Genomic DNA, 144179 nt, shown 5'->3' with positions numbered 1-144179 from the left:
AGCTATTGGGATGGAAGTTTAATTCCTGATCAAGAGACATGTATTCTTCTGATCTTATGGATTTCACTAGAGCAAATAACAATACAATAATTATAAGGAAACAAATGTATTAACAAAAACTTTTATTTTACTTATATTAGAGAGTCCATATCGTAATATCCCGGGCTTATAGTAAAGAGTCAATCAAATGTTCTAGGAAACTCGACAATAGTAAAGTCAGTTATACTATCTTGAAGTTAGAAGTCAAAAACTGATATGAGCTTACCGAACCACAACCCGAGGTTCAAAACCCACAATAATGTGGGATAGTTCATCGTAAAAAATGTGGAATTTACGATAAACTTTCTTCATACCACAAAGTGGAGTTTATGACAAATATTATTTATAGTACATAATGGGAGTTCCCAATAAGTATTGTTGATATTGCAAAGTGAGAAATTGACTAGGGAAAAGTTATTGTAAATTCAATTTTATAACATGAGCACTTAAAATTATTTAAAAATATATTACACTAACAATACCATGGAGACACAAATACTTTAACACGGGCACAGTTACAAAAAGCATATTTTCTCACACCGGACAAGTGTCAACACTAAATCGAGAACTTCAAGCTCACACAGGGATATGAAGTGCCATGATGGAAAAGGACAAGACAAAGAATTACATAATACATCTTGCGATCCAGTATTCGAATATAGAAAAGTATAAATTGGTTGTGCTAATCTGTGAGACCGTCTATGCAAATATTGTAATATGTATACTTGAGCTATTTTATAAAGTCGTCACAATTTTCCATTGGAGTCAATCTTGTGTGATGTCTATAGTTTTACATTCTTAATTAAGAATATGTTCTAATATTTAAACTTCTAAAAACAACATGGAAATTATGTTCTTAAATAGTGCTGGAAATTGCTGCACCTTTTAATTGAATATAGAGTAATTGACACTTTGCACCCCTTATGTTTAGGCGCTTTTTCGATTTGGTCTCAAACAATTTTTTTTGGCAGTATGCACCCTAAAGTTTGAAAAGCGCTTCGTTTTGCACCCCTTTGACCACTCTCCGTTAATTGACCGTTAAAGTTAACAGATTTCAGGTTTTCACTTTGCACCCCACAATTTTAATTTTTTTTCATGAGTGTTTTGAATTTTTTTTTTCAAAAAAAAATATTTATAGCTGGTTTGAGTTATTAATCTTTGTTTTACTTTCGATCAAGACATATATACTGTAATATTATCTGTTTAATAAAAAAAAAGGAGAGAATGATAATGTATAACTTCATACACATCACTCTTAGTTTATTGAACTAGAGAATTTGTTCAAGGGGTTGAACTTTCGGAGAAGTTGTTGATGGATTATAATCCTGGTGTGGATTTTAGTAGTGGAAAAGGCGTGGTTTTTATTCCTGGAAAAGGTAATTTTGTGTATCATATTGTGATAGAGGATACAATTTCCTTTGAATACAGTAGCTTTTATGTGTTTATCTGATAAGTGATAATATTCCTTATGCTGTATCTTTAGTTTTTGTTCCTAGTTTGTTTGCAGGGGACTTAAGGTACTAGTGTTTCGAGGTCCTCTAGATTTTTATGCGTAAATCTTGAACCTTTTTCTTCAATAGATTGATGTTTTTAGTTAGAAATTGGTGGTTAAACATATTGAAGCCCTTGTCCTGATGTTCGTTTATGTTCTAAAGTTTGTGACAATTTTCTGTCTATTAAATGCAGATCTAACCAAGACTTACCCTCCCTTAAAAACAAGGTAACTAAGCACTTGTTATTACTATTTAGGATTTAGGATTTGAATATCATTGTTTTTTATTCAACTGTACCTAATCTTCTTGCTCTGATTCTGCAGATCGAGTGGTTGATACTTCGCCTTTGACTATATGATATATAATAACTTCTGAGGGCAGAATTTGGAATCCACCGTTTTTCGTATATGTCTTAATCTTACAGTCTGCTAAACAACTTGGGCAGGACTCCGTGGTGAAGTCATTGAAGGCATATCCGTTGCAGGTGCTACCGGGACTCTTGCACTGGCTGCGTGTTTCTACTTTGGTGGCGCAAAAATTCTAAAAAAAGTTCATTAAGCCAAACAAGTTATATGGTCACCCAATAGAGAATAACATTGGTAATTCTGTAGTTCAATAAACTAAGAGTGATGTGTATGAAGTTATACATTATCATTCTCTCCTTTTTTTTATTAAACAGATAATATTGCAGTATATATATCTTGGTCGAAAGTAAAACAAGGATTAATAACTCAAACCAGCTATAAATATTTTTTTTGTGAAAAAAAATATTTCAAAATACTCATGAAAAAAAATTAAAATTGTGGGGTGCAAAGTAAAAACCTGAAATCTGTTAACTTTAACGGTCAATTAACGGAGAGTGGTCAAAGGGGTGCAAAACGAAGCGCTTTTCAAACTTTAGGGTGCATACTGCTAAAAAAAATTGTTTGAGACCAAATCGAAAAAGCGCCTAAACATAAGGGGTGCAAAGTGTCAATCACTCTTGAATATATTTTATAGTTATATCACTATTACAATTTTCTTCTAAATTGTTTTAAATTTTCTTCATGTTATAGTTTACATCATAATACTATTGTATATGTGACTTATTAATATACAATACTCCACCGATATTTTTTTATTTTCTCCAGTTTATGTTTTGAAGTTTTGTGAATTTGACAAGCAGAAGTGTATAATTAATTAAGTTCTTTTTATATAATATTTTATTCTAATTAATATAATATTCTTCTCTTGTTACTTTCATCCGGTTTTAAAACCAAAATCAAATCGAAAGTGAACTCGATCGTTGTTCGGTTACGGTTGCAGTTTTCAATTTCTAAACGTGAAGATATACGGTTACGAATCTGTTTTATCCAAAAACCGAATCAAACAGCACCTAGCTCTACCCTTGTACAATGTATTAATAATGCCTCCAAAACTTAAAGATATGTGACCATGTATAAGTTGTATGATCTACTAATTTAATGCAGGTATGTCATGAACTGTATTCTGTATTGCGTTTGGCAAGCACTTCATATTAATCATCACCGTAAAGAGTTAGTAAATGTAGATATATTTTCTATTTCTTGGAAATATTATTGGTAACTAATGTCATTAATTTGTTCAGGTAGTCTACATGTAGCATAAAAAAAGATTTATTTCATGTCTCCAGATTTTTGTGACAAGCTGATTTTGGTTATATAAATATTCATGTGCTCTTGTGGGTGAAATATATTTACCTTGATATATATACTTCTTCCAGGAAAACTTGACTGCTCAAATGGCATCAGTTTCCCAAACAGCTCAAGATGGTGCGCTCAAAGAGCCCTTCACATTCCAGGGAAGACAATCGTCAAGCTAGCTCTTTTAGGGGATATTGACATTATAGTCATTTTGGGATATGGAAGGGCCATGAGGTTAACTCGGAGTTTGTAGGTCTACTCCATATTGTTTTGAAAAAGTGCCGGGAAACCTCGGAGTACTTTACTACCAAAAGCAAGAAGTTCTGTCCTATGGAATTAAATACATTGTGTTCCTTGGTGAATGCCTTTACCCAGAGCTCTATAACTAAAGTCGATACGGAGATGATATTGCTGATGAGTACAGGGCTCTATTTTCTGACTTGCAGTGATCACTTAATATAAAATAGTTGGTAAGATCTCTCAAAGAACATGATGAGAGAATAAAAGGTAAGATCGGAAACACAAGTGGTGGTCAACTGTTGTTCATAGAAAAAGAATGAGCTAAGAGAAACAGAAAAGGGAAAGCTTCTCTTTATAACCAAGGAAGAATGGTTGAAGAAATCCAAAAGAGTAGGGGTTGAAACTGGGATGAATCAAAGAGGATGAGGAATGCCCGACAAAAGTAAGATCTCCGTCCCACCCAATTTTTTACATTGGGTTTGGGCACAGATTTTAAGAAATATGTATAAACTAATGGAAAAAAAAGAAGAAAAGTAGGTGGAGTGGTGGGACCTATTGATTTTTAATATATAAAAGGGTGAAAGTAGGGTAAAAATAGCGTGAAAAGGAACTCTTTTTAGAAAGTTTTGTAATGTAAAGAAATGAGTTGGAAAAAAGAAACTGTAAAAAATCTGGTGGGACGGAGGGAGTAAGATGCTTTAACTGTGGCATCTATATATAGTCATTTTGCAGTGGAAAGTGGAGTGTCGAAAAAAAGACCGGGCCTAAAAAGCCCGTCTGGATAGGTCCGATAAAAAGCCCGGATAAAGCCTGGACATAAAAAGCCTGACCCGTCTAGGATTGGCCTGCAAGTCCTTATAAGGCTTTAATTTTACAATAAAAATCCGCCCGGCCCGGCCCGAAAAATAATGTGGCCCGGGCAAAAGCCTGCCTGGACAAAAGCCTCGACAAAAGACCGGCAAATCTGCATATTTGTATATCGATTTGTATAATTCGTTTACCTCAATAGGAGTGAGATGAGCATTGAAAAACTGATAAGCAGAGTCATATTCTTGACTAAGCTTGGGACAAACTTTAGAATTAGCTAAACAAGCCCTTATACCTGCGAGCAGGTACAGAGAACTGGCCAGAGGGTCGAGCAACGGTGAATGCAAGGATGAGGAGAACTAGCAGGAAAACAATTAGAAAGGCCATGAAGAATAGGAATAAAGACAAGACTGTATAATTTGTGTTGGAGTGATGTATATATAACTGGTATGCAAAAAAAAAGCCCGGGATAAAGCCCGGTTAAACTGGCCTGGTCCACCAGGCTGTTGCGGTCCACCATTTTTGAGAAATTATCTGGCCCGGTCCAGTAATCAAAAAAGCCCGGTCCAGATTATTTTAAAAAGGCATGGGCTTTTTAAGGACCGGTCCTGGGTCTAGCAGGCCGGTCCTTTTGTTCAGCTCTATCGCAAACCATGATGTGCACGAGAAATACATCAACAAGCTCACATGGTACAAACTGAAGATGATGAACCGGCTTTCTTATTGGCGAAACATGATAAAATGGATGGTGAAATGTTATTGCTGAATGAGGACGGGGTTCACCCAAAGCTTATTGAAAATGAAGAAGAAAAACAGATGGGATCATAAGATGGAAAAAATCAAATTCAGGACATTGGATGAAAGGATAACAGGTCGAGTGAAATTCGGGGATGGATCTACAGTAAACATAGAAGGAAAGGGTTCAATAATCTTTAAGTGAAAAAATGGGGAGAGCGCACACTTCAAGAAGTCTACTACTTACCTACCTTACGTAGCAACATAATCAGTCTTGGTCAAATGTCACGGTAAAGAAATAAGATGAAAATGAAAGGAACCGATAGAAACCGAATCCGAGGTTTTGGAACCGAAACCGAAACCGAGGATGAGGTTGCGGTTGAGGTTTTTGATTTCTAAAACCGAGGGCATGCGGTTCCGGTTGCGGTTTTATCCAAAAACCGCACCGAACCCGCATCCGCTCTACCCTAGGTGTACGTACCAAAAACAGGGAGGCTTGTTGATGAAAGTGAATAGGTTGAATAACAGACTGTATAAGTTGGTTATTGAGAATGATGAGCCTGTGTGTCACTAAATCCTAGGAGTCGTCTCGTTTGTTGCATACACGCTTGGGGCATGTAAACTTGACGAGCAAAGTGGATTTGTCTAGCATGCTTAACATCGAAATAAACCAAAGAATCATCCCGACTAAAGTAAGCTACAGTGCGAGTAAGGTCTTACAGCTAGTTCAGGAATGACCTGTGTTGACCTATTTCACCAAGGACAACAGGAGGTAAAAGCTATTTATTCTTGTTGTTTGATGATTAATTTCAGTCGAGTCATGTGGGTTCATTTGATCAAAAATAATAATGAGGCACTTGATGTTTTCAAGAAGTTTCGAGCTCAAGTAGAAGATGGGATGGAGGACAAGGTGAAGATGTTCAGGTCTAATAGGGGAGGAGAATTCACTTTAAAAGAGTTTGTATCATGCATATTGCGCGGAAGCTGGAATATAAAGGCAGTATACAGCTCTGTACTCGCCACAACAAAATGGCGTAGTGGAGCGTAGGAGCAGAATCATGATTGAAATGGCACGTAGTTATCTGAAGGAGATGAAGTTACTATTGGGATTGTGGGGAGTGGCAGTACGTCAATCGGAAACCGTTTGCTCACTCAAGCTTTGTCAAACTAAACTCCCAATAGGGCCTGGACAAGTACAAAACCTCACATTGGTCATATTCGAGTGTTTGGGATTGTAGCCTATATGAAAGTTCTTGAGGTGCACACTAGAAAATTGGATGATCGCAGCAAAATGGTAGTGTATAGCAAGGAGCCCGGTACAAAGGCACATCGTCTATTTGATCCTAAAACAGGGCGTCTTTCTGTAAGCAGGGATGTACTGTTTGAAGAAAACAAAGGACGGAATTAGGAGATGCAGAAGGAAGAGAACAGAGCTGTCAGCCTATCACAAATCTGCAGTTTGTGATTGTTGGCATCCAGTCCCAGTCGACAACATTTGGTGAAGAAGAAATAGAGGATTCCAACATAATGACACCTGTGCACTCCTACACAACAGGTGCCTCTGAAACTGACAGCAGTGGTGTACAAGATTCAGCTGCATCAAGTGCAAGCAGTCAGCCACAAAAGTTTCGAGTCTTTCGACTGATAGGTGATGTCTATAATGATACAGAAGAAATTGGAATGATAGATGAATTGTTCTATGCTGGAGTTGATGAGCCAGCCACGTACAGTCAAGCAGCGAAGGAGTCTGAATGGAGGGTTGCGATGCAAGCTGAGATGGACGTCATCGAAAAAAATAAAACATGCGTGTTAACTGAGTTGCCAGAGGGGAGAAAAGCAATAATCTGAAATGGGTGTACAAGCTAAAGAAGGATACAGATGGAGATATAGGGGGTGTTTGGGACAGAGAAGCATGAGCTTCTTTTAAGTAAAAGCCCACACCAGAAGTTTAATCACCGTTTGGGAAAAGAAGCCAAGCGCTTCTTTTGGGCTTTAGAAGTGGAAAATCAGAAGCCAGGAATCCAAGCTTCGTTTTTTTGCTTCTCATTCTCTTTCCAGCTGTAAGCTTCTGCTTGTATTACACACTTGCCGAAAAGAATTAGATTAGAGTATATTTCATGTATACTAACCAATATTATAAACCTTAGTACTTTTTATGAAGAATTTTATATTTGCTTTTCTATTATAAATTTTAAATTTGTAATTTATTTTTTCAATATATAATAACAATTGTTAACTCTGATTGATTTACAAATTTCTGATTAATTCTTAGAAAATATGTGACAGCCCAGAATCCGGGGTGCAGATTCGGTGTCACTAAAAAGAATAAACTAAACAATAAAATAAACTAATGACAGCTGAATAGATTAACATAATAAATATTTACCATTACACCCCTGACCAAAGATCTTGCCAGGTTTAAGTCTGCGAAAGGTTTAAACTGTTACTGCAAACGAACGACGACATAGGTTCCTTACCACATGAGTTTTCCACTACAACCATACTGACACTATAATACAACTTCAAAGAAACAAGTCGTACTAACTAATCCACACTTAGTCCAAGACTCCTAGCATCATCCTGCGATTTTCCTAGCACAAAAGATAACTCTGGGAAACCTTATAAGCAGCTGCTCTAATCCTTGGCATCTGAAAGGGGTTAGTTTGAAAATAAACAGGTATGAGCCAAAGAAATGCTCAGCAAGTATAACAGAATGAAATTGATATTTGTTGTACAGCAATGCCATAATAAAGAAGTGAAAATATTTAAAACTGCAGAAATGAATGTATAAGCAAATATCTCTTGAAGGCAGGATAACCTCTCTTTAACTATTCACAATTTTATTGGGCTTTAAAAATCATTGGACACCTGGCTATAACAGATGATCAGTCATGCTATAGTCCATAAACCAAGCTTATTCAGCAAGGTTGACAAATATTACGAATTCCGGTAATCCGGGCTTAAGGAGCCACCTTTCACGCTGGGCCGGTGCCCGAGCCTCTTACGCAAAAACAACCCAATAGTTTAATTTTTAGAACAATCTGCAGTTCCATCATGTAATTCAAGAGCCAAAATAACATTTTGTTAAAACAATTTCTTTATACATATAATAGTGTAGAGTCGATACCAAAAGTGTTATCCGTTCAACCAAAAAGTTTGGAAATACTAGATATGCTTCACAAGAGAGTAATTGCAAATAATTTGAATCATGATATAAAGAAGGTTTTAGTATCTATAGGTACTAGAGAAGTAGGGTAGAAATACTTGCCTTGATAATAGAATGCTAGAGATAAGACTGCACTATACTGTTAGGCTCTCTAACCGGAACCTACAGGATAGAAGACTGGGTCTTAACTATTTGAATCCAAAGTCATATCCTCAATATCACTTAATCACTACCCTTCGTTTATATAAACATAAATTTCAGCCAAACACATAGAACTTAGTCAACCAAGAAATACTTTTATAATTATTAAAGATTACTAGTGATCACGTATCACGTAGACATGTATACCAATATTATTGTCTCTACTTATTATCTATCAAACACCTTTAAATAGTCTAAATGCATATAATTTCTAACAAAATTTCGGCAGCACCTCCTCTGTTTATAGGACTATCCACCTGTTTTCAATACCAAGAATAGCCACTAATATGGCTTAATACATGAAAAGAGCTGCCTTGACTTGCAGTAAACACATAACACATAAGAAAATCCGCCTTGACTTGTAGTAAACACATAAGAAAACTTTTAGTAGGATTGCTAATTTACTATACATAAAATACGTTTAATAAGACTTACAGGATCAACTAGGCACGAAAAGTTAATAATCAATTATCACATTATAAAAATATAAATTTTAATAATATAAACACATATACCCGAAAAGTCGAGGCATACATAGATGTATCATCAAAATTTTACTTCTAATCCTCGAAAGATAATTACTAACTTGTAAACCCAACAATCCAAATCAAACATCAATCAACAATTAAATTAAAATAACTTAGTGGTCCCGATAGTTACTACCAACACAAAATTATATCCGAGTCTCATATACAAATTCACATTTAACAAGCACGTATAATACACACATATAACAACCGGCTAATTATAGACACAATCCTGATTTTAAGTATTAATATTAGTAGAAATTAACTAACATTAATCCGAATTTAAGCATCCAATCAACAACTCAATCCGACCCAAATAACCAAAATCATAATAATCGAATTATATACACGAGACTGGGTTATACCGCGCTAACACAACACTGGAGGCTGAAGAACAGGGCTGGATTCGTCCGAAAACAGCAAGCCTGCGTCTGGATTGCCTAGGAACTCGAAGAATCGCGGGTGAATTAATCAGAAGAAACAACACAGTGGTGGTGCCGGCGACTGGCCGGAGTTTGAACAGCGGCGGCGGCGGGTTTCGGGGGAAAAGAAAAGAACGGGGAACAAAGGTGGAAGAGGAATGGAGGAGATATGTACGGGAGAGAGTGTGAGAGATTAGCAGAGGGGGTGAGGAGAGATTAACGTGGAAATAAAAGGGAAAGGGGAGAACTGGAATTAAAAGAAAAGAATGGCGGTGGTACAGGGCACGTGCTGCAGCTCTGGCTTGCCACGTGTCTCGTTTATGCTGAATAATCACTAATCTAAGCCTGCTTTTAATCGATTATCGGAATAACTTGTAACAAAATATCTTCGAAAAGTTACTGAAATATTTTTATAAATCCCGGAATATTATAAAACGAATAAAATAAAAGTCTCAGGATTTATGGAGCATTATTGAAATTTATAAGCGATTTAGAAGTTAAATGGACTTGGAAAATATTTTAAAATCAGATTTTTATCAAAATAATATTTTGACAATTTTGTAAATTCCTAAAAATAATTATTCTAATTATGAAACGATAAAAATGATTTTTAAGAATGGTTTTGTATTTCTTATAAATTCAAATTGGAGATATTTCTTATTCGTCGAAATTTGAAAAGTAAATAAATCATTTTTAAAACACTAACTCGATACAACAATTAATAGTTCACACAAGAGCAAATATTAAATCAACACTTAACCACATAATACGTAATTTTTATATAATATGATTTTTTTTTTTTTTTTGAATTTAAATTATAAATAAAATTCACAGTCGTTATAGACTCCCCCCCTTAAGAAGATTCTGTCCTCAGAATCTGGTCTAAGCAAATAAGTGAGGATATTTGGCTAACATATCGCTTTCTAGTTCCCAAGTAGTTTCCTCTACTCTAGGATTCCTCCATAACACTTTGACAATAGGTACAGATCTATTTCTAAGAACTTTCTCTTTTCTATCTAGGATCTCTATCGGTTGCTCTACATATGAGAGATCTGGCTGAATTTCTACTTGCTCATATTCTATAACTTGATTAGAATCTGGAATGTACTTCTTCAGCATTGATACATGGAAGACGTTGTGGATATGTTGCATGTGGGGCGGTAGTGCTATTTCGTAAGCAACGTTCCCTACTTTCTTTAAGACTTCATAAGGACCGATAAATCGTGGACTAAGCTTTCCTTTTTGGCCAAATCTGACTAATCCTTTCCATGGTGATACTTTCAACAAAACTAAACTTCCAACTTCAAATTCAATATTCTTTCGATGCAAGTCCGCATACTTTCTTTGTCTATCTTGAGCAGTCACCAATCTCTTTTGAATAAGTTGAATCACATCCTTGGTTTGTTGCACCAATTCTGACCCTAATATCTTCCGTTCTCCTACTTCTTCCCAACAAACTGGAGATCGACACTTCCTTCCATACAAAGCTTCATAAGGTGGCATTCCAATACTGGCATGATAGCTATTGTTATACGAAAACTCAATCAATGGTAAATGATCATCCCAATTTCCTTTGAAATCCAATGCGCACACCCTGAGCATATCTTCTATTGTTTGAATTGTCCTCTCACTTTGTCCATCCGTCTGAGGGTGGTACGCAGTGCTCATCTTTAACTGTGTTCCTAAACATTCTTGAAATTTGGTCCAAAATCTGGAGTTAAACCTCGGGTCTCTGTCGGATACAATCGAAACTGGAACTCCATGTCTAGCTACGATTTCATCCAAATACAACTTAACCAACTTATTTAACGGGTACTTTTCATTAATTGGGAGAAAATGCGCCGACTTCGTTAATCTATCAATAATAATCCATATGGCATCGTGGTTTGTTTTGGTCCTTGGTAATCCAACTACAAAATCCATAGCAATATCCTCCCACTTCCACTTTGGAATCTCTAGGGGTTGTAGTAATCCACTTGGTCTTTGATGCTCCGCTTTCACTCTTTGACAAGTATGACACTTACTCACCCAATCAGCTATTTCACTTTTCATCCCTGGCCACCAAAAATTTCTCTTTAAATCCTGGTACATCTTGGTACTCCCTGGGTGGATAGAAAATCTCGAACTATGAGCTTCTCGTAAGATCTCATTTTTCAACTCAGTCACGTTAGGAATCCATATCCGTGAAGAAAATCTATACACCCCGTCATTACCTTTTTCAGTACAAATCTCTTCTTTTGTTAATTGACCATCTTGATTCATTACCTCTTCTTGACATCTTTTGATTCTTTCCAGTAACTCTGGCTGAAAAGTAATTTCATATAATCTTTCTTGAACTACTCCTGGTACACATACTTCAATCTCCAATTTTTCCAATTCCTCAGACAATTCCTTCGCAATGTCAATCATATTTAATCTTTCCTTCCTACTTAGCGCATCTGCAACTACATTCGCCTTTCCAGGATGATAATTAATAGAACAATCATAATCCTTAATTAATTCCAACCATCTTCGTTGCCTCATATTTAGCTCCTTTTGATTAAATATGTACTTCAAGCTCTTGTGATCCGTAAAAATCTCACACTTTTCTCCATACAAGTAATGTCTCCATAGTTTCAATGCAAATACAATTGCTGCTAATTCTAGATCATGGGTCGGATACTTTTGCTCGTGTGGTTTCAGTTGTCTAGACGCGTAGGCAATAACTCTATCATGCTGCATTAATACACAACCTAAACCCTTCAAAGAAGCATCACTATAAATCACAAAATTTCCTTTTTCATCCGGCAATGCTAGCACTGGAGCAGTTACTAATCTTTCTTTCAATTCCTGAAAACTCCTTTCGCATTCATCCCTCCAAACAAATTTCTCAGTCTTCCTAGTTAACTTGGTTAATGGTGTTGCAATCTTCGCAAAATCTTTTACAAACCTCCTATAATATCCTGCTAATCCTAGGAAACTTCTTACTTCAGTCGGTGTCTTTGGTTGTTCCCAATTCATCACAGCTTCAATCTTTGCTGGATCCACCTTAATACCTTCCTTACCAACTACGTGACCCAAAAATTGAACCTCTTCCAGCCAAAATTCACATTTTGAAAACTTAGCGTACAATTGCTTCTCCTTTAGCCTTTGCAAAGTAATCCTTAAATGTTCTCCGTGTTCTTCCTTTGACTTCGAATATATCAAAATATCGTCAATAAACACAATCACAAATTTATCCAAATACTCCTTAAACACTCGATTCATTAAATCCATAAATGCTGCTGGCGCGTTAGTCAAACCAAACGACATCACCAAAAACTCATAGTGCCCGTATCTGGTTCTAAATGCAGTCTTCGGAATATCTTCAGGCTTAATCTTCAACTGGTGGTAACCAGACCTTAGGTCAATCTTCGAGAAACAAACTGCTCCTTTAAGTTGATCGAATAAATCATCGATCCTTGGCAATGGGTACTTATTCTTAATAGTTAACTTGTTCAACTCTCGATAATCTATACATAATCTCATACTCCCATCCTTTTTCTTAACGAACAACACTGGAGCTCCCCAAGGTGAAACACTTGGTCTAATCACTCCCTTATCCAATAATTCTTGTAACTGCTTCGCTAACTCCTTCATTTCCACCGGAGCCATTCGATACGGAGCTTTCGATACTGGCTCAGCTCCTGGCACTAACTCAATAGAAAATTCTATCTCGCGAGCTGGTGGTAATCCTGGCAACTCATCTGGAAACACTTCAGGAAACTCATTTGCTACCGGAACCTCCTCCAGATTAGGTGCCTTCTTCTTAGTGTCTACTACATGAGCCAAATACGCCTCACATCCTTGTCTCAATAGTTTCTTCGCTTGCATGACCGTTAAAAACTTCTTTTCTTGCCTTTGTCCTTTAAAATTACCTTACTTCCCTCTGGAGTGAACAATACTACCTTCTTACCCTTACAATCTATCTTAGCTTTATATTGAGATAACCAGTCCATTCCTAGTATGACATCAAACTCTCCTAACCTAAAGGGTATTAAATCAGCCATGAAACAATTTCCTGATACCTCAATCTTACATTGAGGGCAGACTTGATTAACTGGTATTCTATCACGATTTGCAATTTCTATTATCAACGCCTCCTCTAAATCATTTATCTTACAATTTAATTTATCAACTAACTCCACGGATATAAAAGATTTCGATGCTCCTGAGTCCATTAAAACTTTAGCAGCTACGGAATTAACAGAAAGCGTACCTGCTACCACATCTGTATCCTTAGACGAAGTCTTCTTTGTCATGTTAAAAGTCCTGGCATTAGGCCTCTTCCCTGATGTTGATCCTTGCACACGTACCATTGCGCTTGCCAGTGCCGGGTTCTTGCAATTATAGGTATAATGCCCAGTTTTCCCACAATTGTCACACCTCATTGCCCCTTGACTTCTACACTCATTAGCGTAATGACCCCTCTTATTACATTTAAAACATACTATGTTCAATTTTCCACACATTCCTGAGTGCTTCTTCCCACAATTCTTGCAGTCTGGTGTTGGAGGTTTCACTACACCTTGTTGATTCTGATTCGGGGGCCTATTAAACTGCCTATTAACATTCTGCCCCGGGTTCTTAAATGCTTGATTCCTATTTTGTTGGAAATTCTGCCTCTTCTGGAATCCTTGTTGAGAACTTCCTTGGCCTTGACTTCCTTCAATTGCTTCCACCTTCCTTTTCTTACTCTCTTGCTCCTTTTTATCTAAAGTGTGCTCTCTTTCTATCACCATTGCTGTTTGAACCACATCAGCATAAGTCTTCAATCTTAAAGCTGCCACACTAATTCTAATATCCGATCTTAGCCCTTGTTGGAATCTTTTAGCTTTCTTCAAATCAGTATCCACGTAGGCTGTGACAAACCTTGCCAACTCCATAAACTTCTTCTCATACTCCGCTACACTCTTATCTCCTTGTTTTAACTCCAAGAAGTCCAACTCTAGTTGGCTTTGTACATGCTCCGGAAAATATTGCTCTAAGAACAGTTCAACAAACCTATCCCACAAGATCACATCATCTCCTTCTAGAGCTCTTACCGATTCCCACCAATAATTAGCTTCATTTTTCAGAAAGTAACTAGCATAATCAGTCTTCTGATCCTCACTTACTTTTGCTAATTTGAAAGCTTTCTCAATTTCCTTCAACCAAGACCTTGCTTCAATAGGTCCTCTTGATCCATCAAAGTCTGGGGGCTTAATTGCTTGAAATGACTTAAACGTCGACATCGGTGCCTCTACTTGACGATTTTGATGCGGCTGTTGATTTTGCTGCATATATTGTTGTTGCTGCTGAACCATATTTGTCGCTTGTTGCTGTAGCAACTGTAGTATCTGATCCATAGTTGGTTGGTTTGAAGTACCCTGATTTCCAGGATTGCTCGGTGGTGATCTTTCAGATGACATTTTCTGTTACCACAAACAATCTGTTTTAGCAATCTGCTTCATTTATTTTTGAGATAAAATATATAAATATGTAGTCCTTTGAAAAGTGCAAATTCACTATCACACATTGTTTGCTAGTCCAAAAATTCATAAAATGTCATCCAAAATAGATCTTCACAATATGCCAACTACAGATCAAGTAACCACAATTTCTCAACAAATAGCAACATATCATAATACGGATAGCATACTAGTACAATCCTTAGCAATAATTAAGATCTTATATAGCCTATCATGCACTAACCAATACACAAGACTCTGATACATGCTGACCCTGGTTGTATTAATGTGGATAGTTCTAATAGTCCTGGTCCTTTCTGCAACAGTCTATATTAGATCCTAACTCAAGCACGTAGTTCAGAACTAAACAATGACTCTAAGCTATAACACTATATCCTAACCAATATTTATTAAAACTACATTCTGTAATCTTAACTTTCAACTCAACATGAGTTGCTGACTCAATCACCTAGTCCAAATATCACTAATAAGGGTAGACTCTCTACCTAACCTAACCTAACACAGTGACTTAAACCTGTCGCTCTGATACCAACTGTGACAGCCCAGAATCCGGGGTGCAGATTCGGTGTCACTAAAAAGAATAAACTAAACAATAAAATAAACTAATGACAGCTGAATAGATTAACATAATAAATATTTACCATTACACCCCTGACCAAAGATCTTGCCAGGTTTAAGTCTGCGAAAGGTTTAAACTGTTACTGCAAACGAACGACGACATAGGTTCCTTACCACATGAGTTTTCCACTACAACCATACTGACACTATAATACAACTTCAAAGAAACAAGTCGTACTAACTAATCCACACTTAGTCCAAGACTCCTAGCATCATCCTGCGATTTTCCTAGCACAAAAGATAACTCTGGGAAACCTTATAAGCAGCTGCTCTAATCCTTGGCATCTGAAAGGGGTTAGTTTGAAAATAAACAGGTATGAGCCAAAGAAATGCTCAGCAAGTATAACAGAATGAAATTGATATTTGTTGTACAGCAATGCCATAATAAAGAAGTGAAAATATTTAAAACTGCAGAAATGAATGTATAAGCAAATATCTCTTGAAGGCAGGATAACCTCTCTTTAACTATTCACAATTTTATTGGGCTTTAAAAATCATTGGACACCTGGCTATAACAGATGATCAGTCATGCTATAGTCCATAAACCAAGCTTATTCAGCAAGGTTGACAAATATTACGAATTCCGGTAATCCGGGCTTAAGGAGCCACCTTTCACGCTGGGCCGGTGCCCGAGCCTCTTACGCAAAAACAACCCAATAGTTTAATTTTTAGAACAATCTGCAGTTCCATCATGTAATTCAAGAGCCAAAATAACATTTTGTTAAAACAATTTCTTTATACATATAATAGTGTAGAGTCGATACCAAAAGTGTTATCCGTTCAACCAAAAAGTTTGGAAATACTAGATATGCTTCACAAGAGAGTAATTGCAAATAATTTGAATCATGATATAAAGAAGGTTTTAGTATCTATAGGTACTAGAGAAGTAGGGTAGAAATACTTGCCTTGATAATAGAATGCTAGAGATAAGACTGCACTATACTGTTAGGCTCTCTAACCGGAACCTACAGGATAGAAGACTGGGTCTTAACTATTTGAATCCAAAGTCATATCCTCAATATCACTTAATCACTACCCTTCGTTTATATAAACATAAATTTCAGCCAAACACATAGAACTTAGTCAACCAAGAAATACTTTTATAATTATTAAAGATTACTAGTGATCACGTATCACGTAGACATGTATACCAATATTATTGTCTCTACTTATTATCTATCAAACACCTTTAAATAGTCTAAATGCATATAATTTCTAACAAAATTTCGGCAGCACCTCCTCTGTTTATAGGACTATCCACCTGTTTTCAATACCAAGAATAGCCACTAATATGGCTTAATACATGAAAAGAGCTGCCTTGACTTGCAGTAAACACATAACACATAAGAAAATCCGCCTTGACTTGTAGTAAACACATAAGAAAACTTTTAGTAGGATTGCTAATTTACTATACATAAAATACGTTTAATAAGACTTACAGGATCAACTAGGCACGAAAAGTTAATAATCAATTATCACATTATAAAAATATAAATTTTAATAATATAAACACATATACCCGAAAAGTCGAGGCATACATAGATGTATCATCAAAATTTTACTTCTAATCCTCGAAAGATAATTACTAACTTGTAAACCCAACAATCCAAATCAAACATCAATCAACAATTAAATTAAAATAACTTAGTGGTCCCGATAGTTACTACCAACACAAAATTATATCCGAGTCTCATATACAAATTCACATTTAACAAGCACGTATAATACACACATATAACAACCGGCTAATTATAGACACAATCCTGATTTTAAGTATTAATATTAGTAGAAATTAACTAACATTAATCCGAATTTAAGCATCCAATCAACAACTCAATCCGACCCAAATAACCAAAATCATAATAATCGAATTATATACACGAGACTGGGTTATACCGCGCTAACACAACATTGGAGGCTGAAGAACAGGGCTGGATTCGTCCGAAAACAGCAAGCCTGCGTCTGGATTGCCTAGGAACTCGAAGAATCGCGGGTGAATTAATCAGAAGAAACAACACAGTGGTGGTGCCGGCGACTGGCCGGAGTTTGAACAGCGGCGGCGGCGGGTTTCGGGGGAAAAGAAAAGAACGGGGAACAAAGGTGGAAGAGGAATGGAGGAGATATGTACGGGAGAGAGTGTGAGAGATTAGCAGAGGGGGTGAGGAGAGATTAACGTGGAAATAAAAGGGAAAGGGGAGAACTGGAATTAAAAGAAAAGAATGGCGGTGGTACAGGGCACGTGCTGCAGCTCTGGCTTGCCACGTGTCTCGTTTATGCTGAATAATCACTAATCTAAGCCTGCTTTTAATCGATTATCGGAATAACTTGTAACAAAATATCTTCGAAAAGTTACTGAAATATTTTTATAAATCCCGGAATATTATAAAACGAATAAAATAAAAGTCTCAGGATTTATGGAGCATTATTGAAATTTATAAGCGATTTAGAAGTTAAATGGACTTGGAAAATATTTTAAAATCAGATTTTTATCAAAATAATATTTTGACAATTTTGTAAATTCCTAAAAATAATTATTCTAATTATGAAACGATAAAAATGATTTTTAAGAATGGTTTTGTATTTCTTATAAATTCAAATTGGAGATATTTCTTATTCGTCGAAATTTGAAAAGTAAATAAATCATTTTTAAAACACTAACTCGATACAACAATTAATAGTTCACACAAGAGCAAATATTAAATCAACACTTAACCACATAATACGTAATTTTTATATAATATGATTTTTTTTTTTTTTGAATTTAAATTATAAATAAAATTCACAGTCGTTATAAAATATTTCACCGATTTATTGATTATTTATGTTTAGTATTTTGTATTAAAATTTCTTAGCAAGTTTATCTATTATCAATTTAAACACTTTTAAAAATAATATTATAATGTACCAAACACTCCATGTGAACTTATAAGTCAAATCATCCAAACACTAAAAAAAATTTATAAGTTTGAGTAACCAAACACTTAACAACTTAAAAGTTTTACTTCTGCTTTTCACTTCTACTCCACTTTTTTATTTTAAGCAAGAAGTCACTTCTTTTAAGCTTAGCCAAACGGTCCCATAGTGAAGTACAAAGCACGACTAGCAGAAAAGGGTTATGTGCTGAAAAAGGGTATCGACTTTGAGGAGGTCTTTGCACTGGTTACAAGGCTGGAAACGGTGAGATTATTGTTAGCCTTAGCAGCAAAGCATGGCTGGGAGGTCCATCAGCTCGACTTAAAATCCGCATTTTTGAATGGTGAGCTTCTTGAAGAGGTTTATGTCCTGCAACCTGAAGGTTTTGTGAAATATAAGCAAGAATCAAAGGTATACAGGTTATTGAAGGCATTGTATGGGTTACGTGAGGCACCTCGGGCCTGGTACACGCGGTTAAACAAGTATCTAAAGGAACTGGGTTTCTCAAAGTGTCCATACGAGCATGCAGTATATACCAGACGTGAAGGTGATGAGTTTTTGGTGATTGGAGTCCACGTTGATGACGTAATAGTCACAGGGTCGAGTGTTGGCAACATTGCAAGATTCAAGAAGCAAATGAACAGAGAGTTTGAAATGACGGATTTGGGAAAACTATCTTACTACCTTGGTATAGAAGTGAGTCAGCAGAAAAGTTACATAGAGCTAAAACAGACGGCATACGCAAAGAAAATGTTGGAGAAGGCTGGCATGAGAGATTGCAATCCAGTTAAATATCCTATGGCGACTAAAGTCCAGATACATAAAGATGAAGCTGGAAAGCAAGTTGATGCGACACAGTTCAGAAGTGTAATTGGAAGCTTGAGGTATCTTGTGCACACTTGTCCGGACATCGCATATTCTGTGGGAGTAGTAAGCAGATATATGGATAAACCAACTGTTTTACACCTCAATGCTGTGAAAAGAATTCTGAGGTATGTAAAAGGCACAATTAAGTATGGGTTGATATACTCACGAGGCGTTGGAAACTATATCTTGTCTGGATATGCAGATAGCGACTTGCTGGTAGCCTGGATTACAGAAGAAGCACCGGAGGGATGGCATTTTATCTGAATGAGAATCTTATAACGTGGGTGTCACAAAAACAGAGTGTGGCGTTATCCTGGTGTGAAGCCGAGTTTCGGTCTTTACGCTGTTCATACAACCCAGAATTTGGTGAAGTATATAAAAATTGGGCAAAATAGGGGAAGACAACTGAAGAATCTGGACAATATTGGTAAACATTAATCGAAAAGTATAAACATTTTATGAAGAACCATTAATAGAGAAATAGAATAATGAAATGAAAGCTTGGAAGTGGTCGACGAGTATGTATAGAAAACGACGTCATTGGGTAAAAAGCTTATTTGTGTGGCGCATTTTTCGTAGGTTTAAGAATAGTAAGAGCATCTCCAATGGTTGGCACCCTTCAAGGAGTGTCAATTTTGACACATAACTCAAAATATTATTTTTTATATTCTCACTCTTCCAAATCATTTTTAGCACCCTTCTTCCAAAATACACTCCAATGGTTGGCACTCCAAGATGCCAACTTTATTAATAGAGAAATAATATTTTATGTATTACTGGACCACAAATCTATATTTTATGTATTATTGGGACCACGAAAGAAGTTGGCACCTTACTTTATGGGTTGCCAACTTTTAGCACCCCAAAGCCAACTCACTTGGCACCCCAATAGCACTCCAACATCTCCAATGGGGGTGCCAACGAGAGTGCCGGTCCATGTCATGCCACATGGCATTGGCACCCCTCTTGGCACCCCCCATTGGAGATGCTCTAATACTTTTAAAAATTATATTTTCTATGCCATTGAATTTTTCATATGTATTGTTTTCATATGTTTCAATTCTACAAGTATGAAAGCTAGTTCCACAACTGAAAGTATGAATGCCTATTTTGATGGATATGTCAATAGTATGACACCTTTGTCAGAATTTATAGAGGAATAAGATAAAGAACTCTCTGAGATTGACCTGGAAAGGAGGAGAAAGAAGATTTGGTGTCTATTAGAACTCATCGTAATTTAACTAAGTTACTCCCTTTAGAGATGCATGCAACAAAAGTTTACACCAGAAATATATTTGAAGGTTTTATAGAAAGAATTTAAGCAAAAAAAAATTTTCCGGCATAAGAAATTGCAGAATTAAGGACGGGGGTATGGCTTTATACAAGGTTTACTTTTAATTTAATCCACATGCCTTCTTTAATTTCATAATGTTGAGGTAAATCATATTGACATGCTATTTAAGTGTACTTGTTCCAGGTTTTTGAGTTATGTGAAATGCTCTACAAGCACATATTTTATATTATGAAGCAGAAACTTTCATTCAATTCAGTCCCAGATCAGTATATATTAACTTGATTGACACTTGGTGCAAGACACAGTAGCCGGGCCAGCTGCAATCAAGTTAATGGTATATATCAACAATCATCCCGTTGAAAAGCATGTGACACCATTTAAATCTTTGGAGTCTATGAGCAAGAATATACTAATAGATTAACCATGTATTACAAAGGAAACACATCCGTCACATGTATTACAAAGGAAACACATCCGTCATTAATTGCTGACGAAATAAAGACGACTAGCCAGTGGAGACCACGCAACAATGCTAACGATGTTTTGCCGATCCTAGTTTACCAACAAAACCCATCGGTCGCTAATATTGGCGTGAAAACTCCCACATAGCTATCCCGAAAAGATAGTCATGGAATTGGTAACAGACGGTAGCAATTGAATGCAGCCATTGCTACCTTTCACGGTAAAATATTCCCGCCTATATTCGGATGGAGTGGAGTTGGCAATGGAATTCCATTGAAACGAACTAGTGACGAAACTCTGTTGGGATTTAGAACAATATTTTCTCTTCTGTTGCAAGAACGTTGTAATTGGTAATCTTTTATTTGGTTGTTGGTCCATTGCAAAATAGTCACATCTGTTGCTAAACTGATGCTATTCTAGATGGGTCAATTTTATTTCTTTGCTAGCAGTCATCTTTTTTCCCTGGGGTCTAGAGCTGACATAATTAGATACGATAAGTTCACTACCTCTTCACAAAACCATATTTATCCTTTTTCTATTTTTTTCTTCTCCCTAACTAAATCCGAATTTAATACATATCTTCACAATAATTCCAAGTATCTTCATAATCTCTCTCCACGTTATAATGGTAGTTTTTATATATTATTGTCCATATATTTTTATTTTTATGATAGTATAATCATTTTTTTTACTCATGCTAACTTTCTAGTTTTTAAGTAAATATATATGATGTTAACATTATGGTATAGATAATTTTGATTTATATGTTAATGTTAATACAAATATTGATAATAATCACTCATGAATGTATCAAAGAAGTGATGGTAGAGGATATTTTAAAGATACTTTTGTTGCCGAATTAGAAGCATTCATCAATTTTCTCACATGTGAACCATCTTCAATAAATGACATAATTATAAAATATCCTTCAACTAAGTGCAAAAATAATACATATTGAGATGCCAAGACTATAAAATTGCATCTCTTGAAGAATAAAATATTTGTTCAAAATTATTAAGAGTGGAATCGACATGGGAACCATATATTGCTAGCTAGGAAAAGTGCTGGACAATCCTCGACTAGTCATTGAAATAATTTTGGGGCAAGAGATGAAGGCGACCTAATGTATAATGTATAATATATCATGATGGATGCTGCTTGCCGTGATTTGATACATATTATGAAGGGATGCCCAATCTAAAGATAGAGAAATAATATAACATGCTACATTACTAATTACTGAAATAATTTTGAGGCAAGAGATGGAGGTGACCTAATGTATAATATATCATGATGGATGCTTCTTGCAATGATTTTTATGCATATTATGAAGAGATGCCCAATCTAGAAGTAGAGAAATAATATAACATGCTACATTCTTGAGAGAGCTTTGTTGAATATGTACGGATGTCTGATGATAGAATTTTTGGCATTTATAATGAAAGGTTAGAATATGCCTTAAAGCTCTACTATGGTAATGGACAACAAGTAATCATCTTTAAATGTTATTGGTTTGATAATACAAGACATGTTAAAATAGATAGACATCCCATCATCATGATAGATGTTAAATAAGAACAAATACCAGAGGACATTTTTGTGTTAGCTAGCCAAACTCATCAAGTGTATTATGCACTAAATATTTTAAATACACAATCAACATGGAATACCGTTTTAAAAACAAAGAGCAGACAAGTTGATGAAAGTTAATCACCTAAAGAAAAAAAGGACATGATGATGCTTTTCAAAATGCGATGTTAAATATTTCATCATAATATATGTTGAAGGAGTCATTATTGGTGATCCTTCAAACTTTTTTATTCACTTGAGGATGTTCAAAAATGATTTATCAATGAATTACAATGTTAGAAGATGGTGGCATGGTGCCAAGTACGATGACAAAGATGAGAGGATGAAGATGACAAAAACGAGGTTTGAGGAAGATGAACATTCACTATTTTTATTAGATTTTGTATTATTTTGAGTTCTTATTATGATATTTTATAAGAAATACTTTTAATCAAGTTTATATGTCAAAATTTTGTTTTGTTTTGAGAAAATGGTTTTTTTTAAAACATTTACTTAAAAGATTATATTTTTGTTATTTTTGAAAATAATCAAATATTTTGGCAAAAAACTTTCTAAACTTGGGTATTTGTGAAAGACCGCCTATTGTGTTTAAGGAGTTTTTTTTTCGGTTTTGTTTTAAAACTTTGAGTTATGTATTAGTTCATCTCATAATCATTATCATTAATTTAAAATTAACACCCATGTCCATTCTGATTTGACTTGAGTTAGTTTCAAATTTTACTATAATTCATATGTTAGGCCTATAATTTAGCAGTATCCGTGAGCTTTTGATGGGCTTTTTTATGATCAAATAATTCTTTTCCTCCCTCAATATTAGTTTCCAACTTTTTTTGGATAAAAAGCCTTGGGCCTAAATTTCTTGGATCCTAACTAGCGTTTTTCTCTCATGTTTTTTTTTTTGGAAAGTGAAGAACCTATTTTTTGAAAGAAGAATAAAGTAAAACGCATAAATAAAAGAGAAAGAAGGACACCGTATTCTTCAACATAAGAAAGGAAAATGAGGAACAATTTCCGTTCATGTTATTATATTAAAGCACACCTACTAATACTCATTATTTGCATTAATTAATACCTATTTTAGTTTAATCATAACTCTTATTTCTACCAATATTTTTAGTTAACAATTTTTAGAAAACATTTCCAAATTTATCAATTTGAATCAATTAAAATAATAAATTTTCTATGTGATGGATATTTATAATAATGGGGATACCCAAGCACAAATGATATTCATTTGTAAAAAGTACAACATATTTTATAATCTCAACCAATAACACTTGGGTTATAAATACTCATTTGACATCTAAATTACTATGTATCTTATTGCTTTTCAAAGAAGCTTTATTTTTTTTATTATAATAAAGTATTTTATAATACTCTATATATCTATGCTCTCAACCCACATAACTCTTGAGAGAAACAAAATCCGTTATACTTCATCAAGCTTCTGTTAATTAAGAACTTTTTCACACACTCATTTGCAACACAATCCTCCAAGATATATGCACCTACAACAAATCACACACTTGTCAAACACGTTTTTCTATACTTATATTTTTAATTATTTAAAATATAATGAATAAACAATTACCTAAGACAATATCTTTGGAATATGTAGATTCATCACAATAATTAGAAGTACATTTTATGACCCCATTTGAATGTGATTGAGGAGAACTTGTACTACAAGCTACTAGACATAAAGGAAAGCAAAGAAGTGGAAAAATTCCATTGTTTACACATTTCTTAATATAGAAAGCTAAGCATTCTCTTCATATCTTATTGTCATAACCACCATTAATAATGGATCATAATCAAAACCACAAGTCCTATGATATTATTTTTGGTCATTTTGAATTCCTTTCTACAATCACTTTTGTGTAATTATAATTTTCTTAAAGTTTAAGATGTGTGACACTTATATGCATTGATAGAATTTATGTAGAAACACCTTTTGAGGAAATTATACTTAGTTAATATTTGTAAAAATCTAGTAGCTAAGGATCTACAACAATTATTATCATATATTTAAATAATATCCAAATGATAAAGATTATGAAGATATTATCTAGAAATACCGTTTTGGAAGATTATACATTGTTATAGGCAGTAATTGTTATTCACGTTTGAATTACTAATCAAATTTGACTTTTATTATGTGTAGTACAATACTGTCCATTAAAGCAATCAATATTATTTTTAATATCATTAGAAATATTGATATTTAGAATTTACATGGAAAAGGGTATACATATTAAAAGTTATTAATATGATGTTTGAACTAATATATTCATTACGGTCATTGATGGCTTATTTTGTGTTTTTATATATAAATGGTACCTTGTTTGTTTGCTTTCGAATATCATTTAAGGAGTTGTGTTTTTGTATTTTTTTTTCAAATTTTGAGTTATGTATTAATTTCATCTCATAATCATTACCATCAATTCAAAATTAACAACCATGTGGATTCTTTGTCAACTTGAGTAAGATTTAAAATTTTGGGGCTCAATGACTCAAGTTTTTGTATTTCATTTGTTGGGCCTATATTGGGCTAAGTATTTGTGAGCTTTTGATGGGCTTTTCTTACTATCAATTATTGTTTTTTTTACTCATTTTTTATATTAATTAATACATATTTTATTGATTAATCATATCTCCTATTTTTACCAATTTTATTAGTCAACAATTTTTAGAAAATATTTACAAATTAATGCAACAATTTGTCCATTAAGATAACAAATTTAGGATGTGATGGATATATATTATAATCGAGATACCAAAGGACAAATGATACACATTGGTATAAAGTACAACATATTTTATAATTTCAACCAATATCCCTTTGGTTATAAATACTCATTAGATTTCTAAATTATTAAGTATCTTATTGCTCATCCAGAAAACGTTATTTTTTATTATAACCAGGAATTTTATAACACTCTATGTCCACATAACTCTAAGAGAAACTTTATAACTCCAAATCCACATAACTCTCAGAGAAATGAAGTCCTTCCACTTCATCAAGCTCCTGGTAAGCACTTCTTCACACATTCATTTGCAACACAATCCTCCAAGATATTTGCACCTGCAACAAATCACACACTTGTCAAACATATATATTTTTCTATGCTTTAAATTTTGAATTATTTAATATATAAAAAATAAATAATTACCTAAGCCAATATATTTGGAACATGTGGATTCGACACAGTTAGAAGTACATTTCATAGCCGTATCTGAATGTGATTCGGGAGAACAAGCTATTACACATGAAGGAAAGCAAAGAGGTGGAAGAACTCCACCCTGTACGCATTTCTTGATACAATCGGCTAAGCATTTTCTTGATAACTTATTGTCATAACCGCTATTATGATGAGTTGTTGCTACAACATTAACCATTATCAACTGAATCATAATCAAAACTACAACTCTTATGATATTATTTTTGGTCATTTTAAATTTCCCTTTACAGTCCCTTTCCTATAATTATAATTTTCTCAAGTGTAAGATATCTGAGACTTATATCCAATTTATAGAATTTCTCTACCCTTCTACGACATTTATTATCATATAATTAAATAATATCCAAATGATAAAAATTATAAAGATATTATTTTAGGGTGAGATTCAAACTAAAACCAATATTAAAATTAGAACTTAGGACCACACACATCCATCAGATGAAAAATGAATTCAATGGTCATGATCTGCCTAGCTATATAAATATAAATTACAACTTAATGCTATTTATGATGCCTTATCTTTATATGTAAATCATTACTACAGATCATAATAATCATTAACTACTACCTAATCGTCATAATAATCATTACTACAGATCATAATAATCATCAACTACTACCTAATCGTCATAATAATCATTACTACAGATCATAATAATCATTAACTACTACCTAATCGTCATAATAATCAGTTAATATATATGCACTTTGTTATAAATGCAAATCAAAATTATAACATGTGATTCTCAATCAATTTTAATAATATAATATTACAAAATACGAGATTCTGTTGCCGTACATGTAATATTACAAAAAATGAGATTTTGCTGCAGTACATATGTAGCTCATATAGTATTACAAAGCACGAGGTTGTGCTGCAGTACATATCTGACTCATATAATATTACACAATACGAGATTCTAATGCTGTACATATCTAGCTCATATAATATTAAAAACACGAAATTCTGTTGCAATACATATAGACAATAATAAAATAATTAAACATACACACTCCAGTTCTTCGTATTTTAGAGTTCTGTTGAATCACACTACGGAGATATTTGAATTAAATATAAAATGTATTTTTATTGTTGAAATGATCAAATATAAATTAAGAATGTGCATTGATTGGGACATGTATATTTAAATATGTACTATATTAAAACACATTCATATGTTAATTAATTTCACACATCATTTAATGATTATTAAATATAGTTCTAAGGTTTTAAGTTTAAACGGTTCTATCTGGAACTGACCCATTTTATCTATATATATCTTTTTGAAAGATTATACTTGTTTTCCATAATAATTATTATTCACGTTTGAATCAATATTCAAATTTGACTTTTAGTTATGTGTAATACAATATTGTCCATAACACAATCAATATTATTTTTAATATAATTGGAAATATCTCTCATATGTAAAATTTACATGAAAAAGGTATACAAAATTAAAATTGTTAATATGATGTTTGAACTAATATATTCATTATTCCGGTATTGATGGCTTATTTTGTGTTTTCAAACATAAATTGTACCCCATTTGTTGGCTTTTGAATATCATTTAAGAAGTTTTGTTTTGTTTTTTTTTTTAATTTTAAACTATATATTAGTTTCATCTCATAATCATTACCATCAATTCAAAATCAACACCGTGTAGATTCTTTTTCGACTTGAGTTAGTTTTAAAATTTTAGGACTCAATTACTCTATTTGCTTTAGTTCATTTGTGCACCTATATTGGGCCAAGTATTCATGAGCCTTTGATTGGCTTTTCTTATGAACAAGTAATTTTTTTTATCCCTCAAGATTGGTTTCTAATTTTTTTTTTGAATAAAAGGCTTTGGGCCTAAATTTCTTTAGTTTAACTAGCCTTTTTCTCTCCTAGATGAATTTTGAAGATAACACTATGTTATTATGTCTTTTTCAAAAATTTATTCATTTTGGTTGCTTGGCGAGGTTCCATAATGTTCTTAGTTCATGAGATTTCTCATTTTTGGGCTTTGGATGGTGAGCTTTTAACGTGTAATTGCATGTTCGGGAACCTTATTCGGCTAATATTGTCCTGAAATGAGGAGAGAGCTCACTCACACCACTTTCTTATTTCTCAAATATCACAAAAGTTTCTGTCTGGAGTTCTAAGTGTTTGAGCGAATTTGATGATTTTTAGGTGTCCTCTTTATTGTATATAAGCCAAAGTGTATGAACAAGAACTGCTGCAGACTTGGTTTTCTAATATAACTGGAAGAAAGATTACAATAATTGAAGAGATAACTACCAACAAAGTTCATGCAAAATACTTAAACGACTACCTGACTACAAAATAGGAATGCTACCTATTTTATCTCCACTACTTCCTAACAAAGCTGAACACCCACCCCACGACTCATTCTACTGAAACATGAAATACAGCTAACTTATTCAAACTAAAACTGGACAAACAAATAAAGCACGTTTAGATTAATAAATAATCCAACATATTCCCCCGTAAGCTAAACGTGACTGAGATCCTTAACACCCAGGAGTTTAGACATCTTCTCAAACTTCGCAACTGCCATAGCCTTTGTCAAAACATCCGCCTTCTGTTGCTCTGTCCTCACATGCTTGATAACGATTGTGCCTTGCTCAACACACTCCCTGATGAAGTGATAACGCACATCTATGTGCTTACTGCGACCATGAAATACTGGATTTTTTGCCAGATCGATAGCGGACCTGTTATCGATGTAAATAACCACTGGACCTGTTGGGCCTCGGCCCATGGTGAGAAACAGTCCAGAAGAGAATAAGCCCACGAAGGAGCCACAAGCAAGTCACGTGCCGGAAGGTCTATATAAAGACAGCAGCTAGCACAGGAAAAAGGGGGGAGAAATTGTGAACATAAACAGATATACAGATACAAGTCATATATTCCAGCAGGACCAGGCTTGACATCTGTTATTTGACTAAGCAACCTGTGCAACCATATCCCTTGACAAGCTGCAGCGGTGGCTGCCATAAATTCAGCTTCACAAGAGGATAGCGCCACACACCTTTGCTTCTGAGAGACCCATGTTATCAAACTGTCATCTAAGTAGGAAGCCACCTCTTCCTGTCATCGACATTCCCTGCCAAATCACTATCTGAGAACCCAGATAACAAATAATTTCCACGACCTCTGTTATACACCAGTCCATAATTCAGAGTTCCCTTTACATACCGAAGGATTCTCTTAACAGCATTTTGATGTAAAGTAGTCGGTCTCTCCATGAATCTGCTCACCACCCCAACTGCATATGCTAAGTCTGGTCTTGTATGCACCAAATATCTCAAGCCGCCCACCATGCTTTTAAACTCCGTAGCATTCACTGGCTTACCCTTTTCATCCTTATGCATTTGCAACTTTGGTTCCATTGGAAATTTCACTGGGTTACAGTCGGACATCCTGCTTTCTCAAGTATTTTCTTAGCATAAGCAGCTTGTTTAAGCTCAATATAACCATCTCCTTGAACGACCTCTATGCCCAGATAATATGATAGCTTTCCCAAGTCTGACATTTCAAACTCATTACTCATCTGACTCTTGAATTTAACTATATTAACCACACTTGTACCTGTGATGATTAAGTCGTCAACATAAACTCCTACAATCAAAGATTCATCTCCCTCTCGCTTCGTGTATACAGCGTGCTCAACTGGACACTTTGTGAATCCAAGACTTTCAAGGCACTTGTTTAGTTGTGCATACCAAGCTCGCGGAGCTTGTCGTAATCCATACAATGCGGCCTTGTATAACTTATAGACCTTCTTCTCATCTCCTTCCTGTATGTAGCCCTCGGTTGATTTACATACACTTCAAGTTTGCCGTTTAACAACGCTGATTTTACGTCTAAGTGGTGAACCTGCCATTCATTTTTAGCTGCACGGGTCAGTAAAAGACGCACTGTTTCTAGCCTCGTTACAGGAGCAAAAACCTCTTCAAAATCAATCCCGTACTTCTGTACATATCCCTTCGCGACCAACCGTGCCTTGTGTTTTATCACTGCACCACTTGTGTCCCTCTTAAGTTTGTAGACCCACTTCAAGTCAATGGCCCTATGTCCAGGAGGTAAATCTGTCAAAACCCAGGTGTTTTTTCTTTCTATTGCTTCGATTTCACAATCCATGGCCACCTTCCAAGCTTTTTCTTTCACTGCCTGACTATAAGTCGTTGGTTCATCGACACCGGCCAGTAACAGTTCCTCTGTCATTTCAGTTTCTTCAGTCTCATTGTATATGTCACTGATTAACCTGAAGTGTCTTGGTGGTTCACTTCCATCGTATGCGTCATCTTGTGTTTGCTCGGTTTGAGTTTAGAGTCAGTGGTGTCAGTGGCTGTGGTGTGGTCACTGTATGCTGATCCTCTGCGTCTCCAACCCCATCTCCACTTTGAATCCCTGTTACTACAAACGTTGATGAAGGTGATGCATCACTATCCTCAGAAGTCCTCCATTTCCATCCCTTAGCTTCTTCGAAGACTACATCCCTGCTGATATGTACAATCCCTGTCTCGGGATCGTATAGACGATAAGCCTTGGTTCCTGGCTCTCTTCCCAAGTGCACAACACATTTACTCCTATCATCCAGCTTTCTTACGTGTACATTAGGAATTTTCATGTATGCTATGCACCCAAAAACCTTTAGATAGTCTACCCGTGGCTTCTCGTTTGTCCAAGCTTCGTAGGGAGTTGCACCCGATAGAGCTCGAGTGGGTAATCTGTTCAACAAATACACAGAGTGTCTCATGGCTTCCCCCCACATATAAGATGGCATAGTCCGTTCCTTCAGTAAACTCCTTCCCATGGCCACAACAATTCTGTTACGGCGCTCTACGACCCCATTTTGTTGTGGGGAGTAGGGTGCTGTAAAGTGTCTAACTAATAGTTATGAGGAGATCCACCCATCTTCATCCAATTGCTCAACAAATCGGCTCAAGAGTATTGTTATGAGGAGAAAGGCGTGCTTCGCAGTTCGGATCTCCTGCGACGTCGTCGAAGCCTTGAAACTCGGGTAGATTTCGATGTTCAGGTTCTGATTGATTCTATCTCCGATGAGTTTGATTTTTCGTAGGTGGTATGAATTCTCAGAATATTAGACAGATGTGTTTTGTATATAATATGTCTTGCTTTTGATGTCGAAAGATTTAAATTAGGGTTTGGTTTTTGTGTGTATATGATTGTTCTTGTATGATCTGATTGTTTACATATATGATGTATATGAAATTGGTATTTTTTATGTGCATGATCAATTGCATATATTATTATTTTATTATTTATTTATTTATATATTTTGTATCTTCTTTTGGCCTTTGTAAAAAAGTGGAACTTTGAGCTCTTGGTAGCGAGAGTTCGAGTCTGCTAAATGTGTGAGTTTGCATAATTTGCTTGCTAATATTATGTTTTTAATTTGTTTGTTCTTTTTTTATTATTATGAAATGACCTGTTAGTGATATTTTCTTGGATGGTGTTGAGGAATTTAGATTGCATAAAATGTCTTTAGAGTTTAGATTGTTTATGAGCTTGACCAAGTATTTATGGACTCATTGCTGCCCTGTGTGATTACATGTTTGTGGAAAATCGAAGAGCTGGATCGCAAGGATATCTCTGAAAATTGAAGAGCCGGACCAGGCTTTTGTCCAGGCTCAGCGGGCTTTTATCTGGCCTGGTGGCAGGCTTTTATCTGGGCTATAACCAAGCTGGGCCGGGCCAGATTTTTATTGAAAAATTAAGGCCTTGTAAGGACTTGCAGGCCAGTCTTGGATCGATCCGGGCTTTTTATATCCGAGCTTTATCTGGGTTTTTTATCGGGCCTATCTAGACGGGCTTTTTATGCCCGGTCTTTTTGTTCAGCTCTACTAACTATGCCTCTTTCTTCACAATAGTTCTTAAAATCGCTTGAGTAAAACTCTGCACCCCTGTCAATCCTCAACACTTTAATTTCCTTTCCCGACTCCTTTTCTACTAACACTTTAAACCTTTTAAAATGAGATAGTGCTTCGTCCTTGGTCTTAAGCATATAAATCCACATTGCACGACTGATATCATCAACAAATAGTAAAAAGTACCTGTTACCAGCTAGGGTTGGTGGTGAAATCGGGCCACAGATGTCTCCGTGTATTAATTCTAGTCGTTCCTTTGCTGCAAAATCAGTTTGAGATGGAAACGGACGTCATGCTTGCTTTGACATTAAACATCCCTCACAAACACCTTTTGGGTGTGTGAGGTCGGGTAGTCCACGTGCCATTCTGTTCTCTGACATGAGTAGCATAGATTGAAAATTAACATGACCCAATCTCGAGTGCCACAGCCAAGAGATTTCCTCCGCCTTTGACAATAAGCATAAGCCCTTGAATTCTTTGATGATTACCTTGTACAATCTATTTGTGGACCTTTTTACTTTCAACAAGAGATTTTCATTTACAGCGTACACCCATAGAAACTCACCCTTAATAACGACTCTATTTCCACTTTCACATAACTGACCCAAGCTAATTATATTGTTGCACATACTAGGTATAAAATATACCTCCTCGAGAACATGTACCTGGCCGTTGTTGGTCATGAAATGTACTGATTGTTGGATATTAATCTTAAACTAGTTTTTTTTTAATTATGTTTTAATTTGTTTTGAGTTATCTGCGTGCATGTCTCTGTGAATCACTACCTCAGCGGGGATTGCATAGGATGAAGATGAATAAGCGTGGAAGTAGAGCTTTTATAGGAGTTAGTTGATTTAGATTGTTTTTTAGTTTGGTTTAGATTACTTCTCTAGTTTCCTCATTCAAGGCCAACTCTGTTTTGGCTGGGTTATATATATCAGCATTGCATGCAGTATCTAATATGAAGTCAGGTTTTTGACGTGTGCTTTTATGTGTGTTTATCTTCTCAGTTTCATGTCTAACATATTATATACATATGTCGTAATAGTTTAAACACCAGCCTTATATCCTACACTGATCCTTTCCCTTGTATGCTTACTGTGGAACCGTCACCGAATTTAACTCGTCCAATTACACTTTCATCTAACTCTGTAAACTTTGAACGCTGGCCCGTCATGTGATTACTAGCCCCATTATCAAGATACCACATGTTTGAGTCTTCACTTTTCCCATCTGTAGCAGTGTTCAATTTTGGAGTCAGATTCCCTTCATTTAGCAGGATCAGTTCACCCTTGTTATCATCACATTTTGCCAACAAAAGAGTAGGTTCATCGTCATTAGTTTGAGTCAAGTTCACCTCGTTTCTTTGTTCTTTATCTCGTCTCGGTTTTCGACACTCTGCCGCATAATGTCCATATGCACTGCAGTTAAAACACCTTACCTCACTTCTATCTCTTACACTACGAACAAATTCCTTCCCACGAGCTTCATGGCCACTACGTGTTCCCCCTTTGTTCGTTCTTTTCAGCCATTCTTCTCATGTGAGAAGCACCTGTCTGTCAACACTTTCTTTCTTCGCCCACTCTTCTTCTGTGAGGAGAAGTTGCTGTTCACCACCACTACTATCTGTTTTACCCCTTAGCCTTTCTTCATGTGCCTTAAGGGAGCCAATTGTTTCTTCCACAGACATTTTTTCTAAGTTTCCAAACTGTTCAATAGTTGACGCTATCTGCAGGAATTTGGTGGGTACAACTCTCAGAATTTTTTTAACCACATACGCTTCTTCAATCTTTTCCCCCAATGCTCGAATGTTTGACACCAAACCATTCAATTTCATCCATAAATCATCAAGTTGCTCCGATTCTTTCATAGTAAGTGACTCAAACTCTGCTCTCAAAGTCTGAGCTCTTGCCTGTTTCACCTTATCTGCACCCTGGCTGATTGTTTTGATTGCTTCACATGCCTCCTTGGCTGTCTCTTTTTCTGTGAGAGATAGTAACACCTCGTCAGGTATTCCTTGGTAAATCACAGCTAGTGCCCGTTTGTCCATCTTGTCCTCAACAACCGCTTTAGGATCCTTAGACTCAATCGCCTCCCATACACCGTGTGCCTGCATGTAAACTTTCATTTTCATAGCCCAGGCCGTGTAATTTGTTTTTGTCAGGGTTGGGTAGTTTAAGCCAAACGAGCTCTCTTTGTTTTTCTTTGTTTCCATGATTTCAGTGATGTGCGCGTAGGAGTATGGCTCTGATACCAGATATTGTATATAAGCCAAAGTGTATGAACAAGAACTGCTGCAGACTTGGTTTTCTAACATAACTGGAAGAAAGATTACAATAATTGAAGAGATAACTACCAACAAAGTTCATGCAAAATACTTAAACGACTACCTGACTACAAAATAGGAATGCTACCTATTTTATCTCCACTACTTCCCAACAAAGCTGAACACCCACCCCACGACTCATTCTACTGAAACATAAAATCCAGCTAACTTATTCAAACTAAAACTGAACAAACAAATAAAGCACGTTTAGATTAATAAATAATCCAACATTCGGATCTTCATCTTCACAGGTCAATTTTCTACTTTTCAAGAACCTTCAAAGCATAACAATAGCGGATCAAAGTAACCAGACTTCATTGAAGGTCCATAGAAACGCGGCCCATCTAGAAAAAAAAAGCAGGAAAGAAAATATCATACATATCCACCTTACATATATGAATTTGCCAGACAATATTACCTCTCAAGGGGTTGAATATCCTTCATTAGATAAACTAGATTCAAATAATCACAATAACAAATTCCATAGATTCTTTAGTCGCTCATATAATAAGTATTTCAATTTTCCTCCTTGTTATAAATAGAAAAAGGTGTATGAGGGAGATAGCTACATTTCTGTCCACACACACTTACCTCACTCGCCACTTTTATACTCACTTGTCTCCTCAAACTCACCTCACTCACCCTCTAAACGCAAACATTCACTACAACAAATAGGGTCATTTACGATGAATAACTTACGACACCTTTTCAGTGAGCCAAACTTATGACGGAATAAGTTTCCTTATTTTAATATTTTCCCTTAATTGAAAACAATCAAAAGGTTCCAGGTCGTCGTTTTTACATTGAAACTTACGACGGATAGTGGTGTTCAGTAGTAAGTTACTTATTAAAATAATTAAAAAGATTGTTAAATAAAAATTACTGAAAAAAGGTATTTTTGCATTCAAATTTATGACAGAATCTGTTCATTCTGTCATAACCGTACGGATGTGATTGTAACGTATTAAATTGATAATTTTAAATTTTATAAAAATATGCCTTTAATTTAGTGTGTGAATTTTGTAGTCAAATGCGTTCAAATTACTTAGATTTTAATCGAATATTTACCCGAAACATGAAACTATTTTTTTAAAAAAAATCATTTTGGACGATCCAACTGTAGTGATGTTATTGTAACATTTTAAGACTGATTAAAACAAATTTTTTAAAAAATTAGCCTTTTATATGGTGTGTGGATTTTGTAGTAAAATGCAGTCAAATTATTTAGCCTTTAATCAAAAAAATTTCCAAACATGAAACTTTTTATAAAAAAAAATTATTTTGGATTATCCAACCGTACGGATGTTATGTTGATTTTTACTCGAGAGTAGAAGGCTTCGAAAATTTAATTTACTTGTTTTTAAAAATATTTTTTTACTTGTAACTAATTTTGTAAGGTAATAATAATACATGGGAATTTACGACAGATTGTTAGCTTAATTTTCGTCGTAAATACGTTGTTTTGTTGTAGTGTAGGACATGCCACTAGGATTCTATCCACCTTCTATTGATCATTTACCCTTTCAGACCGGCTTATGTTTCTCTGCATAATTTTACTCCTGCTCTATTAGCCAATTTACAAACCAGCCTTTAGGAGATCACCTTGTAATAGATAGAAAATAGTAAAGTTTTTTACTGTTCTCTGTATTAAATAAAAAATTCAACATGACCGTTTCCATGCAATATTAGCAAAATGAATATTGGAATTTATGGATGTCAACATCTGAAGGGTTGTTGATATAATATATTTTTATATATGTTTTTATTTGATTTTATTCTATTTTTTATTGTGACTGATTTGGATATTTGTTTAATATATTATTGTAGGGAATAAATGATTCCAATTTGAGAAGGATTTGAGGAAATATAGCTATTTGGGAGCTAAATTCTATGGGAATTTGGAGTTATTGGGTTATACGCGATTATTGTACTGTTTGGACCATATCTTCAATTCTAGATATCGGATTTGGACCCTTAAACTTTATTTGAATGATACACTAGACAATGAGATAATTAAAGCAGTAAGCAATTATGGATGCTTTACACTACGTGTCCTAATCTAGAGAGAAAAGTAGAAATTAACGTACCTTGCGTTCTCGAGCGATCACCACAATTAAAGATACGAAAATTAAAAACAAAAATCAAAATCTAAATGATGTGCACTAAGTGATTAAATGCATGATGCAACAATTATGTAATATTTTTGGATTTTTAATTTTTAATTTATTTGTGTTTTACAGTTCATGCAAAGCTTAGGAAGTTTTCTTTAATTTAGAGACTGTCCAATAAGCCAAATCCTACCGAAAAAGCCTGTGAACAGAGGAACAAATAAAACATAATCCTACTAAATATTGAAATTTTATTTGTATATATATTGATTAAAACATAAAAATACTTTAATGATGAGAGATAGGATCAGATTTTCATTAAGTATCTTATTAGATTAGAGATTTTCAGTAGGGTTAGAGAGAGACTTATTCAGGAACAAAAGCTTTTTTTTTTTATGACAACAACAAAGGTTAAGGTTTTTTTTTTATAATTTTCTTCTTTTTCCTTGTTTGTTTAATTATGTCTCTTTATTATTCTAGTTGGTTAAGTTATTTAATTATTATCGAGTATCGTGTTCTAGGACTTAAAAGTAAACATGTTTGTATTTTGATCTTGGCATGATTTTATAGTGTGATTTGATTGATTGTTGTTAATTTAATTGATAGATTTAATATTAATTTACATAATCAACCAATATCATGAATTAATTCGATGCAAATAGAAGTATAATCAAGAGATATACTGTTAGGGACACACCGCAATTAACTGAATTGAATTTGAGTGCGAAAGAGCATCATTGGATTTCTGAGGGTGTTAACACTCAAGAGATAATAAAACAGTTTTAATAAAATGATCATTGAATTACTATAACGGGTTGTTTAGTTCTGATAGTGGTATACGGTTGGAATCAGGAATCGGGTTAAGGTGGTATGAGATTAAGATATCATTTTTTATATTATATGTTTGATATAAAATACTTTTACATTATTAATTTTAATTTATTTTTAGATCATTGATTTATATTCGTATTAAATTTTACATGAAATCATTAAAGAAATGAAAATAGTGTCATACCCACCTCCCCTCTGGGTATGAAAAACTTATACTTTGGTGGTTTGAGGAATGAGTTTCAAATTACTTTTTCTCAACAAAATACCGGGTATGGGGTTGAAATGACCTAAACATATACCTGATTCCACAATTAGTCGAACCAAACAACCCCTTAAGTGATTTTTTGTATAAGCATGTTCCACGAGTGTTGATACTTCAAAGAGATTAACAGATATAGTTGTGTGACCACTTTAATTGTTTTAGATTAGAAGTCTTTATTTGTGTAAGCATGGTGGTGCCACTACAAGAAAAGCTGCTGATTTCGACCATATTCAAATTTTACCGTTAACAGTTAAATAAACATTATCAAAATTAGCCGATCGAAATAATTTAAAGAGACTAAAACTAGTTGAATATAATGGTGTTCGAAATAAGGTGGTGAAATTTATTCTCCACACTTTTTCCCGCCTGCTGATTTGATCAAAAATGTATCTGTAACGGGAATTTTGCCGCATTTTCCAATTGAAAATCTTGTAAAAATTTTGAAACCCTTCAATAACTTCGACCTTATCTGGTCAAAAATATATAATCGACCAAAAATGGTCGAGAATATATTTTCAACTCGCTCTAGTCGATTATGCTCAGTCGACTAGTTTTGGTCGAATATATATATTTTGACCTTTTTTTATCACTCACTTAGTTTTGACCGTTTCTAATCGAAAATAGCCGCACAAAAATAGATACCCTAACCACCTTTACTTTCTTGTAGCCATTGTTTCCCATTTTCAATCCTTCTCTTACCCCCATTTCCTCTCTTTTTGCCTCTTTCTTTCTTCCACAAACTCATGATTAGCATATGTAATCTTCATAAAACTTCAAGAACATGTTTTAGTCATTCATAATTTATATATGTTTGTGTTTGTTAATTAAATGTGTACGGTTTTCTCATATTTCCATGGTTGTGATATATTTACACATAGTTGTAGTATATCTTATTATTGTATTATTGTTGAATTGTATTTAAATAAATTTAATGTGTGTATTTATTGTATATGGAATCTGATTGTAGTTGTATTAGTCGTAATCAATTTAATGAGTCAAGATATTTAACGAATGAATAAAAAAAATGGTTTTGACGATTTCATTAATTTTGCTTGTGAGAATCTTTGTGGAAGAAATGGTGCGATTATTCGGTATGCTTGTGGAAACATAAAAATCAACATTACAAGACTCCTATTATCGTTTAACTTGATTTGTATCAATATGGTATGATGTAATGATATACTAAATCGACTGCGCATGGGGAGAAAATATGGGAGGAAAATGCCGGAACGAGTAGTAGAAATGTTAGTGATCATGGGGATGATGATATGTATATGATGTGATGATATGTTAAGAGATTTTGCAGAGGCAAATAGGTTTTGTGAGAATATGGAGGATGAAGTGAGTCCAGTGGCAAAAGAATTTTACAAGATGGTGCATAGTGATTCAAAACCAATTTATCCAAATAATGTCAACTATACAAGCTTTGAGTTCGAGAATGAGTTACTTCATTTCAAGAACAAGCATAATTTTGATGAGTTTCTTAAACTCATTGGACAAAGTCTTGCTAGATATCATAAAGTACCTCAAACCTACTATAATGTGCAAAATATGCTGAAGGGATTGAATTTGTATGAAAAGATAAATTCTTTTGAGAATGATTGTATTTTATTTTACAATGAAAATAACGAAAAGACGCATTGTGATATATGTAATGAAAGTTGATATAAAGAACCAAAAAATCTTAGAAAAAAAAAGATCTCACGAAAGGTCTTACGTTATTTTCCTCTCACCCTGAGTGCTATTTTCCTCTCACCCCGAGACTGCAACATTTGTTCATGGCCGGAGAAGACTATAAAATGTATGAAATGGCACCATGACAGAAATGTGGTTCAAGATGAATTAAGTCACCCGACGGATCGAGATATGGAAATTATTTGATCGTAGGTTTTTAGAATTTTCAAAGAAGATTGGAAATGTGAAACTTGGACTTTCTACGGATGGATTTGATCTCTTTAATGATGCACAGGCAAGAAATTATATAGGTTGGACGGTGGTGGCGGTTGTTTTAAACCTTCACCTGCCTATTTGCACGAAGGCTCCATACATATTTATGCGTCTCCATATTCTCAAGCCTAAGGATCCGTCAAAATACTTGAATGTTTATCTTAGACCGATGATTGACGAATTAAAAGTTTGATGGGAGAATGGGGTGGAAACCTATGATAGGTTCTCCGGTTCCAACTTTTTGATCGATAAGGACAACATTGATATGGACAATTAGCAACTTTATCACTATACCATAGATTGCATTTAGCAACCCGTGAAAATGCTTGCTATAGTATAAAAAATCATTCCAACAACGTCTATGGCAATGATTTTCAAAAAATCGAGCGTTAAGTTTGCCCCCTTGCCATAGGGTCCTTTATGCAATGAATTTACACATGTATTGCAATAAGTTCAAATCATTGCTAGAGCCACATATTGCAATAACTTTTCCTCTATAGCAATGATATTTAAGTCATTAATGTTGTTTTTTGTTCTTTTATTGCAACAAAAATTTGCAATGCTTGTTTTTTGTTTAAATATTGCTATATACGACCTGTGGCAATGATATTTAAATTATATTTAAGTAATTTATAATAGCAAAAGCAACCTCTAAGGTAACTTTATAATCATATATTGCAACAGTATGAATAAAGAAAACTTGACATGACCATTTGAAAAGAATACTAATCCACCATTAAAGGTTCAACACCAACAAATCTCAAAAACAGTACTAATACTGTTACCAACCACAAGTCTAACCATGCCTAGACAACCGCAACAAAGAGCAGTACGATTGTTACAAAGTTAATAAAAATCCCAAATCTAGAATGTTAAAAAAATATGCCAAATTATTATTACACAAAAATTTTGACATCCAATTTGGTAAAAATTACTACTAATCAAACACACATCATGGGTATATTGTCCTTTTCAAACTCCGTTCCCGGGACACCCGCGTTTGACTCTGGCTCACCCCGAGAATTATTAGAACAAATACTAATTTGTAAGGCATATAAGCCTGTATTGTCAAAAAAAAACTGATCGAGCTAGTTTTCCATCCTTCACTTTTTCACTTCTGATCAATTCTTTTCTCAATATATAGATGATTGGCCTCTGCTCCATCAGTGTATATAAGAGAAAATTGATATCTGAGCTGTCATAAAACACAAACCACAAACAAGAAACTAAATAGTATCACATTAAATAAATCTCAAATAAATTCGTATGAAAATTAAAATTATAAGATCATATCAGGTATTTGCACCTTAATTAACAAAATAAAGGAAGCAGATATTTATAAACAAATTCCTTTAATAAGTTTGTTTCCTAATTAAGTAATCATATTCAAATAATAAACAAACAAATCAATTGTTCTTTCCGAAAAAGAAGGAGCCCTCTAAACGCAAACATTATGTCAGCTATCTTTCTAGTTTAATGTGAGCTTTGGTTCTAGTTTAAGCTGTCTTTCTAGTTTAATCAGAAGATTACTCCAATTTTTGCAGTAATGTGATTGTTATAAGCTGCACTAAGTTCCTCTTATGTTGAATATCATTTTCTAGTACTGCAGCCGGATCCTCTGAAGAAAAACATGTCATTTTTCAGGAGTTTGTGAACATCACTCTTGATGCAAACAAGAGGGTCCTCGGAGATTGGCCGGGGAGGTATAATCTAAACACAGGCAAACATGGTTTTTATTAGGGCTGTTTAACGAACCGAGCTGTTCGCGAACAAGCTCGAGCTCGGCTCGTTAAGAGCTCGTTCGGCTCGGCTCGTTAAGTTAACGAGCTCGAGCTCGAACACAAAAAATTGTTCGTTAAGTAAACGAGCTCGAGCCGAGCTTTTAGTATGTTCGGCTCGAGCTCGGCTCGAGCTCGTTCGGCTCGAGTTCGGCTCGTTAAAGCTCGAAAAAATGTAATATTTTTGGGGTTTTTTTATAATTTATATATGTTATTGGACTGAGAATTCAACATAATATATATATATATATATATATATATATATTAGTGATGTAAACAAAATTTTAGGAAATAATAATTTTATTTGGTTTTTAACAGGCAAGTAGAAGTTTGACTAGTACCGCTAACTAGAGTTTAATCCTAATTTAGTGTTTCAATATTTTAAAAAATATTTTTTTACCGATCCAACTGTATGGATGTTAACATATATACATTTTAGTGATATAAACAAAGTTTCAAAAAAAATTGAAATTATTAGGTTAGCTATTTTAAGAGTCAACTAGCGGTTTGTCCTTATTTTTTTTCTGGCTCGGCTCGGCTCGATTCGACTCGGCTCGGCTCATATTTGTTCGCGAACAAGCTCGTGTTCGGCTCGTTAGTTAACGAGCCGAGCTTGAACACAATTTTTGTTCGATTAAAAAGCTCGGCTCGGCTCGGCTCGTCAGAAAAAATATTAAAGCTCGGCTCGGTTCGGTCAAAACTCGGCTCGGCTCGGTTCGTGAACAGCTCTAGTTTTTATATAGAATTTAATTAGTCTCATGGCGTGTCCCTTTTTCTTGTTGGACAGAGTCTCGCGTGACTCTCGGTTAGTGTTGCGAGAGAAGTTAAGAAGGATGTTATTGGAAGTTAAGAAGTAGTCTTTATCAGAATCCTTTGATGTAAGCAAAGCTGTTCATGTGTTCAAACCAGGAAGATATGCTGAAGGGGTTTCTTAAGCGACAAATAACAGGCCGGAGTACTGCACTTCTACTTTCCTGCAAAGGTACAAGTACGTTCATTATTGTTGCCCAACTATCTTCAGCTGTCGCTGCCCGATATTACTTTAAGACCATATAATCACATCTGGTTTCTTATGTATATGTATGGCTTTGCTAATCTTTGTATGCTGCAGTTATGCATTGCTTTTCGGTTCAACTTATTCCAGTTACATCTTTTGCATATTGGTATAGCATAGCGCTAATATTGAATTAATTTATCTGAGACTTAGAGGGTTCTTTAGCTTCCTGGTTAGGCCCTCAAAAACACTCTTAGAACTTGCATTTAATTTAAACTTGAAATAAGCATCGACAGTATAATTAGCCAATTGGTAATTTTGACTGAAAGAAACGAAATTTTAGAAATTGCTCTGGTAACCATTCAGTTTGTTTTCTTATAGATGAAATGATACATGGCACATAATGTATTTTAAAGGAACATATGTTTTGAACAAATGAGTATAGTCTTTAAAGCTGCATTCCTGGAATAATTTTTAACTAAATCACCGCAAGTTAAAAAAACCAACCTTATTCTCTTTAATCATAATTGAGACTACATGTACAACAAAAATTAAGATAATAGATCACCTACTACTCTATTAATCCTAAGTTGAGATACGTTCCCATGCTTAAGCATGTTCACCCCGGATCCTTCTAGCCAAATGAAGGTCCTTGCCTCCTTGGGCATGATAGTCACACGCTTAGCATGGATTGCACATAAATTATTAAATTATTATCATGTATTTATATATGTTTGGATAAGTTATTAAATGCATGAAGGATTATTGATAGAATATTAATATTTATTTAAATGGTTGGTGTTGAACAAGAGCATAATAATAATCACCCGAAAGCAACTTGTTCCTAAGGTATGCATGTATTGTATACAACAACACTAAACAGTTGGTGGATTCAATTGCATTCGTTGGCAAAGAGGAACAGGGCAATGCTAGTAGTCGTGGCAGTGGCGATGGTGGTGGAAGCAGTCAAAAACAAGGGAACTCGAAGAGGAAATTAGTGAAAACAGAAACAGAAAATGCTAAAAGAACAAAGAATCAGATTGCTGAGAATTCGTATTCTGCGTATTGAATTAAGGATGCAGATGGTTGCAACTTAAGAAAGTTACGCATGACTTGGACTCATTCGCTTCACAGAAAGTTTGTGCAAGCAGTTAACATTCTCGGAGAAATAACATTCTTTATAAAGAATGTGATTAACCTGATTGTTTAAGCATGCGTAACTTTCTTAAGTTGCAACACATTCTTTGTTAATCACGTTCTTTATAAAGAATGTTATTTCTCCGAGAATGTTAACTGCATTCACAAACTTTCTGTGAAGCTAATGAGTCCAAGTCATGCGTAACTTTCTTAAGTTGCAACCATCTGCATCCTTAATTCAAAATGCAGAATATGAATTCTCAGCAATCTGATTCTTTGTTATTTTAGCATTTTCTATTTCGGTTTTCACTAATTTCCTCTTCGAGTTCCCCTGTTTTTGACTGCTTCCACCACCATCGCCACTGCCACGACTACTAGCATTGCCATGTTCCTCTTTGCCAACGAATGCAATTGAATCCACCAACTGTTTAGTGTTGTTGTATACCATACATACCTTAGGAACAAGTTGCTTTCGGGGAACATGTAGTCCTCCCATAGACTTACGAGAAGTTTGCTTGCTGGCCTTCTGTAAACAGTAAATTAAAATCAATCGGGTTGATGAATATGTTTAATAATAAAGATGTTTATGCAAAAACAAGATCACCATTATGTCAATAAATTAACACAAAAGGATTGGGGAGAGAGGCAGCAAACACTAACTTGGTTACCTTGAAGTTTTGAGCAATTTGACGTACAAGCCTTTAGAATGGAAGTTTCCTGATCAACAGATATGTACTCTTCTGATACTTACGGATTTCACTGCACCAAATAAGGATACAGTAAATATAACGAAACAAATGTATTAACTGATATATTATTGTAACACAAGAGCGTAAAATGTACCGAAGGGCACCAGTTCGAGGCCGGTATCTGTGTGGCTTCCTTCCTGGACCAGTGCTTGGAGCTGACATACAGGCAGCCTGAAGTGTTGAAAATGAAATAAATATCATTCTTTACAATTGAATCCACCAACTGTTTACTTTTGTTGTATACCATTTACATACCTTATGAACAAGATGCTTTTGGGGAACATGTAGTCCTCCTGTAGACTTACGAGCAGTTTGCTTGCTGCGAGCCATCGGTACACAATAAATTAAAATCAATCAGGTTGATAAATATTTTTAATAATAAAGATGTTTATGTATACATCAAAAGAGTAGCAAGGTATGAATAAATATACAAATGCATACACACACACACAGAGAAATCCCACACAATGAATGACAAATTAAGTAAAAAGAGTCGCTTGCCTCTCTTATCTTCAACTAAATCTGTGCGATTTGTACTCTACTTTTCACTTCTTAGTTGTGCTGACGAGATTCTGAATACACATGGGGTGGTGTGGAATTGTGTTTATATAGGTCAATGGAGGGATGATTTACAATGAACACTGTGATTCGATTGTTGTATCTGACGGCCATGAGTGAAGTGTTTGTTACCTTCTTTTTAATCCTAGGGTGCTTATGTAGTCTAGTAGTACTTAGGCACGGATAGTTAAATAAAATCCTGCGCCCTCATTGGTGTAATTTGCATTTGTACTGGATTGAGAATCTCTTAATCTGACCGTGGATAAAAATTATAATCCTAGGGTGCTTATGTAGTCTAGTAGTACTTAGGCACGGATAGTTAAATAAAACCTTGAGCTCTCATTGGTGTAATTTGCATTCACATTGGATTGAGAATCTCTTAATCTAACGGTGGATGAAAGTTATAATGTCATACATGAAAAATATTAAACATACAAGTATTTTCATCACCAATTAAAATCTTCTTCATCCAAGTCTAGTCATATATTTTAAATTCTTCAAACCCCAGCTCTAATATGAGTTGCTTTTTAAAAACTCTATTTAAAATTTTGATTTTGCCTCTCTTGTATTAATTAATTTATGAGGAATTTTCATCTATTTCTTGTATGATGATGTATTCAACATTTTTAAATATTTACTATTTTATAAGAATGGCTTAAGTGCTTATAAGTAATATTATATGTATTAATTCAAAGTTTTATAAGGTACTCTAGGCAAATATTGTAACATCTGGGATTATCCGTGTAATTATTTGAATGATTAATGAATATTATATGAATTTTATATGAATTTCTGTGAATTAATTGGTTCCTGTACTATTAATTTAGTTAAGTATTTTTGATTAAATTTGAGGAATATCAATTTTTATATGTTCAGTACAAAATATAGTTTATTTAGATATGTTCATATCGATTTATGTATTGTCAGATGATTTTATATTTGATTTATGGATTTAATTATGTATATTTTAATTAATTATTAATTATTTTGATTTTTCGAAAACCGTCAACCTACAACGGTACCGAGATTTTACTTCCCGAAAATTTCAACAAAATTCACCTTTAGCTTAATTTGAACATTCCGGACATTTTTCATGTTTTGATTTTTTCGATCCTGAGTACGGTTTGTTCCGGAGCCGGTCCGGCGGAGTTTTTCGGTATTAGATAATTATCTAGTTGTCTCGATAAACGTGAAACTGGTTATTTTATACTTATCCTTATCTTGTCATAATGACGGTGGGACCCGCATACTAATGACGGATTAAAAAGCCCCGTTTGATGATTATCTCGAAAACCGGTACCGATTGGACCCGTTTTATTAGTATAAAGCTATTAAACATTGTATTTTCATGCCATATATGATTCAAAGGGGTACTAATTATTCATAAGTATAAATATACTTAACTGTACTTTATTTTATTACGAAAATCATAAAACCAGTTAAAACCGAGAAATTCCCGAGAGAGTTCTTCGTGTTCTTGAGATTCAAACGAGGATTTGGACGCGTTATCGGACTCAGATTTTGGTGTTCAAGTATCCAAATCGAAGGTTTCGACGTGTAGAATCCATTTTCATCATAAAAAACACTCAGAAATCATCAGGTGGGTTTGGATTTTGAATTATTAATTCGAATTAAATAAGCTTAAATTAGGGCTTTTTGATTTTGAAGTGGTTTATGTGTTTTGATGATTGTATGTTGTAGATAATGTTCTCCTGGTCATTTTGGTATATCACATGTGTGATTTGGAGGTTCATAACACGTTTAAAATTGGGTTTGATTTTCGAATTTGAAGAACTAGGGTTCATAGCTCGTTTGAATGTTTTCAATTGAATTTGGGCGTTTTTAATCTAGGAATCTAGAGGATGTGTGGTTAGTACCATTAGAAAGAGCACGAAGGGAGGAATCTGTAGGTGGTGGCCGTGTGGCCGTGTGATCCCGGAATCGGTCGCCGGGAACTGAGAAACGACTCGCCGGCGGCGAGTTTGTTTCAGGTTTTTCCGGCCGATTCCGGCCACTATGGAAGATACGGATTGCATGGTTGAGTTCCTGGCAGCGTCTAGTGCATATCTGCACATTCTGGTAGCCGGAGGTGGCCGGAGACACCGTCTCCGGCGATTGACAGTCGGCCGGCGGCCAAAAATTACCGTTTGGTACCTGGAGTTATGAAAACGATGCAGTGGTTATACTGCAGTTTGATTTCTTGCGTTTTAGACCCTGGACTTTCAAAATCTTTCAAAAGTTTTATTTATTTAATTTTAATTTCGAAAATCATTTATTTTAATTTCAAAAATTGTTTTTAATTATTTATTAATTCAAAAATAAATCTGATTTAATTTATTAATTAATTTTAATTAGTAATTAATTATTATAATTAGTCAATTAATTTAATTATTAATTGATTAATTGTTTTAATTAATTATTAATTGATTTTAATTGATTTATTAATTAGATTTAATTATTTTAAATAATTTTAAATGATTTTAAAATTCCGAAAAATAGTTTTGAGCTTTAAAATATTATTCTAAAATATGTTTGAAGCTCGTTAATTGATTTCAAGTGATTTCGGACTTGATTTCGAGTATCCAGAAATGGATTATTTATTTATAAAATGATTCTTTGACCGTTTTAATTCCGAAAAATGTTTAAAAATTCATAATAAATACCAGAAAAATCCATTTGACTTCAAACTTCTTTTGAAAATTATATTTTATTAAATATTTTATGTGACATGTGCTATGTGCTATCTGACGGATATGTTATATGTTTACGTGATGGATATAAAATTATTTTTGACATATCTTTTGATCCGTAAATCGGATTTGGGTGAAACGAGGGGTAGATAAAAGTTCGTTTCGAATGTAAGATGATGAGACTAGTATGAGATCACATATTGATAATTAGTTGTGATGATTAGCAGAGAAGCGAGGCGTAATAAAGGAGAAAGCAAGTGGATATAGTATAGTATATCGAGCAGGAGCTATTGAAATTTGAAATCGTCAGTATAAGGCAAGTTTCCTTGATACTTTCCTTCAATTATATATATATGATCCTTGATGTGATTGCTTTGCTAGCTTTCTGATTCACTCATGACACTTATTGAGCCATATCATGAATTGTTTAATTCATCGATTCTTAAACCATCAACTAGATTCTTTGACTATCACTTGAACTATTCATTCATTGATTCTTGAGCCATTAACTTGATTCTTTGATATCTATTTTGGAAACCTTATTCAATTGTAAACCTTCAAACTTTGAGATTTTTGGATAACCACCATATAAACCTTATTTCAATGTTCTGACACACCTTTGATATCCAAACCAATTGACTGGAAGTCAATCATACCTGGAATACCATACACCCCACAATTGTGATTCCTTTTCAATAACCTAATTTCTTTGGACTTGAAAACACCCTTTTGACATGTGAATTCTTTAATAAAACCAGAAACCTTCTTTCATACAGACCATGACTATGGTTTCACTTGAAATCCAGATATGCTATATTTGATCCTGTGACTCGTGGAATTATTCCTGATTCTTATTGTAGAATATCTTAAAGATATTGCTGAAATGAATTCTGTTTCTGCTCCAAAAATTTAATCATGTTCTTAAGGATTCTGTTTATTGCATTATATTGTTATTCATCCTGATTTATAATAGAATTGGATAGTTTTTCTTAAAGGGACCAAATGAATGGTCAGACCAGATGAGTGGTCACTTTAGGCCAATGTGTGCCTTGGATCCAGTAAACGAGCATGGCGGGGCCTGCTCGGGGTTAGTGTCTGACTGATCAGCAGCCTAACCTTTGGTTTTTAAAAATAAAATTTAATATCCAATTCTAATTGAAACTCTAAAAAGAAACTTTGACATTGAGATTGATTCTATTAAATATTGATTTTCATCATCTTTTGATAAATGTTTAAATGGATATTGTTATACTTGCTGAGCTTGTCAGCTCACTCTTGCGATACTCTATGTTCTTTCCAGTGAAGGCAGAGAAAGTTGGTAGCGATGACCCTCAGACTAGTGGTAAAGCCAGGATTCCCGGTTGAGAGACAGAGGAAGCTATCAGCAGCACTTGGCTTGTTATATATGTATTAGTTTGAGAATTGAGACACAAATGACGTGTAAGCTTGTACGAACTAAGTTTATATTTTGGGACTTGGGTTTGTATAATTAAAGTTATGTTGTGGCTTGTTTTATACTTTAACCTGTTGCGATCCATGGACAGTTAAGGGTCACTATATATATTATACCATGAATTACAGGTTTATGTTGAGATGTGGACCCCAAACTTCTGACCCGGGTTTGGAGGGCGCCACAGGTTGGTATCAGAGCGACAGGTTTAAGTCAATGAAACAAGCCTAGATTGTTAGGTTGGGTAGAAGTTTAGGATTAGAAATGAGTGATAGGTAGATAGAACGTTGAGGGGTTGAGGATTATTCGTAATAGATTTAGGGTTGATGTTGGTAGTGGATGCAGATGCTCATACGTGTTTGTTTATGTTGATTCTCAGACTATCAGGTATGTCAGGCCCCAGTACCCCGGTTCATTCTGATCACTCAGAGTCGACGGTTGAGGGACTTCCACCCCGTCCAGGAGTTGTACCTATATCCCCACCCAGGGCACTTACACCCCCACCTGTAGCTGGACCTTCACGTCCACCTGGATACCCTCGTAGTGGACAGACCCCTATTGCAGCTGTACCGCTTAGGGCTATACCCCCACCTGCACCTGAGATGCCCCCACCTGCTCCCCTTGTACGACCTCCTATCCGTGGACCTCCACCAGAGCGTGAGTCTTCTGGGTTTTCAGGTGTTGGACCCTCTTATCCGTGTTCCCCTCTTTCGGTACCCTATCACTACTATCAGGCACTCTTGATGGAGAGAGATGAGTTGTTGGGCCAGATTGGAGAGCTGACACAGGCGATGAGGGATTTAGATCCTAATAGGGGAGAGCGACAGTTGAGAGAGGATATATTTGTTTTCCGGAGGATTGCAGCAGCGAGACTACACGGAGCTACTTCAGAGTTTGGTACCCCTGGGGATGTTGTAGTTTGGGCTCATTGGGTCTTGGAGCAGCTGGAGATTATCGGAGGACCAGACTTCCCATAGGTCTGGAGTATATCAGGTGTTGGAGAGGGTCAGTATTGTAGTGTGTATGATGCAGTATGTAGTGAGTAGTATGTATTAGGTCAGCAGATTTTGTCATGTATATCGACTAGCGGAGCTGACTAGATGATATGTATGTTGTTGTGGTTGTCGGCAGATTTTGACATGTATATATAGACTAGCCGAGCTGACTAGATGATAGCCTTGTTGTTGCTGTTGTTGTATTTTACTTTTGGTAAAGCGCTTGACGCTTGTATCTCCAGCACTGACTTATATATATCAGTATCTTTTACTTTACAGTCTTGTCCTTTACTTTATCGCACTTGCTTTACTTTATTTTACTTTCAATACCGATCATAAACTCTTGTGATAATATTGCAACCTTTCTTTTAATATTTTACATTCTGTAAAGAAGCATGCAATTTATTTAGTTAAACAATCTCAAAAATGTTTTCAAAAATGTATAAATCTGTTTTCTTATAAACTTTTTATAAAAAAGAGAATTTGATTTAAAACGACTAAGTAAATTGTTTCTTCTTTACAGAATGCCTCCAACAAGACATACTCGTGCCAACAGTGATCCTGAAGGCACCAACAGCATCAATGATAACAATGATAACCAGAATGTCAATATAGGCCCAGTAGATCCTGCTGTGGCCCAACTCATTCAAATTTTGGCTCAACAAACTGCTCATCTTACCCGACAACAGCAACATCAAGAGAATCCTAGGGTAACTTTTAAAACTTTTCAGGCAGTTAATCCTCCAGAGTTTAAAGGCTCAGCAGATCCTGTTGCAGCCCAAACATGGCTAAAAGAAATGGAAAAGTGTTTTGCATTAGTTCCAGCAAGTGAGGATCAGAAAACAAAGTTTGCTAGTTATTACTTAAAGAATGAAGCAACGTATTGGTGGGAATCTGTGAAGAATATGGAAGGTACAGTTGAGATTACTTGGGAGAGGTTTAAGGAATTGTTTTTAGAAAAGTATTTTCCTAGGTTTCTTCAAGATCAAATGGAGTTGAACTTTTTAGAGTTGAAACAAGGAAATATGTCTGTGGTGGAATATGAGAATAAGTTTGCGGAATTGGCTAGGTTTGTGCCAACTTATGTAGAGACAGATAGGCAGAAAGCAAAAAGGTTCCAACAAGGTCTGAAGCCTTGGATTAGAAGCAAGTTAGCTATTTTGCAATTAGAGACGTATGCGGCAGTGGTTGAGAAGGCAATGATTGCGGAGACTGAGAATGAGTTGTTTCAAAAGTCTAAGGAGGATAAGAAGAGAAAGCCAGACAATAGAGGAGGATCCTCTCATCAAGGGAGGTTCCAGAAGAAAGGGAAGTTTCAAGCAGGAGGAAATCCTAATTTTAAGAAAATAGGCAGTGGTGGACAAGGAGGACGTTTTCTTACGGGAAGTCAGGCCAATCAACAAAGGTTTTCAATGCCAGAATGTCAAACGTGTGGCAAGAGACATGGAGGAGTATGTAACAAACTGAATGTGGTATGTTTTAAATGCAACCAGAAAGGACACTACTCTAGAGAATGTCAGAACCAGCCAGTAATAAAGGATCAGACCAATAAAGGCTCAACAAGTAAGATTCCAGCTATAGGATATACATGTTTTAAATGTGGAAAGCCAGGACACATGGCTAAGGACTGTAAAACACCAGCCCCTGCTAGCAGTGCACTTAGAATCATGGGAACTGTTCCAGAAATGAATGAACCTCCTAGGGCAAGAGTCTTTGATATGTCAGTAAAGGATGCTATTCAGGATGCCGATGTGGTGACAGGTACGCTTAATGTAAACTCTGTAAATGCCAAGGTGTTAATTGATTCTGGAGCCACTAGATCATTTATTTCTCAAGCTTTTGTTGATAAGTTGAATTGTCCGGTTGAATTGTTGAATGAGGTTATGAATGTAGAACTAGCTAATCAGGATCATATCTCTGTTAATCGAGTTTGCCCTGATTGTGAAATTGAGATTTTAGGAAATAAGTTTTGTGCCGACTTGATACCTTTCAAGTTGGGGGAGTTTGATGTAATCCTAGGGATGGATTGGTTGTCTAAACATAATGCACAGATAGATTGTAAAAATAAGAAAGTAAGATTAATAACACCAGACGACGAGGTAATAACTTTTAGAGGACAAAAGCAAGTAAAGAAGTTTTTAACCATGATCCAAGCAAAGAAGATGTTACGACAAGGATGCGAAGCCTATATTGCGTATGTAATTGATAAAAGTCAGGAACCAGTAAAACTTGAAAATATTCCTGTAGTGAATGAATTTCCAGATGTGTTTCCGGATGAGTTACCAGGACTTCCCCCAGATAGAGAGATAGAATTTGCAATTGACTTAGCACCTGGAACGGAGCCAATATCCAAAGCCCCGTATAGGATGGCACCAGTAGAGATGAAAGAATTGGCAAAACAATTACAAGAGTTATTGGAAAAAGGAGTGATCAGACCGAGTGTATCCCCATGGGGAGCACCAGTGTTGTTTGTGAAGAAGAAAGATGGAAGTATGAGGTTATGTATAGATTACAGAGAGCTTAATAAGCTTACCATCAAGAATAAATATCCTTTACCCCGTATTGACGACTTGTTTGACCAGTTAAAAGGAGCAGAGTATTTTTCTAAGATTGACCTTAGGTCAGGATACCATCAGCTCAAAATCAAATCTGAAGATATACCTAAGACAGCTTTTAGAACAAGGTACGGTCATTATGAATTTTTAGTGATGGCTTTTGGATTAACGAATGCACCAGCAGCTTTCATGGATTTAATGAATAGAGTCTTTAAGAAGTATTTGGATAAGTTTGTGATTGTTTTTATAGATGATATTTTGATATATTCAAAGACAGCTGAGGAGCATGCAGAACATTTAAGAACAGCCTTAGAGATATTAAGAAAGGAGAAATTGTATGCAAAGTTTTCTAAATGTGAATTTTGGTTACAAGAAGTTCAATTTTTAGGACACATAGTGAGTCGTGAAGGAATCAAGGTAGATCCAGCAAAGATTGAAGCTATAATGAATTGGGAAAGACCAAAGACCCCCACAGAGATCAGAAGTTTCTTGGGGTTAGCAGGTTATTATAGAAGGTTTGTACAGGATTTCTCAAGAATTGCAACCCCACTGACCAAGTTAACTAGAAAGAATGAGAAGTTCATATGGAATGAGAAGTGTGAGGAAAGTTTTCAGGAGTTGAAGAAGAGATTAGTGTCAGCACCAGTATTGTCCCTTCCAGATGATCAAGGGAATTTTGTGATTTATAGTGATGCCTCGTATAAAGGATTAGGATGTGTATTGATGCAACATGATAAAGTTATTGCGTATGCGTCGAGACAACTTAAACCTCATGAACAGAAGTACCCCACTCATGACCTGGAGTTAGCAGCTATTGTATTTGCATTAAAAATATGGAGACATTATCTGTACGGAGAAAAATGTGAGATTTATACAGATCATAAGAGTTTGAAGTACATCTTTACCCAGAAGGAGCTTAACATGAGACAAAGAAGATGGCTAGAGTTGATTAAGGATTATGATTGTACGATTAAGTATCATCCAGGAAAAGCCAACGTCGTAGCAGATGCTTTAAGTAGAAAGGAAAGATTAAATGTATTGACTGTGCCAGAGGAATTATATAAAGAGTTTCAAAAGTTGGAAATTGAGGTAAGAATTCATGAACCATCAAAGATAGCGATGTATACCATGACCTTCCAACCAGAGCTGTTAGAAAAGATTAAGAAGTGTCAGGAAGAGGTAATGGATCAGGATGTAAACAAGTTAGTGGGAGAAGAGTTATGTACGCAGAAAGATGATCAAGGAATTCTTAGGTTTTCTTCCAGGATATGGATTCCACCGATAACAGAATTAAAGAATGATATCTTGCAGGAAGCACACAATTCTAAGTATTCAATTCATCCAGGCAGCACTAAGATGTATAGAGATTTGAAGGAGAACTATTGGTGGCCAGACATGAAAAGAGAAATTGCAGAATGGGTAAGTAAATGTTATACGTGTCAAAGAGTGAAAGCAGAACACCAGAGACCAAGTGGATTGCTGCAACCTTTAGAGATTCCAGAATGGAAGTGGGAACATATTGCTATGGATTTTATTGTAGGACTACCAAGAACCAAAGCAAACCATGATGCCATTTGGGTTATAGTGGATAGACTAACCAAGTCAGCGCATTTTCTTCCGATTAATGAGAGATTCTCTTTGGATAAATTAGTCCATATGTACCTGAAAGAGATTGTAGTTCGTCATGGAGTTCCTGTATCCATTGTATCAGATAGAGATCCACGATTTAACTCAAGATTTTGGAAAAGTTTTCAAGAATGCTTAGGCACTAAATTGAATATGAGTACGGCATATCATCCACAAACAGACGGCCAAAGTGAGAGAACTATTCAGACGATCGAGGACATGTTACGTGTTTGCGCAATCGATTTCAAAGGCAATTGGGACGAACATTTACCTTTGGTGGAATTTGCATACAATAATAGTTATCACGCAAGTATTGGAATGCCTCCTTATGAAGCTCTTTACGGACGTAAATGTCGATCACCAGTATATTGGGATGAAGTCGGAGAACGCAAGGTACTTGGACCGGAATTAGTACGGCAAACAAAGGAAGTCGTTGAAATTATTCAGAAACGATTAATTGCAGCACAGAGTCGTCAACGAAATTATGCAGATCAATTCCGGAAGGACGTAGAATTTGAAGACGGAGAAGCAGTGTTGCTGAAAGTGTCACCATGGAAAGGACTATCTAGATTTGGAAAGAAAGGCAAGCTGAGTCCCCGATACGTGGGGCCATTTGAAATCTTGAGACGTTTAGGCAAAGTAGCGTACGAATTGGCGTTACCCCCGCAAATGGAGCACATTCATAACGTCTTTCATGTATCGATGCTCAAGAAGTATAATCCAGATTCAAAGCATGTGATAGAATATGAGCCGGTAGAACTCGAGGCGGATTTATCGTATGTAGAAATGCCAGTGGAAATTTTAGATAGAAAAGAGAAAGTGTTAAGAAACAAAGTAGTTAGCTTAGTAAGAGTGTTGTGGAGAAACCCAAAGGTTGAAGAGTCAACCTGGGAATTAGAAAGTGATATGCGTGAAAAGTACCCTCATTTGTTCACCTAAGTGATTCTGAGGACAGAATCCTTTTAAGGGGGGGAGGATGTAACATCTGGGATTATCCGTGTAATTATTTGAATGATTAATGAATATTATATGAATTTTATATGAATTTCTGTGAATTAATTGGTTCCTGTACTATTAATTTAGTTAAGTATTTTTGATTAAATTTGAGGAATATCAATTTTTATATGTTCAGTACAAAATATAGTTTATTTAGATATGTTCATATCGATTTATGTATTGTCAGATGATTTTATATTTGATTTATGGATTTAATTATGTATATTTTAATTAATTATTAATTATTTTGATTTTTCGAAAACCGTCAACCTACAACGGTACCGAGATTTTACTTCCCGAAAATTTCAACAAAATTCACCTTTAGCTTAATTTGAACATTCCGGACATTTTTCATGTTTTGATTTTTTCGATCCGGAGTACGGTTTGTTCCGGAGCCGGTCCGGCGGAGTTTTTCGGTATTAGATAATTATCTAGTTGTCTCGATAAACGTGAAACTGGTTATTTTATACTTATCCTTATCTTGTCATAATGACGGTGGGACCCGCATACTAATGACGGATTAAAAAGCCCCGTTTGATGATTATCTCGAAAACCGGTACCGATTGGACCCGTTTTATTAGTATAAGGCTATTAAACATTGTATTTTCATGCCATATATGATTCAAAGGGGTACTAATTATTCATAAGTATAAATATACTTAACTGTACTTTATTTTATTACGAAAATCATAAAACCAGTTAAAACCGAGAAATTCCCGAGAGAGTTCTTCGTGTTCTTGAGATTCAAACGAGGATTTGGACGCGTTATCGGACTCAGATTTTGGTGTTCAAGTATCCAAATCGAAGGTTTCGACGTGTAGAATCCATTTTCATCATCAAAAACACTCAGAAATCATCAGGTGGGTTTGGATTTTGAATTATTAATTCGAATTAAATAAGCTTAAATTAGGGCTTTTTGATTTTGAAGTGGTTTATGTGTTTTGATGATTGTATGTTGTAGATAATGTTCTCCTGGTCATTTTGGTATATCACATGTGTGATTTGGAGGTTCATAACACGTTTAAAATTGGGTTTGATTTTCGAATTTGAAGAACTAGGGTTCATAGCTCGTTTGAATGTTTTCAATTGAATTTGGGCGTTTTTAATCTAGGAATCTAGAGGATGTGTGGTTAGTACCATTAGAAAGAGCACGAAGGGAGGAATCTGTAGGTGGTGGCCGTGTGGCCGTGTGATCCCGGAATCGGTCGCCGGGAACTGAGAAACGACTCGCCGGCGGCGAGTTTGTTTCAGGTTTTTCCGGCCGATTCCGGCCACTATGGAAGATACGGATTGCATGGTTGAGTTCCTGGCAGCGTCTAGTGCATATCTGCACATTCTGGTAGCCGGAGGTGGCCGGAGACACCGTCTCCGGCGATTGACAGTCGGCCGGCGGCCAAAAATTACCGTTTGGTACCTGGAGTTATGAAAACGATGCAGTGGTTATACTGCAGTTTGATTTCTTGCGTTTTAGACCCTGGACTTTCAAAATCTTTCAAAAGTTTTATTTATTTAATTTTAATTTCGAAAATCATTTATTTTAATTTCAAAAATTGTTTTTAATTATTTATTAATTCAAAAATAAATCTGATTTAATTTATTAATTAATTTTAATTAGTAATTAATTATTATAATTAGTCAATTAATTTAATTATTAATTGATTAATTGTTTTAATTAATTATTAATTGATTTTAATTGATTTATTAATTAGATTTAATTATTTTAAATAATTTTAAATGATTTTAAAATTCCGAAAAATAGTTTTGAGCTTTAAAATATTATTCTAAAATATGTTTGAAGCTCGTTAATTGATTTCAAGTGATTTCGGACTTGATTTCGAGTATCCAGAAATGGATTATTTATTTATAAAATGATTCTTTGACCGTTTTAATTCCGAAAAATGTTTAAAAATTCATAATAAATACCAGAAAAATCCATTTGACTTCAAACTTCTTTTGAAAATTATATTTTATTAAATATTTTATGTGACATGTGCTATGTGCTATCTGACGGATATGTTATATGTTTACGTGATGGATATAAAATTATTTTTGACATATCTTTTGATCCGTAAATCGGATTTGGGTGAAACGAGGGGTAGATAAAAGTTCGTTTCGAATGTAAGATGATGAGACTAGTATGAGATCACATATTGATAATTAGTTGTGATGATTAGCAGAGAAGCGAGGCGTAATAAAGGAGAAAGCAAGTGGATATAGTATAGTATATCGAGCAGGAGCTATTGAAATTTGAAATCGTCAGTATAAGGCAAGTTTCCTTGATACTTTCCTTCAATTATATATATATGATCCTTGATGTGATTGCTTTGCTAGCTTTCTGATTCACTCATGACACTTATTGAGCCATATCATGAATTGTTTAATTCATCGATTCTTAAACCATCAACTAGATTCTTTGACTATCACTTGAACTATTCATTCATTGATTCTTGAGCCATTAACTTGATTCTTTGATATCTATTTTGGAAACCTTATTCAATTGTAAACCTTCAAACTTTGAGATTTTTGGATAACCACCATATAAACCTTATTTCAATGTTCTGACACACCTTTGATATCCAAACCAATTGACTGGAAGTCAATCATACCTGGAATACCATACACCCCACAATTGTGATTCCTTTTCAATAACCTAATTTCTTTGGACTTGAAAACACCCTTTTGACATGTGAATTCTTTAATAAAACCAGAAACCTTCTTTCATACAGACCATGACTATGGTTTCACTTGAAATCCAGATATGCTATATTTGATCCTGTGACTCGTGGAATTATTCCTGATTCTTATTGTAGAATATCTTAAAGATATTGCTGAAATGAATTCTGTTTCTGCTCCAAAAATTTAATCATGTTCTTAAGGATTCTGTTTATTGCATTATATTGTTATTCATCCTGATTTATAATAGAATTGGATAGTTTTTCTTAAAGGGACCAAATGAATGGTCAGACCAGATGAGTGGTCACTTTAGGCCAATGTGTGCCTTGGATCCAGTAAACGAGCATGGCGGGGCCTGCTCGGGGTTAGTGTCTGACTGATCAGCAGCCTAACCTTTGGTTTTTAAAAATAAAATTTAATATCCAATTCTAATTGAAACTCTAAAAAGAAACTTTGACATTGAGATTGATTCTATTAAATATTGATTTTCATCATCTTTTGATAAATGTTTAAATGGATATTGTTATACTTGCTGAGCTTGTCAGCTCACTCTTGCGATACTCTATGTTCTTTCCAGTGAAGGCAGAGAAAGTTGGTAGCGATGACCCTCAGACTAGTGGTAAAGCCAGGATTCCCGGTTGAGAGACAGAGGAAGCTATCAGCAGCACTTGGCTTGTTATATATGTATTAGTTTGAGAATTGAGACACAAATGACGTGTAAGCTTGTACGAACTAAGTTTATATTTTGGGACTTGGGTTTGTATAATTAAAGTTATGTTGTGGCTTGTTTTATACTTTAACCTGTTGCGATCCATGGACAGTTAAGGGTCACTATATATATTATACCATGAATTACAGGTTTATGTTGAGATGTGGACCCCAAACTTCTGACCCGGGTTTGGAGGGCGCCACAAATATCACTTATAATATTTCTTGTTAAAGTAAATAAATCATGATCTTTTAGGATCAGTCAAAACAAGCTCTGAACTCCTTGAACTCATGATACATGGCAACATCTTTTTGAACGAAAATAATTAATCACTGTGATGTATTATAATATTTTTTAGATACGTCCACTCTTACAAAAAAATTTGGTGATTCATTATCCTCTATAAATATTATTTTATGATCAAATCAACTAATGTCATTTTAATCATTATCAATAAGGTTTTTTTTAAATTATTATAATTTTAAAATATTATATAAAATAAGTTTAATTTATAAACTCGAACAAAAGAATTTTGAATGCAGACTGAATATTTTCTATTATCATGTATTTATATATGTTTGGATAATTTATTAAATGCATGAAAGATTATTGATTCAAAATTAATATTGATTAAAATGGTTGGTGTTGAACAAGAGCATAATAACAAGAATAAGTCACCACCATCATCCTTTATGTTTTTCTCAAGGATTATTGTCCAAATATATTCTATGTTGTTGAGTTTGAGTCTCTCAAATAATGTGAAGCCTATTAACGAGTATTTTTTTTTTCTATCTACAACCAAGTTCAAGCTACAATTTATTTCTAAGAAGAACAATCTTGATCATGGAGTTTTTTTAATCTAGAATATGATAGTTAGGATTATATATATACTAAGGAGGTTGTCGAGACGTCAAAGATCAACAACAAGTAGACAATTAGTCTAATTGCCTTATCATAAAATGAGTTATTCTCGCGCAAACTGTAATTGTACATGTCTTCTTTACCTATATTACAAAATCCAATTGGTAAAATCTCAAGTTTGTTGCAAAGTCATTATACTCTCTTGAAGTTAGAAGTCGAAAACTCATTTGAGCTTACGACAACCATAACATGAGGTGTGAAACCCTGCAATAATGTGGGATAGTTGAACGAAAAAATAATTGGAGTGTACAATAAGTTCTCTTCATACCAAATAGAGGAGATTACAACTAGTGTTATTCATATCATAAAGCCGAGTTCACGCTAAGTATTATTGATGTTGCAAAGTGATAAATCAACTAGGGGAAATTTATAGTAAATTCGATTTTACACTTGAGCATGTAAAATTGTTGAGAAACAAATTATACTGACAATATCATGAGAAAGAAATACTTTTGCACTATTGCAATTACAAAAGCATGTTTTTTTTTGCACGGAACAACCGTAAACAGTAAAGCCAAACTTGGAGCTCACATAGAGACCAAGTGTTAGGATGGAAAAGGGCAAGAAAAAAGTACATAATTGTTAATGTTGATCCTCGTTCACAGTATTTTCATTACGGAAAAGTAAAAATTTGTGTTTTAAATCTATGAGGCGGTTTAGGAAAATATTAAAACATGTTCTTGGGTTTTTTTATAACGTCATCATAATTTTCCTTTAGAGTCAATCTTAAATCCCTACAGTTTTACATTATTAAGAATATCCTCAATGTAAAATTCTGAAAAGAACACGGAAATTTTGATCTTAGATGCTCGGAACTGTACGACCTTTGAATTGAAAAAATTTCACGATTTTATAACTATTATAATTTTCTTCTTAGAAGTTGTAGGTGTTCTTCATGTTATATATAGTTTATGTCAAAAAAAACTATAGTACATTTGACTTATTATTATTTTATCGATAATTTTTTAATTTTTACACATTTTTTATCATTATAATTAACTTTTTTACAAAATTAATTATTACATCATTAAAAATCCACCTCACCTACCACAACATACCCAACAAAAATGCCATATCAAAACTTATGAAATTATTTTTATTTATGATTAACCTAATGGTGTTTCGACATTACCGTCACTTAACACTTAAATTATCCTTCCACCTTAAACAATTTGACTGTTTTTTTAATTTTTTCCCCATAATTTTATTTTTTAATAAAATCATATTTACTAATTTCTTTTGCTTAGAGGTTAACCATAGCCATGGGTCAGTTTTGTTTTCTTATAGATGAAATGATACATGGCACATGATGTATTTTAAAGGAACATATGTTTTGAATAAATGAGTATAATCTTTAACGCTGCCTTCCTCTAATAATTTTAAACTAATTAAATCACTTTAAGTTAAAAAAAACAACCCTCATTCTCTTTAATCATAATTGAGACTACATGTACACCAAAATTAAGACAATAGATCACAGACTACTCTAATCATCCTAAGTTGAGATACATCCCCATGCTTAAGAACGTTCACCCCCGATTCTTCTAGCCAAATGAAGGTCCTTGGGCATTATTGTCACACGCTTAGCATGGATTGCACATAAATTAGTGTCCTCAAACAGACAAACTAAGTATGCTTCAGACGCCTCCTGTAGCGCTAGAACAGCATGGCTCTGGAAACGCAAATCAGGCTGCGAAAATAAGATCACCATTATGTCAATAAATTAACACAAAAGGATTGGGGAGAGAGGCAGCAAACACTAACTTGGTTACCTTAAAGTTTTGAGCAATTTGACGTACAAGCCTTTGGAACGGAAGTTTCCTGGTCAACAGATATGTACTCTTCTGATACTTGCGGATTTCACTACACCAAATAAGGATGCACTAAATACAACGAAACAAATGTATTAATGGACAATTTTATTGTAAGACAAAAGCGTAAAATGTACCGAAGGGCAACGATTCCAGGCCGGTATCTGTGTGGGTTCCTTCCTTGACTAGTGCTTGGAGCTGACATACGAGCAGCCTGAAGTGGTGAAAATTGAAATAAATAACATTCTTTACAATTGAATCTACCAACTGTTTGATTTTGTTGTATACCATTTACATACCTTATGAACAAGTTGCTTTCGGGGAACATGTAATCCTCCTGTAGACTTACGAGCAGTTTACTTGCTGCGAGCCATCTGTAAACAGTAAATTATAATCAATCGGGTTGATTAATATTTTTAATAATAAAGGTTTTTACATATACATATAAATCAAAAGAATAGCAACGTCTGAACGAATGTACAAACACATATGTATATATAAATAGATAGATATCCAACCCAATGAATGACCAATTAAATTTAAAGTTTCCTTTGCCTCTCTTATATATTTTTCAATAAATCTGTGTGATTTCTACACTACTTTTCACTTCTCAGCAGTTTGTGCTGACGAGATTCTGAATACACATGGGGTGGTGTGGAATTGTGTTTATATAGGGGAATGGAGGGATAATTTACAATGAACATTGTGATTTTCTTTTTGTATCTGACGGCCATGAGTGAAGATTTGTTCCTTTCTTTTTGATCCTAGGGTGCTAATTATGTAGTCTAGTAGTACTTAGGCACGGATCGTAAACTAAAATCCCTGCGCTCTCATTGGTGTAATTTGCATTTACAGGATAAGTGAAGTGTTTGTTCCCTTCTTTTTTTTGATCCTAGGGTGCTTATGTAGTCTAGTAGTACTTAGGCAAGGATCGGGAACTAAAATCCGGGCTCTCTCATTGGTGTAATTAGCATTTACATTGGATTGAGAATCTCTTAATATATCTAACCGTCCATGAAAATTATAATATCACAGATGAAAAGGGTTAAAGGTACAAGTATTTTTATCACCAATTAAATTCTTCTTCATCCATTAGGTCTAGTCATATTTTAAATTCCTCAACCCCCAGCTCTATGAGTTGCTTTTTTTTAAACTCTATTTAAAATTTTAGTTATGCCTCTTTTTGAACAAAAATAATCAATCACTGTGATGTTTTATAACAATTTTTAAACACCCTCCACTCTTACTTAAAATATTTGGTTGTTCATTATCCTCTTTAAATATTAATTTATTTTCAAATCAAATATAACTCATTTTAATCATTATTAATAAGGTTTTCCAAAATCAATATAATTTAAAAATATTATATAATATAAGTTCAATTTATAAACTCCAATAAAAAACTTTTGAATGCGTGCTGAATATTTTCTATTATCATGTATTTATATATGTTTGGATAAGTTATTAAATGCATGAAGGATTATTGATAGAATTTTAATATTTATTTAAATGGGTGGTGTTGAACAAGAGCATAATAATAAGAATAAGTCACCACCATGATCATTTATATATGTTTTTCTATAGGATTATTGTCCAAATATATTCTATTGTGTTAAGTCTCTAAAATAACGTGAAGACTATTAACAAGTATTTTTTGTATCTACAATCAAGGTCAAGCTAAAATTAATTTCTATGATGATCAACCTTGATCAAAGAGTTTTTTTAATCTAGAATATAATAGTAAACCCCTTGGAGCTTCATTATTGACTCATTTGAAGTTGAAAATAACTTGTAGTTTCATTTTTGGTTGTTTGAAATTGGAATCAACTTGTAGTTTCATTCTTAACTCGTTTGAGCTGGAAAACAACTTGTAGCTTTATTATTGACTAGATTGAAGTTGGAAACAACTTGTAGCTTCATTCCAGACTCGTTTGAAACTGAAAATTACTTGTAGCTTCATTTTCGGTTGTTTGAAGTTGGAATCAACTTGTAGTTTCATTCTTGACTCGTTTGAGCTTGTAAACCCCTTGGAGCTTCATTATTGACTCATTTGAAGTTGAAAACAACTTGTAGTTTCATTTTTGGTTGTTTGAAATTGGAATCAATTTGTAGTTTCACTCTTGACTCGTTTGAGCTTGAAAACAACTTGTAGCTTTATTATTAACTAGATTGAAGTTGGAAACAACTTGTAGCTTCATTCCAGACTCGTTTGAAGTTTAAAACTACTTGTAGCTTTATTATTGACTAGATTGAAGTTGGAAACAACTTGTAGCTTCATTCCAGACTCGTTTAAAACTGAAAATTACTTGTAGCTTCATTTTCGGTTGTTTGAAATTGGAATCAACTTGTAGTTTCTTTCTTGACTCGTTTGAGCTTGTAAACCCCTTGGAGCTTCATTATTGACTCATTTGAAGTTGAAAACAACTTGTAGTTTCATTTTTGGTTGTTTGAAGTTGGAATCAACTTGTAGTTTCATTCTTGACTCGTTTGAGCTTGAAAACAACTTTTAGCTTTATTATTGACTAGATTGAAGTTGGAAACAACTTGTAGCTTCATTCCAGACTCGTTTGAAGTTGAAAACTACTTGTAGCTTCATTTTCGGTTCTTTGAATTTGGAATCAACTTGTAGTTTCATTCTTGACTCGTTTGAGCTTGAAAACAACTTGTAGCTTTATTATTGACTAGATTGAAGTTGGAAAAAACTTGTAGCTTCATTCCAGACTCGTTTGAAGTTGAAAACTACTTGTAGATTCATTTTCGATTGTTTGAAATTGGAATCAACTTGTAGTTTCATTCTTGACTCGTTTGAGCTTGTAAACCCCTTAAATCCTATAAACTCTGCGACATTTGATCAAGAATCCGCACAAAATCAAAATCACATACAATCCATTAAAATCCATATACTAAAAACAATCTATTAAAATCCCAATCGAATACACTCCCGTAAATGATATTTGAGCTGTCATAAAACACAAACCACAAACAAGAAACTAAATAGTATCACATTAAATAAATCTCAAATAAATTCTTATGAAAATTAAAATTATAAGATCATATCAGGTATTTGCACCTTAATTAACAAAATAAAGGAAGCAGGTATTTATAAACAAATTCCTTTAATAAGTTTGTTTCCTAATTAAGTAATCATATTCAAATAATAAACAAACAAATCAATTGTTCTTTCAGAAAAAGAAGGAGCCCATTCCGTGATTTTCTTAATTTTGGGTGATAAGCCTCATATTAAAAATTCAGGTATAAAGTAGGAACTTTTGATAGTTTATTTTGAAACTTAAAACTCATGCAGGAGTAGAGTGTCCAGAAGTGCAGGGGGATTCATTGGACATGCACAAATCAAAGATTTTGATGATACTAATGTGCATATTAGCATATCATAAAGTTTACGCAAATATTTGACTTTCAAACTAATTAATATCGAAAAAATATTTTAAAAATTTAGAAAAAGATGAGTCTGTCTATAAAATGAATAATTTATTTTTAAAGATAAAAGTACCAAATTAATTTTGAATAACTAATTCATAAAATATATAATATTAATGTGAAAGCACCCAATAATCAACAAATATTCATTTCATCATTATAAATTAAATTAATTATGAATAAAATAATGACACTGAAAATAATTAATTTTCTTAAACATATAATTATTGTAAATAATTATTTTTTGAAAAATATTAAAAATATAGGAAATGATATATGCAATAAATTGTTCACATTAGCAAAATAATGGAAAAAATTGAAAAGAAACCCGTGTTTGAAGAATTGGAGATTGGCAAAACTCCACGCTCATTTCACACCCTCACATTTCTGTCCACACACACTCACCTCATCACTCGCCTCTTTTATACTCACATGTCTCCTCAAACTCACCTCACTCACCCTCTAAACGCAAACATTATGTCAGCTATCTTTCTAGTTTAATGTGAGCTTTGGTTCTAGTTTAAGCTGTCTTTCTAGTTTAATCAGAAGATTACTCCAATTTTTGCAGTAATGTGATTGTTATAAGCTGCACTAAGTTCCTCTTATGTTGAATATCATTTTCTAGTACTGCAGCCGGATCCTCTGAAGAAAAACATGTCATTTTTCAGGAGTTTGTGAACATCACTCTTGATGCAAACAAGAGGGTCCTCGGAGATTGGCCGGGGAGGTATAATCTAAACACAGGCAAACATGGTTTTTATATAGAATTTAATTAGTCTCATGGCGTGTCCCTTTTTCTTGTTGGACAGAGTCTCGCGTGACTCTCGGTTAGTGTTGCGAGAGAAGTTAAGAAGGATGTTATTGGAAGTTAAGAAGTAGTCTTTATCAGAATCCTTTGATGTAAGCAAAGCTGTTCATGTGTTCAAACCAGGAAGATATGCTGAAGGGGTTTCTTAAGCGACAAATAACAGGCCGGAGTACTGCACTTCTACTTTCCTGCAAAGGTACAAGTACGTTCATTATTGTTGCCCAACTATCTTCAGCTGTCGCTGCCCGATATTACTTTAAGACCATATAATCACATCTGGTTTCTTATGTATATGTATGGCTTTGCTAATCTTTGTATGCTGCAGTTATGCATTGCTTTTCGGTTCAACTTATTCCAGTTACATCTTTTGCATATTGGTATAGCATAGCGCTAATATTGAATTAATTTATCTGAGACTTAGAGGGTTCTTTAGCTTCCTGGTTAGGCCCTCAAAAACACTCTTAGAACTTGCATTTAATTTAAACTTGAAATAAGCATCGACAGTATAATTAGCCAATTGGTAATTTTGACTGAAAGAAACGAAATTTTAGAAATTGCTCTGGTAACCATTCAGTTTGTTTTCTTATAGATGAAATGATACATGGCACATAATGTATTTTAAAGGAACATATGTTTTGAACAAATGAGTATAGTCTTTAAAGCTGCATTCCTGGAATAATTTTTAACTAAATCACCGCAAGTTAAAAAAACCAACCTTATTCTCTTTAATCATAATTGAGACTACATGTACAACAAAAATTAAGATAATAGATCACCTACTACTCTATTAATCCTAAGTTGAGATACGTTCCCATGCTTAAGCATGTTCACCCCGGATCCTTCTAGCCAAATGAAGGTCCTTGCCTCCTTGGGCATGATAATCACACGCTTAGCATGGATTGCACATAAATTATTAAATTATTATCATGTATTTATATATGTTTGGATAAGTTATTAAATGCATGAAGGATTATTGATAGAATATTAATATTTATTTAAATGGTTGGTGTTGAACAAGAGCATAATAATAATCACCCACCATTATCATTTATGTTTTTCTCTAGGATTATTGTCCAAATATATTCTATGTTGTTAAGTCTCTAAAATAATGTGAAGACTATTAACGAGTATTTTTTCTATCTACAATCAAGTTCAAGCTACAATTAATTTCTAAGATGATCAACCTTGGTCATGGAGTTTTTTAAATCTAGAATATGATAGTTCGGATTAAATATGTACTAATTACGTTGTCGAGATGTCAAAGATTAACAAGTAGACAAGTCTATTTGCCTTATCATAAGTGGAGTTATTCTGAGGCAAAAACCATAATTGTACATGTCTTCTTTACTTATATTACAAAATCCATATCGTAAAATCTCAAGTTGTGAAAGTCAATCAAATACTCTAAGAAAGTCGATTATAGTAAATTCAATTATACTCTCTGGGGTCTCAAATCCCCCAATAACGTAAGTTTTCTTCATACCAAAAAGTGGAGTTTACAACGAGTGCTATTATTGATGTTGTGAAGTGAACAATCAACAGGGGGAAATTTATAGTAAATTCTCAGCATGTAAAATTATTAGGAAACAAATTACAATGACAATATCATGGAGAAACAAATACTTTAGCACTAGTACAATTACAAAAGCATGTTTTTTGCACCAATAACGGTAAATAGTAGAGCCAAACTTGGAGCTCACATAGAGACAAAGGGTTAGGATGGAAAAGGATAAGAAAAAAGTACATAATTATTCTTGTGATCCTCCTTCATAGTATTTTCATTATGGAAAAGAACAAACTCGTTGTTCTAATCTATGAGGCGGCTTAGGCAAATATTAAAACATGTTCGTAGTTAGTGTTTGCTGCCTCTCTCCCCAATCCTTTTGTGTTAATTTATTGAAATAATGGTGATCTTCTTTTTGCATAAACATCTTTATTATTAAAAATATTCATCAACCCGATTGATTTCAATTTACTGTTTACAGATGGCCAGCAAGCAAACTTCTCGTAAGTCTACGGGAGGACTATATGTTCCCCGAAAGCAACTTGTTCCTAAGGTATGCATGTATTGTATACAACAACACTAAACAGTTGGTGGATTCAATTGCATTCGTTGGCAAAGAGGAACAGGGCAATGCTAGTAGTCGTGGCAGTGGCGATGGTGGTGGAAGCAGTCAAAAACAAGGGAACTCGAAGAGGAAATTAGTGAAAACAGAAATAGAAAATGCTAAAAGAACAAAGAATCAGATTGCTGAGAATTCGTATTCTGCATATTGAATTAAGGATGCAGATGGTTGCAACTTAAGAAAGTTACGCATGACTTGGACTCATTCGCTTCACAGAAAGTTTGTGCAAGCAGTTAACATTCTCGGAGAAATAACATTCTTTATAAAGAATGTGATTAACCTGATTGTTTAAGCATGCGTAACTTTCTTAAGTTGCAACACATTCTTTGTTAATCACGTTCTTTATAAAGAATGTTATTTCTCCGAGAATGTTAACTGCTTGCACAAACTTTCTGTGAAGCTAATGAGTCCAAGTCATGCGTAACTTTCTTAAGTTGCAACCATCTGCATCCTTAATTCAAAATGCAGAATATGAATTCTCAGCAATCTGATTCTTTGTTATTTTAGCATTTTCTATTTCGGTTTTCACTAATTTCCTCTTCGAGTTCCCCTGTTTTTGACTGCTTCCACCACCATCGCCACTGCCACGACTACTAGCATTGCCATGTTCCTCTTTGCCAACGAATGCAATTGAATCCACCAACTGTTTAGTGTTGTTGTATACCATACATACCTTAGGAACAAGTTGCTTTCGGGGAACATGTAGTCCTCCCATAGACTTACGAGAAGTTTGCTTGCTGGCCTTCTGTAAACAGTAAATTAAAATCAATCGGGTTGATGAATATTTTTAATAATAAAGATGTTTATGCAAAAACAAGATCACCATTATGTCAATAAATTAACACAAAAGGATTGGGGAGAGAGGCAGCAAACACTAACTTGGTTACCTTGAAGTTTTGAGCAATTTGACGTACAAGCCTTTGGAATGGAAGTTTCCTGATCAACAGATATGTACTCTTCTGATACTTACGGATTTCACTGCACCAAATAAGGATACAGTAAATATAACGAAACAAATGTATTAACTGATATTTATTGTAACACAAGAGCGTAAAATGTACCGAAGGGCACCAGTTCGAGGCCGGTATCTGTGTGGCTTCCTTCCTGGACCAGTGCTTGGAGCTGACATACAGGCAGCCTGAAGTGTTGAAAATGAAATAAATAACATTCTTTACAATTGAATCCACCAACTGTTTACTTTTGTTGTATACCACTTACATACCTTATGAACAAGTTGCTTTTGGGGAACATGTAGTCCTCCTGTAGACTTACGAGCAGTTTGCTTGCTGCGAGCCATCGGTACACAATAAATTAAAATCAATCAGGTTGATAAATATTTTTAATAATAAAGATATTTATGTATACATCAAAAGAGTAGCAAGGTATGAATAAATATACAAATGCATACACACACACACACACAGAGAAATCCCACACAATGAATGACAAATTAAGTAAAAAGAGTCGCTTGCCTCTCTTATCTTCAACTAAATCTGTGCGATTTGTACTCTACTTTTCACTTCTTCAACTAAATCTGTGCGATTTGTACTCTACTTTTCACTTCTTAGTTGTGCTGACGAGATTCTGAATACACATGGGGTGGTGTGGAATTGTGTTTATATAGGTCAATGGAGGGATGATTTACAATGAACACTGTGATTCGATTGTTGTATCTGACGGCCATGAGTGAAGTGTTTGTTACCTTCTTTTTAATCCTAGGGTGCTTATGTAGTCTAGTAGTACTTAGGCACGGATAGTTAAATAAAATCATGCGCCCTCATTGGTGTAATTTGCATTTGTACTGGATTGAGAATCTCTTAATCTGACCGTGGATAAAAATTATAATCCTAGGGTGCTTATGTAGTCTAGTAGTACTTAGGCACGAATAGTTAAATAAAACCTTGCGCTCTCATTGGTGTAATTTGCATTCACATTGGATTGAGAATCTCTTAATCTAACGGTGGATGAAAGTTATAATGTCATACATGAAAAATATTAAACATACAAGTATTTTCATCACCAATTAAAATCTTCTTCATCCAAGTCTAGTCATATATTTTAAATTCTTCAAACCCCAGCTCTAATATGAGTTGCTTTTTAAAAACTCTATTTAAAATTTTGATTTTGCCTCTCTTGTATTAATTAATTTATGAGGAATTTTCATCTATTTCTTGTATGATGATGTATTCAACATTTTTAAATATTTACTATTTTATAAGAATGGCTTAAGTGCTTATAAGTAATATTATATGTATTAATTCAAAGTTTTATAAGGTACTCTAGGCAAATATCACTTTTAATATTTCTTGTTAAAGTAAATAAATCATGATCTTTTAGGATCAGTCAAAACAAGCTCTGAACTCCTTGAACTCATGATACATGGCAACATCTTTTTGAACGAAAATAATTAATCACTGTGATGTATTATAATATTTTTTAGATACGTCCACTCTTACAAAAAAATTTGGTGATTCATTATCCTCTATAAATATTATTTTATGATCAAATCAACTAATGTCATTTTAATCATTATCAATAAGGTTTTTTTTAAATTATTATAATTTTAAAATATTATATAAAATAAGTTTAATTTATAAACTCGAACAAAAGAATTTTGAATGCAGACTGAATATTTTCTATTATCATGTATTTATATATGTTTGGATAATTTATTAAATGCATGAAAGATTATTGAATCAAAATTAATATTGATTAAAATGGTTGGTGTTGAACAAGAGCCTAATAACAAGAATAAGTCACCACCATCATCCTTTATGTTTTTCTCAAGGATTATTGTCCAAATATATTCTATGTTGTTGAGTTTGAGTCTCTCAAATAATGTGAAGCCTATTAACGAGTATTTTTTTTTCTATCTACAACCAAGTTCAAGCTACAATTTATTTCTAAGAAGAACAACTTGATCATGGAGTTTTTTTAATCTAGAATATGATAGTTAGGATTATATATATACTAAGGAGGTTGTCGAGACGTCAAAGATCAACAACAAGTAGACAATTAGTCTAATTGCCTTATCATAAAATGAGTTATTCTCGCGCAAACTGTAATTGTACATGTCTTCTTTACCTATATTACAAAATCCAATTGGTAAAATCTCAAGTTTGTTGCAAAGTCATTCAAATACTCTAGGAAACTGGATTATAGTAATGTCAATTATACTCTCTTGAAGTTAGAAGTCGAAAACTCATTTGAGCTTACGACAACCATAACATGAGGTGTGAAACCCTGCAATAATGTGGGATAGTTGAACGAAAAAATAATTGGAGTGTACAGTAAGTTCTCTTCATACCAAATAGAGGAGATTACAGCTAGTGTTATTCATATCATAAAGCCGAGTTCACGCTAAGTATTATTGATGTTGCAAAGTGATAAATCAACTGGGGGAAATTTATAGTAAATTCGATTTTACACTTGAGCATGTAAAATTGTTGAGAAACAAATTATACTCACAATATCATGAGAAAGAAATACTTTTGCACTATTACAATTACAAAAGCAAGTTTTTTTTTTGCACCGAACAACCGTAAACAGTAAAGCCAAACTTGGAGCTCACATAGAGACCAAGTGTTAGGATGGAAAAGGGCAAGAAAAAAGTACATAATTGTTAATGTTGATCCTCGTTCACAGTATTTTCATCACGGAAAAGTAAATATTTGTTTTTAAATCTATGAGGCCGTTTAGGAAAATATTAAAACATGTTCTTGGGTTTTTTTATAACGTCATCATAATTTTCCTTTAGAGTCAATCTTAAATCCCTACAGTTTTACATTATTTAAAATATCCTCAATGTAAAATTCTGAAAAGAACAAGGAAATTTTGATCTTAGATGCTCGGAACTGTACGACCTTTGAATTGAATAAATTTCATGATTTTATCACTATTATAATTTTCTTCTTAGAAGTTGTAGGTGTTCTTCATGTTATATATAGTTTATGTCAAAAAAAACTATAGCACATTTGACTTATTATTATTTTATCGATAATTTTTTAATTTTTACACATTTTTTATCATTATAATTAACTTTTTTTCAAAATTAATTATTACATCATTAAAAATCCACCTCACCTACCACAACATACCCAACAAAAATGCCATATCAAAACTTATGAAATTATTTTTATTTATGATTAACCTAATGGTGTTTCGACATGACCGTCACTTAACACTTAAATTATCCTTCCACCTTAAACAATTTGACTGTTTTTTTAATTTTTTCCCCATAATATTATTTTTTAATAAAATCATATTTACTAATTTCTTTTGCTTAGAGGTTAACCATAGCCATGGGTCAGTTTCGTTTTCTTATAGATGAAATGATACATGGCACATGATGTATTTTAAAGGAACATATGTTTTGAATAAATGAGTATAATCTTTAACGCTGCCTTCCTCTAATAATTTTAAACTAATTAAATCACTTCAAGTTAAAAAAAACAACCCTCATTCTCTTTAATCATAATTGAGACTACATGTACACCAAAATTAAGACAATAGATCACAGACTACTCTAATCATCCTAAGTTGAGATACATCCCCATGCTTAAGAACGTTCACCCCCCATTCTTCTAGCCAAATGAAGGTCCTTGGGCATTATTGTCACACGCTTAGCATGGATTGCACATAAATTAGTGTCCTCAAACAGACAAACTAAGTATGCTTCAGACGCCTCCTGTAGCGCTAGAACAGCATGGCTCTGGAAACGCAAATCAGGCTGCGAAAATAAGATCACCATTATGTCAATAAATTAACACAAAAGGATTGGGGAGAGAGGCAGCAAACACTAACTTGGTTACCTTAAAGTTTTGAGCAATTTGACGTACAAGCCTTTGGAACGGAAGTTTCCTGGTCAACAGATATGTACTCTTCTGATACTTGCGGATTTCACTACACCAAATAAGGATACACTAAATACAACGAAACAAATGTATTAATGGACAATTTTATTGTAAGACAAAAGCGTAAAATGTACCGAAGGGCAACGATTCCAGGCCGGTATCTGTGTGGGTTCCTTCCTCGACTAGTGCTTGGAGCTGACATACGAGCAGCCTGAAGTGGTGAAAATTGAAATAAATAACATTCTTTACAATTGAATCTACCAACTGTTTGATTTTGTTGTATACCATTTACATACCTTATGAACAAGTTACTTTCGGGGAACATGTAATCCTCCTGTAGACTTACGAGCAGTTTGCTTGCTGCGAGCCATCTGTACACAATAAATGAAAATCAATCAGGTTGATAAATATTTTTAATAATAAAGATGTTTATGTATACATCAAAAGAGTAGCAAGGTATGAATAAATATACAAATTCATAAACACACACACAGAGAAATCCCACACAATGAATGACAAATTAAGTAAAAAGAGTCGCTTGCCTCTCTTATCTTCAACTAAATCTGTGCGATTTGTACTCTACTTTTCACTTCTTAGTTGTGCTGACCAGATTCTGAATACACATGGGGTGGTGTGGAATTGTGTTTATATAGGTCAATGGAGGGATGATTTAAAATGAACACTGTGATTCGATTGTTGTATCTGACGGCCATGAGTGAAGTGTTTGTTACCTTCTTTTTAATCCTAGGGTGCTTATGTAGTCTAGTGGTACTTTGGCACGGATAGTTAAATAAAATCCTGCGCCCTCATTGGTGTAATTTGCATTTGTATTGAATTGAGAATCTCTTAATCTGACCGTGGATAAAAACTATAATCCTAGGGTGCTTATGTAGTCTAGTAATACTTAGGCACGGATAGTTAAATAAAACCTTGCGCTCTCATTGGTGTAATTTGCATTCACATTGGATTGAGAACCTCTTAATCTAACGGTGGATGAAAGTTATAATGTCATACATGAAAAATATTAAACATACAAGTATTTTCATCACCAATTAAAATCTTCTTCATCCAAGTCTAGTCATATATTTTAAATTCTTCAAACCCCAGCTCTAATATGAGTTGCTTTTTAAAAACTCTATTTAAAATTTTGATTTTGCCGCACTTGTATTAATTTATTTATGAGGAATTTTCATCTATCTCTTGTATGATGATGTATTCAACATTTTTAAATATTTACTATTTTATAAGAATGGCTTAAGTGCTTATAAGTAATATTATATGTATTAGTTCAAAGTTTTATAAGGTACTCTAGGCAAATATCACTTTTAATATTTCTTGTTAAAGTAAATAAATCATGATCTTTTAGGATCAGTCGAAACAAGCTCTGAACTCCTTGAACTCATGATACATGGCAACATCAATTAATCACTGTGATGTATTATAATATTTTTTAGATACATCTACTCTTACAAAAAAAATTTGTTGATTCATTATCCTCTATAAATATTAATTTATGATCAAATCAACTAACGTCATTTTAATCATTATCAATAAGGTTTTTTAAAATTAATATAATTTTAAAATATTATATAATATAAGTTTAATTTATAAACTCGAACAAAAGAATTTTGAATGCAGACTGAATATTTTCTATTATCATGTATTTATATATGTTTGGATAATTTATTAAATGCATGAAAGATTATTGATTCAAAATTAATATTGATTAAAATGGTTGGTGTTGAACAAGAGTATAATAACAAGAATAAGTCACCACCATCATCCTTTATGTTTTTCTCAAGGATTATTGTCCAAATATATTCTATGTTGTTGAGTCTCTAAAATAATGTGAAGCCTATTAAAAAGTATTTTTTTTTCTATCTACAACCAAGTTCAAGCTACAATTTATTTCTAAGAAGAACAACCTTGATCATGGAGTTTTTTTAATCTAGAATATGATAGTTAGGATTATATATATACTAAGGAGGTTGTCGAGAAGTCAAAGATCAACAACAAGTAGACAATTAGTCTAATTGCCTTATCATAAAATGAGTTATTCTCGCGCAAACTGTAATTGTACATGTCTTCTTTACCTATATTACAAAATCCAATTGGTAAAATCTCAAGTTTGTTGCAAAGTCATTCAAATACTCTAGGAAACTGGATTAACATGAGGTGTGAAACCCTGCAATAATGTGGGATAGTTGAACAAAAAAATAATTTGAGTGTACAATAAGTTCTCTTCATACCAAATAGAGGAGATTACAACTAGTGTTATTCATATCATAAAGCCGAGTTCACGCTAAGTATTATTGATGTTGCAAAGTGATAAATCAACTGAGGGAAATTTATAGAAAATTCGATTTTACACTTGAGCATGTAAAATTGTTGAGAAACAAATTATACTGACAATATCATGAGAAAGAAATACTTTTACACTATTACAATTACAAAAGCATGTTTTTTTTTGCACCGAACAACCGTAAACAGTAAAGCCAAACTTGGAGCTCACATAGAGACCAAGTGTTAGGATGGAAAAGGGCAAGAAAAAAGTACATAATTGTTAATGTTGATCCTCGTTCACAGTATTTTCATTACAGAAAAGTAAAAATTTGTTTTTTAAATCTATGAGGCGGTTTAGGAAAATATTAAAACATCTTCTTGGGTTTTTTTATAACGTCATCATAATTTTCCATTAGAGTCAATCTTAAATCCCTACAGTTTTACATTATTAAGAATATCCTCAATGTAAAATTCTGAAAAGAACACGGAAATTTTGATCTTAGATGCTCGGAACTGTACGACCTTTGAATTGAATAAATTTCACGATTTTATCACTATTACAATTTTCTTCTTAGAAGTTGGAGGTGTTCTTCATGTTATATATAGTTTATGTCAAAAAAACTATAGTACATTTGACCTATTATTATTTTATCAATATTTTTTTAATTTTTACACATTTTTTATCATTATAATTAACTTTTTTACAAAATTAATTATTACATCATTAAAAATCCACCTCACCTACCACAACATACCCAACAAAAATGCCATATCAAAACTTATGAAAGTATTTTTATTTATGATTAACCTAATGGTGTTTCGACATGACGGTCACCTAACACTTAAATTATCCTTCCACCTTAAACAATTTGACTGTTTTTTTAATTTTTTCCCCATAATATTATTTTTTAATAAAATCACATTTACTAATTTATTTTGGTTAGAAGCTATCTCAACAATAGCCATGGGTCAGTTTTGTTTTCTTATAGATGAAATGATACATGGCACATAATGTATTTTAACCGAACATATGTTTTGAACAAAATGAGTATAGTCTTTGATCATAGATTGAGATTACACATACAACAAAAATGAAGACCATAGATCACAGACTATTCTATTAATCCTAAGCTCAGATACGTCTCCGAGCTTAAGCACGTTCACCCCTGATCCTTCTCGCCAAATGAAGGTCCTTGGGCATACGAGCAGCCTGAAGTGTTGAAAAATGAAATAAATAACATTCTTTATAAAGAATGTTATTTCTCCGAGAATGTTAACTGCTTGCACAAACTTTCTGTGAAGCGAATGAGTCCAAGTCATGCGTAACTTTCTAAAGTTGCAACCATCTGCATCCTTAATTCAAAATGCAGAATACCAATTCTCAGCAATCTGATTCTTTGTTATTTTAGCATTTTCTATTTCGGTTTTAACTAATTTCCTCTTCGAGTTTCCCTGTTTTTGACTGCTTCCACCACCATCGCCACTGCCACGACTACTAGCATTGCCCTGTTCCTCTTTGCCAACGAAGGCAATTGAATCCACCAACGCTGTTTAGTGTTGTTGTATACCATATACATACCTTAGGAACAAGTTGCTTTCGGGGAACATGTAGTCCTCCCGTAGACTTACGAGCAGTTTGCTTGCTGTGAGCCATCTGTAAACAGTAAATTAAAATCAATCGGGTTGATGAATATTTTTAATAATAAAGATGTTTATGGAAAAGCAAGATCACCATTATGACAATAAATTAACACAAAAGGATTGGGGAGAGAGGCAGCAAACACAACTTGGTTACCCTGAAGTTTTGAGCAATTTGACGTACAAGCCTTTGGAATGGAAGTTTCCTGATCAACAGATATGTACTCTTCTCATACTTACGGATTTCACTACACCAAATAAGAATACACTAAATACAAGTAAACAAATGTATTAACTGATATTTTATTGTAACACAAAAGCGTAAAATGTACCGAAGGGCACCAGTTCCAGGCCGGTATCTGTGTGGCTTCCTTCCTGGACCAGTGCTTGGAGCTGACATACGGGCAGCCTGAAGTGTTGAAAATGAAATAAATAACATTATTTACAATTGAATCCACCAACTGTTTACTGTTGTTGTATACCATTTACATACCTTATGAACAAGTTGCTTTCGGGGAACATGTAGTCCTCCTGTAGACTTACGAGCAGTTTGCTTGCTGCGAGCCATCTGTACACAATAAATTAAAATCAATCAGGTTGAGTAATATTTTTAATAATAAAGATGTTTATGTATACATCAAAAGTGTAGCAAGGTATGAATAAATATACAAACGCATATATATAAACACACACACAGAAATCCCACACAATGAATGACAAATTAAGTAAAAAGAGTCGCTTGCCTCTCTTATCTTCAATTAAATCTGTGCGATTTGTACTCTACTTTTCACTTCTTAGTTGTGCTGACGAGATTCTGAATACACATGGGGTGGTGTGGAATTGTGTTTATATAGGTGAATGGAGGGATGATTTACAATGAACACTGTGATTTGATTGTTGTATCTGACGGCCATGAGTGAAGTGTTTGTTCCCTTCTTTTTAATCCTAGGGTGCTTATGTAGTCTAGTAGTACTTAGGCACGGATAGTTAAATAAAATCCTGCGCTCTCATTGGTGTAATTTGCATTTGCATTGGATTGAGAATCTTAATCTGACCGTGGATAAAAATTATAATCCTAGGGTGCTTATGTAGTTTAGTAGTACTTTGGCACGGATATTTAAGTAAAATCCTTGCGCTCTCATTCATTGGTGTAATTTACATTCACATTAGATTGAGAATTTCTTAATCTAACGGTGGATAAAAGTTATAATGTCATGCATGAAAAATATTAAACATACAAGTATTTTCTATCACCAATTAAAATCTTCTTCATCCAAGTCTAGTCATATATTTTAAATTCTTCAATCACCAATTAAAATCTTCTTCATCCAAGTCTAGTCATATTTTTTAAATTCTTCAAACCCCAGCTCTAATATGACTTGCTTTTTAAAAACTCTATTTAAAATTTTGATTTTGCCTCTCTTGAATTAATTAATTTATGAGGAATTTTCATCTATCTCTTGTATGATGATGTATTCAACATTTTTAACTATGTACTATTTTATAAGAATGACTTAAGTGCTTATAAGTAATATTATATGTATTAATTCAATGTTTAAGGTACTCTAGGCAAATATCACTTATAATGTTTCTTGCTAAAGGCAAATAAATGATGATATTTTAGGATCAGTCAAAACAAGCTCTTAACTCCTTGAACTCATGATACACGGCATGTTATATTTAAATGTAACTGGATAATTTTAGAAAATATAAAATTCAAATATCTACATCTTTTTGAACAAAAATAATCAATCACTGTGATGTATTATAACAATTTTTAAATACCTCCACTCTCACTTAAAATATTTGGTGGTTTCATTATCCTCTTTAAATATTAATTTATTGTCAAATCAATTATAACACATTTTAATCATTATTAATAAGGTTTTCGAAAATCAATATAATTTAAAAATATTATATAATATAATTTCAATTTATAAACTCCAACAAAAAATTTTTGAATGCATGCAGAATATTTTCTATTATCATGTATTTATATATGTTTGGATAAGTTATTAAATGCATGAAGGATTATTGATAGAATATTAATATTTATTTAAATGGTTGGTGTTGAACAAGAGCATAATAATAAGAATAAGTCACCACCATGATCATTTATATATGTTTTTCTATAGGATTATTGTCCAAGTATATTCTATGCTGTTGAGTCTCTAGAATAATGTGAAGACTATTAACGAGTATTTTTTCTATCTACAATCAAGGTCAAGCTACAATTAATTTCTATGATGATCAACCTTGATCATGGAGTTTTTTTAATCTAGAATATGATAGTTGGGATTAAATATAGATGTCAAAGATTAACAACAAGAAGACGAGTCTATTTGCCTTACCATAAACGGAGTTACTCTGGGGCACACCATAATTGTACATGTCATCTTTACCTATATTACAAAATTTCCATAGCGTAAAATCTCAAGTTTGTTGCAAAGTCGGTCAAATACTCTAAGAAACTCCATTATAGTAATTTCAATTATACTCTCTGGAAGTTAGAAGTCCAAAACTCATTTGAATTGAACAATCAACGGGGGCAAATTTATAGTAAATTCGATTTTACAACCTCAGCATGTAAAATTATTGGGAAGCAAATCACAATGACAATATCATGGAGAAACAAATACTTTAGCACTAGTACAATTACAAAAGCATGTTTTTTGCACCCAATAAGGTAAAAAGAAAAGCCAAACTTGGAGCTACATAAAGAAGAAGGGTTAGGATGGAAAAGGACAAGAAAATAGTACATAATTATTCTGGTGATCCTCCTTCACAGTATTTTCATTATGGAAAAAAACGAACTCGCTGTTCTAATCTATGAGGCGGCTTAGGCAAATTATGTTATTGGGTTTTTTTATAACGTCATCATAATTTTCCTATCGAGTTAATCTTATATCCTTACAGTTTTACATTATTAAAAATATCCTCAATGTAAAATTCTAACAAGAACACGGAAATTTTGTTCTTAGATGCTCGGAACTGCATGACCATTGAATTGAATATATTTCATGATTTTATCCCTATTATAATTTTCTTTTGAGAAGTTTATATTTTCTTCATGTTATTTATAGTTTAAGTCAAAAAACCATAGTATGTGTGACTTATTATTTTTGTACCGATATTTTTTCAATTTTCAGAAATTTTTTATCATTGTAACCTTTTGACAAAATTAATCATGACCTCATTAAAAATCCATCTCACTCGCCACAACATACCCAACAAAATCACCATATCAAACCTTATGAAATTATTTTTGTTTATGATTAACCTCATTGTGTTTAGACATGACTGTCCCCTAGCACTTAAATTATCTTTCCGCATTAGATAATTTTACCATTTTTTTTAATTTTTTCGACATAATATTAATTTTTTATTAAAATCATATTTACTAATTTCTTTTGGTTAGAACCTATCTCAACAATAGCCATGGCTCAATTTTGTTTTCTTATAGATGAAATGATACATGGCACATAATGTATTTTAACGGAACATATGTTTTGAACAAAATGAGTATAGTCCTTGATCATAGATTGAGACTACACATACAACAAAAATTAAGACCATAGATAGACTATTCTATTAATCCTAAGCTGAGATACGTCCCAATGGTTAAGCATGTTCACCCCTGATCCTTCTAGCCAAATGAAGGTCCTTGGGCATGATAGTCACACTCTTAGCATGGATTGCACATAAATTAGTGTCCGCAAACAGACAAACTAAGTATGCTTCAGACGCCTCCTGTAGCGCTAGAACAGCATGGCTCTAAAAACGCAAATCCGGCTGCAACAACAAGATCACCATTATGTCAATAAATCTACACAAAAGGATTGGGGTGAGAGGCAGCAAATACAAACTTGGTTACCTTGAAGTTTTGAGCAATTTGACGTACAAGCCTTTGGAACGGAAGTTTCCTGATCAACAGATATGTACTCTTCTGATACTTACGGATTTCACTACACCAAATAAGGATACACTAAATACAACGAAACAAATGTATTAACGGACAATTTTATTGTAAGACATAAAGCGTAAAATGTACCGAAGGGCAACGATTCCAGGCCGGTATCTGTGTGGCTTCCTTCCTGGACCAGTGCTTGGAGCTGACATACGAGCAGCCTGAAGTGGTGAAAAATGAAATAAATAACATTCTTTAAAATTGAATCTACCAACTGTTTAATATTGTTGTATACCATTTACATACCTTATGAACAAGTTGCTTTCGGGGAACATGTAATCCTCCTGTAGACTTACGAGCGGTTTGCTTGCTACGAGCCATCTGTAAACAGTAAATTAAAATCAATCGGGTTGATTAATAATTTTAATAATAAAGGTTTTTACGTATACATATAAATCAAAAGAATAGCAACGTCTGAACGAATATACAAACGCATAAATTTAAAGGGGTTAAATGGCGTTTTGGTCACTCAACTGACCGGAAACTTTCAATTGGGTCATCCAACTCAAAAAGCTGTCAGTCACATCATTATACTCTTAAAAATTTTCATTCAGGTCACTGGCCGTTACACTCCGTTAAAAATTTGACGGAAAGCTGACTAAGCGTAGTGACTTGGTTTAAGTAAATCCACCGTGGCATGTACAGTCAGCTAAAGTGGCATTTTGGTCACTCAACTGACTACAAACTTGCAATCAGGTCATCAAACTCAAAAAACTTTTATTTAGGTCACTTTTCGTAATATTCGTTAAAAATTGAAAAAAGAAATAATGAAAAACTATCATGCAACACTTTTTTTTTCTCTCTTGAAAATTTCGAAACTTATAACAATGAAACAAATACACACAAATAAAATCAATATCTTCACCCACAAAAATTTAATCTTTGTTTATCTTTTATCGTTGTATATATCTTGAGGCCATTTTGGAAAAACTCATTAAATTTTTTATGGACTTGTCCACAGTAATCAAAAGATATTATAAAACGACGATAGATTTATAAGTATGAAGTTTTTCAAAATGACCTTAAGTTAAATAAAATGATAAAAGATAAACAAAGATTAAGTTTTTATGGGTGAAACTATTAATTTTTTTGTGTGTGTATTTGTTTCATTTATTAATAAGTTTCGAAATTTTAAGAGAGAAAAAAGGTGTTGCATGATAGCTTTTAATTCTTTCTTTTTTCAATTTTTAACAGATATTATGATAAGTGACCTAAATGAAAGATTTTTGAGTTTGATGACCCAATTGCAATTTTGTAGTCAGTTGAGTGACCAAAATGCCACTTTAACTGACTGTACATGCCACGGTGGATTTATTTAAGCCAAGTCATTACGCCTAGTCAGCTTTCCGTCAAATTTTTAACGGAGTGTAGCGGCCAGTGACCTGAATGAAAATTTTTAAGAGTATAATGATGTGACTGACAGTTTTTTGAGTTGGATGACCTAATTGAAAGTTTCCGGTCAGTTGGGTGACCAAAACGCCATTTAACCCAAATTTAAAGTGTCCCTTGCCTCTCTTATATATTTTTCAATAAATCTGTGTGATTTCTACACTACTTTTCACTTCTTTGCAGTTTGTGCTGACGAGATTGTGAATACACATGGGGTGGTGTGGAATTGTGTTTATATAGGTGAATGGAGGGATAATTTACAATGAACATTGTGATTTTCTTTTTGTATCTGACGGCCATGAGTGAAGATTTTGTTCCTTTCTTTTTGATCCTAGGGTGCTAATTATGTAGTGTAGCAGTTCTTAGGCACGGATTGTAAACTAAAATCCCTGCGCTCTCATTGGTGTAATTTGCATTTACATTGGATAAGTGAAGTGTTTGTTCCCTACTTTTTGATCCTAGGGTGCTTATGTAGTCTAGTAGTACTTAGGCATGGATTGTAATCTAAAATCCGCGCTCTCTCATTGGTTTAATTAGCATTTACTTTGGATTGAGAATTTCTTAATCTAACCGTCGATGAAAATTATAATATCACATATGAAAAAAGTTAAACGTACAAGTATTTTTACCACCAATTAAATTCTTCTTCATCCATTAAGTCTAGTCATATATTTTAAATTCTTCAACCCCCAGCTCTCTATGAGTTGCTTTTTTTAAACTCTATTTAATATTTTAGTTTTGCCTCTCCAATATTAATTAATTTATGAGAAATTTTCTTCTATCTCTTGTATGATGTATTCAACATTTTTAACTATTTACTATTTTATAAGAATGGCTTAAGTGCTTATAAGTAATATTATATGTATTAATTGATAGTTCAAGGTACTCTGGGCAAATATCACTTATAATATTTCTTCCTAAAGCAAATAAATCATGATCTTTTAGGATTAGTCGAAACAAGCTCTGAACTCAGTGAACTCATGATACATGGCATTTTATATTTAAATGTAACTAGATAATTTTAGAATACATAAAATTCAAATATCTGACATTTTTTTTGAACAAAAATAATCCATCACTGTGATGTATTATAACAATTTTTAAATACCTCCACACTTACTTAAAATATTTGGTGGTTCTTATCCTCTTTAAATATTAATTTATTGTCAAATCAATTATAACTCATTTTAATCATTATTGATAAGGTTTTCCAAAATCAATATAATTTTAAAATATTATATAATAAAAGTTCAATTTATAAACTCCAACAAAAAATTTTGAATGTATGCTGAATATTCTTTTATCATGTATTTATATATGTTTGGATAAGTTATTAAATGCATGAAGGATTATTGATAGAATATTAATGTTTATTTAAATGGTCGGTGTTGAACAAGAGCATAATAATAAGAATAAGTACTCACCACCATGATCATCTATATATGTTTTTCTATAGGATTATTGTCCAAGTATATTCTATTGTGTTGAGTCTCTAAACTAATGTGAAGACTATTAACGAGTATTTTTTCTATCTACAATCAAGGTCAAGCTACAATTAATTTCTATGATGATCAACCTTGATCAAGGAGTTTTTTTAATCTAGAATATAATAGTTGGGATTAAATATATACTAATTAGAGATGTCAAAGATTAACAACAAGAAGACGGTCTTTTTGCCTTACCATAAACGGAGTTACTCTGGGGCACACCATAATTGTACATGTCATCTTTACCTATATTACAAAATCTCCATAGCGTAAAATCTCAAGTTTGTTGCAAAGTCGGTCAAATACTCTAAGAAACTCCATTATAGTAATTTCAATTATACTCTCTGGAAGTTAGAAGTCCAAAACTCATTTGAATTGAACAATCAACCGGGGCAAATTTATAGTAAATTCGATTTTACAACCTCAGCATGTAAAATTATTTGGAAGCAAATCACAATGACAATATCATGGAGAAACAAATACTTTAGCACTAGTACAATTACAAAAACATGTTTTTGGCACCCAATAAGGTAAAGAGAAAAGCCAAACTTGGAGCTACATAGAGAAGAAGGGTTAGGATGGAAAAGGGCAAGAAAATAGTATATAATTATTCTGGTGATCCTCCTTCACAGTATTTTCATTATGGGAAAAAAGGAACTCGTTGTTCTAATCTATGAGGCGGCTTAGGCAAATATTAAAACATGTTATTGGGTTTTTTTATAACGTCATCATAATTTTCCTATCGAGTTAATCTTATATCCTTACAGTTTTACATTATTAAAAATATCCTCAATGTAAAATTCTAACAAGAACACGGAAATTTTGTTCTTAGATGCTAGGAACTTCATGGCCATTGAATTGAATTTATTTCATGATTTTATCCCTATTATAATTTTCTTTTGAGAAGTTTATATTTTCTTCATGTTATTTATAGTTTAAGTCAAAAAACCATAGTATGTGTGACTTATTATTTTTGTACCAATATTTTTTCAATTTTCAGAAATTTTTTATCATTGTAACCTTTTGACAAAATTAATCATGACCTCATTAAAAATCCATCTCACTCGCCACAACATACCCAAAAATATCACCATAACAAACCTTATGAAATTATTTTTATTTATGATTAACCTGATTGTGTTTAGACATGACTCTCACCTAGCACTTAAATTATCTTTCCGCATTAGATAATTTGACCATTTTTTTAATTTTTTCCACATAATATTTTCTATTAAAATCATATTTACTAATTTCTTTTGGTTAGAACCCATCTCAATAATAGCCATGGCTCAATTTTGTTTTCTTATAGATGAAATGATACATGGCACATAATGTATTTTAACGGAACATATGTTTTGAACAAATTGAGTATAGTATTTGATCATAGATTGAGACTACACATACAACAAAAATTAAGACCATAGATAGACTATTCTATTAATCCTATGCTGAGATACGTCCCAATGGTTAAGCACGTTCACCCCTGATCCTTCTAGCCAAATGAAGGTCCTTGGGCATGATAGTCACACGCTTAGCATGGATTGCACATAAATTAGTGTCCGCAAACAGACAAACTAAGTATGCTTCAGACGCCTCCTGTAGCGCTAGAACAGCATGGCTCTGGAAACGCAAATCCGGCTGCAACAACAAGATCACCATTATGTCAATAAATCTAGACAAAAGGATTGGGGCGAGAGGCAGCAAATACAAACTTGGTTACCTTGAAGTTTTGAGCAATTTGACGTACAAGCCTTTGGAACGGAAGTTTCCTGATCAACAGATATGTACTCTTCTGATACTTACGGATTTCACTACACCAAATAAGGATACACTAAATACAACGAAACAAATGTATTAACGGACAATTTTATTGTAAGACATAAAGCGTAAAATGTACCGAAGGGCAACGATTCCAGGCCGGTATCTGTGTGGCTTCCTTCCTGGACCAGTGCTTGGAGCTGACATACGAGCAGCCTGAAGTGGTGAAAAATGAAATAAATAACATTCTTTAAAATTGAATCTACCAACTGTTTAATATTGTTGTATACCATTTACATACCTTATGAACAAGTTGCTTTCGGGGAACATGTAATCCTCCTGTAGACTTACGAGCAGTTTGCTTGCTACGAGCCATCTGTAAACAGTAAATTAAAATCAATCGGGTTGATTAATAATTTTAATAATAAAGGTTTTTACGTATACATATAAATCAAAAGAATAGCAACGTCTGAACGAATATACAAACGCATAAATTTAAAGTGTCCCTTGCCTCTCTTATATATTTTTCAATAAATCTGTGTGATTTCTACACTACTTTTCACTTCTTTGCAGTTTGTGCTGACGAGATTGTGAATACACATGGGGTGGTGTGGAATTGTGTTTATATAGGTGAATGGAGGGATAATTTACAATGAACATTGTGATTTTCTTTTTGTATCTGACGGCCATGAGTGAAGATTTTGTTCCTTTCTTTTTGATCCTAGGGTGCTAATTATGTAGTGTAGCAGTTCTTAGGCACGGATTGTAAACTAAAATCCCTGCGCTCTCATTGGTGTAATTTGCATTTACATTGGATAAGTGAAGTGTTTGTTCCCTACTTTTTGATCCTAGGGTGCTTATGTAGTCTAGTAGTACTTAGGCACGGATTGTAATCTAAAATCCGGGCTCTCTCATTGGTGTAATTAGCATTTACTTTGGATTGAGAATTTCTTAATCTAACCGTCGATGAAAATTATAATATCACATATGAAAAAAGTTAAACGTACAAGTATTTTTACCACCAATTAAATTCTTCTTCATCCATTAAGTCTAGTCATATATTTTAAATTCTTCAACCCCCAGCTCTATGAGTTGCTTTTTTTAAACTCTATTTAATATTTTAGTTTTGCCTCTCCAGTATTAATTAATTTATGAGAAATTTTCTTCTATCTCTTGTATGATGTATTCAACATTTTTAACTATTTACTATTTTATAAGAATGGCTTAAGTGCTTATAAGTAATATTATATGTATTAATTGATAGTTCAAGGTACTCTGGGCAAATATCACTTATAATATTTCTTCCTAAAGCAAATAAATCATGATCTTTTAGGATTAGTCGAAACAAGCTCTGAACTCAGTGAACTCATGATACATGGCATTTTATATTTAAATGTAACTAGATAATTTTAGAATACATAAAATTCAAATATCTGACATTTTTTTTGAACAAAAATAATCCATCACTGTGATGTATTATAACAATTTTTAAATACCTCCACACTTACTTAAAATATTTGGTGGTTCTTATCCTCTTTAAATATTAATTTATTGTCAAATCAATTATAACTCATTTTAATCATTATTGATAAGGTTTTCCAAAATCAATATAATTTTAAAATATTATATAATAAAAGTTCAATTTATAAACTCCAACAAAAAATTTTGAATGTATGCTGAATATTCTTTTATCATGTATTTATATATGTTTGGATAAGTTATTAAATGCATGAAGGATTATTGATAGAATATTAATGTTTATTTAAATGGTCGTGTTGAACAAGAGCATAATAATAAGAATAAGTCACCACCATGATCATCTATATATGTTTTTCTATAGGATTATTGTCCAAGTATATTCTATTGTGTTGAGTCTCTAAACTAATGTGAAGACTATTAACGAGTATTTTTTCTATCTACAATCAAGGTCAAGCTACAATTAATTTCTATGATGATCAACCTTGATCAAGGAGTTTTTTTAATCTAGAATATAATAGTTGGGATTAAATATATACTAATTAGAGATGTCAAAGATTAACAACAAGAAGACGGTCTTTTTGCCTTACCATAAACGGAGTTACTCTGGGGCACACCATAATTGTACATGTCATCTTTACCTATATTACAAAATCTCCATAGCGTAAAATCTCAAGTTTGTTGCAAAGTCGGTCAAATACTCTAAGAAACTCCATTATAGTAATTTCAATTATACTCTCTGGAAGTTAGAAGTCCAAAACTCATTTGAATTGAACAATCAACGGGGCAAATTTATAGTAAATTCGATTTTACAACCTCAGCATGTAAAATTATTTGGAAGCAAATCACAATGACAATATCATGGAGAAACAAATACTTTAGCACTAGTACAATTACAAAAACATGTTTTTGGCACCCAATAAGGTAAAGAGAAAAGCCAAACTTGGAGCTACATAGAGAAGAAGGGTTAGGATGGAAAAGGACAAGAAAATAGTACATAATTATTCTGGTGATCCTCCTTCACAGTATTTTCATTATGGGAAAAAACGAACTCGTTGTTCTAATCTATGAGGCGGCTTAGGCAAATATTAAAACATGTTATTGGGTTTTTTTATAACGTCATCATAATTTTCCTATCGAGTTAATCTTATATCCTTACAGTTTTACATTATTAAAAATATCCTCAATGTAAAATTCTAACAAGAACACGGAAATTTTGTTCTTAGATGCTAGGAACTTCATGGCCATTGAATTGAATTTATTTCATGATTTTATCCCTATTATAATTTTCTTTTGAGAAGTTTATATTTTCTTCATGTTATTTATAGTTTAAGTCAAAAAACCATAGTATGTGTGACTTATTATTTTTGTACCAATATTTTTTCAATTTTCAGAAATTTTTTATCATTGTAACCTTTTGACAAAATTAATCATGACCTCATTAAAAATCCATCTCACTCGCCACAACATACCCAAAAATATCACCATAACAAACCTTATGAAATTATTTTTATTTATAATTAACCTGATTGTGTTTAGACATAGACTCTCACCTAGCACTTAAATTATCTTTCCGCATTAGATAATTTGACCATTTTTTTAATTTTTTCCACATAATATTTTCTATTAAAATCATATTTACTAATTTCTTTTGGTTAGAACCTATCTCAACAATAGCCATGGCTCAATTTTGTTTTCTTATAGATGAAATGATACATGGCACATAATGTATTTTAACGGAACATATGTTTTGAACAAATTGAGTATAGTATTTGATCATAGATTGAGACTACACATACAACAAAAATTAAGACCATAGATAGACTATTCTATTAATCCTATGCTGAGATACGTCCCAATGGTTAAGCACGTTCACCCCTGATCCTTCTAGCCAAATGAAGGTCCTTGGGCATGATAGTCACACGCTTAGCATGGATTGCACATAAATTAGTGTCCGCAAACAGACAAACTAAGTATGCTTCAGACGCCTCCTGTAGCGCTAGAACAGCATGGCTCTGGAAACGCAAATCCGGCTGCAACAACAAGATCACCATTATGTCAATAAATCTAGACAAAAGGATTGGGGCGAGAGGCAGCAAATACAAACTTGGTTACCTTGAAGTTTTGAGCAATTTGACGTACAAGCCTTTGGAACGGAAGTTTCCTGATCAACAGATATGTACTCTTCTGATACTTACGGATTTCACTACACCAAATAAGGATACACTAAATACAACGAAACAAATGTATTAACGGACAATTTTATTGTAAGACATAAAGCGTAAAATGTACCGAAGGGCAACGATTCCAGGCCGGTATCTGTGTGGCTTCCTTCCTGGACCAGTGCTTGGAGCTGACATACGAGCAGCCTGAAGTGGTGAAAAATGAAATAAATAACATTCTTTAAAATTGAATCTACCAACTGTTTAATATTGTTGTATACCATTTACATACCTTATGAACAAGTTGCTTTCGGGGAACATGTAATCCTCCTGTAGACTTACGAGCAGTTTGCTTGCTACGAGCCATCTGTAAACAGTAAATTAAAATCAATCGGGTTGATTAATAATTTTAATAATAAAGGTTTTTACGTATACATATAAATCAAAAGAATAGCAACGTCTGAACGAATATACAAACGCATAAATTTAAAGTGTCCCTTGCCTCTCTTATATATTTTTCAATAAATCTGTGTGATTTCTACACTACTTTTCACTTCTTTGCAGTTTGTGCTGACGAGATTCTGAATACACATGGGGTGGTGTGGAATTGTGTTTATATAGGTGAATGGAGGGATAATTTACAATGAACATTGTGATTTTCTTTTTGTATCTGACGGCCATGAGTGAAGATTTTGTTCCTTTCTTTTTGATCCTAGGGTGCTAATTATGTAGTGTAGCAGTTCTTAGGCACGGATTGTAAACTAAAATCCCTGCGCTCTCATTGGTGTAATTTGCATTTACATTGGATAAGTGAAGTGTTTGTTCCCTACTTTTTGATCCTAGGGTGCTTATGTAGTCTAGTAGTACTTAGGCACGGATTGTAATCTAAAATCCGGGCTCTCTCATTGGTGTAATTAGCATTTACTTTGGATTGAGAATTTCTTAATCTAACCGTCGATGAAAATTATAATATCACATATGAAAAAAGTTAAACGTACAAGTATTTTTACCACCAATTAAATTCTTCTTCATCCATTAAGTCTAGTCATATATTTTAAATTCTTCAACCCCCAGCTCTATGAGTTGCTTTTTTTAAACTCTATTTAATATTTTAGTTTTGCCTCTCCAATATTAATTAATTTATGAGAAATTTTCATCTATCTCTTGTATGATGTATTCAACATTTTTAACTATTTACTATTTTATAAGAATGGCTTAAGTGCTTATAAGTAATATTATATGTATTAATTGATAGTTCAAGGTACTCTGGGCAAATATCACTTATAATATTTCTTCCTAAAGCAAATAAATCATGATCTTTTAGGATTAGTCGAAACAAGCTCTGAACTCAGTGAACTCATGATACATGGCATTTTATATTTAAATGTAACTAGATAATTTTAGAATACATAAAATTCAAATATCTGACATTTTTTTTGAACAAAAATAATCCATCACTGTGATGTATTATAACAATTTTTAAATACCTCCACTCTTACTTAAAATATTTGGTGGTTCTTATCCTCTTTAAATATTAATTTATTGTCAAATCAATTATAACTCATTTTAATCATTATTGATAAGGTTTTCCAAAATCAATATAATTTTAAAATATTATATAATAAAAGTTTAATTTATAAACTCCAACAAAAAATTTTGAATGTATGCTGAATATTCTTTTATCATGTATTTATATATGTTTGGATAAGTTATTAAATGCATGAAGGATTATTGATAGAATATTAATGTTTATTTAAATGGTCGGTGTTGAACAAGAGCATAATAATAAGAATAAGTCACCACCATGATCATTTATATATGTTTTTCTATAGGATTATTGTCCAAGTATATTCTATTGTGTTGAGTCTCTAAACTAATGTGAAGACTATTAACGAGTATTTTTTCTATCTACAATCAAGGTCAAGCTACAATTAATTTCTATGATGATCAACCTTGATCAAGGAGTTTTTTTAATCTAGAATATAATAGTTGGGATTAAATATATACTAATTAGAGATGTCAAAGATTAACAACAAGAAGACGAGTCTTTTTGCTTTACCATAAACGGAGTTACTCTGGGGCACACCATAATTGTACATGTCATCTTTACCTATATTACAAAATCTCCATAGCGTAAAATCTCAAGTTTGTTGCAAAGTCGGTCAAATACTCTAAGAAACTCCATTATAGTAATTTCAATTATACTCTCTGGAAGTTAGAAGTCCAAAACTCATTTGAATTGAACAATCAACGGGGGCAAATTTATAGTAAATTCGATTTTACAACCTCAGCATGTAAAATTATTTGGAAGCGAATCACAATGACAATATCATGGAGAAACAAATACTTTAGCACTACTACAATTACAAAAACATGTTTTTGGCACCCAATAAGGTAAAGAGAAAAGCCAAACTTGGAGCTACATAGAGAAGAAGGGTTAGGATGGAAAAGGACAAGAAAATAGTACATAATTATTCTGGTGATCCTCCTTCACAGTATTTTCATTATGGGAAAAAACGAACTCGTTGTTCTAATCTATGAGGCGGCTTAGGCAAATATTAAAACATGTTATTGGGTTTTTTTATAACGTCATCATAATTTTCCTATCGAGTTAATCTTATATCCTTACAGTTTTACATTATTAAAAATATCCTCAATGTAAAATTCTAACAAGAACACGGAAATTTTGTTCTTAGATGCTAGGAACTTCATGGCCATTGAATTGAATTTATTTCATGATTTTATCTCTATTATAATTTTCTTTTGAGAAGTTTATATTTTCTTCATGTTATTTATAGTTTAAGTCAAAAAACCATAGTATGTGTGACTTATTATTTTTGTACCAATATTTTTTCAATTTTCAGAAATTTTTTATCATTGTAACCTTTTGACAAAATTAATCATGAACTCATTAAAAATCCATCTCACTCGCCACAACATACCCAAAAATATCACCATAACAAACCTTATGAAATTATTTTTATTTATGATTAACCTGATTGTGTTTAGACATGACTCTCACCTAGCACTTAAATTATCTTTCCGCATTAGATAATTTGATCATTTTTTTAATTTTTTCCACATAATATTTTCTATTAAAATCATATTTACTAATTTCTTTTGGTTAGAACCTATCTCAACAATAGCCATGGCTCAATTTTGTTTTCTTATAGATGAAATGATACATGGCACATAATGTATTTTAACGGAACATATGTTTTGAACAAATTGAGTATAGTATTTGATCATAGATTGAGACTACACATACAACAAAAATTAAGACCATAGATAGACTATTCTATTAATCCTATGCTGAGATACGTCCCAATGGTTAAGCACGTTCACCCCTGATCCTTCTAGCCAAATGAAGGTCCTTGGGCATGATAGTCACACGCTTAGCATGGATTGCACATAAATTAGTGTCCGCAAACAGACAAACTAAGTATGCTTCAGACGCCTCCTGTAGCGCTAGAACAGCATGGCTCTGGAAACGCAAATCCGGCTGCAACAACAAGATCACCATTATGTCAATAAATCTAGACAAAAGGATTGGGGCGAGAGGCAGCAAATACAAACTTGGTTACCTTGAAGTTTTGAGAAATTTGACGTACAAGCCTTTGGAACGCAAGTTTCCTGATCAACAGATATGTACTCTTCTGATACTTACGGATTTCACTACACCAAATAAGGATACACTAAATACAACGAAACAAATGTATTAACGGACAATTTTATTGTAAGACAAAAGCGTAAAATGTACCGAAGGGCAACGATTCCAGGCCGGTATCTGTGCATGTGGCTTCCTTCCTGGACCAGTACTTGGAGCTGACATACGAGAAGCCTGAAGTGGTGAAAAATGAAATAAATAACATTCTTTAAAATTGAATCTACCAACTGTTTAATATTGTTGTATACCATTTACATAACTTATGAACAAGTTGCTTTCGGGGAACATGTAAACCTCCTGTAGACTTACGAGCAGTTTGCTTGCTGCGAGCCATCTGTAAACAGTAAATTAAAATCAATCCGGTTGATTAATAATTTTAATAATCAAGGTTTTTACGTATACATATAAATCAAAAGAATAGCAACGTCTGAACGAATATACAAACGCATAAATTTAAAGTGTCCCTTGCCTCTCTTATATATTTTTCAACAAATCTGTGTGATTTCTACACTACTTTTCACTTCTTTGCAGTTTGTGCTGACGAGATTCTGAATACACATGGGGTGGTGTGGAATTGTGTTTATATAGGTGAATGGAGGGATAATTTACAATGAACATTGTGAATTTCTTTTTGTATCTGAGCGCCATCAGTGAAGATTTTGTTCCTTTCTTTTTATCCTAGGGTGCTAATTATGTAGTCTAGCAGTAATTAGGCACGGATCGTAAACTAAAATCCCTGCGCTCTCATTGGTGTAATTTGCATTTACATTGGATAAGTGAAGTGTTTGTTCCCTACTTTTTGATCCTAGGGTGCTTAGTCTAGTAGTACTTAGGCACGGATTGTAATCTAAAATCCGGGCTCTCTCATTGGTGTAATTAGCATTTACTTTGGATTAAGAATCTCTTTATCTAACCGTCGATGAAAATTATAATATCACATATGAAAAAAGTTAAACGTACAAGTATTTTTACCACCAATTAAATTCTTCTTCATCCATTAAGTCTAGTCATATATTTTAAATTCTTCAACCCCCAGCTCTATGAGTTGCTTTTTTTAAACTCTATTTAATATTTTAGTTTTGCCTCTCCAATATTAATTAATTTATGAGAAATTTTCATCTATCTCTTGTATGATGTATTCAACATTTTTAACTATTTACTATTTTATAAGAATGGCTTAAGTGCTTATAAGTAATATTATATGTATTAATTGATAGTTCAAGGTACTCTGGGCAAATATCACTTATAATATTTCTTCCTAAAGCAAATAAATCATGATCTTTTAGGATTAGTCGAAACAAGCTCTGAACTCAGTGAACTCATGATACATGGCATTTTATATTTAAATGTAACTAGATAATTTTAGAATACATAAAATTCAAATATCTGACATTTTTTTTGAACAAAAATAATCCATCACTGTGATGTATTATAACAATTTTTAAATACCTCCACACTTACTTAAAATATTTGGTGGTTCTTATCCTCTTTAAATATTAATTTATTGTCAAATCAATTATAACTCATTTTAATCATTATTGATAAGTTTTTCCAAAATCAATATAATTTTAAAATATTATATAATAAAAGTTCAATTTATAAACTCCAACAAAAAATTTTGAATGTATGCTGAATATTCTTTTATCATGTATTTATATATGTTTGGATAAGTTATTAAATGCATGAAGGATTATTGATAGAATATTAATGTTTATTTAAATGGTCCGTGTTGAACAAGAGCATAATAATAAGAATAAGTCACCACCATGATCATTTATATATGTTTTTCTATAGGATTATTGTCCAAGTATATTCTATTGTGTTGAGTCTCTAAACTAATGTGAAGACTATTAACGAGTATTTTTTCTATCTACAATCAAGGTCAAGCTACAATTAATTTCTATGATGATCAACCTTGATCAAGGAGTTTTTTTAATCTAGAATATAATAGTTGGGATTAAATATATACTAATTAGAGATGTCAAAGATTAACAACAAGAAGACGCGTCTTTTTGCCTTACCATAAACGGAGTTACTCTGGGGCACACCATAATTGTACATGTCATCTTTACCTATATTACAAAATCTCCATAGCGTAAAATCTCAAGTTTGTTGCAAAGTCGGTCAAATACTCTAAGAAACTCCATTATAGTAATTTCAATTATACTCTCTGGAAGTTAGAAGTCCAAAACTCATTTGAATTGAACAATCAACGGGGGCAAATTTATAGTAAATTCGATTTTACAACCTCAGCATGTAAAATTATTTGGAAGCAAATCACAATGACAATATCATGGAGAAACAAATACTTTAGCACTAGTACAATTACAAAAACATGTTTTTGGCACCCAATAAGGTAAAGAGAAAAGCCAAACTTGGAGCTACATAGAGAAGAAGGGTTAGGATGGAAAAGGACAAGAAAATAGTACATAATTATTCTGGTGATCCTCCTTCACAGTATTTTCATTATGGGAAAAAACGAACTCGTTGTTCTAATCTATGAGGCGGCTTAGGCAAATATTAAAACATGTTATTGGGTTTTTTTATAACGTCATCATAATTTTCCTATCGAGTTAATCTTATATCCTTACAGTTTTACATTATTAAAAATATCCTCAATGTAAAATTCTAACAAGAACACGGAAATTTTGTTCTTAGATGCTAGGAACTTCATGGCCATTGAATTGAATTTATTTCATGATTTTATCCCTATTATAATTTTCTTTTGAGAAGTTTATATTTTCTTCATGTTATTTATAGTTTAAGTCAAAAAACCATAGTATGTGTGACTTATTATTTTTGTACCAATATTTTTTCAATTTTCAGAAATTTTTTATCATTGTAACCTTTTGACAAAATTAATCATGACCTCATTAAAAATCCATCTCACTCGCCACAACATACCCAAAAATATCACCATAACAAACCTTATGAAATTATTTTTATTTATAATTAACCTGATTGTGTTTAGACATAGACTCTCACCTAGCACTTAAATTATCTTTCCGCATTAGATAATTTGACCATTTTTTTAATTTTTTCCACATAATATTTTCTATTAAAATCATATTTACTAATTTCTTTTGGTTAGAACCTATCTCAACAATAGCCATGGCTCAATTTTGTTTTCTTATAGATGAAATGATACATGGCACATAATGTATTTTAACGGAACATATGTTTTGAACAAATTGAGTATAGTATTTGATCATAGATTGAGACTACACATACAACAAAAATTAAGACCATAGATAGACTATATTCTATTAATCCTATGCTGAGATACGTCCCAATGGTTAAGCACGTTCACCCCTGATCCTTCTAGCCAAATGAAGGTCCTTGGGCATGATAGTCACACGCTTAGCATGGATTGCACATAAATTAGTGTCCGCAAACAGACAAACTAAGTATGCTTCAGACGCCTCCTGTAGCGCTAGAACAGCATGGCTCTGGAAACGCAAATCCGGCTGCAACAACAAGATCACCATTATGTCAATAAATCTAGACAAAAGGATTGGGGCGAGAGGCAGCAAATACAAACTTGGTTACCTTGAAGTTTTGAGCAATTTGACGTACAAGCCTTTGGAACGGAAGTTTCCTGATCAACAGATATGTACTCTTCTGATACTTACGGATTTCACTACACCAAATAAGGATACACTAAATACAACGAAACAAATGTATTAACGGACAATTTTATTGTAAGACATAAAGCGTAAAATGTACCGAAGGGCAACGATTCCAGGCCGGTATCTGTGTGGCTTCCTTCCTGGACCAGTGCTTGGAGCTGACATACGAGCAGCCTGAAGTGGTGAAAAATGAAATAAATAACATTCTTTAAAATTGAATCTACCAACTGTTTAATATTGTTGTATACCATTTACATACCTTATGAACAAGTTGCTTTCGGGGAACATGTAATCCTCCTGTAGACTTACGAGCAGTTTGCTTGCTACGAGCCATCTGTAAACAGTAAATTAAAATCAATCGGGTTGATTAATAATTTTAATAATAAAGGTTTTTACGTATACATATAAATCAAAAGAATAGCAACGTCTGAACGAATATACAAACGCATAAATTTAAAGTGTCCCTTGCCTCTCTTATATATTTTTCAATAAATCTGTGTGATTTCTACACTACTTTTCACTTCTTTGCAGTTTGTGCTGACGAGATTCTGAATACACATGGGGTGGTGTGGAATTGTGTTTATATAGGTGAATGGAGGGATAATTTACAATGAACATTGTGATTTTCTTTTTGTATCTGACGGCCATGAGTGAAGATTTTGTTCCTTTCTTTTTGATCCTAGGGTGCTAATTATGTAGTGTAGCAGTTCTTAGGCACGGATTGTAAACTAAAATCCCTGCGCTCTCATTGGTGTAATTTGCATTTACATTGGATAAGTGAAGTGTTTGTTCCCTACTTTTTGATCCTAGGGTGCTTATGTAGTCTAGTAGTACTTAGGCACGGATTGTAATCTAAAATCCGGGCTCTCTCATTGGTGTAATTAGCATTTACTTTGGATTGAGAATTTCTTAATCTAACCGTCGATGAAAATTATAATATCACATATGAAAAAAGTTAAACGTACAAGTATTTTTACCACCAATTAAATTCTTCTTCATCCATTAAGTCTAGTCATATATTTTAAATTCTTCAACCCCCAGCTCTATGAGTTGCTTTTTTTAAACTCTATTTAATATTTTAGTTTTGCCTCTCCAATATTAATTAATTTATGAGAAATTTTCATCTATCTCTTGTATGATGTATTCAACATTTTTAACTATTTACTATTTTATAAGAATGGCTTAAGTGCTTATAAGTAATATTATATGTATTAATTGATAGTTCAAGGTACTCTGGGCAAATATCACTTATAATATTTCTTCCTAAAGCAAATAAATCATGATCTTTTAGGATTAGTCGAAACAAGCTCTGAACTCAGTGAACTCATGATACATGGCATTTTATATTTAAATGTAACTAGATAATTTTAGAATACATAAAATTCAAATATCTGACATTTTTTTTGAACAAAAATAATCCATCACTGTGATGTATTATAACAATTTTTAAATACCTCCACTCTTACTTAAAATATTTGGTGGTTCTTATCCTCTTTAAATATTAATTTATTGTCAAATCAATTATAACTCATTTTAATCATTATTGATAAGGTTTTCCAAAATCAATATAATTTTAAAATATTATATAATAAAAGTTTAATCTATAAACTCCAACAAAAAATTTTGAATGTATGCTGAATATTCTTTTATCATGTATTTATATATGTTTGGATAAGTTATTAAATGCATGAAGGATTATTGATAGAATATTAATGTTTATTTAAATGGTCGGTGTTGAACAAGAGCATAATAATAAGAATAAGTCACCACCATGATCATTTATATATGTTTTTCTATAGGATTATTGTCCAAGTATATTCTATTGTGTTGAGTCTCTAAACTAATGTGAAGACTATTAACGAGTATTTTTTCTATCTACAATCAAGGTCAAGCTACAATTAATTTCTATGATGATCAACCTTGATCAAGGAGTTTTTTTAATCTAGAATATAATAGTTGGGATTAAATATATACTAATTAGAGATGTCAAAGATTAACAACAAGAAGACGAGTCTTTTTGCCTTACCATAAACGGAGTTACTCTGGGGCACACCATAATTGTACATGTCATCTTTACCTATATTACAAAATCTCCATAGCGTAAAATCTCAAGTTTGTTGCAAAGTCGGTCAAATACTCTAAGAAACTCCATTATAGTAATTTCAATTATACTCTCTGGAAGTTAGAAGTCCAAAACTCATTTGAATTGAACAATCAACGGGGGCAAATTTATAGTAAATTCGATTTTACAACCTCAGCATGTAAAATTATTTGGAAGCGAATCACAATGACAATATCATGGAGAAACAAATACTTTAGCACTACTACAATTACAAAAACATGTTTTTGGCACCCAATAAGGTAAAGAGAAAAGCCAAACTTGGAGCTACATAGAGAAGAAGGGTTAGGATGGAAAAGGACAAGAAAATAGTACATAATTATTCTGGTGATCCTCCTTCACAGTATTTTCATTATGGGAAAAAACGAACTCGTTGTTCTAATCTATGAGGCGGCTTAGGCAAATATTAAAACATGTTATTGGGTTTTTTTATAACGTCATCATAATTTTCCTATCGAGTTAATCTTATATCCTTACAGTTTTACATTATTAAAAATATCCTCAATGTAAAATTCTAACAAGAACACGGAAATTTTGTTCTTAGATGCTAGGAACTTCATGGCCATTGAATTGAATTTATTTCATGATTTTATCTCTATTATAATTTTCTTTTGAGAAGTTTATATTTTCTTCATGTTATTTATAGTTTAAGTCAAAAAACCATAGTATGTGTGACTTATTATTTTTGTACCAATATTTTTTCAATTTTCAGAAATTTTTTATCATTGTAACCTTTTGACAAAATTAATCATGAACTCATTAAAAATCCATCTCACTCGCCACAACATACCCAAAAATATCACCATAACAAACCTTATGAAATTATTTTTATTTATGATTAACCTGATTGTGTTTAGACATGACTCTCACCTAGCACTTAAATTATCTTTCCGCATTAGATAATTTGATCATTTTTTTAATTTTTTCCACATAATATTTTCTATTAAAATCATATTTACTAATTTCTTTTGGTTAGAACCTATCTCAACAATAGCCATGGCTCAATTTTGTTTTCTTATAGATGAAATGATACATGGCACATAATGTATTTTAACGGAACATATGTTTTGAACAAATTGAGTATAGTATTTGATCATAGATTGAGACTACACATACAACAAAAATTAAGACCATAGATAGACTATTCTATTAATCCTATGCTGAGATACGTCCCAATGGTTAAGCACGTTCACCCCTGATCCTTCTAGCCAAATGAAGGTCCTTGGGCATGATAGTCACACGCTTAGCATGGATTGCACATAAATTAGTGTCCGCAAACAGACAAACTAAGTATGCTTCAGACGCCTCCTGTAGCGCTAGAACAGCATGGCTCTGGAAACGCAAATCCGGCTGCAACAACAAGATCACCATTATGTCAATAAATCTAGACAAAAGGATTGGGGCGAGAGGCAGCAAATACAAACTTGGTTACCTTGAAGTTTTGAGAAATTTGACGTACAAGCCTTTGGAACGCAAGTTTCCTGATCAACAGATATGTACTCTTCTGATACTTACGGATTTCACTACACCAAATAAGGATACACTAAATACAACGAAACAAATGTATTAACGGACAATTTTATTGTAAGACAAAAGCGTAAAATGTACCGAAGGGCAACGATTCCAGGCCGGTATCTGTGCATGTGGCTTCCTTCCTGGACCAGTACTTGGAGCTGACATACGAGCAGCCTGAAGTGGTGAAAAATGAAATAAATAACATTCTTTAAAATTGAATCTACCAACTGTTTAATATTGTTGTATACCATTTACATAACTTATGAACAAGTTGCTTTCGGGGAACATGTAAACCTCCTGTAGACTTACGAGCAGTTTGCTTGCTGCGAGCCATCTGTAAACAGTAAATTAAAATCAATCCGGTTGATTAATAATTTTAATAATCAAGGTTTTTACGTATACATATAAATCAAAAGAATAGCAACGTCTGAACGAATATACAAACGCATAAATTTAAAGTGTCCCTTGCCTCTCTTATATATTTTTCAACAAATCTGTGTGATTTCTACACTACTTTTCACTTCTTTGCAGTTTGTGCTGACGAGATTCTGAATACACATGGGGTGGTGTGGAATTGTGTTTATATAGGTGAATGGAGGGATAATTTACAATGAACATTGTGAATTTCTTTTTGTATCTGAGCGCCATCAGTGAAGATTTTGTTCCTTTCTTTTTATCCTAGGGTGCTAATTATGTAGTCTAGCAGTAATTAGGCACGGATCGTAAACTAAAATCCCTGCGCTCTCATTGGTGTAATTTGCATTTACATTGGATAAGTGAAGTGTTTGTTCCCTACTTTTTGATCCTAGGGTGCTTAGTCTAGTAGTACTTAGGCACGGATTGTAATCTAAAATCCGGGCTCTCTCATTGGTGTAATTAGCATTTACTTTGGATTAAGAATCTCTTTATCTAACCGTCGATGAAAATTATAATATGTGTGAAAAAGGTTAAACGTACAAGTATTTTTATCACCAGTTAAATTCTTCTTCATCCATTAAGTCTAGTCATATATTTTAAATTCTTCAACCCCCAGCTCTATGAGTTGCTTTTTTTAAACTCTATTTAATATTTTAGTTTTGCCTCTCCAATATTAATTAATTTATGAGAAATTTTCATCTATCTCTTGTATGATGTATTCAACATTTTTAACTATTTACTATTTTATAAGAATGGCTTAAGTGCTTATAAGTAATATTATATGTATTAATTCAAAGTTCAAGGTACTCTAGGCAAATATCACTTATAATATTTCTTCCTAAAGCAAATAAATCATGATCTTTTAGGATTAGTCGAAACAAGCTCTGAACTCAGTGAACTCATGATACATGGCATTTTATATTTAAATTTAACTAGATAATTTTAGAATATTACATAAAATTCAAATATATCTGACATTTTTTTTGACCAAAAATAATCAATCACTGTGATGTATTATAACAATTTTTAAATACCTCCACTCTTACTTAAAATATTTGGTGGTTCATTATCCTCTTTAAATATTAATTTATCGTCAAATCAATTATAACTCATTTTAATCATTATTAATAAGGTTTTCGAAAATCAATATAATTTTAAAATATTATAAAATATAAGTTCAATTTATAAACTCCAACAAAAAATTTTGAATGTATGCTGAATATATTCTATTATCATGTATTTATATATGTTTGGATAAGTTATTAAATGCATGAAGGATTATTGATAGAATATTAATATTTATTTAAATGGTCGGTGTTGAACAAGAGCATAATAATAAGAATAAGTCACCACCATGATCATTTATATATGATTTTCTATAGGATTATTGTCCAAGTATATTCTATTGTGTTGAGTCTCTAAACTAATGTGAAGACTTTTAACGAGTATTTTTTCTATCTACAATCAAGGTCAAGCTACAATTAATTTCTATGATGATCAACCTTGATCAAGGAGTTTTTTTAATCTAGAATATAATAGTTGGGATTAAATATATACTAATTAGAGATGTCAAAGATTAACAACAAGAAGACGAGTCTATTTGCCTTACCATAAACGGAGTTACTCTGGGGCACACCATAATTGTACATGTCATCTTTACCTATATTACAAAATCTCCATTGTGTAAAATCTCAAGTTTGTTGCAAATTCGGTCAAATACTCTAAGAAACTCCATTATAGTAATTTCAATTATACTCTCTGGAAGTTAGAAGTCCAAAACTCATTTGAATTGAACAATCAACCGGGGCAAATTTATAGTAAATTCGATTTTACAACCTCAGCATGTAAAATTATTGGGAAGCAAATCACAATGACAATATCATGGAGAAACAAATACTTTAGTACTAGTACAATTACAAAAGCATGTTTTTTGCACCCAATAAGGTAAAGAGAAAAGCCAAACTTGGAGCTACATAGAGAAGAAGGGTTAGGATGGAAAAGGACAAGAAAATAGTACATAATTATTCTGGTGATCCTCCTTCACAGTATTTTCATTATGGAAAAAAACGAACTCGTTGTTCTAATCTATGAGGTGGCTTAGGCAAATATTAAAAAAACGAACTCGTTGTTCTAATCTATGAGGTGGCTTAGGCAAATATTAAAACATGTTTTGGGTTTTTTTATAACATCATCATAATTTTCCTATCGAGTTAATCTTATATCCTTACAGTTTTACATTATTAAAAATATCCTCAATGTAAAATTCTAACAAGAACACGGAAATTTTGTTCTTAGATGCTCGGAACTGCATGACCATTGAATTGAATATATTTCATGATTTTATCCCTATTATAATTTTCTTTTGAGAAGTTTATATTTTCTTCATGTTATTTATAGTTTAAGTCAAAAAACCATAGTATGTGTGACTTATTATTTTTGTACCGATATTTTTTCAATTTTCAGAAATTTTTTATCATTGTAACCTTTTGACAAAATTAATCATGACCTCATTAAAAATCCATCTCACTCGCCACAACATACCCAACAAAATCACCATATCAAACCTTATGAAATTATTTTTATGTATGATTAACCTGATTGTGTTTAGACATGACTGTCACCTAGCACTTAAATTATCTTTCCGCATTAGATAATTTGACCATTTTTTTAATTTTTTCCACATAATATTATTTTTTATTAAAATCATATTTTCTAATTTCTTTTGGTTAGAACCTATCTCAACAATAGCCATGGCTCAATTTTGTTTTCTTATAGATGAAATGACACATGGCACGTAATGTATTTTAACGGAACATATGTTTTGAACAAAATGAGTATAGTCCTTGATCATAGATTGAGACTACACATACAACAAAAATTAAGACCATAGATAGACTATTCTATTAATCCTAAGCTGAGATACGTCCCAATGGTTAAGCACGTTCACCCCTGATCCTTCTAGCCAAATGAAGGTCCTTGGGCATGATAGTCACACGCTTAGCATGGATTGCACATAAATTAGTGTCCGCAAACAGACAAACTAAGTATGCTTCAGACGCCTCCTGTAGCGCTAGAACAGCATGGCTCTGGAAACGCAAATCCGGCTGCAACAACAAGATCACCATTATGTCAATAAATTTACACAAAAGGATTGGGGCGAGAGGCAGCAAATACAAACTTGGTTACCTTGAAGTTTTGAGCAATTTGACGTACAAGCCTTTGGAACGGAAGTTTCCTGATCAACAGATATGTACTCTTCTGATACTTACGGATTTCACTACAACAAATAAGGATACACTAAATACAACGAAACAAATGTATTAACGGACAATTTTATTGTAAGACAAAAGCGTAAAATGTACCGAAGGGCAACGATTCCAGGCCGGTATCTGTGTGGCTTCCTTCCTGGACCAGTGCTTGGAGCTGACATACGAGCAGCCTGAAGTGGTGAAAAATGAAATAAATAACATTCTTTAAAATTGAATCTACCAACTGTTTAATATTGTTGTATACCATTTACATACCTTATGAACAAGTTGCTTTCGGGGAACATGTAATCCTCCTGTAGACTTACGAGCAGTTTGCTTGCTGCGAGCCATCTGTAAACAGTAAATTAAAATCAATCCGGTTGATTAATAATTTTAATAATAAAGGTTTTACGTATACATATAAATCAAAAGAATAGCAACGTCTGAACGAATATACAAACGCATAAATTTAAAGTGTCCCTTGCCTCTCTTATATATTTTTCAATAAATCTGTGTGATTTCTACACTACTTTTCACTTCTTAGCAGTTTGTGCTGACGAGATTCTGAATACACATGGGGTGGTGTGGAATTGTGTTTATATAGGTGAATGGAGTGATAATTTACAATGAACATTGTGAATTTCTTTTTGTATCTGACGGCCATGAGTGAAGATTTTGTTCCTTTCTTTTTGATCCTAGGGTGCTAATTATGTAGTCTAGCAGTACTTAGGCACGGATCGTAAACTAAAATCCCTGCGCTCTCATTGGTGTAATTTGCATTTACATTGGATAAGTGAAGTGTTTGTTCCCTACTTTTTGATCCTAGGGTGCTTATGTAGTCTAGTAGTACTTAGGCACGATTGTAATGTAAAATCCGGGCTCTCTCATTGGTGTAATTAGCATTTACATTGGATTGAGAATCTCTTAATCTAACCGTCGATGAAAATTATAATATCACATATGAAAAAGGTTAAACGTACAAGTATTTTTATCACCAATTAAATTCTTCTTCATCCATTAAGTCTAGTCATATATTTTAAATTCTTCAACCCCCAGCTCTATGAGTTGCTTTTTTTAAACTCTATTTAATATTTTAGTTTTGCCTCTCCAATATTAATTAATTTATGAGAAATTTTCATCTATCTCTTGTATGATGTATTCAACATTTTTAACTATTTACTATTTTATAAGAATGGCTTAGGTGCTTATAAGTAATATTATATGTATTAATTTAAAGTTCAAGGTACTCTAGGCAAATATCACTTATAATATTTCTTCCTAAAGCAAATAAATCATGATCTTTTAGGATTAGTCGAAACAAGCTCTGAACTCAGTGAACTCATGATACATGGCATTTTATATTCAAATGTAACTAGATAATTTTAGAATACATAAAATTCAAATATCTGACATTTTTTTTGAACAAAAATAATCAATCACTGTGATGTATTATAACAATTTTTAAATACCTCCACTCTTACTTAAAATATTTGGTGGTTCGTTATCCTCTTTAAATATTAATTTATCATCAAATCAATTATAACTCATTTTAATCATTATTAATAAGGTTTTCCAAAATCAATATAATTTTAAAATATTATATAATATAAGTTCAATTTATAAACTCCAACAAAAAATTTTGAATGTATGCTGAATATATTCTATTATCATGAATTTATATATGTTTGGATAAGGTATTAAATGCATGAAGGATTATTGATAGAATATTAATATTTATTTAAATGGTCGGTGTTGAACAAGAGCATAATAATAAGAATAAGTCACCACCATGATCATTTATATATGTTTTTCTATAGGATTATTGTCCAAGTATATTCTATTGTGTTGAGTCTCTAAACTAATGTGAAGACTATTAACGAGTATTTTTTCTATCTACAATCAAGGTCAAGCTACAATTAATTTCTATGATGATCAACCTTGATCAAGGAGTTTTTTTAATCTAGAATATAACAGTTGGGATTAAATATATACTAATTAGAGATGTCAAAGATTAACAACAAGAAGACGAGTCTATTTGCCTTACCATAAACGGAGTTACTCTGGGGCACACCATAATTGTACATGTCATCTTTACCTATATTACAAAATCTCCATAGCGTAAAATCTCAAGTTTGTTGCAAAGTCGGTCAAATACTCTAAGAAACTCCATTATAGTAATTTCAATTATACTCTCTGGAAGTTAGAAGTCCAAAACTCATTTGAATTGAACAATCAACCGGGGCAAATTTATAGTAAATTCGATTTTACAACCTCAGCATGTAAAATTATTGGGAAGCAAATCACAATGACAATATCATGGAGAAACAAATACTTTAGCACTAGTACAATTACAAAAGCATGTTTTTTGCACCCAATAAGGTAAAGAGAAAAGCCAAACTTGGAGCTACATAGAGAAGAAGGGTTAGGATGGAAAAGGACAAGAAAATAGTACATAATTATTCTGGTGATCCTCCTTCACAGTATTTTCATTATGGAAAAAAACGAACTCGTTGTTCTAATCTATGAGGTGGCTTAGGCAAATATTAAAAAAACGAACTCGTTGTTCTAATCTATGAGGTGGCTTAGGCAAATATTAAAACATGTTTTGGGTTTTTTTATAACGTCATCATAATTTTCCTATCGAGTTAATCTTATATCCTTACAGTTTTACATTATTAAAAATATCCTCAATGTAAAATTCTAACAAGAACACGGAAATTTTGTTCTTAGATGCTCGGAACTGCATGACCATTGAATTGAATATATTTCATGATTTTATCCCTATTATAATTTTCTTTTGAGAAGTTTATATTTTCTTCATGTTATTTATAGTTTAAGTCAAAAAACCATAGTATGTGTGACTTATTATTTTTGTACCGATATTTTTTCAATTTTCAGAAATTTTTTATCATTGTAACCTTTTGACAAAATTAATCATGACCTCATTAAAAATCCATCTCACTCGCCACAACATACCCAACAAAATCACCATATCAAACCTTAAGAAATTATTTTTATGTATGATTAACCTGATTGTGTTTAAACATGACGGTCACCTAGCACTTAAATTATCTTTCCGCATTAGATAATTTGACCATTTTTTTAATTTTTTCCACATAATATTATTTTTTATTAAAATCATATTTTCTAATTTCTTTTGGTTAGAACCTATCTCAACAATAACCATGGCTCAATTTTGTTTTCTTATAGATGAAATGACACATGGCACGTAATGTATTTTAACGGAACATATGTTTTGAACAAAATGAGTATAGTCCTTGATCATAGATTGAGACTACACATACAACAAAAATTAAGACCATAGATAGACTATTCTATTAATCCTAAGCTGAGATACGTCCCAATGGTTAAGCACGTTCACCCCTGATCCTTCTAGCCAAATGAAGGTCCTTGGGCATGATAGTCACACGCTTAGCATGGATTGCACATAAATTAGTGTCCGCAAACAGACAAACTAAGTATGCTTCAGACGCCTCCTGTAGCGCTAGAACAGCATGGCTCTGGAAACGCAAATCCGGCTGCAACAACAAGATCACCATTATGTCAATAAATTTACACAAAAGGATTGGGGCGAGAGGCAGCAAATACAAACTTGGTTACCTTGAAGTTTTGAGCAATTTGATGTACAAGCCTTTGGAATGGAAGTTTCCTGATCAACAGATATGTACTCTTCTGATACTTACGGATTTCACTACAACAAATAAGGATACACTAAATACAACGAAACAAATGTATTAACGGACAATTTTATTGTAAGACAAAAGCGTAAAATGTACCGAAGGGCAACGATTCCAGGCCGGTATCTGTGTGGCTTCCTTCCTGGACCAGTGCTTGGAGCTGACATACGAGCAGCCTGAAGTGGTGAAAAATGAAATAAATAACATTCTTTAAAATTGAATCTACCAAATGTTTAATATTGTTGTATACCATTTACATACCTTACGAACAAGTTGCTTTCGGGGAACATGTAATCCTCCTGTAGACTTACGAGCAGTTTGCTTGCTGCGAGCCATCTGTAAACAGTAAATTAAAATCAATCCGGTTGATTAATAATTTTAATAATAAAGGTTTTTACGTATACATATAAATCAAAAGAATAGCAACGTCTGAACGAATATACAAACGCATAAATTTAAAGTGTCCCTTGCCTCTCTTATATATTTTTCAACAAATCTGTGTGATTTCTACACTACTTTTCACTTCTTATCAGTTTGTGCTGACGAGATTCTGAATACACATGGGGTGGTGTGGAATTGTGTTTATATAGGTGAATGGAGGGATAATTTACAATGAACATTGTGAATTTCTTTTTGTATCTGACGGCCATGAGTGAAGATTTTGTTCCTTTCTTTTTGATCCTAGGGTGCTAATTATGTAGTCTAGCAGTACTTAGGCACGGATCGTAAACTAAAATCCCTGCGCTCTCATTGGTGTAATTTGCATTTACATTGGATAAGTGAAGTGTTTGTTCCCTACTTTTTGATCCTAGGGTGCTTATGTAGTCTAGTAGTACACGATTGTAATGTAAAATCCGGGCTCTCTCATTGGTGTAATTAGCATTTACATTGAATTGAGAATCTCTTAATCTAACCGTCGATGAAAATTATAATATCACATATGAAAAAGGTTAAACGTACAAGTATTTTTATCACCAATTAAATTCTTATTCATCCATTAAGTCTAGTCATATATTTTAAATTCTTCAACCCCCAGCTCTATGAGTTGCTTTTTTTAAACTCTATTTAATATTTTAGTTTTGCCTCTCCAATATTAATTAATTTATGAGAAATTTTCATCTATCTTTTGTATGATGTATTCAACATTTTTAACTATTTACTATTTTATAAGAATGGCTTAGGTGCTTATAAGTAATATTATATGTATTAATTTAAAGTTCAAGGTACTCTAGGCAAATATCACTTATAATATTTCTTCCTAAAGCAAATAAATCATGATCTTTTAGGATTAGTCGAAACAAGCTCTGAACTCAGTGAACTCATGATACATGGCATTTTATATTCAAATGTAACTAGATAATTTTAGAATACATAAAATTCAAATATCTGACATTTTTTTTGAACAAAAATAATCAATCACTGTGATGTATTATAACAATTTTTAAATACCTCCACTCTTACTTAAAATATTTGGTGGTTCGTTATCCTCTTTAAATATTAATTTATCATCAAATCAATTATAACTCATTTTAATCATTATTAATAAGGTTTTCCAAAATCAATATAATTTTGAAATATTATATAATATAAGTTCAATTTATAAACTCCAACAAAAAATTTTGAATGTATGCTGAATATATTCTATTATCATGTATTTATATATGTTTGGATAAGGTATTAAATGCATGAAGGATTATTGATAGAATATTAATATTTATTTAAATGGTCGGTGTTGAACAAGAGCATAATAATAAGAATAAGTCACCACCATGATCATTTATATATGTTTTTCTATAGGATTATTGTCCAAGTATATTCTATTGTGTTGAGTCTCTAAACTAATGTGAAGACTATTAACGAGTATTTTTTCTATCTACAATCAAGGTCAAGCTACAATTAATTTCTATGATGATCAACCTTGATCAAGGAGTTTTTTTAATCTAGAATATAATAGTTGGGATTAAATATATACTAATTAGAGATGTCAAAGATTAACAACAAGAAGACGAGTCTATTTGCCTTACCATAAACGGAGTTACTCTGGGGCACACCATAATTGTACATGTCATCTTTACCTATATTACAAAATCTCCATAGCGTAAAATCTCAAGTTTGTTGCAAAGTCGGTCAAATACTCTAAGAAACTCCATTATAGTAATTTCAATTATACTCTCTGGAAGTTAGAAGTCCAAAACTCATTTGAATTGAACAATCAACCGGGGCAAATTTATAGTAAATTCGATTTTACAACCTCAGCATGTAAAATTATTGGGAAGCAAATCACAATGACAATATCATGGAGAAACAAATACTTTAGCACTAGTACAATTACAAAAGCATGTTTTTTGCACCCAATAAGGTAAAGAGAAAAGCCAAACTTGGAGCTACATAGAGAAGAAGGGTTAGGATGGAAAAGGACAAGAAAATAGTACATAATTATTATGGTGATCCTCCTTCACAGTATTTTCATTATGGAAAAAAACGAACTCGTTGTTCTAATCTATGAGGTGGCTTAGGCAAATATTAAAAAAACGAACTCGTTGTTCTAATCTATGAGGTGGCTTAGGCAAATATTAAAACATGTTTTGGGTTTTTTTATAACGTCATCATAATTTTCCTATCGAGTTAATCTTATATCCTTACAGTTTTACATTATTAAAAATATCCTCAATGTAAAATTCTAACAAGAACACGGAAATTTTGTTCTTAGATGCTCGGAACTGCATGACCATTGAATTGAATATATTATATGATTTTATCCCTATTATAATTTTCTTTTGAGAAGTTTATATTTTCTTCATGTTATTTATAGTTTAAGTCAAAAAACCATAGTATGTGTGACTTATTATTTTTGTACCGATATTTTTTCAATTTTCAGAAATTTTTTATCATTGTAACCTTTTGACAAAATTAATCATGACCTCATTAAAAATCCATCTCACTCGCCACAACATACCCAACAAAATCACCATATCAAACCTTATGAAATTATTTTTATGTATGATTAACCTGATTGTGTTTAGACATGACTGTCACCTAGCACTTAAATTATCTTTCCGCATTAGATAATTTGACCATTTTTTTAATTTTTTCCACATAATATTATTTTTTATTAAAATCATATTTTCTAATTTCTTTTGGTTAGAACCTATCTCAACAATAGCCATGGCTCAATTTTGTTTTCTTATAGATGAAATGACACATGGCACGTAATGTATTTTAACGGAACATATGTTTTGAACAAAATGAGTATAGTCCTTGATCATAGATTGAGACTACACATACAACAAAAATTAAGACCATAGATAGACTATTCTATTAATCCTAAGCTGAGATACGTCCCAATGGTTAAGCACGTTCACCCCTGATCCTTCTAGCCAAATGAAGGTCCTTGGGCATGATAGTCACACGCTTAGCATGGATTGCACATAAATTAGTGTCCGCAAACAGACAAACTAAGTATGCTTCAGACGCCTCCTGTAGCGCTAGAACAGCATGGCTCTGGAAACGCAAATCCGGCTGCAACAACAAGATCACCATTATGTCAATAAATTTACACAAAAGGATTGGGGCGAGAGGCAGCAAATACAAACTTGGTTACCTTGAAGTTTTGAGCAATTTGACGTACAAGCCTTTGGAACGGAAGTTTCCTGATCAACAGATATGTACTCTTCTGATACTTACGGATTTCACTACAACAAATAAGGATACACTAAATACAACGAAACAAATGTATTAACGGACAATTTTATTGTAAGACAAAAGCGTAAAATGTACCGAAGGGCAACGATTCCAGGCCGGTATCTGTGTGGCTTCCTTCCTGGACCAGTGCTTGGAGCTGACATACGAGCAGCCTGAAGTGGTGAAAAATGAAATAAATAACATTCTTTAAAATTGAATCTACCAACTGTTTAATATTGTTGTATACCATTTACATACCTTACGAACAAGTTGCTTTCGGGGAACATGTAATCCTCCTGTAGACTTACGAGCAGTTTGCTTGCTGCGAGCCATCTGTAAACAGTAAATTAAAATCAATCCGGTTGATTAATAATTTTAATAATAAAGGTTTTTACGTATACATATAAATCAAAAGAATAGCAACGTCTGAACGAATATACAAACGCATAAATTTAAAGTGTCCCTTGCCTCTCTTATATATTTTTCAACAAATCTGTGTGATTTCTACACTACTTTTCACTTCTTAGCAGTTTGTGCTGACGAGATTCTGAATACACATGGGGTGGTGTGGAATTGTGTTTATATAGGTGAATGGAGGGATAATTTACAATGAACATTGTGAATTTCTTTTTGTATCTGACGGCCATGAGTGAAGATTTTGTTCCTTTCTTTTTGATCCTAGGGTGCTAATTATGTAGTCTAGCAGTACTTAGGCACGGATGGTAAACTAAAATCCCTGCGCTCTCATTGGTGTAATTTGCATTTACATTGGATAAGTGAAGTGTTTGTTCCCTACTTTTTGATCCTAGGGTGCTTATGTAGTCTAGTAGTACTTAGGCACGATTGTAATGTAAAATCCGGGCTCTCTCATTGGTGTAATTAGCATTTACATTGGATTGAGAATCTCTTAATCTAACCGTCGATGAAAATTATAATATCACATATGAAAAAGAAAAAGGTTAAACGTACAAGTATTTTTATCACCAATTAAATTCTTCTTCATCCATTAAGTCTAGTCATATATTTTATATTCTTCAACCCCCAGCTCTATGAGTTGCTTTTTTTTAACTCTATTTAATATTTTAGTTTTGCCTCTCCAATATTAATTAATTTATGAGAAATTTTCATCTATCTCTTGTATGATGTATTCAACATTTTTAACTATTTACTATTTTATAAGAATGGCTTAGGTGCTTATAAGTAATATTATATGTATTAATTTAAAGTTCAAGGTACTCTAGGCAAATATCACTTATAATATTTCTTCCTAAAGCAAATAAATCATGATCTTTTAGGATTAGTCGAAACAAGCTCTGAACTCAGTGAACTCATGATACATGGCATTTTATATTCAAATGTAACTAGATAATTTTAGAATACATAAAATTCAAATATCTGACATTTTTTTTGAACAAAAATAATCAATCAATGTGATGTATTATAACAATTTTTAAATACCTCCACTCTTACTTAAAATATTTGGTGGTTCGTTATCCTCTTTAAATATTAATTTATCATCAAATCAATTATAACTCATTTTAATCATTATTAATAAGGTTTTCCAAAATCAATATAATTTTGAAATATTATATAATATAAGTTCAATTTATAAACTCCAACAAAAAATTTTGAATGTATGCTGAATATATTCTATTATCGTGTATTTATATATGTTTGGATAAGGTATTAAATGCATGAAGGATTATTGATAGAATATTAATATTTATTTAAATGTTCGGTGTTGAACAAGAGCATAATAATAAGAATAAGTCACCACCATGATCATTTATATATGTTTTTCTATAGGATTATTGTCCAAGTATATTCTATTGTGTTGAGTCTCTAAACTAATGTGAAGACTATTAACGAGTATTTTTTCTATCTACAATCAAGGTCAAGCTACAATTAATTTCTATGATGATCAACCTTGATCAAGGAGTTTTTTTAATCTAGAATATAATAGTTGGGATTAAATATATACTAATTAGAGATGTCAAAGATTAACAACAAGAAGACGAGTCTATTTGCCTTACCATAAACGGAGTTACTCTGGGGCACACCATAATTGTACATGTCATCTTTACCTATATTACAAAATCTCCATAGCGTAAAATCTCAAGTTTGTTGCAAAGTCGGTCAAATACTCTAAGAAACTCCATTATAGTAATTTCAATTATACTCTCTGGAAGTTAGAAGTCCAAAACTCATTTGAATTGAACAATCAACCGGGGCAAATTTATAGTAAATTCGATTTTACAACCTCAGCATGTAAAATTATTGGGAAGCAAATCACAATGACAATATCATGGAGAAACAAATACTTTAGCACTAGTACAATTACAAAAGCATGTTTTTTGCACCCAATAAGGTAAAGAGAAAAGCCAAACTTGGAGCTACATAGAGAAGAAGGGTTAGGATGGAAAAGGACAAGAAAATAGTACATAATTACTCTGGTGATCCTCCTTCACAGTATTTTCATTATGGAAAAAAACGAACTCGTTGTTCTAATCTATGAGGTGGCTTAGGCAAATATTAAAAAAACGAACTCGTTGTTCTAATCTATGAGGTGGCTTAGGCAAATATTAAAACATGTTTTGGGTTTTTTTATAACGTCATCATAATTTTCCTATCGAGTTAATCTTATATCCTTACAGTTTTACATTATTAAAAATATCCTCAATGTAAAATTCTAACAAGAACACGGAAATTTTGTTCTTAGATGCTCGGAACTGCATGACCATTGAATTGAATATATTTCTTGATTTTATCCCTATTATAATTTTCTTTTGAGAAGTTTATATTTTCTTCATGTTATTTATAGTTTAAGTCAAAAAACCATAGTATGTGTGACTTATTATTTTTGTACCGATATTTTTTCAATTTTCAGAAATTTTTTATCATTGTAACCTTTTGACAAAATTAATCATGACCTCATTAAAAATCCATCTCACTCGCCACAACATACCCAACAAAATCACCATATCAAACCTTATGAAATTATTTTTATGTATGATTAACCTGATTGTGTTTAGACATGACTGTCACCTAGCACTTAAATTATCTTTCCGCATTAGATAATTTGACCATTTTTTTAATTTTTTCCACATAATATTATTTTTTATTAAAATCATATTTTCTAATTTCTTTTGGTTAGAACCTATCTCAACAATAGCCATGGCTCAATTTTGTTTTCTTATAGATGAAATGATACATGGCACGTAATGTATTTTAACGGAACATATGTTTTGAACAAAATGAGTATAGTCCTTGATCATAGATTGAGACTACACATACAACAAAAATTAAGACCATAGATAGACTATTCTATTAATCCTAAGCTGAGATACGTCCCAATGGTTAAGCACGTTCACCCCTGATCCTTCTAGCCAAATGAAGGTCCTTGGGCATGATAGTCACACGCTTAGCATGGATTGCACATAAATTAGTGTCCGCAAACAGACAAACTAAGTATGCTTCAGACGCCTCCTGTAGCGCTAGAACAGCATGGCTCTGGAAACGCAAATCCGGCTGCAACAACAAGATCACCATTATGTCAATAAATTTACACAAAAGGATTGGGGCGAGAGGCAGCAAATACAAACTTGGTTACCTTGAAGTTTTGAGCAATTTGACGTACAAGCCTTTGGAACGGAAGTTTCCTGATCAACAGATATGTACTCTTCTGATACTTACGGATTTCACTACAACAAATAAGGATACACTAAATACAACGAAACAAATGTATTAACGGACAATTTTATTGTAAGACAAAAGCGTAAAATGTACCGAAGGGCAACGATTCCAGGCCGGTATCTGTGTGGCTTCCTTCCTGGACCAGTGCTTGGAGCTGACATACGAGCAGCCTGAAGTGGTGAAAAATGAAATAAATAACATTCTTTAAAATTGAATCTACCAACTGTTTAATATTGTTGTATACCATTTACATACCTTACGAACAAGTTGCTTTCGGGGAACATGTAATCCTCCTGTAGACTTACGAGCAGTTTGCTTGCTGCGAGCCATCTGTAAACAGTAAATTAAAATCAATCCGGTTGATTAATAATTTTAATAATAAAGGTTTTTACGTATACATATAAATCAAAAGAATAGCAACGTCTGAACGAATATACAAACGCATAAATTTAAAGTGTCCCTTGCCTCTCTTATATATTTTTCAACAAATCTGTGTGATTTCTACACTACTTTTCACTTCTTAGCAGTTTGTGCTGACGAGATTCTGAATACACATGGGGTGGTGTGGAATTGTGTTTATATAGGTGAATGGAGGGATAATTTACAATGAACATTGTGAATTTCTTTTTGTATCTGACGGCCATGAGTGAAGATTTTGTACCTTTCTTTTTGATCCTAGGGTGCTAATTATGTAGTCTAGCAGTACTTAGGCACGGATCGTAAACTAAAATCCCTGCGCTCTCATTGGTGTAATTTGCATTTACATTGGATAAGTGAAGTGTTTGTTCCCTACTTTTTGATCCTAGGGTGCTTATGTAGTCTAGTAGTACTTAGGCACGATTGTAATGTAAAATCCGGGCTCTCTCATTGGTGTAATTAGCATTTACATTGGATTGAGAATCTCTTAATCTAACCGTCGATGAAAATTATAATATCACATATGAAAAAGGTTAAACGTACAAGTATTTTTATCACCAATTAAATTCTTCTTCATCCATTAAGTCTAGTCATATATTTTAAATTCTTCAACCCCCAGCTCTATGAGTTGCTTTTTTTAAAGGGCTTTTTTTATTCATAACTACGTTTTCAATCTTATTTCCAAAAATACTACCTTATCCAATCTTATTTTCAAAAATACTACCTTCTCTAAAATATTTTCAAAAATACTGTGGTTGCATACGCAACCATATATGCAACTACAAATCCTGATTTCAAGTTTCAGATTTCAAATGTCATTTTCGACCTCATATTTGGAGTCGATATATATATATATATATATATATATATATATATATATATATATATCGACTCCAACGATGAGGTCGAAAATGACATTTGAAATCTGAAATTTGAAATCAGGAATTCAGTTGCATATATGGTTGCATATGAGGTTGTATTCAGTTGATTCTATTGTAATCTAATGGCCCCGCCAGGGGCACCCATACATCAGTTGCAACTTACAGTTTTCCGTTGCATATGAGGTTGCATATGAGGTTGCACGCAACCTCATATGCAACTAAATGCAACTGAAAACTGTAAGTTCCAACTGAAGTATGGGTGCCCCTGGCGGGGCCATTAGATTGCAATAGAATCAACTGAATGCAACCTCATATGCAACTAAATGCAACCTCATATGCAACTAAATGCAACTGAAAACTGTAAGTTCCAACTGAAGTATGGGTGCCCCTGGCGGGGCCATTAGATTGCAATAGAATCAACTGAATGCAACCTCATATGCAACTAAATGCAACTGAAAACTATAAGTTGCAACGGATGTATGGTGTGCCCCTGGCGGGGCCATTAGATTGCAATAGAATCAACTGAATGCAACTGAATACAACCATATGCAACTATATATGCAACTGAATTCCTGATTTCGAGTTCCAGTTTTCAAATGTCATTTTCGACCTCATATTTGGAATCTATATATATATATATATAGATTCCAAATATGAGGTCGAAAATGACATTTGAAAACTGGAACTCGAAATCATGATTTGTAGTTGCATATATGGTTGCATATGCAACCACCGTATTTTTGGAAAATATTTTCAAAAAGGTAGTATTTTTGAAAATATTTTAGAGATTTGAAAATAAGATTGGATAAGGTAGTATTTTTAAAAATAAGATTGAAAAAACAATATACAAGATAATTCCCCTTTTTTAAACTCTATTTAATATTTTAGTTTTGCCTCTCCAATATTAATTAATTTATGAGAAATTTTCATCTATCTCTTGTATGATGTATTCAACATTTTTAACTATTTACTATTTTATAAGAATGGCTTAGGTGCTTATAAGTAATATTATATGTATTAATTTAAAGTTCAAGGTACTCTAGGCAAATATCACTTATAATATTTCTTCCTAAAGCAAATAAATCATGATCTTTTAGGATTAGTCGAAACAAGCTCTGAACTCAGTGAACTCATGATACATGGCATTTTATATTCAAATGTAACTACATAATTTTAGAATACTTAAAATTCAAATATCTGACATTTTTTTTGAACAAAAATAATCAATCACTGTGATGTATTATAACAATTTTTAAATACCTCCACTCTTACTTAAAATATTTGGTGGTTCGTTATCCTCTTTAAATATTAATTTATCATCAAATCAATTATAACTCATTTTAATCATTATTAATAAGGTTTTCCAAAATCAATATAATTTTAAAATATTATATAATATAAGTTCAATTTATAAACTCCAACAAAAAAATTTTGAATGCATGCTGAATATTTTCTATTGTCTATTTGCCTTACCATAAACCGAGTTATTCTCGGGCAAACCATAATTGTACATGTCATCTTTACCTTTATTTTAAGCCAAAAAACAATAGTATGTGTGACTTATTATTTTTGTACCGATATTTTTTATCATTATAACCTTTTGACAAAATTAATCATTACCTCATTAAAAATCGACCTCACTCGCCACAACCCAACAAACTTATGAAATTATTTTTATTTATGATTAACCTAATTGTGTTTAGACATGACTGTCACCTAGCACTTAAATTATCTTTCCACATTAGATAATTTGACCATTTTTTTAATTTTTTCCCCATAATTTTATTTTTTATTAAAATCATATTTAGTGATTTCTTTTGGTTAGAGGCTATCTCAACAATAGCCATGGGTCAGTTTTGTTTTCTTATAGATGAAATGATACATGGCACATAATGTATTTTAACTGAACAAAAATTAAGACCATAGATCACAGACTATTCTATTAATCCTAAGCTGAGATAGGTCCCCATGCGTAAGCACGTTCACCGCGGATCCTTCTAGCCAAATGAAGGTCCTTGGGCATGATAGTCATACTGTAATGACCAGAAATTTTCTTTGATTAATTATTACTTGTTCTTGATTTTTTTAAAAAGAGTAGGAATAAAATTTTATATATTTTATTCCAATTGGTTGGATTTTTTTATTTTTTTTTAAACAATTTTGTGACTTGCTGTTATTATGTGATTATTTGATTTAATTATGTGACGTGTTAAATGTGCACTTTTAATTATTTATTTCTGTCTGAGAGGTTGATTTAGAATTTCAGTTATTTGTTATTTTTGATAAATCAAAATTATCTTTTGATTTAAAAAAAAATTCAAAATTCGTGTTTGTTTATTTTACAAATGTTATCCAATTAAAATTACCATAATATTTCAATTTTTGGTATTTTTGTGTTTTAACGGATTTAAAAAAATTTATAAATTTTGCAGATAATTATTTTAAATATTTGCATTTCGAAAATTATTGGACAATTTAATTCAAATATTTAAAGTATTTAAAAATAAAACTTTCACGGATTTATTCAAATTAGAAAATGTAGAAATTATGAATATCTTAGCTTGATATTTTGACAATATATCTAGACCCCTTAAAATTTTGATATTATTAATAGAATTAGTCTTTCTTTTTGCCTAAAATTAGAGTTCAGCCCTCTTGTTTTATTGATAAAATGAATTAGTAATCTAAGTAGTTGGATATGCGTGGAACAGGCTACACGTAGCTGTTACAATTTAGGATAAAAACAAGATAGAATAAACAGATAAGTTCAACAGAGAGGTGGTGGGTTTTGTTTGAGCAGAGAGAGGCGAGGGTTTTGTTGGGATTATTATTAATCTAAACATATTTATTTAGTTGCTTTCTTTATTGCTGAATAAAACAGCCTGGCTCCAGTAGACGTTGAGCTGCAGATTTGATTGCTGAGGTTGTTATGTGTGATTAGAGCAACTCCAAGGCATTAGACCTCTTAGGTAAAAGTGTTTATGTGGCACCTACATGGCATCTATGTGGCACATTTTAGACAATAGGTAAAAATTCTACACTCCAACCATGACCCTTTAGCAAAAAAATATAGATAACTAAAATTGGGGTTGCTACATTTGTAAAACATCTAAAGCTATTATGTATAATTTTAGATAATATAATTATACATAATACCATTGGAGTGAAACTAGAACCTCTTAGCTATAATTTTAGATGATTATTTATATATCATATTATAGCTAACAAATATAAATAAGGCCCTTGGAGATGCTCTTAGGAAACAAATAAGAAGGAGATAAATTAGGACTTGATATCCTGAACTGATTTCCTGATTTTTAGTTTGATGATCTGTTAGGCAGGCTATATGTACTCATGATTCTACTCTTGTATGCTTCAACTTTCGATAATAAGATTTCCATATCAGTACTCAAACACATTGTGCTTCGTTTATTTACATTATATTCTATCATCTGGTATCAGAGCTTTAATCCCCTGTGAAATACATCTGAGGTTAACAGCAAATGGAGACGAACAAGAATAAGGAGGGATCGTTTGGGCTGAGTTACCCAATGCTGACAAAGACAAACTACACCACTTGGGCCATGAAAATGAAGGTTTTTATGCAAGCTCATGGGTATGGGAGGCGATAGAGCCTAAGGATCCGAAGGCTGCTGTCGAGGAGAAGATGGACAAGCGAGCATTGGCCGTCATCTACCAAGGCATCGCTGATGATATACTGTTGACAATTGCGGAGAAGAAAACGTTTAAAGACGCTTGAGGGGCGATTAAAACGCTGTGTCTAGGTGCAGATAAGGTAACAAAGGCCAAGGCTCAAACTCTCAAATCAGAGTTTGAGTCACTAAAAATGAAAGATTCGGAGCAGTTGGATGATTTCTGTATGAGACTAAATGGTCTGGTAACTAATATCAGAGCGCTGGGTGAATCGATCAAAGAGGAGTATGTCGTTAAAAAGCTATTAAGGGCAGTCCCAACTAAATTCCTTCAAATTGCATCTGCCATAGAGCAGTTCGGGAATTTAGAAACCATGTTAGTAGAAGAGGTGGTGGGTTCACTCAAGGCCCACGAAGAGCGCTTACATGGACAAACAGAGAACAATGAGGGACAACAACTTCTGTTGACAGAGGATGAATGGCTTAAGAGAGAAAGTAACGATGGGAAGCTTCTTCTCACGCGAGAAGAATGGCTGAAGAGGTCAGGGAAAAATGGACAAAGCAGTGGAGGTGATTATCGTGTGAAAGATAATCGTTTTGTTCGTGATAGAAGCCAAGTAAAATGTTTCAATTGCGGCGCTTATGGTCATTACGCAGCTGAGTGTCGTAAACCAAAGAAAAATAGACAACACAAGGAAGAAGCAAATTTGGCACAACTGAATGATGACGAGCCAGCACTGTTAATGGCTCAGTGTGAAAATGTCGCAGATGATGTAGTTTCGTTTATGGAGGACAAGGCCACATGCGACATCAAAGAAGTAGAAGAAAACACTTGGTACCTTGACAACGGGGCTAGTAATCACATGACAGGACGACGAGAGAAGTTTGAAAAATTAGATAAAACAGTGAAAGGAGAGGTAAAGTTTGGTGATGGTTCTTTGGTGAAAATCGAAGGAAAAGGGTCAATCACGATTGCTTGCAAGAACAGGGAAACTAGAGTGCTTCGCGGAGTGTACTACATACCTACTCTTCGAAGTAACATCATAAGTTTGGGACAGTTGTCAGAGGAAGGCAATAGAGTAGTTATGAATGGTGATAACTTGTCGGTCTATGACAGCTGTGGGAGGCTTCTGATTCATGTCAAGAGGTCTGTCAATCGACTTTACAAAATTCATATCAGAGAAGCTCAACAACAGTGTTTGTTAACTAAGAGCGAGGAGGAAGCTTGGTTATGGCACAAACGTCTCGGGCATGTGAACTTCAAGGCAATGCAGTTGATGTCAAAGAATCACATGGCTCATGGAATGCCTCTCGTCAACCAACCAAATGAAATTTGTGATGGCTGTCTCATGTCAAAACAAACACGTAAGCCTTTTCCAACTAAGTCAAATTTCTCTGCAAAGACTGCTTTAGAATTAATTCATCTGGATCTTTGTGGCCCTATATCTCCTTCCACTCCAGCGGGAAACCGTTATTTTATGCTGCTAGTTGATGACTATAGTCGTATGATGTGGGTATATATGCTTAAAATGAAGGATGAAGCTCTGAATTGTTTTAGGAAATTTAAATTGCTTGTTGAGAATGGTGCACCACAGGGTATTCGAGTTTTAAGAACAGATCGCGGAGGAGAATTATGCTCAAAAGAGTTCAATTCATTTTGTGAGGCACAAGGTATATTGCGACATTACACAGCGCCCTACACACCACAACAAAACGGTGTAGTAGAGCGCCGTAATCGCATTGTAGTGGCCATGGCCAGGAGTATGCTTAAAGAAAGAAACATACCAGCACAGTATTGGGGGGAGGCTGTCATTTATGATGTCTATGTGTTAAATAAATTGCCAACCCGAGCATTGTCAACTATCACCCCTCATGAGGCCTGGTTTGGAAAGAAGCCAAATGTAGATTATTTGAAAGTTTTTGGATGCACAGCCTACATGAAGATTCCGGCTGTACATACTAAAAAACTCGATGATAGAAGTCAATTGATGGTGCACTTCGGTAGAGAACGAGGGACGAAGGCTTTCCGTCTTTACGATCCAAACACAGGTACCATTCATGTTAGCAGAGATGTGGTGTTCAATGAAAGTAAGGCATGGGAATGGGAGACCAGACTGAATTCTGAAACAAACGGGGGTGGACATTTCATTCTGGAGAATTATACATCAGCACAGACCGGTGAATCTGAACAGCAGCGAGACGAGCCAAACTCTCCTGTTTTGGTCTCCACACCTCAAGCTTCACTAGCCACACCTAAAAATTCTCAGTCTACAAGTGAAGACTCAGAAAGTTCAAGTGTGTCTAGTGCCAACAGCGAACCGTCTCAGAGACTTAGATCCCTGGCTGATATCTACGACCACACCACGGAGGTAGAAATGGCAGACGAGCTTCTACTGATGGGCATTGATGAACCTGTTTGTTTTGAACAAGCAGTAGAAGATGATGTTTGGAAAGAAGCAATGAACCGTGAAATTGATTCTATTCAGAAAAACGAAACCTGGGAGCTGACAGACTTACCTCCAGGTCACAAAGCCATAGACCTTAAATGGATTTACAAGTTGAAGACAGATCAAAATGGCGAGGTAACCAAGCATAAAGCACGCCTCGTTGCTAAAGGCTATGTACAACGTCACGGGATAGACTATGAAGAAGTATTTGCTCCTGTAACTAGACTTGAAACAGTACGCTTGCTCTTGGCACTTGCAGCAAAAACATGATTGGGAGGTCCACCATCTCGACGTCAAATCAGCCTTTCTGAATGGTGTTATTCAGGAAGAGGTGTATGTATCACAACCAAAAGGTTACATCAAGAAAGGTTCTGAGCACAAGGTGTATAAATTACTCAAAGCTTTATATGGCCTTCGTCAAGCCCCACGGGCATAGTATTCTCGTCTGAATCAATGCTTGTTACAACTTGGCTTTGTTAAATGTCCATTTGAGCATGCTGTTTACACCAAAAAAGAAGGTGAACATTCGTTGATTGTCGGTGTGTATGTTGATGATTTGTTAGTAACAGGCTCGAGTATGTCGTACATTGCCAAATTCAAGGGGGAAATGAGTCGTGAATTTGACATGTCCGATCTTGGAAAATTATCATATTATTTGGGATTGGAAGTGACTCAAGGCACAGGCTTTATCGAGTTGAGACAGTCGACTTATGCGAAGAAAGTTCTTCAGAAGGCAGGTATGGCAGAGTGTAATTCTGTCAAGTACCCCATGGAGTACAAGCTACAACTTCATGCTGATAAAACGGGTGAACCTGTGAACTCTACACATTTTAAGAGCATTGTTGGTGGATTAAGGTATCTAGTGCACACAAGGCCTGATATTGCCTACGCTGTAGGAATTGTCAATAGATATATGGAGAGGCCTACAGAAATACATATGAATGTTGTGAAAAGGATATGTCGTTATTTGAAAGGAACAATGCAGTATGGTCTCGTCTACACAAAAGGGCGAGGGAATTATATTCTATCTGGGTTTTCAGACAGTGATTTAGCAGGCAGCTTGGATGATCGAAAGAGCACGGGAGGAATGGCCTTTTATCTCGATGAGAATCTGATTACATGGGTCTCGCAGAAACAACAGTGTGTTGCACTTTCATCGTGCGAGGCAGAGTTCATGGCAGCCACAGCTGCTGCCTGCCAGGCAATTTGGTTGCAACGGGTTTTGAGTCATATCATGGGTATGAAACCAGGTCCAGTTACTTTGTATATAGACAACAGGTCTGATGTGGATCTAGCTCGAAATCCAATTTTCCACGGAAGGAGTAAACACATTGACCTGCGGTATCACTTTATCCGCGAGTGTGTTGAGCAAGGCTCGATCGTCATAAAGCACGTCCGCACAAACGAGCAGCGTGCTGATATATTGACTAAAGCATTGGCAGTAACCAAGTTTTAGAAAATGAGGAGGTTGCTGGGAGTCAAGAATCTGGAGCATGTTTAGATTAAGGGGGAGTATGTTGGGATTATTATTAATCTAAACATATTTATTTAGTTGCTTTCTTTATTGCTGAATAAAACAGCCTGGCTCCAGTAGACGTTGAGCTGCAGATTTGATTGCTGAGGTTGTTATGTGTGATTAGGAAACAAATAAGAAGGAGATAAATTAGGACTTGATATCCTGAACTGATTTCCTGATTTTTAGTTTGATGATCTGTTAGGCAGGCTATATGTACTCATGATTCTACTCTTGTATGCTTCAACTTTCGATAATAAGATTTCCATATCAGTACTCAAACACATTGTGCTTCGTTTATTTACATTATATTCTATCAGGTTTTCAGTTTTGGGGGAAACAGGGGAAACAAATTTAGGGCTTGTGCTTGGGGGAAAACGAAATCGAAGCGAGGTAAGATTTGATTGCGTTTTTTCTCGTATGTATATATATATATACTCATCAGTTTGTGTGATCGATCGGAGATGGCGGTGGTTGGTGTTCAACGGGAGGTTGAAGCAGCGGTCGCTGGTGGTGGCTGTCTTTCTGGCCGGAGTTAGCGACCAGCCATGGCGGAGCAGTGATTCAGAGTTGCTGCGTAGACAGAGCAGGTGCAGAGAGAGAGATTGATCGAAGGAGACATAGCAGGGAGAAATAAGGATGGAGGCGATTGGGTTGGAATTGTTGGTGGCTGATTTTGGGTTATTGTGTTCTTGGTGTAAGATGAATCGAAGGTGTGTAAGGGTGATAGAAGTTACAGAGGTGTGAGGTGGGTGTTGTGATGTGCAAGACTGTTGTGTGCGTAAAGAATAGGGGTTGCGGGTGTTTTGCAGTGGGGATTGGGTTCTGCAGGGGAGGAGGTCGAATGGAGATAGAAGATGGTTGTTGTTGGGTGTAGAAGTCGAGCTATAGAGACTTCGGAGACGTTCAGGAGAAGGGGTTCGAGGCCTGTAGGTTCAGAGATGGTGAATGGAGTGTTGATTGCTGTAAATCGAAGGCTGTAAATGGTTAGGTTCTGTAAGGGAAGGTATTGGAATAAAAGCAGAGGGGTTGGAAAAGAGGTGGCAGTGGTGAAGGCTGTTGTTCGGTTTAAAATTCGAGGTTCAATGGCTGCCATGGTACGCTGCAGGAGAAGAGAATCAGGGTCGAGGACAGGCTGCTGGTTGTCTATAGAGCTGCGGCTGGTGGGATAGAGAAATTGACAGGAGAAAACAGTAGAGTTGTTGAGGTGATTGGTTGCGTAATCGGAGGTTGAAGGTAGGGCTGGCCAATACCAGAGATGGGAGTTCATAGTGGTTAAATATTGTAGAGAAGGACGCCAGAAAACAGAAGAATGCAACAGAAATTAGGGTGGTGATTGTTGGGAGTCGGTGAGGTCGTGTACAGGTTTGATGGTGAACAAAGGGAGAGGGAGGAGTTGGTTATTTGATTTTAGGAGAAGAACAGGAAGGTTACAGGGGCTGAATTGGCCAGTCACCAAGGTCAAGTAGTGGAGCTGTGACCGAGGTTATTATACAGTGTTGGGATGAAGTCTGAGATCCAGAGATTGGAGTGAGTAGAGAGAGATGGAAGAGAAAGAGTTGTGTTGATGGCGGCATCCTGAGGTTCGGATGGGACTTTTGAAGTTTTCCGAAAATTAAAAATGGAATAAAATATCGATTAACTGTTAATTATTAATTGTTAATATGATTATTAATATTATTTTATTATCAACTCTTTTGATCATAATAATGATGTTTAATAATTTTAATATTATTAATAATCAATAATTGATTAATATAAATTCCAATTTTATATTCTGACCCTTACGATTGAAGGTCGTTGATTAGCTTCAAATTACGTGAATTATAGTGGAATTTGATATTGCTATGAATAATGCTACATGATGATATCGAGTAGGTGCGATATTTTAGGACGTGAATCTAGAATTATATTCAAATAGTTGGATTATAATTGGAATTGCAAATTGTATTATTATTATTATTATTATTAAGATAATACGTGTTTATTGTCATAACTTTGATGATTGTTATAGATTCTATTTAAACTCCGGAGACATTTATTTAAATCCAAAAATTGATTTTAATTCCAGATTGAATCTATTTATGAGCATATTATTTGGACAATGATTGGTGTGTTATTGATTTGGGAATTGCTCAATTTTAAAATACATGATGTCCAAATTTATATTATTTTATTAAATTAGTTTGATGAGATTCTGAATTGATTGGAGATGTGATTGAATTACAATTGGACTTGTAATTCAGATTTGGATTTTTATCCAGGGATGTTTATTGAGATAGTTATTGTTCGTATATAATCAAGTATGATATTATATACAGGACTTATCAGATTATATTTGTATGAATATTAAAGCATGCAAATTCTCTGTTATGTACTGACGTGACTAATTGCAATACTATGTGTATATATTAATTGTATAAAATATATTTATATGACGAAAGGTAGTAATATAATTTTGATTCTGCGAATTGACGACTTTCTGGATTGCTCTCGACTGAAATATTATACTGTTTTGATATATAGTCTCTCGAGACGCGTGCAACAACGATTGTTAGAAGCAAGCAAATAGCGTGGCAAGGCAAGTCAGAAATATTTTGATAAGGCGATATTGTGCCGAAAGATAGTCCAATAGATTATAGTCATTTCAGAATTAGCGATTGAGGCCAATCTAGGATTCTCGAGTAGGTGACTGTGTGTCATCTATTTCTGTCAAAGGCAAGTATTTCTAATTTTCTCTTATTTATTAAGAGCAAGTATTTCAACTCCTTTTTATAAAGCAAGTGATTCTATTCCACAACTTTTAATTATTTTCAATGCAACTATTATATTCTGTATTTCAATTCGTAGAATATCATATGCTTGGAATATAATTATTGTCTTGTATTCCATTATAGAATACACCATAGAGATACTCCAATAATGATTGAATTCAATACATTCCAATGATTGAATTCACTACATTCTAGTAATCATTCTACTAGAATCCTCGAATTACTTTCAAGATAGATAGTGAGAAGCTATTCTATCCAGATATACTCCATACACTATAAATTTGAGTTCATAATAAGCATATAACTAATTATTCTAGTTATGTTGCCATCAATTGTTGGGATTACTCCGGACCATGTGAAATGGCAAGTTTGTTGAATGGGAGAGTTGATTGATTCAACTCCCTAAAAAAAACATTTTTGCGTAAGAGGCTGGGACGGCGGTCCAGTGAAGGGCTATTTGGGTATTATTGAAATATGATAATACTTTGCTGCCAAAGGCCAATGTGTTGCCTTATATTGGTACCTGTGAATTAGGACATGCTTCTATGAAGTGTGATCCCGTGCTATCACACGAACTGATCAGCTGTGATAGTACACCCGTTAGTGGAGATTCCAATCAAAATTTATGATTTGATTACTTAAGCTGATATTGCTTTTGTTTTCCATTGGATACTATTGTTTCTTATCTCTTTACTTCCAGAAGTATAGCACTTATTAATGCTTTACATTTAAGCATTTTATATATATATATATATATATATATATATATATATATTGCTGAGCCTTCTAGTTGCTCATTCTGGCTTTGTTGTTGCTGTGCTAATCTTTGAGTTACAACTGTTTAGATTTAATTCAAAAGTTCGTGATTTCAAATACTCTGATTTAGATTCAAAATTATATCTTGTGGCTCTTACCTTTCATATTATCTTGCTGAGCATTTTCGCTCACTCTTGCTATATATTATTTCTAACCCTTTCAGCTAGGGATTGAGATGGTCACCTGTATAAGCTGCGTGTAAGTTTGATGCTAGGCGAGGTTGCCAGGAGATGTCTGCGAGACTAGTTATGGTTAGAATTGTTTAATTCAATTTAGTTGTATAATAGATTTATTTATTTGGTTATCAGTTATTGTTCCTATCGAGGTTTATCTGATAATGTAGTTTAAGTTGTAATAAGATTGTAAGTTTTGATTTCTGATTTCAGTGCTGTAACCTATTAGCGATCCTGTTTTTGGGGGGTCAAAGTGATTTTGATTTAAATCTCTTTTAAAATTTCAGATTTTCAAATATATGTTTTACTCCCTCCGTCCCACAATACATGTCACTTTGACTTTTTTCACGTAATTTGAGGTGCAAATAAAACATATGTCTATATATTATTTTTCAAAATTTTTTTTTGTGAATAAAAATATGAATGTTATATTTTTATTCAGAAAAAGAAAATTTGAAAAATAATATATAGAAGTATGTTTTATTTGCACATCAAATTACGTGCAAAAAGTCAAAATGACATGTATTTTGGGACGGAGGGAGTACCTTCTTCCGCAAATACAGGTTTTTAAATGATTTTCTTTTAGTGGCACCAAATCCAGACCCCCGGATTTGAGGGCTGTCACACATACGCTTAGCATGGATTGCACATAAATTAGTGTCCGCAAACAGACAAACTAAGTATGCTTGGACGCCTTCTGTAGCGCTAGAAGAGCATGGCTCTGGAAACGCAAATCCGGCTACAACAACAAGATCACCATTATGTCAATAAATAAACACATAAGGATTAGGGCGAGAGGCAGCAAATACTAACTTGGTTACCTTGAAGTTTTGAGCAATTTGACGTACCAGCCTTTGGAATGGAAGTTTCCTGATCAACAGATATGTACTCTTCTGATACTTACGGATTTCACTACACCAAATAAGGATACACTAAATACAACGAAACAAATGTATTAACGGACAATTTTATTGTAACACAAAAGTGTAAAATGTACCGAAGGGCAACGGTTCCAGGCCATTATCTGTGTGGCTTCCTTCCTCGTATAGTGCTTGGAGCTGACATACGAGCAGCCTGTGTTGGGTATCAACACAATAGGAATAAGATTCTGATTTGAGTTAGAAATTAAAATTGGATTAGGATTATAATTAGGTGTATTAGAGTTAGATTCTGATTTGTCTAAGTTTGATGGCTATATATACATAGTCATATTGTTTGATAGTTATGCTTGAGTATTGTTAGGCTTGAGTATCCTAGTTTGTTGGATTGTATTATTGATTATGGTTTTAATTAATAATACAATTTGGGACGTGGATTTTTCGCGTCATATAATTTTGTGTGTGTGCTTTGTATTAGAAGATTGATCTCGTATATTATTCCTAACAAGTGGTATCAAGAGCTCAGGTTCATGATGGATAAGATGGGAGGAAAATTCGAGATTGAATTGTTTGAGGGCAGAAACAATTTTACTTTATGGCAGAGCACAGTGAAAGATTTGTTAATTCAACGAGGATTATATGCAACTCTCGAGGATAAAAAGCCTACTGATGTGGACTATACAAAATGGGAAGATATGAAATTATGTGCTGCGTTGACAATCCGGTTGGCTCTTGCACCGGAAATCAAGTATGATGTTCTTGAGGAGAATAACCCTAAAAATTTGTGGGAGAAGTTGACAAAGACATATAACTCAAAGTCTTTGGCCAACAAGTTGTTTCTCAAGAAAGATTTGTTCGGACTTAAGATGGAAGAAAACGGAGATTTGAGATCATCTAAATCGTTTTAATGGGTTGATCAACCAGCTGAATAATTTGGATGAAAAATTACAGGATGAGGACAAAGCCATTCTTTTACTTGTTTCCCTACCAAATAAGTATAATAATGTGATTACTTCTTTAATGGTTGGAAAAACGAAGTTAACTTTGGATGAGACTACTGTTGTTATTCTTGAAGCTGAAAGATTGATGAAGCAAGGATCGGGTGATACATCGGACGGAAGTGCACTTATGATGGATGCATATAACAAGAAAAAGAAGTTTGATAGGAAACATAACCCTAATATCAAGTGCTTTTATTGTGAAGAATTGGGCCACCATCAATTCATATGTCTGAAAGCAAAAGAAGACTTAAAAGAGTTAAAGAAAATTCGAGAGAAGGGTAGTGCTTCGCTTGTTGAGACGGTTAATGATGCTCTTTTGGTTCAAGAAGACAAGGTATCAAAAGAAGAATGGATACTTGACTCGGGATGTTCTCATCACATATGTGCTAAGAGGGAGTGGTTCTCGTCCTATAAGGATTGTGAGGGAAAGATGATAGCTTTACCAAATGGTAAAATGATAAAAGTTACCGGCGTTGGTGAGATAACAATGAAACTTCATAATGGTCGTATTCAAAAATTAGCTCAAGTAAGGCATGTACCGGAGCTAAATCGAAATCTAATTTCATTGGGTAAATTAGTTGATTTGGAATGTATTGTTATGATGAAGAATGGTTGTTTGGAGGTCACCAAACAAGAATTGGTGATACTCAAAGGTTGGAAGGATAAGAGAAACATTTTTATGCTAGATGGAGAGGTTGCTACTCATGGGGAGGCATTGGCGGATGGACGTCAACGTCTTCATGGTGATCGTTAAAAGATTTTGAAACCGTATTGGGTTGAAGGGGAGGATTGTTGGGTATCAACCCAATAGAAATAAGATTCTGATTTGAGTTAGAAATTAGAATTGGATTAGGATTATGATTAGGTATATTAGAGTTAGATTCTGATTTTTCTAAGTTTGATGGCTATATATACATAGTCATATTGTTTGATAGGTATGCTTGAGTATTGTTAGGCTTGAGTATCCTAGGTTGTTGGATTGTATTATTGATTACGGTTTTAATTAATAATACAAGTTGGGACGTGGATTTTCCGCGTCATATAATTTTGTGTGTGTGCTTTGTATTAGAAGATTGATCTCGTATATTATTCCTAACAGCCTGAAGTGGTGAAAAATGAAATAAATAACATTCTTTTCAACTAAATCTACCAACTGTTTAATTTTGTTGTATACCATTTACATACCTTATGAACAAGTTGCTTTCGGGGAAGATGTAGTCCTCTCTTATTTTCCAATAAATCTTTGTGATTTCTACGCTACTTTTCACTTCTTAGCAGTTTGTGCTGACGAGACTCTGAATACACATGGGGTGGTGTGGAATTGTGTAATGACACCGGTTTTTCTTTAATTATTTATTAGTTGTTATTAATTTTCTAAAAAGAGGAGGAATAAAATTTTATATTTTATTCCAATTTGTAGATTTTCAAAAATCATTGTGTGAGTTCTGCAATTATGTGATTATTTGATTTAATTGTGGTAGATGTTAAATGAGCAATTTTATTAGTTTATTTTTGTCCAAGTGAGTAGTTTAGAAACCGTGTTTATTAGACTTTTAATAAATCAAAGTTGTTCCTTAATTAGAAATATCAAAAATCTGTGTTACTTATATTACAAAATTTTGTCCCAGCGGTTAAGTTTGAATTAGATTTATTATATTGTCTTTATTAGAATTGTTTTTAGTTTTTAAAAATAAAATCTGTATTTAATTGCACCAATATTTTATTCAAGTGAAAACTACCCAAATATTTCAGTTTTGGTATTTTAATATTTTGAATGATTTAAAATATTCAAAAGTCTCGCGAATGATTATTTTAATTATTTGCAATTAAAAAGATCAATTATGGGCCATTAAATATAAAAATTTCAAATAATTTAAAAATAAATCTTTTTACGTATTTTATTCTTCGAGATTTTTTGGAATTTTTAGTTCATTTTATTTTAATTTTGGGATATATTTTTGGACTCCTAATATTATTTTATTGGTTTTAGTCATAATTGGGGTATGAGTAAATAGAATTCTTTTATATAATTATACTCCCTCCGTCCCACCAGGTTCTTTACGTTACTTTTTGGCACGCATTTTAATGCTCTTATAAAGTATACTTACATTATATATTTATTTTTGAAAAAAATCCTGAAAAAAAGTTTGACGTTTAAACTTTTATTCAAAAAAAGAAAAAATTAAAAATACGTTATAGAACTATACTTTACGAGAGTCTCAAAATGCGTGCAAACAGTGTACGTAAGCATCCTGCTGGGACGGAGGGAGTAACAAGCTGCTGCGTTTGTGTAACGTCGAGTTAATTGATCAATATAAAAAGGTTTTTAATAAAACAAAGGTAGAAGCAAACAGATATTATCAGATCAGTAGGTGAAAAACAGAGAGCGAGAAAATTAGGGTTTTAAAATTGGGGAAACAAGAGCAACAACTTTTCTTATCATCTCCTTCGAATATCATCATCAGGTGAGGTTTAGTGTATATGTATATGCTATCTGTGTGTGTATATGCTGGTATCTATATTATTGTTGTGTGGATTTGAGTTGTTGGTGGGAAGCTGGTTCATGAGTTTGAATCGGAGATTAAGTGGTGGTGGCGATTGGGTTGTGTTTGGAGGCCGCACAGCGGCTCTGATTGTGTTGCTGGATCGGAACACGAAATCAAGAAGGGAGTCCGGCGCGGTGGGTAGCCGGAGCTGTAGGGACGAGTTCGGTCAGTGGTGGTGGTCGTTGGCCGCTGGTCGGCAACGGGAGGAGTAGACGCGGCGCCGCTGCGTGTATATTATCGTGGTTGAGCGACGAGACTCAGTACAAATGAGTATAGTCTTTAACGCTGCCTTCCTGTAATAATTTTAAACTAAATCACTGCAAGTTAAAAAAACTAACCTCATTCTCTTTAATCATAATTGAGACTACATGCACTACAAAAATTAAGACAATAAATCACAGAGAACTAGTTTATTAATCCTAAGCTGAGATACGTCCCCATGCTTAAGCACGTTCACCCCGGGTCCTTCTAGCCAATTGAAGGTCATTGGGCATGAAGGTCACACGCTTAGCATGATTGCACATAAATTAGTGTCCGCAAACAGACAAACTAAGTATGCTTCGGACGCCTCCTGTAGTGCTAGAACAGCATGCCTCTGGAAACGCAAATCAGGCTGCAACAACAAGATCACCATTATGTCAATAAATAACACAAAAGGATTGGGGCGAGAGGCAGCAAATACTAACTTGGATACCTTGAAGTTTTGAGCAATTTGACGTACAAGCCTTTGGAATGGAAGTTTCCTCATCAGCAGATATGTACTCTTCTGATACTTACGGATTTCACTACACCAAATAAGGATACACTAAATACAACGAAACAAATGTATTAACTGACAATTTTATTGTAACACAAAAGCGTAAAATGTACCGAATGACAACAGTTCCAGGCCGGTATCTGTGTGGCTTCCTTCCTGGACCAATGCTTAGAGTTGACATACGAGCAGTCTGAAGCGTTGAAAAATGAAATAAATAACATTCTTTACAATTGAATCCACCAACTGTTTAGTGCTGTTGTATACCATTTACATACCTTAGGAACAAGTTGCTTTCGGGGAACATGTCGTCCTCCCGTAGACTTACGAGCAGTTTGCTTGCTGCGAGCCATTTGTAAACACGGTAAATTAAAATCAATCAGGTTGATAATTTTTTTTTAATAATAAAGATGATGTTTATGTATACATATACATCAAAAGATTAGCAACGTATGAATGAATACACAAACGCATATATATATATATATATATATATATATATATATATATATATATATATATATATATATATATATATATATATAGGGCATTGCTCAAAAAAGAACACCCTTAAAAGAAGAACAAAGAAGAACACTTTAGAATCGAACATAGAATCTCATCTAAAACTTGAATTAAATTCTAATTTTAAGCTAATTAACCTTTTATTATGCATAATAATAGTATCTAACATGTTTAACAACAATTATGAATCAAAAATAACATGATTCTATGTGATATTAATCATGTAAACAATATATATATATATGATCCTATTGAGGATTCTGTTTTGGATTCTATTTTGGATTTCATAATATTTCATATTAATAATTTGGATTAGTTTGGATGTTAGATTTCATATATTAAGTTTAGTTAGTGTTTAACTATGTAATTATAATCTTAAAAAATCATTTTTTATGAAAAATAAAGTGTTATAATAATGTTCTGTGTTGTTCTTTTTTTAAAGTGTTCTGTGTGGAGTGCAACCCTATATATATATATATATATATATATATATATATATATATATATATATATATATATATAAGTGTGTGTATATATATATATATAGGTTTTTGTTCAAATACAAACAACACTTATCCTACAAACCTAAAAACTAGTTTTAAAATTAAACAAATATCCCCTCAAACTCTTAAAAACTAACAATATCACCCCTCCTAGCTTTGTCATCAACTTCCAAAAACTTACAATTTCTACCCCTGCCACGTCAACACTGGAGTCCACCTCACCCTGCCATGTCAGCACTGGGGCCCCACTACTGATGTGGCACTGCCATGCTACCCTGCCACGTCAGCGCCTGCTGACGTGGCACTGCCACGTCATCTGCCACGTCAGCAGGGGACCCCCAGTGCTGATGTACCAGTGCCACATCGGCAGGCGCTGACATGACAGGGTGACGTGGCAGCAGACCTGCCACGTCAGCAGCGGGCCTGTTGCCACGTCAGCAGTGGGCCCCCCAGAAAATTAAAAAAAAAATAAATAATATATAAATTGGAGTGCTCATAGCAAAAATGAGAGTGGAAGTAGTGGTTTTTAGGTTTGTATGGAAGTGCGGTTTGTAGTGGAATAGCCCCCTATATATATATATAGCTAAGTTCAATGGAGTACAAAAAAAATTGGAGTATTGGAGTACAAAGTTTGATAAAATGTAATCTAGTCATCTAAATTTCAATTTTTTTTGTCCAATAATATTTGTAAATATTTGACAACCTGCACATTATGTTCTGTAACATAAACATCGTGATCAAATGGTAGAATAATTACTTTTATAAATCATAGGACTCTATGTTCTGCAATATAACTAATAAGCAGAACAATAATCTTAATACTTGTTAAAGTTGAAAGATATTAATGATTAATTGACAATTATGTGCAAGACAACTTATAAATAATAGATTATATCAAAATTTGGATAATCAAAGATATTATATAGGATCAAACTAAAAAATTATGATTTGTACTCCAATACTCCAATGTTTTTATGTATATATATGTATATATATATATATATATATAAATATATATACACACATATATATATAGGCAAGTAATCAAATACAAACCATCTCTTAAATACAAACTAAAAACCGGTTTCTATACCACTATTTATAACTACGGGTATCACTAATTTATACTGTACTAATCACTGTTTTTATACAGTATATAAACAGCTATTTTTATTATCAAAATTGAGAATATCTACGTATCTAAACTATTGATAATCGATTATAGATGATCAATTTCATCCGTAGAAAGGTTCTTGGCGGTAGAAAGCCGCAAGAGAAGTCGTATGATGATGTTAAATAGTCGTTAGTTTTGGTAAGTTATGATGGAAAGTGCATTATTACGTTTCTGGTGATAAGTCCAGAATCATTATATGTTAAATGGTGGTAATAAGTCCATTATTACGTTTCTGGTGAAGATGATGGTCATATATGTTGCATATATGTGTGTGTGTATATATATATATATATATATTTATATTCGCGAGATATGCTATATATAAATTAGTGATATGTTATGTACAAATTAGTGATTTCTGTAGTTAAAAAATGGTATTTAGGTTAATTTGGTTTGTATTGGAGTATGACTCTATAAAAAACTGACCAGAAACTGGTTTTTAGTTTTTAGGTTAATTTGGTTTGTATTGGAGTATGACTCTATATATATACACACACATACACACACACACACACATATATATATATACATATCCAACCTAATGAATGACAAATTAAATAAAAAGAGTCGCTTGCCTCTCTTATTTTTCAGTTAAATCTGTGCGATTTTTACTCTACTTTTCACTTCTTACCAGTTTGTGCCGACGAGATTGTGAATACACATGGAATGGTGTGGAATTGTGTTTATATAGGTGAATGGAGGGATGATTTACAATGAACATTGTGATTTGCTTGTTGTATCTGACGGCCATGAGTGAAGTGTTTGTTCCTTTCTTTTTAATCCTAGGGTGCTTATGTAGTCTAGTAGTAGTACTTAGGCACCCATAGTTAAATAAAATCCATGCCCTCTCATTGGTGTAATTTGCATTTGCATTGGATTGAGGATCTCTTAATCTAACCGTAAATAAAAATTATAATATCATGAATGAAAAAGATTAAACATACAAGTATTTTCATCCCCAATTAAAATCTTCTTCATCCATCAAGTCTAGTCATATATTTTAAATTCTTCAAACCCCAGCTCTATGAGTTGCTTTTTTAAAACTCTATTTAAAATTTTAATTTTAATTTTTCCTCTCTTGTATTGATTACTTTATGAGCAATTTTCATCTATCTCTTGTATGATGATGTATTCAACATTTTTAAATATTTAGTATTTTATAAGATGGCTTAAGTGCTTATAAGTAATATTATATGTATTAATTCAAAGTTTAAGGTACTCTTGGCAAATATCACTTATAATATTTCTTGCTAAAGTAATTAAATCATGGTCTTTTAGGATCAATGGAAACAAGCTCTTAACTCCGTGAACTCGTGATACATGGCAACATCTTTTTTAACAAAAATAATTAATCACTGTGATGTATTATAACATTTTTTAGATACGTCCACTCTTACTAAAAATATTTGGTGATTCATTATCCTCTTTAAATATTAATTTATGGTCAAATCAACTAACGTCATTTTAATCGTTATTAATAAAGTTTTTGAAAATTAATATAATTTAAAAATATTATATAATATAAGTTTAATTTATAAACTCCAACAAAAAAATTTTGAATGCATGCTGAATATTTTCTAGCTATTATCATGTATTCATATATATTTGGATGAGTTATTAAATGCATAAGAGATTATTAATACAAAATTAATATTTATTTTAAATGACTGGTGTTGAACAAGATCATAATAACAAGAATAAGTCACCACCATCATTATTTATGTTTTTCTCTAGGATTATTGTCCAAATATATTCTATGTTATTGAGTCTCTAAAATAATGTGAAGACTATTAAGGAGTATTTTTTCTATCTACAACCAAGTTCAAGCTACAATTAATTTCTAAGATGATCAACCTTGATCATGGCGTTTTTTAAATCTAGAATATGATAGTTCGGTTTAAATATATACTAAGTACTTTGTCCAGAAGTCAAAGATCAACAAGAAGTCAGACAAGTCTATTTGCCTTATCATAAACTGAGTTATTCTGGGGCAAACGGCAATTGTTCCTTTCTTTTTAATCCTAGGTTGCTTATGTAGTGTAGTAGGATAGCAAACTAAAATCAATGCGCTCTCATTAGTGTAATTTGCATTTACATTTGGATTGAGAATATCTGAATCTAATCATGGATGAAAATTATAATATTATAGATGAAAAAGATTAAACATACAAGTATTTTCATCTCCAATTAAAACTTCTTAATCCATCAAGTCTAGTGATATATTTTAAATTCTTCAAACCCCAGCTCTATGAGTTCCTTTTTTTTAACTCTATTTATAATTTTAATTTTTACTCTCCAATATTAATTAATTTATCAGATATTTTCATCTATCTCTTGTATTATGGACTCAAAAATTCCAAGTCAGCACACTCAAAAATTGGGTCTAAATTTGAGTTTGTGAAATTCTTGAGGAACAACCGTAATGTTTTTGCTTGGACAGCCACTTATATATATATTGATACCCTCTTTATGAAATACACGTTGAATTTAGATTTCAGAGATCTTAATGATACTTGTCTTAAAAATATTTTTCCTCCCCTAAAAATAGATACTTTGATTGATGCCACTATTGGGCACGAGATGATAAGATTTATGGATGGTTTCAATGGATACAACCATTCTTAAGATATCGTTCATCACTGATTTTGGTGTATTTTGTTATTTGGTAATGACGTTTGGTCTAAAGAATACAGAAGTCATGTATCAACGTCAAGCAAATAAGATGTTCAAGTATCTAATTGGAAAGACCATGGAGGTCTATGTTGATAATATATGCTAGTGAAGAGCTTGAACAAAGCTGATTACCTTAAACACTTGAAGGAAATTTTGGAAGTTCTGAGGACACATAAGATAATGTAGTATTGTTATGAATTATTTAATTTACCCGTTAGATATAAATTGTCCCCACTTGATGAACTTGGAAATCAATGCTGGCATGCATACTAGTGCCAGGCTCACCACCAAAATTTACGGGATGATGGGACCATTTTACCAAGGAAAAAGTTTGGAAAAATGGGTTAACAAGATTCTGAGAGCATCTCCCACCATAAAAAACCCTTAGCTAAAATGTGAGTTAGCATTCCAATAATAATAAATATAGCCAACCTCTCAAAAAACTTACACTCCAACCATATTTATATGTTGTCTATAATTTTAGCCAACCTCCTCTGGATGGCTATATATGTCTAACCTCTACAGGTCTGTAAAAAATCTATACGAAGATTGCACATCATTTATTACCATATTGAACTGATATATTCTATTTTAACAATCTAAAATATTAATATAACATACTATTTTTAAATTACAGCGAACCAATATAGCCAATACCATTGAAGCAAAATGTCTTATAAGTTCAGCTACGTAATGTTTTGCAGGTCCAGCTTAGCCAACGTTTATAGCCAATGCAATTGGAGATGCTCTTACTCTTTACAACATTGAGAGGTAACTCAATATCTAAGTTGTCTTTTGACAATATAGTCATTAGAGCATCTTACTCTACAAGATCTTTAACTATGTCATGCCAAAAAAAAATTATAAATAATATGTATAATTTTCAACACTCCAATGATACAAAACCCTTATCTATAATTATAGCCAACATCTTGATATTGGTTATGTTTGCCAACCTCCATAAACGTGTAGAAAGATTCCAGATAATCTATTATCATATTAAAATATATATTCTAATTATAACAACGTAAAATAATAATAACATGTCATTTTTAGAATATAGCTGTCATTTTTAAAATATAGCTAATTATAGACAGTACAATCAAGCAAAATATCTTAGGAGTTTAATAAATTTTACATAATGTCTTACGGGTGCAATTTAGAATTTTATTTCCCCTGTTTTTTTAGGAAGATATAACAACATTTGATTGTGTAACTTATAGCACTGGTTACAGCAGTCAGCATATCATGAACATCACATCCAGTCGTTTAGATCTTATGTCCCTGCGTAGTCATTCGTTAATGTGATCCTCCAACCCTTTTCGTGAGGGTCCCTTCCCCTCAAAAAAAATTTCTGCAAGTTCTATCAGAGCGTAGGTTTGTAGATACTCCAATTCGTTCCAATGGCAGGTAACGGAAGCAGCTTGAGTGCAGCACAACCACTCATACCAGTTTTCAAAGGAGAGGGCTATGAGTTCTGGAGCATACGAATGAAGACTCTGCTTAAATCTCAGGAACTCTGGGATATAGTAGAAGGTGGGTACAAAGCAACAGATGATGAGAACAAATCAAGGGAGAACAAGAAAAAGGATTCCAAGGCGTTAGTCATTATTCAGCAAGCAGTGCATGACAGTGTTTTCTCGCGCATCGTAGCGGCGGGTACATCAAAGGAGGCCTGGTCAATCTTGCAGAAAGAATTTCAGGGAGATTCTAAAGTGAAGGTGGTACGTCTACAATCTCTTCGACGAGATTTTGAGAATTTAAATATGAAGAATGGTGATTCAGTGGCTGATTTTTTGTCAAGAGCAATGGCAATAGTCAGTCAAATGCGTTCTTTTGGTGAAAAAGTAACGGATCAGACCGTTGTTGAGAAGGTACTTCGCAGCTTGACTCCTAAGTTTGATCATGTTGTGGCAGCCATTGAAGAATCTAAAGACCTCTCAGTCTTTAGTTTTGATCAGCTAATGGGATCTCCTCAAGCACACGAGTCTAGAATTAACAGATCACTTGGAAAGAACGAGGAAATGGCATTCCAAGTGAAAGTCTCAGGCAAATCAAGTGAAACTAATCAGCAGGCTGAAAAAGGTCAAGGACGAGGTGTTTTTCGTGGGGGCTTTCGTGGTGGTTTTCGTGGACGTGGACGTGGAAGCTATCATGGAAGAGGAAAGTATGTTGGAAACCGGCAATCCAATGAGCACAAAGATAACAAGAATGGCATTCAGTGTTATAATTGCAAGGGATATGGTCATATGAAGGCAGATTGTTGGTATAAAGATCAACGTGCGAATTATGCAGTGGAAAATGAGGAAGAAGGTAAACTTTTTATGGCTCTTATAAGCACTAATCCAAAACCAAGTGATGTATGGTTTGTAGATAGTGGCTACTCAAATCATATGTCAGGAGATAAGGCATTATTTAGTGATCTGGACGAATCACACAAGTTAAAGGTTCAACTTGGAGACGGCAAAGACTTGCAAGTAGAAGGAAAAGGCACTGTGGGTTTTAAAACCGACCATGCTGGTGTAAAAAAGATTCATGATGTTCAGTTTGTCCCTAACTTAGGATACAATTTGTTAAGTGTTGGACAACTAATTGCTGCAGGGCATTCTGTTTTGTTTGATGATGATGCCTGCATTATTAAAAATAAGTTGACAGGTCAGGTGGTGGCAAGAGTTATGAAGGCACAAAACAATACATTTCCACTGGAAATCTCAGTCATTGAAGGCATGGCTCTTGTAACTGATGGAGTAGATAAATCAAAGTTGTGGCACTTGCGTTACGGGCATCTGAATATCAAGGGCCTGCAATTATTAAACACCAAAGGTATGGTTCTTGGACTCCCGAAAATTGATTCTCTTTCTTTATGTGAAGGGTGTATTTATGGAAAACAATGTAAGAAACCATTTCCTGTTGGTAAAGCTTGGAGGGCTTCAGAGTGTTTAGAATTAATTCATGCTGATTTATGTGGGCCAATGCAAACTAAATCATTCGGTGGGAGTCGATATTTTTTACTCTTTACTGATGATTATAGTCGCATGAGCTGGGTTTATTTTTTGGAGAGCAAATCAGAAACATTTGAGAAGTTTAGGCACTTTAAGGTGATGGTCGAAAAACGCACTGGAGCCTCCATCAAAATTCTCAGAACAGATAGAGGGGGAGAATTTATGTCCAAAGAATTCAGTTCATTTTGTGCAGAAAATGGCATTCAAAGGGAGTTAACAGCACCTTATACCCCGGAGCAAAATGGCATAGCAGAGCGAAAGAATCGGACTGTTGTAGAGATGGCCAGGAGTATGCTAAAGGCAAAGGGGCTTTCAAATCAATTCTGGGCGGAAGCTGTTGCAACATCCGTTTATCTACTCAATCTCTCTCCAACAAAGGCTGTACTAAATCAAACACCGTATGAGGCGTGGAAAAGCAGGAAACCAGATGTAAGTCACTTAAGAGTTTTTGGTTGTATTGCTTATGCTTTGGTGAATTCACATGCACGTCAAAAGCTTGATGAGAAGTCACAAAAATGCATATTTATTGGTTATTGTATTGCATCAAAAGCATATAGATTATATGATCCTGTGACTGGAAGCATCTTGATAAAAAGAGATGTGATTTTTGATGAAAATGCAAGCTGGGATTTTTCTGAAAATAATGAACAGGTGCAGAAGGTTCCTATGTCTATGCAGCAGGTTGCATTGCCTGATGAAGTTGTAAATGAAAGTGAAACAAACAATGTATCGCCGGTTAGAGATAATGTGTTCTCTCCGAGACAAACTTCAGATGAAACACCCAGAAAATTTCGGCCCCTGATGGACGTATATGAGGCATGCCAATTTGCTTTAGTTGTTTCAGACCCTTTAACCTATGAAGAAGCATCTGAGAAAGAAGAATGGAGAAAAGCAATGACGGAAGAAATGCTATCAATTGAAAAGAATAAGACGTGGGAGTTGGTGGATTTGCCAGAAGGAAAAAAAGCAATTGGTTTGAAGTGGGTATTCAAAACAAAGCTTAATGCAGATGGGAGTCTCCAAAAGCATAAGGCGCGACTTGTAGCAAAGGGATATGCACAACAGCAAGGCATCGATTTTGAGGAGACTTTCTCGCCTATGGCTCGGTTTGAAACCGTGAGGATTGTTCTTGCACTAGCCGCACAATTACAATGGCCAGTTTATCAACTCGATGTTAAGTCAGCCTTTTTAAATGGTGATTTGAAAGAAGAAGTTTTTGTTACTCAGCCTGAAGGGTTCATTCGCCAAGGATATGAAGCAAAAGTATACAGATTAATTAAGGCCCTGTACGGACTAAAGCAGGCTTCTCGAGCATGGTATACTAAGATTGATAATTATTTTCAACAAAATAATTATCGAAGGAGTGACAGCGAGCCCACTTTGTATGTGAAGAACGAAGATACTGATTTTATTATTGTATCTGTATATGTTGATGATATCATATATACTAGTTCTTCTAAGAAATTGTTGGATGAGTTTAAGCAGCATATGGAAAGCAAATTTGAAATGTCAGATTTGGGTTTGTTACACTATTTTCTTGGCATTGAGGTACAGCAGAGCATCGATGGAATTTTTATTTCACAAAGAAAGTATGCCAAAGATCTTCTTAGCAGGTTTGGTATGCTTAACTCCAAGCCTGCTGATACTCCGATGAATTTTAATGAAAAATTGCAGCAAGATGATGGAGCAGAGATGGATGATGCTAAGAAATTCAGAAGTTTAGTTGGAGGTTTAAACTATTTAACTCACACACGTCCGGATATTGCCTATTCTGTTAGCTTGATCTCCAGGTTTATGCAACAGCCATCAAGGAATCATTTTGGTGCAGCAAAGAGAGTCTTACGTTATATTGCAGGAACCATGGAGTATGGGATTATGTATTCAAAAGTGCCAGATCTCACGCTATGTGGATTTACAGATAGCGACTGGGCAAGCTCATTGGATGATAGGAAAAGTGTCTCAGCTAGTGTGTTTACTCTTGGGTCAGGTGTTATTACTTGGAGTTCTAAGAAGCAGCCTATGACAGCATTGTCATCAACAGAAGCTGAGTATGTTGCAGCTACATCAGCGGCTTGTCAAGCTATCTGGCTAAGAAGATTGCTAGCAGAGGTTAATCAAGAGCAGGTAGGTGCAACTGAAATATTCTGTGACAATGTTGCTGCAATTTCCATGTCAAAGAATCCAGCCTTCCATAGCAGAACAAAGCACATCGACATTCGTCACCATTTTATTCGTGATTTGGTTGCAGAAGGAAAGATCACATTGGAGTACTGTAGCACGCATGAGCAGGTGGCTGATATACTGACAAAATCCTTGTCCAAGGAGAAGTTCTGCTACTTCAGAAGTATGATGGGTGTTCGAAAATTTGAATTAAGGGAGGGTGTTGAATATTAATTCAGAATTTGACATGTTTTCTTTATTAGTATTTCCTATATTTCAGGTTTGTTTGAGTCAAATGAGTAGTTGTTAGTGTTCCTAAAAATAAGCTAGTGGGTGTTGTGGGTTTATCCAGTAGTGTGTTAGTTGCTAGTTTTTCTCTATTCCTGTTATGATGTAGCCTATATATATGGGCACGTATTGTTTGTTAAAGGTGTATTGCAGTCCATGAATAATAGACTTCTGTTCAAGTCTTTAGTCTATCTGATATTCTAGTACAACACACATACATATATTGTTTATCTGTTAAGTTTCTCCAACAAGTTCATCACTTCACTGTTTAGCTTTAATGTTCCATTTTGCAGTAATGCTAAAATAATTCTTAACGCCGTTTATGTCTTTCCCAACCAAAAGAGGATATTACACTTTCGTTGATTTGCAAAAATCAAACACAGCAGGAAAAAACTTATGGCCGACAGGCTTTCTATCTTTACCATAGGCGACTGCTTGTTGAAATTTTGATATATAATGACTATATTGTATTTCGGGTTCAGATTTTAATCTTATTTGTTTCTTATTTCCCAGGCACTTTCTGCTATTTCAGACTTTCTTGCCAACTCTCCTTCTCCATTCTATAACTTGATGTATGTGAAGGTGCCACAGAAATATAAAAAATCAAGTATGTCCAGTGACCTCAAATGCTACTTACTTGGCCGCTCTCCAAAAGCCACCATTGTTACCACACTCCTTCAGGTACTTCCTTCAAGCATCTCTACAACTTCCCAATAAATTAATGCATTTCTATTGGGTTGTATGCTTAGGTTTTTAAGAAAATACTGTTCATGTCGCAAAGACAGGGTCCAAGTTGCCATTTATTAAACGTTGATCTAGTTCTAAATCCACAGAATTCCAAACTCTTTAAAAAGGTCTTGTCATAGTTGAACTAATTGATGTGCACGCCCAACAGAGGTGTAGATCATAGGATGAGTCAAAGCCTTCGGAGGTTGAGTTAAAGCCTTCTTTTTCTGCTTATTGAAGTTAGATCTTTGGGAATTACTTGTGTGGTATAATCCACACAAGCTCACACACACAAACGCACATGTACATACACAACCGAATCAATGTGAAATTAAACCTAAAACATAGATAAGAAGACGATGGTGCAAGTTTGATTATGCTTTTTGCACATCAACTACAGCAGTCATGCCTGCTTGCTAAGTGGTTTTTCTGCATTGAACTAACGGCTCATAGTGGAAAATCTATTTTCAGCTACATATCCTTGCCCTTGTTATATAGAAGTTGAGTAGGGCTCCTTATGTTATTTACTCAGGCAGTCTATGTATCTTCTGCAAATATATTATGTGAAGACACATATGTTTTGTTGATAAATTGATACATTTGTTTTAATTCTCAGCCTGAATATTTCACAAACTTTCTGATTTTTCTTCCAGAATTTGATTGGACTTGCAGAGGCAGCTACTGTGAGAGCTCAAAATGTGGTGCTAGATGAGCCCTTGGAAGCTCCAACAAATCTGTTGGTTAATACTGAATATATACTTAAAACTATGTGTGTTGACACTGGAGTGCAAGAAGAGCTAGTGGGGAAGAATTCTTCATCAGATGTTGACAAGGTTAGACAAATTAATGTTCCCGTTCAAAGGACAGGCAATGATCAGGGAAGCTCCTGTGGGGTTAAAAGTGATTTTGGGTTATGGCGGGGCCATGAGGTTAACAGCGAATTTGCATGTCTTCTCGATCTAATAATGGATAAGTACCCAGAAACCTTTGAGCATTTTAACACTAGAAAAAAGAAATTTTGCACTACGAAGCTGAATATGTTGTGCACCTCAGTAAATGACTTTAGCAATTCCTTGACTGATGTTAATACAGAGATGATTGCAGAGTACAGGGATATATTTGCGGAGTTGCAGAAACTGGCATTCAACATGAGTTGGTTTGTAAGCTGTCTAAACTCTATAGAACAGGTCTGCTTTTCACAACCCCTACTTACAGAGCTTTCTGCAATTGGCTGTGATATTGGTAATGTCAAAGTAAGTTAGAAGAGTTTCAGAAACGTGTTGATGATTCAAAAACAAAATTAAAGGAGGTTAAGTATTAAATTGACCACTATATAATTAGCAAATTTTCAAATTTACCGCTCACAAATTCGGGGTCTCAAATTAGCTACTTTCCACACATAGTTGCTGATATTTGGTGATAAATTTGAGATTTTGTTAGTCT

General features: G+C 33.5%; 10 protein-coding genes and 5 pseudogenes across 11 annotated transcripts; all 15 read right to left on the bottom strand.

Moving 5' to 3' along the window:
• Positions 1 to 48549, bottom strand: part of LOC108204615 (histone H3.3-like) — a 48830-nt pseudogene extending 281 nt beyond the window's left edge.
• On the bottom strand, positions 13149 to 18122 carry LOC135151199 (uncharacterized). The gene is made up of 2 exons (XM_064088915.1): positions 17295 to 18122; positions 13149 to 14723 (listed from the first exon to the last, which is right to left on the bottom strand). The coding sequence occupies exon 2, from the start codon at positions 14718 to 14720 to the stop codon at positions 13149 to 13151; it is 1572 nt and encodes a 523-aa protein (XP_063944985.1). The 5' UTR covers positions 14721 to 14723; positions 17295 to 18122.
• Positions 48550 to 60491: 11942 nt separating the features above from the next.
• Positions 60492 to 68452, bottom strand: LOC108221044 (histone H3.3-like). The gene is made up of 4 exons (XM_064080005.1): positions 68378 to 68452; positions 60921 to 60997; positions 60745 to 60835; positions 60492 to 60662 (listed from the first exon to the last, which is right to left on the bottom strand). Exons 1-4 carry the CDS (start codon positions 68450 to 68452, stop codon positions 60492 to 60494), a joined length of 414 nt encoding a protein of 137 aa, XP_063936075.1.
• Positions 68453 to 71713: 3261 nt separating this feature from the next.
• On the bottom strand, positions 71714 to 76515 carry LOC108221036 (histone H3.3-like). 2 transcript variants are annotated; one of them, XM_064080010.1, is made up of 4 exons: positions 76423 to 76515; positions 76262 to 76338; positions 71967 to 72057; positions 71714 to 71884 (listed from the first exon to the last, which is right to left on the bottom strand). In XM_064080010.1, the coding sequence occupies exons 1-4, from the start codon at positions 76495 to 76497 to the stop codon at positions 71714 to 71716; spliced, it is 414 nt and encodes a 137-aa protein (XP_063936080.1). In that variant the 5' UTR covers positions 76498 to 76515. The 2 variants fall into 2 exon arrangements, with proteins under 2 accessions (XP_063936080.1, XP_063936079.1); XM_064080009.1 differs by lacking the exons at positions 76262 to 76338; positions 76423 to 76515 and adding exons at positions 72143 to 72219; positions 75871 to 75945.
• A 3035-nt stretch (positions 76516 to 79550) lies between these two features.
• LOC108204388 (histone H3.3-like) lies at positions 79551 to 80235 on the bottom strand (annotated as a pseudogene).
• Positions 80236 to 84239: 4004 nt separating this feature from the next.
• On the bottom strand, positions 84240 to 84924 carry LOC108204387 (histone H3.3-like). The gene is made up of 4 exons (XM_017373790.2): positions 84832 to 84924; positions 84670 to 84746; positions 84493 to 84583; positions 84240 to 84410 (listed from the first exon to the last, which is right to left on the bottom strand). Exons 1-4 carry the CDS (start codon positions 84904 to 84906, stop codon positions 84240 to 84242), a joined length of 414 nt encoding a protein of 137 aa, XP_017229279.1. The 5' UTR covers positions 84907 to 84924.
• Positions 84925 to 87868: 2944 nt separating this feature from the next.
• On the bottom strand, positions 87869 to 88553 carry LOC108204385 (histone H3.3-like). The gene is made up of 4 exons (XM_017373788.2): positions 88461 to 88553; positions 88299 to 88375; positions 88122 to 88212; positions 87869 to 88039 (listed from the first exon to the last, which is right to left on the bottom strand). The coding sequence occupies exons 1-4, from the start codon at positions 88533 to 88535 to the stop codon at positions 87869 to 87871; spliced, it is 414 nt and encodes a 137-aa protein (XP_017229277.1). The 5' UTR covers positions 88536 to 88553.
• Positions 88554 to 91499: 2946 nt separating this feature from the next.
• On the bottom strand, positions 91500 to 92187 carry LOC135147155 (histone H3.3-like; annotated as a pseudogene).
• A 2944-nt stretch (positions 92188 to 95131) lies between these two features.
• Positions 95132 to 95816, bottom strand: LOC108204361 (histone H3.3-like). Its single transcript, XM_017373747.2, has 4 exons — positions 95724 to 95816; positions 95562 to 95638; positions 95385 to 95475; positions 95132 to 95302 (listed from the first exon to the last, which is right to left on the bottom strand). Exons 1-4 carry the CDS (start codon positions 95796 to 95798, stop codon positions 95132 to 95134), a joined length of 414 nt encoding a protein of 137 aa, XP_017229236.1. The 5' UTR covers positions 95799 to 95816.
• A 2946-nt stretch (positions 95817 to 98762) lies between these two features.
• LOC135147154 (histone H3.3-like) lies at positions 98763 to 99450 on the bottom strand (annotated as a pseudogene).
• A 2998-nt stretch (positions 99451 to 102448) lies between these two features.
• LOC108204360 (histone H3.3-like) lies at positions 102449 to 103132 on the bottom strand. Its single transcript, XM_064079994.1, has 4 exons — positions 103040 to 103132; positions 102878 to 102954; positions 102702 to 102792; positions 102449 to 102619 (listed from the first exon to the last, which is right to left on the bottom strand). The coding sequence occupies exons 1-4, from the start codon at positions 103112 to 103114 to the stop codon at positions 102449 to 102451; spliced, it is 414 nt and encodes a 137-aa protein (XP_063936064.1). The 5' UTR covers positions 103115 to 103132.
• Positions 103133 to 106131: 2999 nt separating this feature from the next.
• Positions 106132 to 106815, bottom strand: LOC135146754 (histone H3.3-like). Its single transcript, XM_017373746.2, has 4 exons — positions 106723 to 106815; positions 106561 to 106637; positions 106385 to 106475; positions 106132 to 106302 (listed from the first exon to the last, which is right to left on the bottom strand). Exons 1-4 carry the CDS (start codon positions 106795 to 106797, stop codon positions 106132 to 106134), a joined length of 414 nt encoding a protein of 137 aa, XP_017229235.2. The 5' UTR covers positions 106798 to 106815.
• Positions 106816 to 109809: 2994 nt separating this feature from the next.
• LOC135147152 (histone H3.3-like) lies at positions 109810 to 110493 on the bottom strand. The gene is made up of 4 exons (XM_064079976.1): positions 110401 to 110493; positions 110239 to 110315; positions 110063 to 110153; positions 109810 to 109980 (listed from the first exon to the last, which is right to left on the bottom strand). The coding sequence occupies exons 1-4, from the start codon at positions 110473 to 110475 to the stop codon at positions 109810 to 109812; spliced, it is 414 nt and encodes a 137-aa protein (XP_063936046.1). The 5' UTR covers positions 110476 to 110493.
• A 3006-nt stretch (positions 110494 to 113499) lies between these two features.
• Positions 113500 to 114183, bottom strand: LOC108204386 (histone H3.3-like). The gene is made up of 4 exons (XM_017373789.2): positions 114091 to 114183; positions 113929 to 114005; positions 113753 to 113843; positions 113500 to 113670 (listed from the first exon to the last, which is right to left on the bottom strand). Exons 1-4 carry the CDS (start codon positions 114163 to 114165, stop codon positions 113500 to 113502), a joined length of 414 nt encoding a protein of 137 aa, XP_017229278.2. The 5' UTR covers positions 114166 to 114183.
• A 17194-nt stretch (positions 114184 to 131377) lies between these two features.
• LOC108221025 (histone H3.3-like) lies at positions 131378 to 133093 on the bottom strand (annotated as a pseudogene).
• Between the last annotated feature and the right edge of the window lie 11086 nt (positions 133094 to 144179).

The sequence above is a fragment of the Daucus carota genome, chromosome 1, assembly GCF_001625215.2.
Source record: "Daucus carota subsp. sativus chromosome 1, DH1 v3.0, whole genome shotgun sequence".
Lineage (NCBI taxonomy): Eukaryota > Viridiplantae > Streptophyta > Magnoliopsida > Apiales > Apiaceae > Daucus > Daucus carota.
The sequence above is the reverse complement of the archived record's forward strand: the minus strand, read 5'-3'. Positions and strand labels throughout refer to the sequence as shown.

Bases quoted from the DNA above. Each gene is read 5' to 3' on its own strand.
- LOC135151199 (XM_064088915.1), bottom strand. From the start codon at position 14,720: ATGTCATCTGAAAGATCACCACCGAGCAATCCTGGAAATCAGGGTACT.
- LOC108221044 (XM_064080005.1), bottom strand. From the start codon at position 68,452: ATGGCTCGCAGCAAGCAAACTGCTCGTAAGTCTACAGGAGGACTACAT. The intron at 60,836-60,920 runs GTACATTTTACG...TATTTGGTGTAG, and splicing joins CCTGGAATCGTTGCCCTTCG to TGAAATCCGCAAGTATCAGA. The intron at 60,663-60,744 runs GTAACCAAGTTA...TTATTTTCGCAG, and splicing joins AAATTGCTCAAAACTTTAAG to CCTGATTTGCGTTTCCAGAG.
- LOC108221036 (XM_064080010.1), bottom strand. From the start codon at position 76,497: ATGGCTCGCAGCAAGCAAACTGCTCGTAAGTCTACAGGAGGACTACAT. The intron at 72,058-76,261 runs GTACATTTTACG...TATTTGGTGTAG, and splicing joins CCTGGAACTGGTGCCCTTCG to TGAAATCCGCAAGTATCAGA. The intron at 71,885-71,966 runs GTAACCAAGTTA...TTATTTTCGCAG, and splicing joins AAATTGCTCAAAACTTTAAG to CCTGATTTGCGTTTCCAGAG.
- LOC108204387 (XM_017373790.2), bottom strand. From the start codon at position 84,906: ATGGCTCGTAGCAAGCAAACTGCTCGTAAGTCTACAGGAGGATTACAT. The intron at 84,747-84,831 runs GTATGTAAATGG...TCACCACTTCAG, and splicing joins GAAAGCAACTTGTTCATAAG to GCTGCTCGTATGTCAGCTCC. The intron at 84,584-84,669 runs GTACATTTTACG...TATTTGGTGTAG, and splicing joins CCTGGAATCGTTGCCCTTCG to TGAAATCCGTAAGTATCAGA.
- LOC108204385 (XM_017373788.2), bottom strand. From the start codon at position 88,535: ATGGCTCGTAGCAAGCAAACTGCTCGTAAGTCTACAGGAGGATTACAT. The intron at 88,376-88,460 runs GTATGTAAATGG...TCACCACTTCAG, and splicing joins GAAAGCAACTTGTTCATAAG to GCTGCTCGTATGTCAGCTCC. The intron at 88,213-88,298 runs GTACATTTTACG...TATTTGGTGTAG, and splicing joins CCTGGAATCGTTGCCCTTCG to TGAAATCCGTAAGTATCAGA.
- LOC108204361 (XM_017373747.2), bottom strand. From the start codon at position 95,798: ATGGCTCGTAGCAAGCAAACTGCTCGTAAGTCTACAGGAGGATTACAT. The intron at 95,476-95,561 runs GTACATTTTACG...TATTTGGTGTAG, and splicing joins CCTGGAATCGTTGCCCTTCG to TGAAATCCGTAAGTATCAGA. The intron at 95,303-95,384 runs GTAACCAAGTTT...TTGTTGTTGCAG, and splicing joins AAATTGCTCAAAACTTCAAG to CCGGATTTGCGTTTCCAGAG.
- LOC108204360 (XM_064079994.1), bottom strand. From the start codon at position 103,114: ATGGCTCGCAGCAAGCAAACTGCTCGTAAGTCTACAGGAGGATTACAT. The intron at 102,955-103,039 runs GTATGTAAATGG...TCACCACTTCAG, and splicing joins GAAAGCAACTTGTTCATAAG to GCTGCTCGTATGTCAGCTCC. The intron at 102,793-102,877 runs GTACATTTTACG...TATTTGTTGTAG, and splicing joins CCTGGAATCGTTGCCCTTCG to TGAAATCCGTAAGTATCAGA.
- LOC135146754 (XM_017373746.2), bottom strand. From the start codon at position 106,797: ATGGCTCGCAGCAAGCAAACTGCTCGTAAGTCTACAGGAGGATTACAT. The intron at 106,476-106,560 runs GTACATTTTACG...TATTTGTTGTAG, and splicing joins CCTGGAATCGTTGCCCTTCG to TGAAATCCGTAAGTATCAGA. The intron at 106,303-106,384 runs GTAACCAAGTTT...TTGTTGTTGCAG, and splicing joins AAATTGCTCAAAACTTCAAG to CCGGATTTGCGTTTCCAGAG.
- LOC135147152 (XM_064079976.1), bottom strand. From the start codon at position 110,475: ATGGCTCGCAGCAAGCAAACTGCTCGTAAGTCTACAGGAGGATTACAT. The intron at 110,316-110,400 runs GTATGTAAATGG...TCACCACTTCAG, and splicing joins GAAAGCAACTTGTTCGTAAG to GCTGCTCGTATGTCAGCTCC. The intron at 110,154-110,238 runs GTACATTTTACG...TATTTGTTGTAG, and splicing joins CCTGGAATCGTTGCCCTTCG to TGAAATCCGTAAGTATCAGA.
- LOC108204386 (XM_017373789.2), bottom strand. From the start codon at position 114,165: ATGGCTCGCAGCAAGCAAACTGCTCGTAAGTCTACAGGAGGATTACAT. The intron at 113,844-113,928 runs GTACATTTTACG...TATTTGTTGTAG, and splicing joins CCTGGAATCGTTGCCCTTCG to TGAAATCCGTAAGTATCAGA. The intron at 113,671-113,752 runs GTAACCAAGTTT...TTGTTGTTGCAG, and splicing joins AAATTGCTCAAAACTTCAAG to CCGGATTTGCGTTTCCAGAG.